We start from the raw sequence: 144179 nt of genomic DNA, 5'->3' as shown, positions 1-144179 counted from the left end.
AATTAAATTAACGTTCTTCAATGAACTGCCGAGAACTATCAATATTGAGCTAGGAGATACGACAAATAAATGACATAGAAGAAGTGCATACCTTTCACCACAAACGTTCACTCACATCACCTCGAAAGTGCAAATTAAATGCGTGTGTCCTTACCTCTGGTAACGAAGGTGAATCTTGTGATGTTTCTCCTGTTCTCTGTACAAAGCAATGATTCATAGTGGTATAGCTATGGCGTCAATGCAGGGTGGTCGTGAAGGGACGGAGGAGGGCGAGCGTCAGAATACTGCCTCTCCTCACATCTAGGTTCTCACGTTGTTTTTATTTTCTTAAATGTTGGATTGTTCGTATAGCGCAGCGGACATTGCCGTAACTGTGAGCCAGGTCGGCCTTCGAACAGGACGTTGTTAACAGGTATCCTCTGCACCTGCGCAATCATATAAAAAGAATTAAAAAAATGTTCTTTCAGTCAAGATTTCTGCCTGAAGTCCGGCGCTCCTCCCCCAAATCCAGTGCGCTGCCAACCCAGCGATTCGCCTACGGGTCCGATCACCGTCAACTAGTGTTCGAAAGAGCTATACAGAATTTGTTATATGTGCATATAGAGGCTGTCCCCCCTTGGAAAAAATGGGACGAAGGGAGGGGATAGAATGTAGTGGGTGTTAAAATGTGCTTCAGTCAAAACAAAAATAGCTGCCAACAAAAGTACTGATTCCATATTTCTTCATGCCAGCGTAATTCACTAGCTCTTCCTCTACATGAAATAAAATTCAAAATGAAAGTATTGGGGGGGGGGGGGGCAGAAACAGCTTCTCGGACCTCCCCCCTTTCCCTATTGATCCTTTCGTCTGTTAGTTACTGAGTGCCAGAGTACTAGTCTGGCCATCTCTCTGTTTGCTTGACCTCTTACGTTTCTTTTAGTGTCCGTTGTCTTTCCTTCGTTCTTGTGGTCTTCCCTTTCTTTCCGTTTTGTGTTACGTCTCGTTTGTTTTATTCCCACACTTGTGGCATTGATTTATTAGGCACAAGGGACCGATGATTCTTAGTTTGGTCCCTTTCCCCCCGTTTTATACCAACCAGCCAACTACTCTGGCTTTTTATGACTTCATCTAAACACCATGAATTTTAAAAACAAGTTAGACTTTCCGGAAAATGTTTTGAACAATGATGTCGTTAAAATATTGGTGTCATCTGCAGCCATGACAAATTTTCACTATAAATTATTCGCAGCAATAGGCAGCACATTAGCGTAATTCAGGTAAGATGGACCCATGACAGAAGGTATGTTTTCCCCTAACACTATTGCATTGATATTACTGTACCAGTGGCAGGTATCTCATTAGACGGCTTCCAGGGCCCAAAAACTTGACTTTCATTGTTGCATTACCATCCTAAATTCAGTCAATAATTAAATTTCTGTCATATATTTTTTACAGCTATAACCTTAAGTCAGAGATTTAAAACAGATAAATATAATAGCCACAAAAGGTACATTTCATAAGACAGCGTAGCTCAGGATGCATGAATTACGCGGACTCTATTCATGTAGTGTTTCATAACGAGAATACTTAGCGACTTCCAGCGAACATCAAACGTAATTTCAAACCATTTCTAAATTCTTTTTTCGCTTATACGCTTAACGTCAAATACCGCACCAACTCATTTGTAAAGCAATTAGGGATCTGGAGCAGTTGTAAACCTGTGAGTTCAGTTCTTCAAGGTATCAGATTTAATGGTTAGTTTCTAATTACTGTTTTTGCTTCTGCTGACTGAAGTTCCATCCGATGGTTTACTTTTGCATAGTTTCCCAATATTTTAAACATATGCTTGGGCTCCAATAAGTAGGTGATGCAGTTGTCATAGGCATAGTGTGAGATTTTAGCACTCTCTGCTACTGTAGTTCCTTTAAATTAATCACATGCAGCTGAGGTTACCAACAGGACCTAACTAAAATGCAGGGATGTAACAGCTGCGTCTTTTTAGCATTTTCATTATCCATAGTTTTCATTGTATACTGTATATGCTTTGTTGTTCGATTCTTAAGTGATTGAAATATGATTGTATGACGCCTTTCCTTTCGTCATATTAAGTTTTCTATTAATAACTGAGATAATACGAAATTGGTATAAGTGCACTAGAATATATTATTTTTGTTCACACTACTTTGCTTTAAATGTGAATAGTTTTCATTATAGCTAATCATTCTGTCCGCGATGTAACCAGAATTACTCACAGCATTCAGTATTGGTTGCCTGTTGATACCCACTTCAAACACCTTGTATTTAGTAGACCAGTAATCAGATATTTGTATAATTGCACTAGGAAGCACCTCCTGTTACTTGTAATGCAATTAAATGTGATGGTACATTAACTTAAGGATGCTTAGTTATTTGACATGAGTATTGACTAATCTACTGTAATCTCGTCATAATGCTATGTACTTCCGAAATATTGTACACAGAGGTGTTTATGTTCAACATGATTTCATTGTATTAGACGTAGTTGGCTTTGAAAACTGAACTGCTTATGACATAGGATGCTTGTGCCTTTCACTTAATTTTAGGTTCGTTCGCAGTTTTGTATATTATGTTTAGACATAATATAGACTGAAGCGCCAAAGAAACTGATGGGGGCATGCGTATTGAAAAACAAATATATAAACAGGCAGATACGATGCTGCGGTTGGCAACGCCTATATAAAATAAGAAGTGTCTGGCGCAGTTGTTAGATCGGTTACTGCTGATACAATGGCAAGTTCTCAAGATTTAAGTGACTCTCAAAAGTGGTGTCACAGTCGCCGCACGAGCGATGGGCCACGGCATCTCAGAGGTAGCGATGATGTGGGGGTTTTCCCGTACGACCATTTGAGGAGTGTACCGTGAATAGCAGGAACCCAGTAAAACGTCAAATCTCAGGCATTGCTGCGGCTGGAAAAAAAGACCCTGCAAGAACGGAAGCAACGTTCATTTAAGAGAACCGTTCAACGTGACGGAAGTGCAACCTTTCAGCAAACTGCTGCAGATTTCAATGCTCGGCGATCAATAAGTGTCAACGTGTGAACCATTCAACGATTATCGATATGGGCTTTCGGAGCCGAATGCAGTCTTGTACCCTAGATGACTGCACAACGCAAAGCTTTAAGATTCCCCTAGCGCACGTTAACACAGATATTGAAACGAGGCCACATGTTTCCAGTCATCAACAGTCCAAATTGTATCGAGAGGATGGACGTGTACGGGTATGGAGGAAACCTAATGAATCGATGGACCCTGCATGTCAGCAAGGGACTGTTCAAACTGGTGGAGGCTGTGTAATGGTGTGTGACTGCGCAGTTAGTATGACACGGGATTTCTGATACGTTTCCACACGAATCTTGACAGGTGACACGACCGTAAGCTTTGTCTGATCAACTGCATTCATTTATGTCCAATATGCATGCCGATGGACCTGGACAACCCCAGCAGGACAACGCGACACTCCGGACGTCCAGAATTGGTACAGCATGGCTCCAGGGCAATTCTTGAGATACACTTCCGCTGTAACCGAACTCCCCAGACATGAAAATTACCGAGCATAATTTGGATGCCTTGCAATGTGCTGTTCAGAAGAGATCTCCACCCCTTCTTACTCTTACGGATTAATGGTGTCAGTTCCCTTCAAAACTACTTCGGACATCAGTCGATTCTACGCCGCATCGTGTTGTGACAATTCTGCTAGCTCGAACGGGCCCTACACAATATTAGGCAGGTGTAAAAGTTTCTTTGGCTCTTCAGTATAAAAAAGTACAAATCCTTACTGAAAAATTGCATACTTTTGTACTAACCTAAGACATATTAGGTAAAAATAGTTCTGTGGTAATATGAACAAGTATCAATTATTTGTATGATAGGCCAGTTACGTTGTTGATTTCTTAATCATACCATTCTACCTCATGTTAAATGTATTGCTTGTCACTAATGAAGCCAAGTTGCTTTAGTACTAAAAAGCTATGTTCACTTTTTTATACATTTTGAGTATGATATAAAGTACTCTATGAAGAAATGTGACGTGGTATTACTGTAAGCTATTCGTAAGTATTTGATTATCCACTTTCACTGGCACTTGTATTTTTTGATGTTACATTGCGATTCTTTCTGTTGCGTGAGGATAAACAATGATAGAAATGGGTCGTAATAAATATTAAAAACGGCATTATCATTTATCTTTATAGACAGTAATTTCAGACTGTAAGACACGGCACTGTGACATATTATTTATCGCATATTTGCTATTGCCAGTAAACACACAGAAGTACCTCTATCTGGGCTTCGATCTTAATGTACCCTCGTCGCTAAAGAGGTTCCCCTCATCTTGAGGTATGAGTGACTGTCCCTTTTTAACCTGTCCCTTCCTTCCTCAGCCAGGAAGAGGTGGTAAGCTGGGACAGGGTAAAAAGGAACTGTTACCTCACTTAAATTTTCCAATAACCTCCTTAATGTCTTCGTCGTATTTCTGTGTGTTTTCATACTTGATCTGAACTTTTGTCATCATGCATATGGAACAGTAACTGTACAACTATTCGTGTTTACTTTTTTATAACTTGCATTGGTGTTCATTTATATTTTTCAAAGCTGTTAATGAAATCAGTATTTGTGGTGTGCATGGGGTATGCATCTTGATTTAAAAAGAAAGATTGGTTGAAATAATTTTCTTCGCCTATTTTTACTTGTTCTGAAATAAAGAAAGAAAGAGACACTAATGAACGTACTTTCTGTATTTAGCTGAGGTATAACCTGCATGTAACTTTCAATCTGTAAAAATATTCTAGCTGACAGTGGAATTTGTTTATAACATCTAAGAAATCTCTGTAATGTGTACATGTTCTAATATTACATTTGTTGAATAATAGTTTTGTTATTGACAACTTCATTTCTTTTATTCACTGATAGAAATGTTGTCGGGCTAAAATTATTACTTCCGAAATTTGACGGTCTATGTAGGCAAAATCTAAAGCCCAAAACAGCAGTGTTGCTTGTAGTTATGTCACATGGTCTGTGGTAAGATCGTAAAGAACCATTATGTGTCTGACTGCTCTCTAGCCAAGTCTGTCATGACTCCCACATACTTTTCATGCTACTGTCCTCTTTCCTGTCGGCCTCTCTTGGCCAACTCTTGTTTATTTCGACCCCGACGGTATTAGGTTGCGAGGCCCGAGGGTGTCCTTCATTTTCATTATCTGTTATCTTTCCTGGGAGAGGGGAGTACCTTCAGATTTGGTGAACTCTGCCTTACTAGAGGAGCAAATCCGTGAGATGAAAACTGATCCTCAAAGCCAGTGGCCAGTGATTAGGCTTGTAGCCTATGTAAAAGGTTCTACACTCGCAGGCCTAAAGTGTAGATAAGTGTTTGAACGATCATACAGTCTCACAAGAAACCTGGCTTTGGAAAATCTGACACACAGTTGCAGGTGTTTGTCTGCATCAAAAGTGAAGTAGGTGAGACAGAAAAAGCTTTCTGCATAAGGAAACACCCTTTTTAAAAGACTGTAAACCATCCCGTTGTTGCTGCACTGTGTGTCATCGCAAAAAGAAGGGGAAATATTGGAAACCTGTAATCCCACGTTGCTTCCATTACTACAGAGACAATACCAGAGGGCACCATCCGTGCAGAAGTGGCCTCGATGACCAGTGAACACATGCAAGTGAGAACAGCAGGCTGCTGTTTCAGAATTCCGGTGACATGGTATAACAGGCTGGAGATCTTTGATGAACAGCGTAACATTGCGGAGGCATATGTGAAGATCAAAGCGAAAGCGCTGAAAGAATGCTGGTGTGCAGCACTGTTGAAAGTACCAGATGTATCAGTGCCCTTTGTCCCACGACAAACTCAATGCACAGCGTCCCAGACGGTGCCTCGTCCCAAGGCGTCAATCGTCCCAGACCCTAGGGACATCTACACTGATCTTAGTTTGCATTTTGGTGACGAATGCTACTGGGAGCATGATTATTATGGCACTGTAGAAGATTGATCTGTACATCTGACACGAAGAATCTGAGAAGAGGTTCAGCCAGATCTTCACCTGCAGTCCTTCACTTGGCCTACAGACAGCTGATGGCCCCTTCCCAAAAATCCTTCCATAAATAAGCGTTAAAGCTGTGGTGCGTCAGAAGCTCTACCTGCCATCCAACAGCATCAGACTACACACCGTGGAATCTGGAGTACATTTCCAGATACTTACGTGCGGCACCTGATGCTATACCGATGAGTTTCCGGTTGAATGCAGTGTTAACTAAAAATGGACTGCTGCTTTTGCCTGACCTGAAAAAAGCCAGCGTATAAGAAATACTGGGCAAGATACCAGCAGTACGCCGACACCACGAGTGTGTGAATCAGTTCCCGAAATTCAAGGAGCCATTCAGCAAGACCTGATGGAGTTGACGCTTTAATGACAATAACAGTTTAAAGGTTGGTGGTCCCTTAGTCCAGGACGACCCCCCCCCCCCTCCATCCCCCACCGTCACCACCACCACCACCACAACCACCACTCTCTTCCGTATATCACTGATGTTTACTTCGACTATTCGTAACTGTGTATATGTAAACAAGCATATAAAATTTCATATTATATGTAAGCATGTAAAACAAAAATTGTTAGTCATACTAATTTCTTATTTTACGATTGTATTTAGTTAATTACGTATATGAATATAAATACATCAACATTTTAGCCATGTAGTGCTGTCATAGACATCTCAAATAGCCTGATGCAGGTCTTAGTGTTAGGATTTGCGCATTGACGTTCAATCAGATGCAGAAAGCCTGCAGCTAGTCTATTCTAGTACATAATTTGGTTACTCTGTCAACTTTAACGTGCATTTTTATGCCTTTATTTACATAAATTTGACAGAGTAACTTTCTTTTAGACGTAGGATACTGTCATATCTCTTGAAGGTTTGTGTTTATAAATTTTACGTTCTTCCATTCCACACAAGACATGTAACACTTTGTTTTATGTCATAAACAACTGCTGAATCATTCACCCTGTGACATGTCTAATGGAGAGCTTTCAGAAGTCACTGTAATTTTCTCTTATATCGTAAACGACAGCAGCAACTCCAAAGGGGCTAGGTTTTAATTGTCAACAAACCACTTGCATTACCTAGTTTAGTTATTTTAACCTTCCACATGTTCAGCGATAAGACGATGTTGTAAACCGCCTTTACTCATTAGTCATGGTGACTTTGTGCAGGGAAATTTACTGTTTCTTTGTTGCATGAAATTACGTCATAATTTGTGTAATCGGTTACTTACTATTTTATCTGGCTAACGTTGCTACAACCTTAGGCTTTGGCGTATGGTCCTCAGTTGCATAACTATGTAGCACATGCAACACAGCTCTCTGGTAATTTTATCATTAACTAAACTGGGTAGTTCTAGTGTTTTGCTAACAATCTTTCGTAAGCCGAGTGACACCATGTTTTAGTGACAATGCGTATTTTGTAACAACAGTTCAGGTTGTTTTTTGACATCGTAATTACAGAATACAGTTGCAAAGTAATTGTGTAAAAAGTGAGGAAGAGTAATCATTCGCTTACTGTAATTTGTGTTGAATGACTAAGCATTTCGATGCAAGCACTGTCACCTGTTAACGAGTTGCTGCGAATAATGGCTTCTTCGTTCGTATCTATTTTAAAGTGATTTGATTGTATAATGGCTTTTTACACTTTCATAGGCCTATTAGTTACGTACTTGAGATTCTGCCATTGCTTGTAACGACTGTGATGGCGTAATCGACTGTCCCACTCGACGAAGACCAAAGAGCACGCAGTACGTTCTCATGTTCCTCTCACGGAGGAGCCCTGTTTAGGGCAGCTCACTGTACGCACGGTGCTGCGCCTGCTCGCCGTACTTCAGCCAGGTGGTCAGCAGACTGCTTGCCACAGTTCCTGGATTTGTGTTCAACATGACGTACGATAACCAGACGATTTATGTCATGACTTCAGTACAAAGTGAGAATTTAGTAAGACTCGGTCGTCAGTGTAAGTTGCTTATATTATTCATTAAGGTGCTGTTGCTTTAGCCTAACTTTGTTTTACTTAACAGCAGGAAATTTAAAGATACTGCACAATAAATGTGATTCCACAGCTGAGGTAGTTTTCGTTAATCAACAAGTAAACTGTTGGATTGAACATGATCAACATAACCCAAGATTTATGATTAAATCTTGATGTATGATTGAATGCACAGCAAAAGCGTAGTAAGCGATAAACTTCCTTCCCTGCATAATTTTGTGGAGGATGTCAGTGATAAAATGTTTCTTAAGTTACAAAGTTTGAAAGTCGCTAAGGGTTGTCTCAAATACTGAATGAATAAAGTTACGGATATTTGCGTCCTGTCAGTTACGCTGTCTCCTGATACACACAAACTGTAATACCTGTTTGTTGTTGCTGTGTTAAACTTTTAACGTAAGATTATACTTGCTTAAGAGCATTTTGTGACGAATTTTCAATTTTTTTAGTTAAATCGGTAACTGATTTTCCTTACCACTTGAAGCCATTAACCATTTAACACTCAACCATTTTACTGGGACTGTGGTAATTACGCTGAAAGGAAACAATCTGTAATTGGATTTAAATAGCCATCTCGTTTTGCATTCTCCTCAACACAATTTCAGGTGCGTAGTCCCTGCACTTAGCTAAAGAGCGATCTCGTAGGCGTAGAGTACGTCCCAGTACTGGCCCTTGCACCGCAACCAGTACGACTCGCACCAACCAGTGTGTTCCAAATGGCTGCGAATAAAACTGCGATTTTTCCGGGGTCCATATCATGGGTTCCAGTGGTGGTAGAAACATCAGGTAAAATGTATGGGATAGCCCTTGAGCTGGGGACTATTGAATACCCAGTAGAACGAACGATCGTCTTACTGTCACTATCCTACAGTACAGGGTCAAAAGTTGAGCATTTCACGCTTCCTCTAGCTTAGCGAAATGGAGTAAATACGTTGGTTCTTTTTGCATTAGATCCGGTCTACGGCGCGTCTTCAGAGGCATCATTCAGTTCACGGACAGTTTCTCATAAAATAAGAAAAAAAATTCTTTTTCACCATTTTTTTCCTCAGTCAGCACCGGATATTTAAATACCTAACCGCAGAAGATGGCCCAAATTTACCAGTATATTGTGTAGGTACTTAGGTAGAAGTGACATCTTCTCGGTTTCAGAAATCTTTATAAGCGCTTTACTTTGATTCTTTAGGGCAAGCAAAGCAAAAAAAAGCTTAAGCTTGCTTAAAAGTGGTAAGGTCTGGTTACCCAGCATAAAATCCTTAATATTTACAAAACATTTATTTTAACCCAGAGACGTATTACAGAGAGATTTGGCACTTCAGTAATGTTAAACTTCAAAAATAAATTAAACAATTTTTTTAAAATTAAACGCACTGCTAGTAAAAAAAGCTCTAGACAGGAATCATACCTCAAATTCATGCTGCATACATCAAACTTCAAATGCAGTGCAAGTAAATTAGTCACTAAAAGTTCAGGATGGCCTGGCGCAATGCGAGGATTTAATTTTAGGTAAAATTTTGTTACAGCAACTGTTAGGTTGCATACATATTTTATTGCAACAAATATTTATCAGTAATCCTTAAAAGGAAGCCAAATAATCGAACCAGAATAAGCATCTATGGAATTGATTGCAAGATGCTTTTGCCGATAACGCATCAATCGCCGTGTCTCTGCTACAGAGAACAGCAGCTTGACAATGACAAAGAATTACGCTAACGGTTCTTTGTACAACGCACCAAAATTCCAATCATACACATACAGCGGATTCATCATCCGCCCCTGGTAGCTGAGTGGTCAGCGCGATGGAATGTCATACCTAGCGGTGCGGGTTCGATTCCTCCGTCATGGACTGGGTGTTACGTCGACCGTATCATTATTATTTCATCCCCATCGACACGCTGCCTTGGGCATGGATGTGTGTGTTGTCCTTAGGTTAGTTAGGTTTAAGTAGTTCTAAGTTCTAGGAGACTTATGACCACAGCAGTTGAGTCCCATAGTGCTGAGAGCCATTTGAACCATCTTTGAACCCATCGACACGCAAGTCGCCGAAGTGGCGTCGACTCTAAAGACTAGCACTAGGCGAGACCCTACCATTTCCTACGGATACAGCGAGCAGACGTTTCCAAGGATTGAAACCCGTTGCCAAACTTTTCTTGAAATAACCCGGATTTTCCCACACTGAGCGATCACTGGTCATGTGTACATCGCCGTGTCGATCCACTCGTGATCCGACTAGAGAACACAATGCTGGAGGGTCGTATACTCCAGTGAAGTCGCGGCAGGCGGTTAAGTTTCTCCCGACCACCTCCCTTCCCTCACGCGATGAGCAAGAAATGGTGCATCCAGTCCGAAACATTTTATCTTCCAGATTAGAGGATAGATTCGAGCTAATACTGGCTTGCTTTGTCCGTTGCCGGGAAAATCCCCAAAAACATGAAATTCTTGTCTTGTTTTGGTACACAAAAACCAAGATGGCTAGGACCAGCAAATCGATGTAATTTATATGGTACATTCCAAAGATCCTGTTTTCGAACAACCGTGAAAATTGTCTTTACATCTTCATCCAATTCCCAGGTACACAGGTTCAAAATTACACTGCTCGTACCCGTTAGTGGCGTTCAACAAGTAATTCAACCTATTTTTTCCTGAAAGCAGGTGGATTTCATTAATGCTTTTGATATAGTATATTATTTCGCACTCCCTTGCCTACAAAACCCTGTTTTTCAGAGTAATCTCCGTTCATTGTGACGCCGTTAAGCCGCTTTACTGGGAGGCCTGTATGTCTGCATGGTATCATTCTATTGGTCGGCACCTGTGCGAACGTCTTGCTGCATCAGTAACAACTCAATCATCCGCGTACTGCTTGCCACGGAGTGCATCCTTCATTGCGCCAGAAATGGAAGTGGGGAAGGTGCGAGACCGGGGCTGTGGGGTGAGTGAGGAAGAACAGCCGTGGATTGGAAGAGGGCTGTGCCCAGTAAATGGCTGCAATTTTTACGATTTTCCCAAGCTTTGGCCCTAGAAATGCCTAGAAAAGTTCCTGGGTATCATTATCCGTTCCTGAGATACAGAGGTATAAATTACCCAACATCGGCACGTAAAATGTGGTGTGAGGAGAAAACTTAGTTCATTAAGTGACTTAGCACGAAGAAATATGTTGTAAATTCTCTGTTATCATCGGATGGGTTCTTGGAATCATGCTTTGTAGTAATGAAGCTCATGAAATGTTTTTGTACGCCTAAATTGGGGTCTGAGGTGTGAAATTCGTTCGTGTTTGTTTTACGTAAGTAAACTATCGGAATTTCACTGACCCATAAAGTTCTTTCCATGAGTGACATGCCCGCTGTCGCAGGTAAAGTAACGAACCAGCGGGTAAATGTGTGTCTCAGAGTGCAAAATAAGCCATTACACTCCTGTTTCATAAACTGACTCTTAAAAAATTTTTGGCATGTGAATGTCCTCTTACTCAGCATAACAGTGGGAATACACTGACAGAATAATCACATTTGCCAGTCACTGACTGGCCTGTCACAACTGTTTCCTTTTGTATCTCGTGTCCCACGTCTGAGATATGGGTTGCTTGTTAAAATGGTCTTCCACATCTGAATGATCAGTACCTAACTTGGCATGTCACTTTCTGATTCAGTTACTTTACTGAAAGAATAGGCGTACTGTTTGACGAGCAACTATCAATGATGAATTGAACACAATTATACGCTACCTGTGGAACACCGGTGCCCATGGATTCAAGCTTGACGTGGGATAAAGGTACACAGGATGTCCATCTGTCTCGCTGAGTGCACTGTAAAGATATAAAAGTTGCTGGTATTAATTTGAAACAGCTTATCAACAGAAAATTCTATTTGGCAGTTGACACACTACAATTACATTCGAAGACTAGCACAGCATCAAGTATGTGTACTAGGTGGACATGAAGAGATTTAATTATATCAAACTTGAGCATACCATTAGATACAATACCTCACGAAAATTGGCGCCTCTGGATTCAGGACATGTTTTTTTGTCTCTCTTGTACTGAAATTGAAATATTTGTGCTACATTAGAAAGTCAACTGAACATTTTTTAACATACAATCAAGCAACTACTTACATCTGTAATTGGGAGACAGAAAGCAAAGTCAACAAATATAATAGCAACTCACACCATTGTCTCACATGCCATGGGATTTCAATAGTTGAACAGATACAGGTAGTTGTAAAAGTAGATACATGATCGATGCATGGATATAGACAAATACAACTTCAGATTGTATACAGACATTCTCAGCACCATTCATTATGCTGATAAGATAGCTGTAATCGTTTGTGAGCATGCAGCTGTGTCATCAGTTCCTGGACTTCAATAAGCAATACTTCCACAGAGAAACATGAATTCAATTATTACCTTTGATATGAGACCTTGAGGAACAGCTGCAATGAAATGCCTTTTCGCCATACCCATATTTTGTGCTATCCATCACGTGCAAAATCATTTACTCGAGATAACCAGCATCTAACAATTCATTTTATCCAATATCAGCTGATGATTTGTCTACACAAGCAATTCCAGGATTTGGAAAAATATCTGTGCTGAGGGACACAAACAAACCATTACATACGTGGGATCATCCCTTGTTAACACCCTAAATTGTGCAGACCACATAGATTATGCTGAAGCATATGGCATTAATGTATGCCTTTGTGTGGATGGGCCCGCAGCTCGTGGTCGTGCGGTAGCGTTCTCGCTTCCCACGCCTGGGTTCCCGGGTTCGATTCCTGGCGGGGTCAGGGATTTTCTCTGCCTCGTGATCGCTGGGTGTTGTGTGATGTCCTTAGGTTAGTTAGGTTTAAGTAGTTCTAAGTTCTAGGGGACTGATGACCATAGATGTGAAGTCCCATAGTGCTCAGAGCCATTTGAACCATTGTGTGGATGGAGTCCTATACCAACAGAAACGATCATCATATAAGCAAATGTCACAATAGTAGTGAAACTAAATTTAGAGTGGGTAGACAGTATCACTCTAGGCGCAGTACGTGGCACACTAAAACGAAATTACACAAATCCAGGCCAGGTGAAGTTTCCTTCGACAATGAGTGCTTATGTTTTATCTCTCTGTTATTCAGTTGAAGACTGTTACAAATAAGCAGCAGGTTCTGAGAAAGTCCACTCGTAATATTTTTATTAGTGTGGCAGCATCTATGGTAGGATCACTGTCACGTTGTGGTTGCTGCATAAGCAATACTGTAGTAGTGTGTGTAGCCCAAAATACTTTATTGTATTTTGTGTTCCAGTGCATCAGAGCCTGCTGTCCTCCTCTGCCAACACTTTCTTGGTAAATGTTCCGTATTCTGTTCTTCCCAGACTACTTTCACATGGCTCACCAGATTTTGGGAATGGTTGAAGAGGCAGCATAATCAGATTTTATGAAGAAATAGAAGACGATCTAGATGTAAATGAGAAGTACCACACAGATGTTTGAACAGTAAGCATCACTGGAGAGGAAACCCAAAATATGTTGGAAAATATAAAAATAAAATACATTCTTCAGTTGTAAATAGTTAACTTCGCGTATTTGTTTGCAAGTCCATCTTTACTAGCTATCAAATTATGCAGTGAAAGAAAAGATTGGTCTGAGGATGATGACCTTGGTGTTCAAACAGTGAAAGGTAGTTTGATTCATAATAGGTATCTTCAACTGAAACCTGAATTAAGTTTCAATATGGGAAACATCTTATAAAGCAGTTCATCAGGCTCAAGTCCACACACTTTCGATGTAAACTATGGACATTACATCTTCCTCCTATATACTGGGAAGGAGCAGAATGATGAGGATCTACCACTAAGTTCCAAAGTTCCAAATACTGGTTCAAATGGCTCTGAGCTCTATGGGACTTGACTTCTGACCGTAGTGGTCGCGCGGTTCCAGACTGTAGCACCTAGAACCGCTCACCCACTCCGGCCGGCTGTTCCAAAGTACTTTTGGATATGTTGTCCATTGTCACTAAGCCAAACAGTTACGAAGTATTTTTTGACTATTACTGTATTAGTCATGACAGTAGGGACTAGGCTTCTGTGCATCTGCAACCATAAGAAAAAAGCAGAACAACGATGTCACCCTTATCACCAGATAAGGTAATGAAAAAGAAAGGTGGGGAGGTGAGGTTTTGAGTGCGGATTTCAAGGAAAAGGAAATCTTTGACCGTGGGGGTACAGGGTCAAACTCAGACGCTAGTGCAACATACTTATTACCATTCCATTTTGTGACAACGACTAACGTAGGAATTCACCCCAGAAACAAAAGCTAAGTATTCCAAAACAACATGCACTGAACATACAAGAATATCATGGATGTGCCAATCTTCATAGATGGCTAAATGAGAAATATACAATTGCAGTACATGGTTAATAGCGATAGTGGTTCCTTTTTGTTTTTACAACAGTTGTAGATATTATGGTTACAACTGCACAACTGGCTTCTAAGAGGTGCAAAGAAGGAACTGTTCCCAGTGCACTAATGGAACACCAATGAATCCTGTGTCATGTCCCAGCACGATACGACCAGAAACTGTGTGTCCGAGAAATGACAAAAGCGAAGATTGTCAGTCTGAGAATTGTAAAGGAAAGCCAAGTACATATTGTGGTGAGTGGAATGTTACGCTCCCCACCAAATGCATTCCAAACATGGTATTTGGCCTTGATTAAATTTTCGTTTTGGAAAGTTGATAAATGTTTTATAAACTTGACTTACTGTAAAATAAACTGATAACATTTCACTATTATTATCAATTTCATTACACTGCTTCGTAGGAAAATGGGTGGTATAAAGTGAAAGCTGCCAAGCGCTCAGCATTCTCAAATGAGAATGGCCCAAAAATATTTTCTTTTATGCCCTAAGTAAATTAAATTTCCTCACATTTCCACAAATTGGCTCACCAGGATACTGCTTCCCAAAATTAAGAATACATTTCAATTAATAATAAATTGAATGCTAATGCGTTAATACAATTTATTGTTGTTTGATTGTCCCTTAGGAAGTTTCTATTGTTTTTGTGGATGATAACAATTCTCTTACGAACCACATCAATTTCGAAACCCATGTTCCTATACATCACTATTCCCTTCGTGATAACTGGATATCCAGGATGCAAGTATTAGCCTAAAGTGATATTCAGATCATCCCACTGAAGTTTTCTTTGCCAGACAGTGCGTTCATCCTGCCATTGCCTTCTGAATCTTGTGAAATGTGTTTTCTGGCATCATCTTTTCGATTGAGCCAAAGTGAAGATCATCCTTCACAATGTCTTTCCTGAAAACTAGCACTAGCTACTATAACATCAGCTCTCCATCAAAACCTTCATTTCTAGCCTTGCACTTTCTGTACCAGTGTTACTGTACTGAAACATGTGCAGCCTTTTGCCTCAGAAAACAAGCAGTATTCATAAAATACCAACCAGCACAATGAATGATGTACTGCTGGAAATCGTCCAAATAAGTGACAGTTCTTCATCAGTATCTTTCTGAAGATGGAAACTACTTATTGACCACAGCATTCCATTGCCCATATTTCTGCAAAGATTTTCAGTACAATTTGTAGTGGAAAACTATATGGTTTGGGTGACTCAGTCTGTTGTTCCCATACTATTTCACGCCTTCTGTCATTATCTTTAAGCATGTGAAAAAATTCATATCCCTCACATATGACTATCTCTCAAACGAAATAGCAATACTAACCAACGCAAATCACTGCTCTCTCTGCAGAAACTTCCACACAATAAAGACACAAGCAAATGTTGGCTACTGTGTAGCACTAAAATTGCAAAACCATGCCAGAAACAGCACAAATTAAGCACAGTATTGCTACATGAATACTCTGGATGAAGTACTGGGATTCAAACCTACACCTGTCCTTCAATGCTACCGAACAGAACTTGCAGCAGAAATAAAACTGTGCCAACGGTGTGAACTTACAATCACAGGCCATGTCAGGCTACCCCAATAGCTTCCCTCTGCTTTTTGAAACCTAAGGGAAGATGAGGGGTGAGAGAACTGACCTGCACCACACCACCCAGGTGCCACCCTAGCTGATACCTAGTACATCAACAAATGCCAACGAAAAGTGAAAAAAACCATTTTAATTTCATTTAAACATGGACGTACCATACATCATAAGTATCAGGTCAACTGGGTGCCCAACTGACTGCACATTTTTGAAACTAACCAATTGAGAAACATCATGAAGGATTATTACACCTAAACAACAAATATATACTCACATTAACTGAGCATGTAAAACAAAAGATATGTAGCTTAGTGCAGCCAACTTCAGTAGTTTTCAGTGCGCTTCACACATGGCAAATGCACCAATTACCTATCGTCTTCCGAAAGAGAATTCCATCTACCGGAATATCCAACATCAAACCTACCACAAGATTATAAAAATGTAAACCCTTAAGCACATCTCACTGGTACTACACAAAGCTACAATTTTCTCAACATACCCCAACAGACTAATCACAAAGATAATTCTGTTAGATTTGATGTACCTATCTACTTTCATCAGTGGTATGAAAAAATGGATATCAGGACCTAGAGCTAAAATCTGTCTTTGACAAGAGAAGCTTGTGTTGAATGTTTCCTGACTTTTTATCAAAACACCCTAACCAGCATTTGATGACAGTTCTCTTAATGTAATATTGTTCTTACATAGATAAAGTAGACCACTAGGAGATGCCAACTTCACTGTTTTCTACTTGCACTGGATTCTGGGAACAATGCCTTCCTCACAGTACAGCCCTTTTGGGAAGTACCAGAACACCTGCAGGTCATAACTCGCAAATTAACAGTGGGACAATGAAGCACTTGCTTTGGAACTGAAGATTTCTGAGAGTATACTCCGCAGCTGAAAGCTCAGTTTCACAAGTGACTGAACAATACACAAACACTAAAAAATTACCTCCATTAGTAGAAACAAGTTTTCTTATCTAAGTATACATAGCACTCACTGTAGTCATAGCAATAAACTTACCCACAATAACAAACCTTTTCTTATTTCTCAATTTCAGTGTTTCATTAACAGTTATCCCATAATGAAAATAACTTGATATTGCCACAATATAATTGGCACTCCAATCAGGCAAACGTGAAACAAAGCATCAGAAATACGCTTAATAAACCAGTCTATTACACAAACCATTCCTGACTTCCACCAAGCCCTCAGCAGTACATTCTGGACGTATGGCTTCCAGCCTGCTCTGCAGGATGGATTGTGGTGTCTGCACACTGCAAAAAAAAAGTGAACTGTCAAAGAAGGTTTTTTCAGTGCATCAACGGAAAGAAGTTTTGTAGTAAAAACGGACAACTCAGTTTAAGGATATCCCAGTTTAAGAAGTGGTACAATGCAGCTGCAGTTATCAAGGTTTAATGAGCAATTAAAAGCAAAGTACGTGAGTCAAACCGAAGTGTCACGAATATGCATGAAAGTTGTGCTGGCAAGTGAGAAATATCTCGTTACTTATTAAATCTCTCATTACATATTTAAGCTTCATTCAATTTCCTTCAGCACTACATCAGCTATGGGAAGGTAGCTCTAATGAAGTGTAAAGATACAAGGAAAATTTTTTAAAGTTCGCGTGGACGCTGCAGATTTGGGGCATGGCACAGCAGGAGTAAGCACTGCTACTAAAGCTCTATAGAGAAAACGTGCCTCAAATTGATACTGCCTTTCTCATGTGATTTGTTTTGCATAGTCTTGATAACATACAATAAGCATTTCCAAACATGTTACTTAAAAAATCCGAGCACTCAGTATCTCGTTCAGCCTGAAATACGCATTCACGACCATCGAATCCTTATCTAAAAATACCCCCCTGCGGGTCCAGGGTAAGAATAGGCCCGAGGTATTCCTGCCTGTCGTACGAGGCGACTAAAAGGAGTTTCAACCGTTTTGGCCTTCCATGTGATGGTCCCCCTTGGGGTTTGACCTCCATTTTTCAAAATTCTACAGAAGTACGAGCCTTTTGGGGAAGGACACCTTACGTGGTGCACCACTGGTCCTAAGTGCACTAAGACCTTGGCACTCAGCATTGCACTGGCGTTGTAACCATACCCACTATTCCTCAAATTGGGCCTAAACGCCTGATGGGTTGTACAAGTTACGCCCATAGTGCATCTCCATCTGCACCAGCGATCATGATGGACTTTCCATGGCACCAGAAATCCAGCACGGTAGCCAGCCCGTTGTGGTGGGGTCGTCATGTACCCTCTAGGTTGTAGCCCCCTGACAACACAGGGATCGTACTGCCGATACCTGAGCTGCACCCTCCCCACGTCGGCCAAGGAGTAAATGCCAGTCTCCTTGGGGCATCAGGTCTCCCGGCAATGGTCATCCTGCCAGGTGGCCCTTGCTGCGGCTTGGTGGCGCACGTGGGTAGAGCCCCTGGTCGGAGTGGGTGGTATCGGGGCGGACGTTTCGCAGATGAAACGTCAACACGTATCAGGTCGCTCTGCGGCCGAGTCTTTCAAAAGAAAAGGTACTGTTTCTAGTTCTGGTACTCCTGCCCTTTCTCCCTTGGCCACTCCATGGGAAGAGGGACAGGCCCGCCGGCTTGGGGCGAAGTACTTCCCCCGCTATTTGGTCTGTTCTCGAACCGATGGGGGGACATTCGCCACCTCCAAGCCCATGTTCTTTGTTCAGCACATTGAGGACATCTTCGGGGAAATCGAGGCTCTCAGCAAGATGCGTTCAGGGTCCGTCCTTATCAAGACCACCTCCGCCACACAGTCGGCGGCGCTCCAGGCGTGCGACCACCTAGGGGACATCCCAGTCTCCATTGTCCCGCATCTGGCACTGAATAGGACCCAGGGGGTTATTTTTCATCGTGACCTCCTGCTACAATCTGATGAGGAGCTCAGGGCCAACCTGGAGCGCCGAGGCGTGCATTTCGTCCGGCGAGTCCAGCGTGGCCCCAAAGACCATCGCATCGACACCGGGGCCTTTATCCTCGCCTTCGAGGGGGACGTTCTCCCAGAGAAGGTAAAGGTGATGTGCTACCGGTGTGACGTGCGACTTTACGTCCCGCCTCCTATGCGCTGTTTTAGGTGTTTGCGCTTTGGGCGCATGTCGTCACGGTGTGAGGCTGAGCCCCTTTGTGGCGATTGTGGACGTCCTCTTCGTGAGGAACATACATGCACCCCACCACCTCGGTGCATTGTCCTGGCGTCCACTCGCCTAGATCCTCAGACTGCCCCGCATATCAGAAGGAGAAGAAGATACAAGAAATCAAAACTTCGGATCGGCTCTCTTATTCTGAGGCCAGGAAGAAGTATGACCGCCTCCATCCCGTGCCACTGACCACCTCGTTTGCCTCAGTTGTGTCCACTGCTTCCGCGGTATCCACACCCCTATCCTGTCCCCCCTCCGCCTCCTCCGCCCATCAGGGGGCTCTGCCTCCGCCTCCCAAATCCCTCCCTTCCAAATCCTCCTCCCCCGTGGCCCCCACCCCCTCTGCCCCAGGGGCCACCCTTCCTCCTCCTCCTCCTCCCCCCACGCCACCTGAGAAGCGATCCTCTTCTCAGGCGTCCATCGGGGAAACGTTCCGGACCCCAGCTTCCGAGGTCCGGCGTTCCAAAACGGACCCCACGAGTGAGGACCTTCTTTGGGTCCCGCCCACCATCCCTGTGCCTCCTCAGCCTTCCAAGAAGGCCTCCAAGAAGAAGTCTCTATCCCCATCTCCACCCCAGCGCGTTTCGTCTGACACTCCATCCGTGAGTCGCTGCTCCCGGCCGTCCTCAGTTTCGCCGGGACGCTCTGCTACCAGGCGCTCAGCTGCCCTTTCGTCGGCAAATGATGCTGCCCCTCCTACACAACCAGGGACAGCGGCCGCAGCTGGCGACGAGTCGATGGAACCGGATCCGCCTCCCGTCGGTTGTAGCGTTGTTCCCTCGCAACCTGGCCCTCCGCAGCCGTCGAGGTGACCAGCTCTTCCCCCGTCTCGTTCCACCAACTTTTTGACTAGCGATGGCGTTGTTTCATTGGAACATAATTAGTATTAGATCTAATCTGGAGGAATTACAACTGCTCCTCTGCCTGCACTGTCCACTCGTCCTTGGTCTCCAGGAAACCAAGTTGTGCCCGACTGACCCTATTGCCTTTACCCACTATACCTCGGAGCGGTTTGACCTCACCCGTGTGGACGGTATCCCAGCTCATGCTGGGGTCATGTTGCTCGTTTGGGACGATGTCTATTACCATCCCATCCCATCCCATTGACCACCCCACTCCAAGCAATAGCTGTCCGCATTACTCTTTCTGCTTTTACTTTTTCAGTTTGTACCATCTACACTCCACCGTCATCTGCTGTTAGTCGGGCTGACATGATGCACCTGATCGTTCAGCTTCCCCCGCCGTTCTTATTGTTTGGCGACTTCAATGCCCATCATCCCCTTTGGGGCTCTCCTGCATCCTGTCAAAGAGGCTCACTCTTGGAGGATGTCTTCAACCATCTCAATCTTGTCTGCCTCAATACCGGCGCCCCGACTTTCCTCTCGGACTCTACTCATACCTACTCCCACTTGGACCTCTCGATCTGTTCTACCACTCTTGCCCGTTGGTTCGAGTGGTATGTCCTTTCTGACACCTATTCGAGCGACCACTTCCCCTGTGTCGTGCGTCTCCTGCACCACGCCCCATCCCCACGTTCTTCGAGCTGGAACATACCGAAAGCTGACTGGGGACTTTACTCCTCCCTGGCGACCTTTCCGGACCACGATTTTCTCAGTTGTGACAGTCAGGTCGAATACCTCACGGCTGTTATCATCAATGCTGCCGAACGTTCCATTCCTCGTACTACCTCTTCTTCACGTCGCGTTTCCGTCCCCTGGTGGAACGCGGCTTGTAAGGACGCTATCCGTGCTCGACGACGTGCTTTACGCACATTTCGCCGCCATCCTACGTTGGCGAATTGTATTGAATACAAACGACTCCGAGCGCAATGCCGTAGAGTCATCAAAGACAGCAAAAAAGCTTGTTGGGCCTCTTTCACCAGCTCCTTTAACAGTTTTACTCCCTCTTCCGTCGTTTGGGGTAGCCTGCGCCAGCTGTCGGGCATTAAGGCCCACTCCTCGGTACCTGGCCTGACCTCAGGTAATGAGGCCCTTGTTGATCCTGTGGCTGTCTCCAACGCCTTTGGCCGCTTTTTCGCGGAGGTTTCAAGCTCCGCCCATTACCATCCTGCCTTCCTTCCCGGGAAAGAGGCAGAAGAGGCTCGGCGACCTTCCTTCCACTCGCTGAATCTGGAAACTTATAATGCCCCCTTTACTATGCGGGAACTCGAACGTGCGCTTGCACTATCCCGGTCCTCTGCTCCGGGGCCAGATGCCATTCACGTTCAGATGCTGGCACACCTTTCTCCGGCGGGCAAAAGCTTCTCTCTTCGTACCTACAATCGCGTCTGGACCGAAGGTCAGGTCCCCATGCGTTGGCGTGACGCCGTCCTTGTTCCTATACCCAAACCCGGGAAGGATAGACACCTTACTTCTAGTTACCGCCCCATTTCTCTTACAAGCTGTGTCTGTAAGGTGATGGAGCGCATGGTTAATGCTCGGTTAGTCTGGATTCTTGAATCTCGATGGCTACTTACCAATGTCCAATGCGGCTTTCGTCGCCGCCGCTCCGCTGTTCACCACCTTGTGACCTTGTCGACATTCATCATGAACAACTTTTTGCGATGGCGCCAAACGGTGGCCGTGTTCTTCAACTTGGAGAAGGCTTATGATACCTGTTGGAGAAGAGGTATCCTCCGCACTATGCACAGGTGGGGCCTACGTGGTCGCCTGCCCCTTTTTATTGATTCCTTTTTAACAGATCGAAAGTTTAGGGTACGTGTGGGTTCCGTATTGTCCGACGTCTTCCTCCAGGAGAACGGAGTGCCTCAGGGCTCCGTCTTGAGCGTAGCCCTTTTTGCCATCGCAATCAATCCAATTATGGATTGCATTCCGCCTCATGTCTCCGGCTCTCTCTTTGTCGATGACTTCGCGATCTACTGCAGTGCCCAGAGAACATGCCTCCTAGAGCGCTGCCTTCAGCGTTGTGTAGACAGCCTCTACTCATGGAGCGTGGCAAATGGCTTCCGGTTCTCTGAAGAGAAGACAGTTTGTATCAACTTTTGGCGATATAAAGCGTTCCTTCCGCCATCCTTACATCTCGGTCCCATTGTTCTCCCATTCGTGGACACAACTAAGTTTCTAGGGCTCACGTTGGACAGGAAACTGTGTTGGTCTCCACAAGTCTCTTATTTGGCTTCCCGTTGTACACGTTCCCTTAATGTCCTCAGAGTTCTTAGCGGTTCATCTTGGGGAGCGGATCGCACTGTCCTGCTTCGCTTGTATCGGTCCATAGTCCGATCGGAGCTGGATTATGGGAGCTTCGTCTACTCGTCCGCTCGGCCATCCCTCTTACGCCGGCTCAATCCCATCCACCATCGGGGGATACGTCTTGCGACCGGAGCCTTCTACACTAGTCCTGTCGAGAGTCTTTATGCTGCAGTTGCCGAGTTACCATTGACCTACCGGCGCGACGTACTGCTGTGTCGGTATGCCTGCCGGCTGTTGTCTATGCCCGACCACGCCTCTTACAAGTCCTTCTTCGCCGATTCTCTCGACCGTCAGTACGGGTTGTATGCGTCTGCCCTGCTGCCCCCCGGAGTCCGCTTCCGTCGCCTGCTTGGACAATTGGATTTTGCCCTCCCTACCACCTTCAGAGAGGGTGAGAGCCCGACACCACCTTGGCTCCAGGCTCCGGTTCATATTTATCTCGACCTCAGCTCACTCCCGAAGGAGGGTACTCCAGCTGCAGTGTATTGCTCACGGTTTGTCGAACTTCGTGCTCGACTTGCCGGTCACACTTTTATTTACACCGATGGCTCCAAAACTGACGATGGTGTCGGCTGTGCCTTTGTCGTTGGGGCCGTCACCTTTAAATACCGGCTCCTCGACCAATGTTCCAGCTTTACGGCCGAGCTTTTTGCTCTCCATCAGGCCGTTCAGTATGCCCGCCGCCACCGCCATTCATCGTATGTACTCTGCTCTGACTCACTCAGTGCTCCTCAGAGCCTTGGAGCTCCCTATCCGGTCCATCCCTTGATTCAACGGATACAGCAGTCCCTCCATTCTTTCGCTGATAATGGTGGTTCTGTTAGCTTTCTGTGGGTTCCCGGACATGTAGGAGTGCCTGGGAATGAGGCTGCGGATGCTGCAGCCAAGGCTGCAGTCCTCCTGCCTCGGCCAGCCTCCCATTGTGTCCAGTCATCTGACGTTCGTGGGGATGTATGTAAGAGGCTTGTGTCGTTGTGGTGGGATGCTTGGTCATCCCTCCAAGGAAACAAGCTCAGGGCAGTCAAACCGCTCCCAACTGCTGGGACAACATCCTCCCGACCATCTTGGCGCGAGGAGGTCCTCCTGACCAGGTTGCGGATTGGGCATTGCCGGTTTAGCCACCGCTACCTGCTCTCCGGTGACCCAGCCCCGCAGTGCCCTTGTGGTCAGGCATTAACAGTGCACCATGTTTTATTGTCGTGTCCCCGTTTTAGTCAAATTCGTGTTATCCTGTCCCTGCCATCTACTTTACCGGATGTTTTAGCTGATGACGCTCGAGCAGCTGCTCGTGTTCCGCGTTTTATAACTTTAACTGGCTTGTCCAAAGACATTTAACCTTTTTACTTATTTTATCTGCATCTTTGTCAGGTCCTTCTGGTGTCCCCCCCCCCCCCCCATCCCCTTGAGTTTTACCGGATTCCATGTGCTCTACCAACAGTGACTGGGCGCTAATGACCTCAGCAGTTGAGCGCCCTTAAACCCAACAAAAAAAAAAGTCAACAAAGAGCGTGAACTGCCCCTGGGCAGCCACGTCCAGCGTTGCGTCTGCCATAATCGCGTAAAGTGGGGAATTTCTTCACTTGCTGCACAAATTCTCATTGGGTCATCCGAGTCATAATTTCCAGTACTTAGTCATTCGTTTTTAATAGTTCATGCCAACGACGTTTCAGCCATATATTCAGTCATGGCCCATCACTCTTCCTCCCATCGAGAAACTTCATGAGGTTCACAGAGACGGTTTTATATTCTCTCAGTGCGTTTACTGCTCGACCCGACCTGATAATCACTAGTAAAGCGGTTCAAACTTACTCCTGATAGGTCAGCAGCAGTCGCGCGTCTTGTGCAAACACAGGTGTACTATTATCACATTATCACTGAGAATGTGTCTCAATTATTGAGCACTCTTCTAGTGTGTCTTGAACTTATCGGTAAGTTTGTTCCAATTGCAGGAGCATTCTTTAGAGAAAGTGGCTCTTTCTGTGGTCTTCCATTGTTCACCAATTGTACTTATCGCAAGTGAGGGGAATCACTTCGAACAATATTGAGCATCCATATAGTTAACTACGAAAGAGTGTGCAAATCAGATCTTGAAGCAATTCTGCAACGTAAATGTAAGACCATTATCAAACATTACACACAACAAATTTGCCCAATTGATACCAAATAAGTTGCGACTGATGGCTTATTAGAAACACTCTCACGGCAAATAAAATATTTTCACTTGTAAAGACGTGTACAACCACATTTGTTCAAAGATGAGAAACACTGTTTTCGTGTTCGGTATTAAACTGTCGGTTGTTAAATCAATTTAATGTAATTCATTTGTAATGAAACTGGTATGAAATACAAAGAACTACAATCTCGTTTTCTGTGTACGAATGCTTTCCTCGAAAGCTTTAAACCAGGCAATAATGAAGTCACACTCGCAGTATATTGAAGAGTCTTAACAGAAGCGACTGTGTATTTTGTACTCGCTGATATTTCCGTGACATGTTTTATTGTAGACATTGACCTGAATTATAGCTTTGCATTTCCCCTTTCATAAGCTAACGAATGGCATTAATATACTTCCACGTTACGGTACGTAAATCATACCAGCATTTCACAAATACATTTCTCGGGTTTGCCTGTTTGCTCCTGTGGTTAAATGGTGAATTACATCTCAGTACTGCGTTGCGTCGCGTGATGAAACTTTGTTTTCCCTGTTCTGATGTAATGGCAGCCAGTGCTGGATTCCAGGCTGCGCTTAATTGAAAACTTGCATCCCTGTTCAGATTGTCCGCCGTACGGATATGTATGGCCTCCTTAAGAACACAGTCCCAGAGAGACGGCACTGGGGACAAAATTTCAGTCTCCTCGGAAAACATACGATATCCCGTGTCCATGCAACGCTGCAGATTTATCAGGTTGACCCATGCGTGTATGATGATGGTGGTCCGACATAACGCTCTTGCACGGTTCGACATGGCTACCCAATACGATTTTCCACATTGCCATGGGACTTCATACACGCTACGTTTCATAAGGTCAAGGTAGTATTTGACCGAGTACAATAATTTCCTCAATTCTGCTGGCGGCCGAAAAAACACTCGAAATCTTGCCTTTTGAGGATTCTTCCTATTCACGAAATGGCGCCAAAATAGGGCAAGAACGCTGTTGCAGTGGGTGCCTCATCTTCCTTTACAACCCTTCTTAGAGCTGGCGTAGAATGAAATGCATGGCGTATATGCGTATCGGAATAGCCATTTTATTGGAATACCGTTGCTAGGTGCTGTAGCTCACGAGGTAGACTATCGGCATCTGAGACCACATGAGCTCTGTGCACCAAAGAGCGTGAACACAATCACTTTGCGCAGGGTGGCAAGGTGATAACTTGCGGCCTGCAGATACAGTTCCTTAAGGATTGAGTTGAGATAGACGCTTTGTCCCAGTGTACCAACAGCCTTTCTCCTGTCTATGACGTCCAGGAATGGTAAAATGACATCCTTTCCCACTTCCATTGTAAACTGTATATTAGGATGGAGTGGGTTCAGATGCCGGAGAAACACAGGTGATGTATTCCGTGGGAGCACACCACAAAAGTACTGTCCACATACCGCCAGAAGCAGGAAGGTTTGAGGCTTGACGACTGCAGTGCTTTTTCCTCAGTCTTCCTTAGAATAGGTGGCCACCATGGGTGACAGTGGACTTCTCTCCATTTGTCAATTATACTGGTCATTGAATAAGAAGTTCAGGTGAGTACATGTTTAAATAATGCCACAACGTCTTTCTCAAACTGTCTGCTGATCAGCCCTAACGAGTCTTGCAGAGGTACCGTCGTGAAGAGATACGTCAGAGCTAACCAAAATATCTGACGCTTGTAGCATAAGTGTCCTCAGGCGAACTGAACCACGTCCTCCTACTACGAGCGTCTTCTCGCGCACGCTTCTCGCCTGCTCCAGGCATGATGAATTTCGACGCCGCTGCGCTATCGTCATCAGACGCGCCTTGCTGCAGTGACAGCAGCACAACCACCACCTGATGATGCCGAGAAGTTGCATCGATGAAATACTGTGCGAGTTACACAACACGACCGGCGGCAAACCTGAGAAGTGTATTCGCAACATATACGCCCGAAAAGTATGAAAACGCACATATAAGAAAGGTGAGTAGTTCCCAGTAAAATAAATACTAAGTTTTGCCGGAAACCTTCTTTCAGTACGTTGAACTGTTCGTGTAGTGACATGTCACGCTGTACTCTGCGTGGCGTGCAGAAACTTCATTGCGACGTATCAGCAACACATATAATCCGGAAAGGTAACACTTCCTTAACATGATAAAAGCTAGCTTCAGTTGATACGCTGCAATAAATGACCTAAAGTGCATAAAACGTGAAATAGACAGTAAGGTTACTGTTCACTGCAAATTCTTCAAATTACGTTCAATGACCTATGGTACTTCATTTACAAACATCTTAAAAACTATGACTAACAACGGAAAGGTAGGCACGTCACTGTTGGTGTTTGGCAATAATATATCAAATATTTCATGAAGTCACATGAGACCTTGCATTGCGGAAAGAAAAACCCCACGTAAATTCAGAAACTATATTAATTTTCGTGTGCAAATAGTAGTTTTCCGAACAAACTAATTTCAGAAAATGATGTAGCTTTGGCTCATTTATATAAATGTAATGATACATGTGCCTGTCCTCCGCTGGTAGTTACGTGGGCAGCGCGACAGACCTTCTTACCTAACGGCCTGGGTTCGATTGCCAGCTGGATCGGAGATTTTCTCCGCTCAGGGACTGGGTATTGTGATGTCCTAACCATCATTGCATCCCCATAGACACGCAAGTCGCCGAAATGACGTCAACTCGATTCAGCCGAACGGTCTACCCGACGGTAGCCCCCAGCCACACTGTATTTCCATTTCCAACCATATGCTTGAAAAAAAAGTTCCTGCTTTGGTTCTATTGTGGTGCAGGTCGAGAAATTGTTATCCAGAAACAGTAAACAACAATAACACTGTGGCTATCACGCCTTGGATAACGAATTGCGATGAGTCTGGATAATAAATCAGTGTAATAGACTTACAGATAACATCTGTAATACCTTAGTAAACTGAGGGCTGTTTTTTGCAAGAAAGAAAACATCTAATCAATAGTTGAGACGACTGATCTACATTTACATGGTTACTCTGCAATTCACACTAAAGTGTCTGGCAGAGGGCTCACTGCGTCATGTTCATACCACTTCTATACCATTCCACACTCCAATGGCGCGTGGGAAAAAGGAACACCTAAGTCTTTCCCTTAGAGCTATGATTTCTCTTATTGTATTATGATTATCATTTCTCCCTACGTAGGTCGGTGTCAACAAAATATTTTCGCATTCTGAAGGGAAAGTTGGTAATCGTAATTTCGTCAATAGATCTAGCCGCAAAGAAAACCGCCTTTGTCTCAGTGACTGCCACCCCAACTCGCGTGTCATATCAGTGAGACTTTCACACTAATTGCGCGATAACACGGAGCGAGCTGCTCTTCTTTGCATTTTTGCGATGTCCTCCGTGGTAAGAATCTCACACCGTGCAGCAATATTCCAGCAGATGACTGACAAGTGTAATGTAGGCTGTTTCTTTAGTGGGTTTGTCGCACCTTCTAAGAGTTCCGCCAACAAAGCGCAGCCTTTGTTTCGCTTTCCCCACAACATTATGAATGTGGTCTTCCGAATGTACGTTGCTCGCAATTGTCATTCTCAGGTATTTAGTAGAATTAACAGCGCGCAGATTTTTGCGGTTTATTGTATACCCAACATTTATCGGATTTCATTTAGTACTCACGTGGATGACCTCGCACTTCTGTTTCGTGGCAATTTCCACTTTCCGCACCATACAGAAATTCTCTACATTTTGTCATTGAAAATGATCGTCTGATTTTACTAGACGGTAAATTAGTGTCATCTGCAAACAATCTGACGTCAGATTATCACCTAGATCATTTACCTAAAATGAGGGACAGCAAAGGGCCTGAGACACTACCTTGCGGAACGCCAGATATTACATCTGTTCTACTCGATGATTTACCATCTATCACCACGAACAGTGACATCTCTGAGAGGAAATGACGAATCCAGTCACACAAGTGAAACGATACTCCATATGCACGCAATTTAACAGCAGCTTGTGAGGAACGGTATCAAAGGACTTCTGGAAATCTAGGAATATGGAATCGATCTGAGATCCCTTGTCGACAGCACACATTACTTCATTGGAATAAAGAGTTAGCTGTGTTGCACAACAATATTTTCTAAATCCGTGTTGGTTATGTATCAATAAGTAATTTTCTTCAAGGTGATTCCTACTGTTGGAGTAAAGTAGATGGTCCAAAATCCTACTGCAAATTCTCAGTGATACGGGTCTGTAATTCAATGGGTTACTACGATTTCCTTTCTTGAATATTGGCGTGACCTGTGCTACTCTCCAGTCTTTAGGAGAAGAGCTTTCGTCAAGTGAGCGGTTTTATATGATTGCTAAGAAAGGCGCTATTGTCTGCATACTTTGAGAGGAACCTGATTAGTATACCATTTGGACCTGAAGTCGTGCCTTTCGTGATTTCAGTTGTTTCGCAACACCTAAGATAACTACTTTTGTCACACACGCTAACAGTTGTTCTGGTTTCAAATTCTCCAATATTTACTTCGTCTTCATTCGTGAAGGAATTACGGAACGAATTAGAAACTCCGCTTTAGTGGCACCATCATCGGTAACATTTCCATCGCTATCGTGCAGTGACGGTATAGACTGTTTTTTGCCACTGGTGTACTTCACATACTACCAGAATCTCTCTGGGTTTTCTACCATATTTTGAGACAGTTTCATTTTAAAAATTATTAAAAGCATTAAATTTCGAGCTTCCGTGAAATTTGATATTGTGGATATTGCATTCTTCTGAATTTGGCATCCTTTTTTCGTTGCTTCTGCAACAGTGTTAGACGTGTTTTGTGTAATACGGTGAATCAGTCTCGTCTCTTATTAACTTATGAGGTATGAGTCTATCTATTGCTGTCGATACTGTATCTTTGAATTTTAGCCATATCTGGTCTACACTTACATAATTAGCTTAGAAGGAATGGAGACACTCTCAGGAAGGCATCAAGCAGAATTTTTATCTGCTGTTTTAAATATACATTTTGCGTTTATTTTAGTGGTTTTGGTTGATATGGTTTTGAGCCTCCCTACAATGACCTTGGGTTCATTAATCCCAGTATTCGTCATTAAACTCTCTATTAGATCAGGGTATTTGTGGCTAAGAGGTCAAGTGTGTTTTCGCAAACATTTAAAATTCGTGTGAGCTCATGAACTAATTGTTCTAACTATCAGAGAAAGCATTTAGTACAATTTCGGAAGCTGTTTTCTGTCTAGCAACAGCTTTCAACATGTAATTTCGCCAACAAACTGAGGATAGGTTGAAGTCTCCACCAATTATAACTGTGAGTGGGGTACTTATTTGTAATTAGATTAAAATTTTCCTTGATCGGTTTAGTTATATCATTTGAGTAGGGGGGTCGGTAGAAGGAGCTAATTACTATTTTGGTGCGGCTGCTGAGTATAACTCCTACCCGTCCCAATTCGAAGGAACTACCTATTTCAACTTCACTACAAGATATACTACTACCAACACACACACACACACACACACACACACACACACACACACACACACACACACACACAAACAAAACCAACCACCACTCACTTTATTTAATCTATGCTTTTTGAACACGGTTTGTGCCTCTGTAAAAATGTCTGCAGAATTTATCTCCGGCTTTAACCAGCTTTCTGTTCCTATAACGATTTCAGATTCAGTGCTTTCTATCAGCCCTTTAGCTCTGGTACTGTTCCGGCACAGCTACGACAATTTACAACTACAATATAGACTGTTGCTTGGTCGATGCTTGTCGTTTCTTTGCCCTCTACCCTTGAGACTGGAGCCCTTTTTCATCTTTCCCGCGAATAACCTAAAATACCACCCACTCAGCGCCACACAGCAGCTGCTACCCGTGTAGCCGCCTCCTGTGTATAGTGGACACCTGACCTATGTAGCGGTACCCCACCACACTATGGCGCAAGTCGAGGAATCTGCAGCCTACACGGTCGCAGAACCGTCTGAGCCTCTGGTACAGAGTCGAGTGGAGGGACTGGATCAAAGGTCAGCAATCGGTCCTGTCGACGATGCTTGAGCTATGCCTTCATCTCGCTAGCAATGCTGGCAGTCTTCACCAACTCAGATAGCCGTCTGAAACCAGAGAGAATCTCTTCTGATCCATAGGGACACACGTCATTAATTGCGACATGAGTTGTCTGCACCCTGTACCCTTCATGGCATCCGGAAGAATCCTTTCCACACCTTGGATAACTCTTACCCCCCCCCCCCCCCCCCCCGGTATGCACGCGGAGTGCACATCGGCCTTCTTCCGGTCCTTTGAGCCCCTTAGGGATATGGCATCCATCACCCGCCTATCACACCTAACATTGGAGCTCCCAATGACAAGCAATCCCATCCTCTGCGCTTGTCCGAACCTCTCAGGAAGACCGGCCACTGCCGCAACAAGCGAGGTCGCCCTTGCTGGCTCAGATGTACTATCACCAGTGGGCAGTACATCAGACGTGTTACGAACCCGTAACAGCACTGCCTTGTGGCCAGCACCAACTTTTTTGCCTTCCGCCCAGGGATTCGCGACCCTACCACTGTTGGCCAATCACCGTCAGGCAAGTGTCGACCAGCAGGGGCGTCCGAATCCGAGGGCGCAGTGGCATCAGAGATCCCAGGCGATGCTACAGGATCCAGAGGCGCCGAAGCGCTCCTGTCTGGTGTCACCGCGGCCCAGGGTAACAGCCTGGAGCCTGTCGACCATGGCCAACACAGCTTCCAGCTGTTTACCGACGGTGGCCCATTCCCCCTGAATCCGTATACAACAGGCTCAGTCCCTATCCACCGCCAACAATTTTTTTCTCTTTTATCGCACAATCCGTTCAAAACAATCAAACGACTGCATAGTTTAATTCACAAATTTCGGGCGTATTATAGCATTTGAGAGTTTTAGCATCGCGTTATAGTACCCGTATAGTGTAAATTCGCGTAGTCTTCCAATACCCAAAACCACGCAAAGAAAGTAAGAATTAAACTACAAAACAAATAAGTGAGCTAGAGTGCAACTTGCTGCTGGCTGCTGCTTATCCAACGGCGGGAGGTGGCAGGGGCATTGTTTCTCTGTCAGTCTTCCGACAGTAGTTAAGCAAAGTAGCGACTGTCAAGTCATGAGTGTATTATGTATTCCTATGAGGTAACTAGTCAAATTAATTAAAATGAATTTAAATTTTCCAGCTGAAACATGAATGAAGTGCATATCATGAACTTCATAATAACTTGCTACATAGTAGTGTTTCGGAACATAAATCTCAATATTCTTATCCTGCAACATCAGTGGACTTCGTCTTGCTGTGGAATAGGAGGATAATATGAGTGCCCTGTCATGATGCAAAATTTCGGGACAAGCTGCAATGGGTTATGGAGGGATTTTCTTGCAATACTACACCTAGATCTGAAGCATGGGTCCAAATATTAGTTTCCTCGCACCTTGGTCATGAAGAAAGCGCAAGTTAAGTACATACACCATGTTGATAACTAAGGTGGAACAATTATTTTAAGTTAAATTATTAGGTATTTAATATTCTGCGTGGTGTCTGTTTAAAGTCGTGTGTCCCTACCACTTCCGCGCAACGACGCTCTGAGCATGTTCTTTAGGGAATTGACTACTTTGAACCTGGGACCTGTTGCTGGTAAGGAGACGCCAGACTGCGTTCAACAAAAACTGGAACGAATATTCCCTGAATGGGTTTCCAAGCTCTACAATGGATCGAAGGATGACCTATGCCATATCACATCTATAATCCAGTTTAAATTAAGTTTCACAAGAGGGAAAACTATCAAAATAGTCTACAGTGACGCTCAATTATCTTTAATTACTTATCTAACTTCTCGTAAATTACAGTGGCTGATGTGGCTTCTCAATTATATAACAGAAAAATCATCGCGTTTCAGATTTTAACTTACGTAGCAAATGTGAATAACATGAGCTTCAATTGACGATCGACACTAGTATTACGTAAAAAGAGGATGTAACAGATGAGACTTCGGCAGTTCTCAGTGAAGCCTTATTCGCTCGAAAATGCGGCATTGCATGCGTTCATCACCTTGTCGGTGTTCGTCGGTGTTCGTCAGGGGGCGGCGGGCAACACAGCTCCATGCACCTCGCCGTTTCGGAAGCAACTCTCTCCTAACTTCTCCTTACTACAATCTATCAAAGTTGGTTTAAGAAAAAACTATCTGGCTGTGTTCTCATCTGACCAATCAGGGTCGCAATGTTAACCTTAAGCTCCACCTACAAAAATTCTGTCTATCCAATGAGAAACGTTACACTTTTCGTGTCGGGGCAATGTTTTTAACGTTTGCAACGTAACAGAGAAGCGAAAAAGTCTCACGCTTAAACTTGCAGCTGGTGTGGCCGTTTTAGTGTTATCGTAAGATCTACACAGTTCCTCTCGAGGGATCTATCTTTTAATATGGGCTGGGGAGTGGTCCTGGTGGTTTTCTGCCGACGTGGGTGTCCGTCCCTTATCGTAGGGCCTTCTAGCTTAACACGGTTCTGCTCTCGGCTTCTGTTCTCGTTTCTTCCCTCGGAACTACGTCTGTTTCAGGATGGGAAGGTATGACATGCATTTAGACATTCCTGTGTTAGTCTGTGGTATTCCATTTGCTCACTCGTTGATCGTGTTGCTTTGGTTAACTTAATGTCAGGATTTATTCGGAGCTATGTGACATACTGTCTGATTTGCTTATCATGTCAGGGATTTCATGGAAGGTGTTGGATTTGCCTGACACCTAAACGTAGTGATTATCAACACCTTAGTTGATAGAATCTCTACTTGCTTTGTTGTAGAGGTAGGGATTGCTTATTCACCCATCGTTGTTAATTATTTCTGGAACATTTGCTTTTTCCTTCTTGAATCCTTGGAGCAGGCCTGTTTCCCACTGATACGGATGGTCAAACGACTCTTGAGAATTCCTGTTGTGACGTATACTTTTATATATATAAATTTTCCGTGCCTACAGTGTCATGTCTTTCAGTGTACACCAATTTTTATTTTTCAAGGGTATCACTTAAGACTATTTCCGTGGGTTTGCCCCTCAAATTTCTCCCCCATATCAGAAAGTTGTCTGATGAAGTACAAACTGAAAAAATGAATTCCTATTAAAGCACAGTTTCGTATATAATTTATATTCAAAAACTTACACTTGTGTCACAGAAAAAATCCTACATCGAGCATACTTTACACACGTTTCAGGGAAGAAATGCTTCCGATAGTTACTACAGTATTTAAAGAACATCAAAATATGAACAGGCTGAAATGAACACACAGTACATGAGACTATATTAATCAATTTAACTGTAAAAAGCTATGGAGCATATTATTAGCAAAATGAGAAATATGCAAAAATGAAACACCAAAGTGAGCACTTCTCAATTTGGAGTAAATCAAAACAATTGGAATGGCTGGAAGAGAGCACAATAACATGAGCCATAAACGAATAAGAGCTAAGCAAATAAGAGAATAGGCAAAAATGAGATGCCAAAAAAATGAGAGCTGGCCGATTTTTTCTTTATTATTTTAATCACCTTATATAAAGGTGGGCTGTCAGCAGCATATCACCCTACTCTTCAGCCGCTAGTGATACAAGGAATATAACATAAAGGTGGTACAGATAATACAATAAAAATGGCGGGCAAAAACTGTAGACACGAAAAACAAACATGAAGCCGTTCACGCTGGACGAGAAAAAACACTAAAACTCGTTAACACGGCGCACAAAACAGACGACGGCGGCACAGGTGAACAGTGGTGGCGTGACGGCGAAAGAACACTAAACACAGGCACCAACACGAGAAACTGATGGCGATGATCTCCGGCGCGCGAATTTCCACTGAGCGTGTATGAGTTCGGGGACCTGCCAAGAGAGGAGGAGGAGGGGGTGGGAGAGGGAGATCAGAGGTGCCATGGGCAGGGGAGAGAGGGGGGAGGGAGGAATGAGCTGGCCGAACTCCGTCGGCACTTATATACGGTTGCGCTCGTGGCGGCACCTCGCCTGCGATCGCAATGCACTTTCAGCGCTCGTGGCGTTGTCCAGCGGCCCGTGCGCAAATAGTGAGGTTTCTGTCGCAGGTCGACCCTTAATCTATGATGTTACACTGTGTACACCCAGGCATGGTTTTATCGCTTTTGCATGGATTTTTGTTGCCCCTTTAACTAAAAGCATTTCCACTGTACCTGAATTAAGTCATTTCTTCTTTCGAAATATGTACTTCAAAGGTACGCCATAATTCCCCCCCCCCCCCCCCCCTTTTCAGAAAAAGTCTCACTGAGAAGTGTGAGAAGGTAATTAAATTAACGTTCTTCAATGAACTGCCAAGAACTATCAATATTGAGCTAGGAGATACGACAAATAAATGACATAGAAGAAGTGCATACCTTTCACCACAAACGTTCACTCACATCACCTCGAAAGTGCAAATTAAATGCGTGTGTCCTTACCTCTGGTAACTAAAGTGAAACTTGTGATTTTTCTCCTGTTCTCCGTACAAAGCAATGATTCATATAGGTGTAGCTATGGCGTCAATGCAGGGTGGTCGTGAAGGGGCGGAGGAGGGCGAGCATCAGAATACTGCCTCTCCTCACATCTAGGTTCTCACGTTGTTTTTATGTTCTTAAATGTTGGATTGTTCGTATAGCGCAGCGGACATTGCCGTAACTGTGAGCCAGGTCGGCCTTCGAACAGGACGTTGTTAACAGGTATCCTCTGCACCTGCGCAATCATATAAAAAGAATTAAAAAAATGTTCTTTCAGTCAAGATTTCTGCCTGAAGTCCGGCGCTCCTCCCCCAAATTCAGTGCGCTGCCAACCCAGCGATTCGCCTACGGGTCCGATCACCGTCAACTAGTGTTCGAAAGAGCTATACAGAATTTGTTATATGTGCATATAGAGGCTGTCCCCCCTTAGAAAAAATGGGACGAAGGGAGGGGATAGAATGTAGTGGGTGTTAAAATGTGCTTCAGTCAAAACAAAAATAGCTGCCAACAAAAGTACTGATTCCATATTTCTTCATGCCAGCGTAATTCACTAGCGCTTCCTCTACATCAAATAAAATTCAAAATGAAAGTATTGGGGGGGGGGGGGGGGGCAGAAACAGCTTCTCGGACCTCCCCCCTGTCCCTATTGATCCGCCGTTGCCCAGGAACTTGATACTACAATCCTTTCATCTGTTACTGAGTGCCAGAGTACTCGTCTGGCCATCTCTCTGTTTGCTTGACCTCTTACGTTCCTTTTAGTGTCCGTTGTCTTTCCTTCGTTCTTGTGGTCTTCCCTTTCTTTCCGTTTTGTGTTACGTCTCGTCTGTTTTATTCCCACACTTGTGGCATTGATTTATTAGGCACAAGGGACCGATCATTCTTAAATTGGTCCCTTTCCCCTCTTTTATACCAACCAGCCAACTACTCTGGCTTTTTATGACTTCATCTAAACACCATGAATTTTAAAAACAAGTTAGACTTTCCGGAAAATGTTTTGAACAATGATGTCGTTAAAATATTGGTGTCATCTGCAGCCATGACAAATTTTCACTACAAATTATTCGCAGCAATAGGCAGCACATTAGCGTAATTCAGGTAAGACGGACCCATGACAGAAGGTATGTTTTCCCCTAACACTATTGCATTGATATTACTGTACCAGTGGCAGGTATCTTATTAGACGGCTTCCAGGGCCAAAAACTTGAATTTCATTGTTGCATTACCATCCTAAATTCAGTCAATAATTAAATTCCTGTCATATATTTTTTACAGCTATAACCTTAAGTCAAAGATTTAACACAGATAAATATAATAGCCACAAAAGGTACATTTCATAAGACAGCGTAGCTCAGGATGCATGAATTACGCGGACTCTATTCATGCAGCGTTTCATAACGAGAATACTTAGCGACTTCCAGCGAACTTTAAACGTAATTTCAAACCGTTTCAAAATGTTTTTTCGCTTATACGCTTAACGTCAAATACCGCACTAACTCATTTGTAAAGCAATTAGAGATCTGGAGCAGTTGTAAACCAGTGAGTTCAGTTCTTCAGGGGATCAGATTTAATGATTAGTTTCTAATTACTGTTTTTGCTTCTGCTGACTGAAGTTCCATCCGATGGTTTACTTTTGCATAGTTTCCCAATATTTTAAACATATGCTTGGGCTCCAATAAGTAGGTGATGCAGTTGTCATAGGCATAGTGTGAGATTTTAGCACTCTCTGCTACTGTAGTTCCTTTAAATTAATCACATGCAGCTGAGGTTACCAACAGGACCTAACTAAAATGCAGGGATGTAACAGCTGCGTCTTTTTAGCATTTTCATTGTATACTGTATATGCTTTGTTGTTCGATTCTTAAGTGATTGAAATATGATTGTATGACGCCTTTCCTTTCGTCATATTAAGTTTTCTATTAATAACTGAGATAATACGAAATTGGTATAAGTGCACTAGAATATATTATTTTTGTTCACACTACTTTGCTTTAAATGTGAACAGTTTTCATTATAGCTAATCATTCTGTCCGCGATGTAACCAGAATTACTCACAGCATTCAGTATTGGTTGCCTGTTGATACCCACTTCAAACACCTTGTATTTAGTAGACCAGTAATCAGATATTTGTATAATTGCACTAGGAAGCACCTCCTGTTACTTTTAATGCAATTAAATGTGATGGTACATTAACTTACGGATGCTTAGTTATTTGACATGAGTATTGACTAATCTACTGTAATCTCGTCATAATGCTATGTACTTCCGAAATATTGTACACAGAGGTGTTTATGTTCAACATGATTTCATTGTATTAGACGTAGTTGGCTTTGAAAACTGAATTGCTTATGACATTGGATGCTTGTGCCTTTCACTTGATTTTAGGTTCGTTCGCAGTTTTGTATATTATGTTTAGACAGTGCTTATATACTGAAGCGCCAAAGAAACTGATGGGGCATGCGTATTGAAAAACAAATATATAAACAGGCAGATACGATGCTGCGGTTGGCAACGCCTATATAAAATAAGAAGTGTCTGGCGCAGTTGTTAGATCGGTTACTGCTGCTACAATGGCAAGTTCTCAAGATTTAAGTGACTCTCAAAAGTGGTGTCACAGTCGCCGCACGAGCGATGGGCCACGGCATCTCAGAGGTAGCGATGAAGTGGGGGTTTTCCCGTACGACCATTTGAAGAGTGTACAGTGTATAGCAGGAACCTAGTAAAACGTCAAATCTCAGGCATTGCTGCGGCTGGAAAAAAAGACCCTACAAGAACGGAAGCAACGTTCATTTAAGAGAACCGTTCAACGTGACGGAAGTGCAACCTTTCAGCAAACTGCTGCAGATTTCAATGCTCGGCGATCAATAAGTGTCAACGTGTGAACCATTCAACGATTATCGATATGGGCTTTCGGAGCCGAAGGCAGTCTTGTACCCTAGATGACTGCACAACGCAAAGCTTTAAGATTCCCCTAGCGCACGTTAACACCGATATTGAAACGAGGCCACATGTTTCCAGTCATCAACAGTCCAAATTGTATCGAGAGGATGGACGTGTACGGGTATGGAGGAAACCTAATGAATCGATGGACCCTGCATGTCAGCAGGGGACTGTTCAAACTGGTGGAGGCTGTGTAATGGTGTGTGACTGCGCAGTTAGTATGACATGGGATTTCTGATACGTTTCCACACGAATCTTGACAGGTGATACGAACGTAAGCTTTGTCTGATCAACTGCATTCATTCATGTCCAATATGCATGCCGATGGACCTGGACAACCCCAGCAGGACAACGCGACACTCCGGACGTCCAGAATTGGTACAGCATGGCTCCAGGGCAATTCTTGAGATACACTTCCGCTGTAACCGAACTCCCCAGACATGAAAATTACCGAGCATAATTTGGATGCCTTGCAATGTGCTGTTCAGAAGAGATCTCCACCCCTTCTTACTCTTACGGATTAATGGTGTCAGTTCCCTTCAAAACTACTTCGGACATCAGTCGATTCTACGCCGCATCGTGTTGTGACAATTCTGCTAGCTCGAATGGGCCCTACACAATATTAGGCAGGTGTAAAAGTTTCTTTGGCTCTTCAGTATAAAAAAGTACAAATCCTTACTGAAAAATTGCATACTTTTGTACTAACCTAAGACATATTAGGTAAAAATAGTTCTGTGGTAATATGAAAAAGTATCAATTATTTGTATGATGATAGGCCAGTTACGTTGTTGATTTTTTAATCATATCATTCTACCTGATGTTAAATGTATTGCTTGTCACTAATGAAGCCAAGTTGCTTTAGTACTAAAAAGCTATGTTCACTTTTTTATACATTTTGAGTATGATATAAATTACTCTATGAAGAAATGTGACGTGGTATTACTGTAAGCTATTCGTAAGTATTTGATTATCCACTTTCACTGGCACTTGTATTTTTTGATGTTACATTGCGATTCTTTCTGTTGCGTGAGGATGAACAATGATAGAAATGGGTCGTAATAAATATTAAAAACGGCATTATCATTTATCTTTATAGACAGTAATTTCAAACTGTAAGACACGGCACTGTGACATATTATTTATTGCATATTTGCTATTGCCAGTAAACACACAGAAGTACCTCTATCTGGGCTTCGATCTTCATGTACCCTCGTCACTAAAGATGTTCCCCTCATCTTGAGGTATGAGTCACTGTTCCTTCTTTTTAACCTGTCCCAGCTTACCACCCTTTCCTGGTTGAGGAAGGAACTGTTACGTCATTTCAATTTTCCAATGACCTCTTTAATGCCTTTGTATTTCTGTGTGTTTTCATACTTGCTCTGAACTTTTGTCATCATGCATATGGAACAGTAACTGTACAACTATTCGTGTTTACTTTTTTTATAACTTGCATTGGTGTTCATTTATATTTTTCAAAGCTGTTAATGAAATCAGTATTTGTGGTGTGCATGGCGTATGTATCTTGATTTAAAAAGGAGGATTGGTTAAGATAATTTTCTTCGCCTATTTTTACTTGTTCTGAAATAAAGAAAGAAAGAGACACTAATGAACGTACTTTCTGTATTTAGCTGAGGTATAACCTGCATGTAACTTTCAATCTGTAAAAATATTCTAGCTGACAGTGGAATTTGTTTATAACATCTAAGAAATCTCTGTAATGTGTACATGTTCTAATATTACATTTGTTGAATAATAGTTTTGTTATTGACAACTTCATTTCTTTTATTCACTGATAGAAATGTTGTCGGGCTAAAATTATTACTTCCGAAATTTGACAGTCTATGTAGGCAAAATCTAAAGCCCAAAACAGCAGTGTTGCTTGTAGTTATGTCACATGGTCTGTGGTAAGATCGTAAAGAACCATTATGTGTCTGACTGCTCTCTAGCCAAGTCTGTCATGACTCCCACATACTTTTCATGCTACTGTCCTCTTTCCTGTCGGCCTCTCTTGGCCAACTCTTGTTTATTTCGACCCCGACGGTATTAGGTTGCGAGGCCCGAGGGTGTCCTTCATTTTCATTATCTGTTATCTTTCCTGGGAGAGGGGAGTACCTTCAGATTTGGTGAACTCTGCCTTACTAGAGGAGCAAATCCGTGAGATGAAAACTGATCCTCAAAGCCAGTGGCCAGTGATTAGGCTTGTAGCCTATGTAAAAGGTTCTACACTCGCAGGCCTAAAGTGTAGATAAGTGTTTGAACGATCATACAGTCTCACAAGAAACCTGGCTTTGGAAAATCTGACACACAGTTGCAGGTGTTTGTCTGCATCAAAAGTGAAGTAGGTGAGACAGAAAAAGCTTTCTGCATAAGGAAACACCCTTTTTAAAAGACTGTAAACCATCCAGTTGTTGCTGCACTGTGTGTCATCGCAAAAAGAAGGGGAAATATTGGAAACCTGTAATCCCACGTTGCTTCCATTACTACAGAGACAATACCAGAGGGCACCATCCGTGCAGAAGTGACCTCGATGACCAGTGAACGCATGCAAGTGAGAACAGCAGGCTGCTGTTTCAGAATTCCGGTGACATGGTATAACAGGCTGGAGATCTTTGATGAACAGCGTAATATTGCGGACGCATATGTGAAGATCAAAGCAAAAGCGCTGAAAGAATGCTGGTGTGCAGCACTGTTGAAAGTATCAGATGTATCAGTGCCCTTTGTCCCACGACAGACTCAATACACAGCGTCCCAGACGGTGCCTCGTCCCAAGGCGTCAATCGTCCCAGACCTTAGGGACATCTACACTGATCTTAGTTTGCATTTTGGTGACGAATGCTACTGGGAGCATGATTATTATGTCACTGTAGAAGATTGATCTGTACTTCTGACACGAAGAATCTGAGAAGAGGTTCAGCCAGATCTTCACCTGCAGTCCTTCACTTGGCCTACAGGCAGCTGATGGCCCCTTCCCAAAATTCCTTCCATCAATAAGCGTTAGAAGTGTGGTGCATCAGAAGCTCTACCTGCCAAGCAACAGCATCAGACTATACATCATGGAATCTGGAGTACATTTCCAGATACTTACGTGCGGCACCTCACGCTATACCGACTAGTTTCCGGCTGAATGCAGTGTTAACTAAAAATGGACTGCTGCTTTTGCCTGACCTGAAAGAAGCCAGCGTGTAAGAAATACTGGGCAAGATACCAGCAGTAGGCCGACGCCACGAGTGTGTGAATCAGTTCCCGAAATTCAAGGAGCCATTCAGCAAGACCTGATGGAGTTGACGCTTTAATGACGGTAACAGTTTAAAAGAGTAACAGTTTAAAGGCTGGTGGTCCCTTAGTCCAGGAGGACCCTACCCCCCCCCCCCTCCCAACCTCCCATCCCCCACCTTCACCACCACAACCACCACTCTCTTCCGTATATCACTGATGATTACTTCGACTATTCGTAACTGTGTATATGTAAACAAGCATATAAAATGTCATGTTATTATATGTAAGCATGTAAAACTAAAATTGGAAATTAAGAAATTAGTTTAACAATTTTTTAGTTAATTACGTATATGAATATAAATACATCAACATTTTAGCCATGTAGTGCTGTCATAAACATCTCAAATAGCCTGGTGCAGGTCTTAGTGTTAGGAATTGCGCATTGACGTTCAATCAGATGCAGAAAGCCTGCAGCTAGTCTATTCTAGTACATAATTTGGTTACTCTGTCAACTTTAACGTGCATTTTTATGCCTTTATTTACATAAATTTGACAGAGTAACTTTCTTTTAGACGTAGGATACTGTCATATCTCTTGAAGGTTTGTGTTTATAAATTTTACGTTCTTCCATTCCACACAAGACATGTAACACTTTGTTTTATGTCATAAACAACTGCTGAATAATTCACCCTGTGACATGTCTAATGGAGAGCTTTCAGAAGTCACTGTGATTTTCTCTTATATCGTAAACGACAGCAGCAACTCCAAAGGGGCTAGGTTTTAATTGTCAACAAACCACTTGCATTACCTAGTTTAGTTATTTTAACCTTCCACATGTTCAGCGATAAGACGATGTTGTAAACCGCCTTTACTCATTAGTCATGGTGACTTTGTGCAGGGAAATTTACTGTTTCTTTGTTGCATGAAATTACGTCATAATTTGTGTAATCGGTTACGTACTATTTTATCTGGCTAACGTTGCTACAACCTTAGGCTTTGGCGTGTGGTCTTCAGTTGCATAACTATGTTTTTTTGACATCGTAATTACAGAATACAGTTGCAAAGTAATTGTGTAAAAAGTGAGGAAGAGTAATCATTCGCTTACTGTAATTTGTGTTGAATGACTAAGCATTTCGATGCAAGCACTGTCACCTGTTAACGAGTTGCTGCGAATAATGGCTTCTTCGTTCGTATCTATTTTAAAGTGATTTGATTGTATAATGGCTTTTTACACTTTCATAGGCCTATTAGTTACGTACTTGAGATTCTGCCATTGCTTGTAACGACTGTGATGGCGTAATCGACTGTCCCACTCGACGAAGACCAAAGAGCACGCAGTACGTTCTCATGTTCCTCTCACGGAGGAGCCCTGTTTAGGGCAGCTCACTGTACGCACGGTGCTGCGCCTGCTCGCCGTACTTCAGCCAGGTGGTCAGCAGACTGCTTGCCACAGTTCCTGGATTTGTGTTCAACATGACGTACGATAACCAGACGATTTATGTCATGACTTCAGTACAAAGTGAGAATTTAGTAAGACTCGGTCGTCAGTGTAAGTTGCTTATATTATTCATTAAGGTGCTGTTGCTTTAGCCTAACTTTGTTTTACTTAACAGCAGGAAATTTAAAGATACTACACAATAAATGTGATTCCACAGCTGAGGTAGTTTTCGTTAATCAACAAGTAAACTGTTGGATTGAACATGATCAACATAACCCAAGATGATTAATTAAATCTTGATGTACGATTGAATGCACAGCAAAAGCGTAGTAAGCGATAAACTTCCTTCCCTGCATAATTTTGTGGAGGATGTCAGTGATAAACGGTTTCTTAAGTTACGAAGTTTGAAAGTCGCTAAGGGCTGCGTCTCAAATACTGAGTGAATAAAGTTACGGATATTTGCGTCCTGTCAGTTATGCTGTCTCCTGATACATACAAACTGTCATAACTGTTTGTTGTTGCTGTGTTAAACTTTTAACGTAAGATTATACTTACTAAGGAGCATTTTGTGACGAATTTTCAATTTTTTTAGTTAAATCGGTAACTGATTTTCCTTACCACTTGAAGCCATTAACCATTTAACACTCAACCATTTTACTGGGACTGTGGTAATAACGCTGAAAGGAAACAATCTGTAATTGGATTTAAATAGCCATCTCGTTTTGCATTCTCCTCAACACAATTTCAGGTGCGTAGTCCCTGCACTTAGCTAAAGAGCGATCTCGTAGGCGTAGAGTACGTCCCAGTACTGGCCCTTGCACCGCAACCAGTACGACTCGCACCAACCAGTGTGTTCCAAATGGCTGCGGATAAAACTGCGATTTTTCCGGGGCCCATACCTTGGGTTCTAGTGGTGGTAGAAACATAAGGTAAAATGTTTCGTATAGCCGTTGAGCTGGGGACTATTGAATACCAAGTAGAACGAACGATCGTCTTACTGTCGCTATCCTACAGTACAGGGTCAAAAGTTGAGCATTTCACGCTTCCTCCAGCTTAGCGAAATGGAGTAAATACGTTGGTTCTTTTTGCATTAGATCCGGTCTACGGCGCGTCTTCAGAGGCATCATTCAGTTCACGGACAGTTTCTCATAAAATAAGAAAAAAAATTCTTTTTCACCATTTTTTTCCTCAGTCAGCACCGGATATTTAAATACCTAACCGCAGAAGATGGCCCAAATTTACCAGTATATTGTGTAGGTACTTAGGTAGAAGTGACATCTTCTCGGTTTCAGAGATCTTTATAAGCGCTTTACTTTGATTCTTTAGGGCAAGCAAAGCAGAAAAAGCTTAAGCTTGCTTAAAAGTGGTAAGGTCTGGTTACCCAGCATAAAATCCTTAATATTTACAAAACATTTATTTTAACCCAGAGACGTATTACAGAGAGATTTGGCACTTCAGTAATGTTAAACTTCAAAAATAAATTAAACAAATTTTTTGAAATTAAACGCACTGCTAGTAAAAAAAGCTCTAGACAGGAATCATACCTCAAATTCATGCTGCATACATCAAACTTCAAATGCAGTGCAAGTAAATTAGTCACTAAAAGTTCAGGATGGCCTGGCGCAATGCGAGGATTTAATTTTAGGTAAAATTTTGTTACAGCAACTGTTAGGTTGCATACATATTTTATTGCAACAAATATTTATCAGTAATCCTTAAAAGGAAGCCAAATAATCGAACCAGAATAAGCATCTATGGAATTGATTGCAAGATGCTTTTGCCGATAACGCATCAATCGCCGTGTCTCTGCTACAGAGAACAGCAGCTTGACAATGACAAAGAATTACGCTAACGGTTCTTTGTACAACGCACCAAAATTCCAATCATACACATACAGCGGATTCAGCATCCGCCCCTGGTAGCTGAGTGGTCAGCGCGATGGAATGTCATACCTAGCGGTGCGGGTTCGATTCCTCCGTCATGGACTGGGTGTTACGTCGACCGTATCATTATTATTTCATCCCCATCGACACGCTGCCTTGGGCATGGATGTGTGTGTTGTCCTTAGGTTAGTTAGGTTTAAGTAGTTCTAAGTTCTAGGAGACTTATGACCACAGCAGTTGAGTCCCATAGTGCTGAGAGCCATTTGAACCATCTTTGAACCCATCGACACGCAAGTCGCCGAAGTGGCGTCGACTCTAAAGACTAGCACTAGGCGAGACCCTACCATTTCCTACGGATACAGCGAGCAGACGTTTCCAAGGATTGAAACCCGTTGCCAAACTTTTCTTGAAATAACCCGGATTTTCCCACACTGAGCGATCACTGGTCATGTGTACATCGCCGTGTCGATCCACTCGTGATCCGACTAGAGAACACAATGCTGGAGGGTCGTATACTCCAGTGAAGTCGCGGCAGGCGGTTAAGTTTCTCCCGACCACCTCCCTTCCCTCACGCGATGAGCAAGAAATGGTGCATCCAGTCCGAAACATTTTATCTTCCAGATTAGAGGATAGATTCGAGCTAATACTGGCTTGCTTTGTCCGTTGCCGGGAAAATCCCCAAAAACATGAAATTCTTGTCTTGTTTTGGTACACAAAAACCAAGATGGCTAGGACCAGCAAATCGATGTAATTTATATCGTACATTCCAAAGATCCTGTTTTCGAACAACCGTGAAAATTGTCTTTACATCTTCATCCAATTCCCAGGTACACAGGTTCAAAATTACACTGCTCGTACCCGTTAGTGGCGTTCAACAAGTAATTCAACCTATTTTTTCCTGAAAGCAGGTGGATTTCATTAATGCTTTTGATATAGTATATTATTTCGCACTCCCTTGCCTACAAAACCCTGTTTTTCAGAGTAACCTCCGTTCAATGTGACGCCGTTAAGCCGCTTTACTGGGAGGCCTGTATGTCTGCATGGTACCATTCTATTGGTAGGCATCTGAGCGAACGTCTTGCTGCATCAGTAACAACTCAATCATCCGCGTACTGCTTGCCACGGAGTGCATTCTTCATTGCGCCAGAAATTGAAGTGTGGGAAGGTGTGAGACCCGGGTGGTGAGGTGAGTGGGGAAGAACAGCCGTGGATTGGAAGAGGGCTGTGCCCAGTAAATTGCTGCAATTTTTACGATTTTCCTAAGCTTTGGCCCTAGAAAAGCCTAGAAAAGTTCCAGGATATCATTATCCGTTCCAGAGATACAGAGGTATAAATTACCCAACTTCGGCACGTAAAATGTGGTGTGAGGCGAAAACTTAGTTCATAAAGTGACTTAGCACGAAGAAATGTGTTGTAAATTATCTGTTATCATCGGATGGGTTCTTGGAATCATGCTTTGTAGTAATGAAGCACATGAAATGTTTTTGTACGCCTAAATTGGGGTCTGAGGTGTGAAATTCGTTCGTGTTGTTTCAGTTTTACATAAGCAAACTATCGGAATTTCACTGACCCATAAAGTTCTTTCCATGAGTGACATGCCCGCTGTGACAGATAAATTAACGAACCAGCGGGTAAATGTTTGTCTCAGAGTGCAAAATAAGCCATTACACTCCTGTTTCAAAAACTGACTCTTAAAAATTTTTGGCATGTGAATGTCTTCTTACTCAGCATAAAACAGTGGGAATAGAGTGACAGAATAATGACATCTGCCAGTCACTGACTGGCCTGTCACAACTGTTTCCTTTTGTATCTCGTGTCCCACGTCTGAGATATGGGTTGCTTGTTAAAATGGTCTTCCACATCTGAATGATCAGTACCTAACTTGACATGCCACTTTCTGGTTCAGTTATTTTACTGAAAGAATAGGCGTGCTGTTTGACGAGCAACTATCAATGATGCATTGAACACAATTATACGCTACCTGTGGAACACCGGTGCCCATGGATTCAAGCTTGACGTGGGATAAAGGTCCACAGGATGTCCATCTGTCTCGCTGAGTGCACTGTAAAGATATAGAAGTTGCTGATATAAATTTGAAACAGCTTATCAACAGAAAATTCTATTTGGCAGTTGACACACTAAAATTACATTTGAAGACTAGCACAGCATCAAGTATGTGTACTAGGTGGACAAGAAGAGATTTAATTATGTCAAACTTGAGCATACCATACCTCACGAAAATTGGCGCCTCTGGAGTCAGGACATGTTTTTTTTGTCTCTTGCACTGAAATTGAAATATTTGTGCTACATTAGAAAGTGAAATGAACATATTTTAACATACAATCAACTACTTACGTCTGTAATTTTCAGACAGATAGCAAAGTCAACAAATATAATAGCAATTCACACCATTGTCTCACATGCCATGGGATTTCAATAGTTGAACAGATACAGGTAGTTGTATTTGTCTATATCCATGCATCGATCATGTATCTACTTTTACAACTTCAGATTGTATACACACATTCTCAGCACCATTCATTATGCTGATAAGATAGCTGTAATCGTTTGTGAGCATGCAGCTGTGTCATTAATTCCTGGACTTCAATAAGCAATACTTCCACAGAGAAGCATGAATTCAATTATTACCTTTGACATGAGACTTTGAAGAACAGCTGCAATGAAATGCCTTTTCGCCATACCCATATTTTGCGGTATCCATCACGTGCAAATTCATTTACTCGAGATAACCAGCATCTAACAATTCATTTTATCCAATATCAGCTGATAATTTGTCTACACAAGCAATTCCAGGATTTGGAAAAATATCTACGCTGAGGGACACAAACAAACCATTACATACGTGGGATCATTCCTTGTTAACACCTTCAATTGTGCAGACAGATTATGCTGAAGCATATTCCATTAATGTATGCCTTTGTGTGGATGGGCCCGCAGCTCGTGGTCGTGCGGTAGCGTTCTCGCTTCCCACGCCTGGGTTCCCGGGTTCGATTCCAGGCGGGTTCAGGGATTTTCTCTGCCTCGTGATGGCTGGGTGTTGTGTGGTGGCCTTAGGTTAGTTAGGTTTAAGTAGTTCTAAGTTCTAGGGGACTGACGACCATAGATGTTAAGTCCCATAGTGATCAGAGCCATTTGAACCATTGTGTGGATGGAGTCCTATACCAACAGAAACGATCATAATATTAGCAATTCTCACAATAGGAATGAAACTAAATTAAGAGTGGGCAGACAGCATCACTCTAGGCTCAGTACGTGGCACACTGTGGATTTGTGTAATTTCATATTAGACAGTGTTTCATATTAGACAGTGTCCATTCTTAGACATGTTCAAAAGAACACACACCACATACTCAAAACTGAATGTGGTGGATCTATTGCCCATTGAGGCGAATCAGTGTCCGATCTCCTTCGGGAATCAGAAAGTAGTGAGCACGGAGGAAATGAACAGGGACTTTAGGCAGGTGGCACAAGGTAGGAATAGGCGTGTCGAGATAGCTGAGATAAACATTGGGTGGCGCTGTGTTTCCGAACTTCGAATCCCAGGCCAGCACTCATGTTCACTTACCGCCATTCATACCGCGCAGAGTCTTGATGCAGCACATGTCAATATTCCTTTCCCTCCCTTTCTCTCCTCCCCTTCAATATACATAATAAACATAAAAGACACTGAATGACTCCATAACATGAAGTTTGCCGATATAAGCACGAGCAATAAGAGCCCAGACACAAAACTGGCCATTTGTTCAGGGCAAACAGTTTACCTTAATAGTGTAATTCAAAACAAATGAAGACCAGTTGAGGACTGTTTTGTACTCAGAAAAACCACTATTGTACTATTTGGGTCCCATTTTCTCCAAAAGCAGCTTATGCATATGTCATTTGAAAGCCTACCGGTAAGTAGGTTGTACAAGTGAAAGCAGCTTATGCCAACATTAATACTGCAAATAACACTTAACTCATGAAGTGTGCCCATTGTACATTTCATAAAATTAGATATTTTGGAATGGTGTGAAAGCAGCGATGCTGCAAATCTGATGTGAGTGCTTTGATTTTCTTCTTTGCCTGGTAAAGAGGTGGTGAAACATTTGTTGAATATACTGTGCTTTACTTCTATTCCCGTAATGTGGGTACATGGTAAAGGAGGAATACCAGAAATCTTTTTCATAGTTTTACACAAGAGTAGGTTTTCATCCAAACATGACCTAATGGCCTTTGTTTTGAAGTTTGAATGTACTAATTGCTGCTTTCAAGTTTCACAATAGTGAACACAGATTAAAGGTGAGAATGAACTTAGGAACTGTATGCATTCTTTACCGTTTTCTCACTACACCAGGATTTTAGTAAGCCAACCTGGCAACAGAAATGCTTGTTTAAATTGCATACATTTACTCCACACTGTACTATGGCAATCTTCTGAGACGGTGCACCTAGGGTTGAAAAAAGAATTTGGAAGTACGCTGTGAAATACAGAAAGTGTGGAAAAAATAATGAACGAGTGTATTTCATGCAGTATTAGATTTTCTCCCTTACAGTTTTATGAGGAACACTACAAACAATACATTTTATCACTACTAATTTGTTTAGTTACAAAGTAAATCAGCATTGATTATGTGAATGTTTCGCATTCTTCAGATTTCCACATCAGTATTAACCTCGGTACAAAACCAGGGTCTTCAACAAACGTGACAGCAACACAGGCTGCGTATGCACAATGGTCCGTCTGCCAGATATTTACGTATTTTTTGGGAAGAGAGGAAAGGAAAGACAACAGGAAAGGCTTTCAGGAGAGGAATGAACAATGTTTAACCCATCAGTGGCCATTGCCATCAATTACAGCGTACGCTGCTTCCAACAAAGAGTGCCGTCATTGTGGTATTAGTGTGGCAGCATCTATGGGAGGATCACTGTCACTTTGTGGTTGCTGCATAAGCAATACTGTAGTAGTGTGTGTAGGCCAAAATACTTTATTGTATTTTGTGTTCCAGTGCATCAAAGCCTGCTGTCCTCCTCTGCCAACACTTTCTTGGTAAATGTTCCGTATTTTGTTCTTCCCAGACTTCTTTCACATGGCTCACCAGATTTTGGGAATGGTTGAAGAGGCAGCATAATCTGATCATGTGAAGAAATAGAAGCAGATCTGGATGTAAATGAGCAGTACCATACAGCTGTTTGAACAACAGTAAGCATGACTGGATAGGAAACTCAAGATATGTTGGGAAATGTAAAAATAAATTACATTCTTCAGTTGTACGTGATGAAATTCGGGTATTTGTTGTGTTGTCTATCTTTACTAGCTATCAAATTATGCAGTGAAAGAAACAATTGGTCTGAGGATGATGACCTTGGTGTTCAACCAGTTAAAGATTCTTTGAGTCGTAATAGGTATCTTCAACTGAAACCAGATTTACATTTCGATATAGGAAACACCTTACAAAGCAGTTTATCAGACTCAAGTCAACACACTTTGGATGTAAACTATGAACCTTACATCTTCCTCCTATATATTGGGAAGGAGCAGAATGATGAGGATCTACCACTAAGTGCCAAAGTTCCAAATAATGGTTCAAATGGCTCTGAGCACTATGGGACTTAACTTCTGACCGTAGTGGTCGCGCGGATCCAGACTGTAGCGTCTAGAACCGCTCAGTCACTACGGCCGGCTGTTCCAAAGTCCTTTTGGATATGTTGTCCATTGTCACTAAGTTAGGAAGTATTTTTTGACAATTACTGTATTAGTCATGACCTCATCCAACAGTAGGGACTAGGCTTCTGTGCATCTGCAACCATAAGAAAAAAGCAGAACAACGATGTCACCCTTATCACCAGATAAGGTAATGAAAAAGAAAGGTGGGGAGGTGAGGTTTTGAGTGCGGATTTCAAGGAAAAGGAAATCTTTGACCGTGGGGGTACAGGGTCAAAATCAGACGCTAGTGCAACATACTTATTACCATTCCATTTTGTGACAACGACTAACGTAGGAATTCACCCCAGAAACAAAAGCTAAGTATTCCAAAACAACATGCACTGAACATACAAGAATATCATGGATGTGCCAATCTTCATAGATGTCTAAATGAGAAATATACAATTGCAGCACATGGTTAATAGCGATAGTGGTTCCTTTTTGTTTTTACAACAGTTGTAGATATGATGGTTACAACTGCACAACTGGCTTCTAAGAGGTGCAAAGAAGGAACTGTTCCCAGTGCACTAATGGAACACCAATGAATCCTGTGTCATGTCCCAGCACGATACGACCAGAAACTGTGTGTCCGAGAAATGACAAAAGCGAAGATTGTCAGTCTGAGAATTGTAAAGGAAAGCCAAGTACATATTGTGGTGAGTGGAATGTTACGCTCCCCACCAAATGCTTTCCAAACATGGTATTCGGCCTTGATTAAATTTTCGTTTTGGAAAGTTGATAGGTTAAATGTTTTATAAACTTGACTTATTGCAAAATAAACAAACTGATAACATTTCACTATTATTATCAATTTCATTACACTGCTTCGTAGGAAAATGGGTGGTATAAGGTGAAAGCTGCGAAGCGCTCAGCATTCTCAAATGAGAATGGCCCAAATTTTTTTTCTTTTATGCCCTAAGTAAATTAAATTTCCTCAAATTTCCATAAATTGGCTCACCAGGATACTGCTTCCCAAAACTAAGAATACATTTCAATTAATAATAAATTGAATGCTAATGGGTTAATACAATTTATTGTTGTTTGATTGTCCCTTAGGAAGTTTCTATTGTTTTTGTGGATGATAACAATTCTCTTACGAACCACATCAATTTCGAAACCCATGTTCCTATACATCACTATTCCCTTCGTGATAACTGGATATCCAGGATGCAAGTATTAGCCTAAAGTGATATTCAGATCATCCCACTGAAGTTTCCTTTGCCAGACAGTGCGTTCATCCTGCCATTGCCTTCTGAATTTTGTGAAATGTGTTTTCTGGCATCATCTTTTTGATTGAGCCAAAGTGAAGATCATCCTTCACAATGTCTTTCCTGAAAACTAGCACTAGCTACTATAACATCAGCTCTCCATCAAAACCTTCATTTCTAGCCTTGCACTTTCTGTACCAGTGTTACTGTACTGAAACATGTGCAGCCTTTTGCCTCAGAAAACAAGCAGTATTCATAAAATTCCAACCAGCACAATGAACGATGTACTGCTGGAAATCGTCCAAATAAGTTACAGTTCTTAATCAGTATCTTTCTGAAGATGGAAACTACTTATTGACCACAGCATTCCATTGCCCATATTTCTGCAAAGATTCTCAGTACAATTTGTAGTGGAAAACTATATGGTTTGGGGTGACTCAGTCTGTTGTTCCCATACTATTTCACGCCTTCTGTCATTATCTTTAAGCATGTGAAAAAATTCATATCCCTCACATATGACTATCTCTCAAACGAAATAGCAATACTAACCAACGCAAATCACTGCTCTCTCTGCAGAAACTTCCACACAATAAAGACACAAGCAAATGTTGGCTACTGTGTAGCACTAAAATTGCAAAACCATGCCAGAAACAGCACAAATTAAGCACAGTATTGCTACATGAATACTCTGGATGAAGTACTGGGATTCAAACCTACACCTGTCCTTCAATGCTACCGAACAGAACTTGCAGCAGAAATAAAACTGTGCCAACGGTGTGAACTTATAATCACAGGCCATGTCAGGCTACCCCAATAGCTTCCCTCTGCTTTTTGAAACCTAAGGGAAGATGAGGGGTGAGAGAACTGACCTGCACCACACCACCCAGGTGCCACCCTAGCTGATACCTAGTACATCAACAAATGCCAACGAAAGTGAAAAAAACATTTTAATTTCATTTAAACATGGATGTACTATACATCATAAATATCAGGTCATCTGGGTGCCCAACTGACTGCACATTTTTGAAACTAACCAATTGGGAAACATCATAAAGGATTATTACACCTAAACAACAAATGTATACTCACATTAACTGAGCATGTAAAACAAAATATAGGTAGCTTCGTGCAGCCAACTTCAATAGTTTTCAGTGCCCTTCACACATGGCAAATGCACCAATTACAAATCCTCTTCCGAAAGACAGTTCCATCTGCTGGAATATCCACTATCAAACCTACCACAAGAGTATAGAAATGTAAACCCTTAAGCACATCTCACTGGTACTACACAAAGCTACAATTTTCTCAATATAACCCAACAGACTAATCACAAACATAATTCTGTTAGATTCGTTGTACCAATCTTCATTTTCTTCATACCACTGATGAAAGTAAATTATCATGACCTAGAGCTAAAATGTATGTCTTTGATGAGAGAAGCTAGTATTGAATGTATACTGCCTTTTTATCAAAACGCCCTAACCAGCATTTGATGACAGTTCTCTTAATGTAATATTGTTGTTACATAGATAAAGTAGACCACTAGGAGATGCCAACTTCACTGTTTTCTACTTGCACTGGATTCTGGGAACAATGCCTTCCTCACAGTACAGCCCTTTTGGGAAGTACCAGAACACCTGCAGGTCATAACTCGCAAATTAACAGTGGGACAATGAAGCACTTGCTTTGGAACTGAAGATTTCTGAGAGTATACTCCGCAGCTGAGAGCTCAGTTTCACAAGTGACTGAACAATACACAAACACTAAAAAATTACCTCCATTAGTAGAAACAAGTTTTCTTATCTAAGTATACATAGCACTCACTGTAGTCATAGCAATAAACTTACCCACAATAACAAACCTTTTCTTATTTCTCAATTTCAGTGTTTCATTAACAGTTATCCCATAATGAAAATAACTTGATCTTGCCACATAATATAATTAGCACTGCAATCAGGCAAACATGAAACAAAGCAGAAATACGCTTAATAAACCAGTCTATTACACAAACCATACCTGACTTCCACCAAGCCCTCAGCAGTACATTCTGGACGTATGGCTTCCAGCCTGCTCTGCAGGATGGAAGGTGGTGTCTGCACACTGCAAAAAAAATGTGAACTGTCAAAGCAGGTTTCTTCAGTGCATCAACGGAAAGAGAAATTTTATAGTAAAAACCGACAACTCAGTTTAAGGATATCCCAGTTTAAGAAGTGGTACAATGCAGCTGCAGTTATTAACATTTAATGAGCAATTTAAAAAAAATTACATTAGTTACATTGAAGTGTCACGGATATACATGCAATTTCTGCTGGCAAGTCAGAAATATGTGATTACATATTAAATGTCTCATTACATATTAAAGCTTTATTCAATTTTCTACAGCACTACATTAGCTATGGGAAGGCAGCTGTAATGAAGTGTAAAAATACAAGGAAAATTTTCTAAAGCTTGGGTGGATCCTGCCGATTTGAGGCATGGCACAGCAGGCGTAAGCACTGCTAGTAAAGCTCCAGAGAGAAAACATGCCTCAAATGCATACTGCATATCTCAAATTCATACTGCCTTTCTTAAGTGATATGTTTCGCATAGTTTTGATAACATAAAATAAGTATTTCCAAACATGTCACGTAAACAATCCGAGCACTCAGTATCTCGTTCAGCCTGAAATACGCATTATCTAAAAACAATTCATTTATAAAGCTCTGGCGCATATATAGCTGGGAGCCTAAGGGCTTGGAACATCTTGTATATAGGGTGGACCCGCAATCCACACACTAAATTTTTGACGTTGTTCCGGGAATTCGGAGTAATTGGGTATAACAGACCCATTGCCTCTGTCTGTTACAGAGTAATGGATTTTTGTTAATTTCATACCCTCACTTATACGACCAAATAATGCAGATGTCAATGTTACGTATTGTGTGTCTTGTTTGGAAACGGTTGTTTCACAAAATCTTATGTTTTATAACTCTGTGGAGCACAACATATTATGGCTCACCATGACAAAGCTGCTAAATTAGTTATCACCAAACTTGTATCCATAGTACACATATTTCAAAACTTTAAAATCTGAAGGATGAAAACATACCAGTTGCAGAAGCATAACAGTTTCGCAGCGATGTGGCGGTTGTACATCGAAACTTGCTCTGTTTACGCACGGTACTTGTTGATAACTGTAACGCCTGTTTATTCTTGGCCATCAAGATAACTCAGCAGTCGGTGCTGTTTGTTTTTCCTTCTTTTTGCAGTGTTTGGAAAGCTTTACGTAGGCCTGGCATTATAGAGTATTTTTGTTTTGTAAGATGAATGGCAACTTGTAAGTAGCCATAAAAAGAGTTGGTTTCGTCCCTGATACATACATGCCTACATTTAAATCATTTCCTTAAAAGAAAAACATATGACCACACTGGTTTTTTTTTCTTTACCTAAGGATTAGGAGGGCACACGTCCCCTGTTGTTGCTCCCTGGTATATTCCGATATAACATTACATCATTTCATACAAACAGTCCGCACTACCTCTGAATAATTCCACATTCGATGTGCAATTAACAGAACAATAAGCTTAGCTGGATCACGTGTGTTCTCTATAAGAATTAAAAGCCTTGCGTAGTAGGTTTTATTCCTTGATGTTAGAATGGGAATATCACCACAGGAGGAGGGTTCAAAATGGTTAAATGGCTCTGAGCACTATGGGACTTAACATCTATGGTCATCGGTCCCCTAGAACTTAGAACTACTTATACCTAACTAACCTAAGGACATCACACAACACCCAGTCGTCACGAGGCAGAGAAAATCCCTGACCCCGCCGGGAATCGAACCCGGGAACAGGAAGAGGGTATGTGTAAACATAACACATAGTGAAACACATTCTGATAACACAGTGCTTTTAAGAAACGAAAACGTCTGCAATTAATGACATTTGAAATACGCTGCTGTACACACACCAAACTAAAGTCGAATTTTATACATAATTCATAAGCGTGCTGCATTGCATAGTATTTCGAAAGGAGCACCTAGCGACTTCGAACAAGCTTGGAAATTATGTGTAAAGTTTCCGAAATTTTCTGTCGCTGAGACTCCCTCAAAATGAGAAAAAAATTCGTAATAAAAATTGTTTGCTCACGCGGTAAAACTTAAGCATCAGGGTAACACCGAATTAACAATAAGGATTCTACATATTCAACCATAAAGGTACTATGAGCTTAATGTCAGTCAAATAATTCGCTCTCGCTCAAGTAGCGGACGTCAGAAATACACATCTCAATGTTACACATTTGGGGACAATAGCGCCTTGATCTGGAAAGCGGAACTTCTCACTCTACTTACAGATTGTAAAATGATTTGACCGGGACTTTGTTTTGAAGGAATTCAGATAGGATTTTTTTGTTACACAATGTTCAACGTACGGACGTGGCACAACAAAAGCGTTCAGATAGCTGATGAGCTGTCGACGCTCACCTCCCTTCACCAGGCCTTCTGGAAATATGTTGTACGGGAGGAGGCTAGCACTACTGTCCATGGTAATCTGCATGCTTTTTGCACAACTGATAATGCTTTCAACCTGCTCTCACGTCTGCAAGGCATGCACATTCGAATCAAGAGTAAAAGAAAAGTAAGACTGTATGAGCCAGCTACCGACATCCACTACTACTGCAGTTCATCATGTTCCTTGGCGTCAATAAAATATACTAATCAAACGGGTCTTCAATATGATTCTGCAAATCTTACAAGACCGTCTCTGAAAAAGTGATCGCGTAAGAACACTTGGAACATGAAGATATCGGGGCGTAGCTGCCATTCATGTTGAAATGCAACAGTGAGTCTTCGGGCTTCGTTGGCATCTGCATTTATGTTCAAGCGTGCACCTTTCGCCGTGATTAGATTTTTGTCCAACCCTTGTATCTTATTGCGCTATTTCTGTATAGGCGAATGATACATAAACATCGCTGCACTTGGACTAAAGTCAGCGCTGGAGACACACATGACCATCTGTTACCAGTTTTACAAGAACAAACCGGTTGCATTGAAGCGCTGTACATATGTAAGAGGGTGGGAGGTACATCGTCCAATGAAGTTACAAATACAAACACGTATTACCCACGTAATCTTGAAGAAAGTAGATTGAGAAAACTGCAACAAACTGACCATATAAATAGTGCTTTCACCAGGTAAACAAGCCTAATTTCTGTGTTTGGAGTTTCCGATGCTTTTTCTAAATACTTCATGCTGACCATTGGTAAGGTTCCTCCTGAAATGGTACGTTTAATACTTTCCGCATTCATTGCAATGTATTGAGCATGTTGAAATGAAGTGGACCCTAATGATAAATTTTTGGACAACATGGTTGTGGTGATGAAGCAGCGATTAGTATGATTAATCAATTATTGAGAAACCTTAATCGCATTTATTATTATTATTATTATTATTATTATTATTATTATTATTATACCGCTAGCCGGTTTCAACCCGACGTAGGGGTTATCTTCTGGGCGTTTACACTGCGAAATTATATATATCCGTCAGAAAGACTCCATTATAAAACATCTAAAATTACGTAAATTTAAAATGTTACCCATTGGTCGACTGCTGGTGGTGTCACTCCTGCTACATGACGGGAGGAAACTATGCGAGACTAACCATTCGTATAGGCTTAAATAGCGTGCTGAGATGACGTGAATAGAACGGCAACACCCCCAGCGGCGTTCTGTGGATGAACAGCCATGACGTACCGCTACCACGGCAACAGACGCCGTGGCCAGGGCAAAGATAACACCATACGAACACACCAGCTGCTACCATGACGACGGCGTCCTCGCTACACAGTCTAGATGGCGTCTGATTAACGCTTTGTATTCCACTGCACCGGCGTCCTCACCACAAGGAATTGAGGGCTCTGTAGTCCTTCCATATTAGCCGTTTTTAGTAAATTGTCTCCAATGTTTTCTACGTAATTGGACGAATAGATATATTACAATACAAGAAGACACCAGTTTTTGTGTGTCACAAATTGTTTTACTTTATATTATGGCACATAATGTAATATACGTCTACGAATTTTACGAGTTGACTACGGAACATTGGTTATTCTTTTATAATCGACACTATAATTGTAACTCCTTTTAAATTGAATGGTTCCGTTTTCTGTTATTTACTGTAACTTAAATTTGTTAAACCAAGGTGACTAGTAATTACATTAAATGCCGTTGATCGCCGCTGGGGGTGTAGCCGTTCTATTCACGTGATCTCAGCACGCTATTGAAGCCCATACGAAGTGTTAGTCTCGCATAGTTTCTTGCCGTTATGTAGACAGAAGTGACACCACCAGCAGTCGACCAATGGGTAACATTTTAAATTTATTTTAGCTGTTGTATAATGGAGTCTTTCTGACGGATATCTATAATTTCACAGTGTAAACGCCCAGAAGAAAACCCCTACTCGGGTTGAAACCAGTAGGCGGTATAATAAATGCGATTAAGACGGTTTTTCGATAATTGTCTAATGATAAATGTTCACGTTTATTATGAGGGGCTCCTATCTGGTGCGATACAGACTGTGTGAAATTTCAATCCGTTCTTGTGTAGCTGAGATTCTCCTATTTCTCCTTTTGTTGAGGGAGGTTCTTTGAACAAGAACAGAGTAAAGGGGAGAGGTACAGGAACTACTTGGTCCAAGGTGTACAGTCTTGGAATTTGGTTTAGTTTATTATAATTATCGCTGTTTTCATTTCCTACATTTCATAAATCAACGATTCTTGACGGTTTTATTTAAAAAAAATTTTTTTAAATGTTACGATATAACCCATAAACGAGCCATAGACTCAAAGTATCTGCCATCCTCATTGTTCTTACTACTTTCTAACAAACTTACAGGTCATGCTTTCATTTTATTTCTGTTCTGTGAGATGTTTAACTCGCCCAGTGGTTTATATACTACTCTTTCAAGGGTATTGAAGAGGCATTCTTTCGTAACATAACAGCAGGTATTTAGCATGTCATAATGTTCACAAGCGATAAAATTTGAATACAGTCTGCTTCGACCCCCTGCGGATCCGGGGGTTCAGACAGGCAGGAAAACCTCAGACCTATTCTAAGAGGCGACTAAAAGAAGTCCATCCCCCTCAAGGGAGTAGTTTGCGCCTGCGTCCGGAGACGGACGGTTCCACGAGTTACCTTTGTGGTCATTTCGGTTTTTCACTTACTCTGCTTTGTTCCTTCCTTTGTTTGGTTCCTTCCTTTGTTTGGTTCCTTTCTTTGCCCTTCTCCCTCTCACTGTCTTTCTTGCTTTTCCCTTCTTCTCCTTGCCTTCTTCTCCTTGCCTTCTTCTCCTTGCCTTCTTCTCCTTGCCTTCTTCTCCTTGCCTTCTTCTCCTTGCCTTCTTCTCCTTGCCTTCTTCTCCTTGCCTTCTTCTCCTTGCCTTCTTCTCCTTGCCTTCTTCTCCTTGCCTTCTTCTCCTTGCCTTCTTCTCCTTGCCTTCTTCTCCTTGCCTTCTTCTCCTTGCCTTCTTCTCCTTGCCTTCTTCTCCTTGCCTTCTTCTCCTTGCCTTCTTCTCCTTGCCTTCTTCTCCTTGCCTTCTTCTCCTTGCCTTCTTCTCCTTGCCTTCTTCTCCTTGCCTTCTTCTCCTTGCCTTCTTCTCCTTGCCTTCTTCTCCTTGCCTTCTTCTCCTTGCCTTCTTCTCCTTGCCTTCTTCTCCTTGCCTTCTTCTCCTTGCCTTCTTCTCCTTGCCTTCTTCTCCTTGCCTTCTTCTCCTTGCCTTCTTCTCCTTGCCTTCTTCTCCTTGCCTTCTTCTCCTTGCCTTCTTCTCCTTGCCTTCTTCTCCTTGCCTTCTTCTCCTTGCCTTCTTCTCCTTGCCTTCTTCTCCTTGCCTTCTTCTCCTTGCCTTCTTCTCCTTGCCTTCTTCTCCTTGCCTTCTTCTCCTTGCCTTCTTCTCCTTGCCTTCTTCTCCTTGCCTTCTTCTCCTTGCCTTCTTCTCCTTGCCTTGGCGTTTGAGACAGTCTGTCCTTTCTCTCCCTCTTTCCCTTTATTTTTTCCTCTTCTTCTTTCCTCCCTGTGCGTGCCTGAAGGTCGACCCACGCGTTCGCACGCGTAGTCGGCGACGGGGTAACGCGTAATTCCCCGCCCTGGGTAGACAAGTAAGGCACGCACGTACCCCCTGGTAAAGGCCAGGCCCAGGGAGGGGTGATTGCCTGAGCTGATACCTTCTGGCCATGCCGATTGGTCCCTCCGTCTGTTTCGCTGGAGGTGTGACCTGAGGTGTAAACATTCACCTAAGGCGGGAGCACCCTCTGAGAACGTCCCCATAAGGAAGGAGCGCGCCATCGGAGACGCTGGCAATCATGGGGATTCCTCCGCAACAGATTTCTCTTCTTATTCTCTCTCGACTTCTGCCCATAAACGGAAACTTGACCAGCCACTAGTGACAAAAGTACTACCGCCTGCCCCAAAGTTCCTCGTAGTTTCTCGATCTGAGGACGGAAAGGATTTTTCATCTGTCAACCCTTTCGCTATCCAAAAGGACGTAGATGCCATAGCCGGATCTGTCAAGTCATGCGTAACGGTACCTTGTTATTTGAAACTGAGAGCGCCTTTCAGGCACAAAAACTACTTCGGGCCACACTACTGTACACGTTCCCTGTGCGGGTGGAGGCTCACCGCACTATGAATTCGTCGCGTGGTGTGGTATATACTCGAACACTCGACGGATTGACTGACGAGGAGATTCAGTCTTTCCTCGCTGAGCAGGGCGTGACGGTTGTCCATAGGGTCATGAAAAAGGTCAACAATGACCTTGTACCGACCCGGACACTTTTCTTGATCTTTGATGCGCGACAGCAGCTGAACACTATCAAAGCGGGCTACGAGGTTATTTCTGTTCGCCCCTATGTCCCGACACCTACGTGCTGCTACCAGTGTCAGCGTTTTAATCACACTCGCCAGTCTTGTTCTAATACGGCTAAATGTGTCACTTGGAGGTGGACAGTCACCCTCATGGGCGTCCCTGCCCCGTCTTCTCGTTGTGTGAACTGTCAGGGTGACCACGCAGCGTCCTCCCGCGACTGTCCCATCTACAAGGATGAACACTGTATACAGGAAATTCGGGTCAGAGAGTGTCCACCTCGGCTGCTCGCAAGCTATTTGCTAGTAGGAAGCCCACGCTCGGACAACCATGGAGGTGGCGACGCAGACATGCGATCTGACCTTCAGCAGTACGGTCGTCCATTCGGCCAGTGCTAAGATCGACCGGTCAACGTCTCCTCTTCCTCCCGTCACCCCTTAGACACCAGCACCTTCATCAGCTTCTGCCAAGACTAAGACCCAGAAGTCAGATGAACGGGCCTTCAAGAAGGAACCATCCCGTGCAGACTTCCTATGTACCTTGAACTCCCAGCCATCGACCAGTACTTCAACTAAACGACCTTCCAAGAAGGCTCACAGGAAGCAACGTTCTCCTCCTCCGCCACGGCGCGTTTCTTCTCCTGAACCACTCGGCGGTTGCCTCCCCAGGCCGTCATCCGTTTTGCCTGGCCGCACCGCTGGTAGCCGAACATCTGGCCGTTCACCGGCGGTGGAATCTCCCCCTCCCGGCCATCTTACCAAGATGGCCGACGAACCTACTGAACCAATGGACGATGACTCTCCTCCTATTGATAGCGGCGGCAGTGCTCGCTTGAAGCCAGGCCCTCAACGGCCTTCGAGGTGACCCCTTTTGGCTTCTCCTTTTCCTTTTTCTTCTCACGATGGCACTTCTTCATTGGAATATTCGCGGCATCCTCTCCAATCGAGAGGACTTACAGTTGCTGCTACGCTTGCACTGTCAGTTCGTCGTAGCTTCCCAGGAAACGAAGCTACGTCCATGCAATCAAATTGACTTGGCACACTATGCCGCTGTGCGTTTTGACCTACCCCCTGTGGCAGGTGTTCCGGCTCATGGAGGGGTTATGTTCCTGGTCCGGGATGATACTTACTACGATCCCATCACATTGCACACCGGCCTGCAGGCAGCTGCCGTCCGAATTACTCTCCCCACTTTTACATTTTCCATTTGTACCGTTTACACTCTATCGTCGTCTGCCGTTACCAGGGCAGACATGATGCAGCTTATTGCTCAGCTACCTGCCCCATTTTTGTTAACTGGAGACTTCAATGCCCACCATCCCCTTTGACGCTCTCCAGCATCCTACCCGAGGGGCTCCCTGTTGGCAGACCTTTTCAACCACCTCAATCTTGTCTGCCTCAATACTGGCGCCCCTATTTTTCTTTCGGCCACAACTCACTCCTATTCCAATTTAGACCTTTCTATATGTACTACCCAACTTACACGCCAGTTTGAATGGTACGCACTTTCTGATACGTATTTGAGCGACCACTTCCCTTGTGTTATCCATCTCCTGCATCATACCCCCTCTCCGTGCTCAACTAGTTGGAACATCTCCAAAGCAGACTGGGGGCTCTTCTCTTCCAGGGCAAACTTTCAGGATCAAACCTCCGCAAGCTGCGATAGTCAGGTCGCACATCTCACGGAAGTCATTCTCACTGCTGCTGAATATTCCATCCCTCACACTCCTTCTCCACGTCGTGTACCGGTTCCCTGGTGGGCCGTAGCGTGTAGAGACGCTTTACGGGCTCGTCGACGTGCGTTACGCACCTTTAAACGCCGCCATACAGTGGCGAATTGTATCAATTATAAACGATTACGTGCGCAGTGTCGTCGTGTTATTAAAGAAAGTAAGAAAGCCAGCTGGGCTGCTTTCACAAGCACCTTAAACATTCTTACACCTTCTTCTGTTGTCTGGGGTAGCCTGTGCCGGCTCTCTGGCACTAAGGTCCACTCACCAGTTTCTGGCTTGACGGTCGCGAATGACGTCCTTGTGGCCCCTGAGGATGTCTCCAATGCCTTCGGCCGCTTTTTCGCAGAGGTTTCGAGCTCCGCTCATTACCACCCTGCCTTCCTCCCCCGAAAGCAGGCAGAGGAGGCTAGGCCACCTAACTTCGGCTCCTCGAATCGTGAAAGTTATAATGCTCCATTCACCATGCAGGAACTCGAAAATGCACTTGCCCGGTCACGGGCCTGATTCTATTCATATTCGTATTCAGATGCTGAAGAACGTTTCTCCTGCGGGTAAAGGTTTTCTTCTTTGTACTTACAATCGCATCTGGATTGAGGGTCATGTTCCCACATGCTGGCGCGAGTCTATTGTCCCGATTCTTAAACCAGGGAAGGACAAGCACTTGCCTTCCAGTTATCGACCCATCTCCCTTACCAGCTGTGTCTGTAAGGTGATGGAGCGAATGGTTAACTGTCGTTTGGTTTGGCTGCTTGAATCTCGATGCCTACTTACCAGTGTACAATGTGGATTTCGTAGGCGCTGCTCTGCTGCTCACCATCTGGTTACCTTGTCGACCTTCATTATGAATAACTTCTTGCGGAAGCTCCCGACCGCGGCTGTGTTCTTTGATTTGGAGAAGGATTACGACACCTGTGGGAGGGCGGGCATTCTCCGCACCATGCGTACATGGGGCCTTCGTGGTCGCCTCCCTCTTTTTATTCGTGCCTTTTTAATGGATCTACAGTTCAGAGTACGTGTGGGTTCTGTCCTGTCCGACGCCCTTCGCCAGGAGAATGGGGTGCCACAGGGCTCAGTTTTGAGCGTCGCTCTCTTCGCCATAGCGATCAATACAATAATGGATTGCCTCCCAGCTGATGTATCAGGCTCCCTTTTCGTGGACGATTTTACCATCTACTGCAGCGCGCAGCGTACATGTTTCCTGGAGCGATGTCTTCAGCGTTGTCTTGACCGTCTGTACTCCTAGAGTGTCGCCAGTGGCTTCCGTTTTTCTTCCGAGAAGATGGTCTGTATTAACTTCTGGCGCTACAAAGTGTTTCTCCCACCGTCCTTACGACTCGGTCACGTTGCTCTCCCATTCGTGGAGACAGCAAAATTTTTAGGTCTTACATGTGGAGACCAGCTAAGTTTCCTGTCAAATTTGTCATATTTTGCTGCCCGTTGTACCCGTTCTCTAAATGTCCTCTTTGTTCTCAGCGGTATGTCTTGGGGAGCGGATCGAACCATCCTACTTCGCCTATATCGATCGATCGTCCGCTCAAAGCTGGATTATAAGAGCTTCGTATACTCCTCTGCACGGCCGTCCATCTTACGCCGCTTCAACTCCATCCAACATCTTGCGATCGGAGTGTTCTATACTAGTCCCGTCGAGAGTCCTCATGCTGAAGCCGGTGAATTGCCACTAACCTACCAGCGCGATATCCTGCTTTGTCGTTATGCCTGTCGGCTATTATCAATGCCCGACCACGCGTCTCATCTTTCCTTTTTTTTTTGACGACTCTCTCGACCGTCAATACGGGTTGTATGTCTCTGCCCTGCCACCCCCTGGAGTTCGCTTTCGTCGCCTACTTCTGCACCTTGATTTTCACTCCCTGGAACCTTTCGAGTGGGCGAGAGCCAAACGCCACCTTGGCTCCAGGCTCAGGTTCGCGTTGACTTTGACCTCAGCTCACTCCCAAAGGAGGTTACCCCCGCTCCGGTATACCGCTCCAGTTTTGTCGAACTTCGTTCGAAGTTCATTAATATGATCTTCATTTATACAGATGGCTCTAAGACCAATGACGGTGTCGGGTGTTTTTTTTATTGTAAGGGCACACAGTTTCAAATACCGTTCCATGGCCATTGTTCGGTCTTCACAGCTGAGCTCTTTGCCCTCTACCAGGCTGTTCTTTACATCAGCCGCCACCGACATTCTGCTTATGTCATCTGCTCCGATTCCCTGAGCGCCATCCAGAGCCTCAGTGATCCGTATCTGGTTCACCCTTTCGTGCACCGGATCCAACGCTCTCTTCAGCAGCTGGCGGACGACGGTTCTCCAGTTACCTTTATGTGGGTTCCTGGGCAAGTGGGTATCCCTGGGAAGCTGCAGATGCCACGGCCAAGGCTGTGGTCCTCCAGCCGCGGACAGCTTCTTGTTGTGTCCCTTCGTCAGATTGTAGCAGGGTCATTTGTCAGCGCATTTTATCGCTGTGGCATGCCGATTGGGCTGCACTTCCATACAACAAGCTTCGGACCTTGAAACCTCTTCCCGTGGCTTAGACGTCCTCCTCACGTCCTCCTCACGCCCTTCTCGGCGGAAGGAGGTTGGTTTGGCCCGGTTACGAATTGGACACTGCCGGTTCAGCCATCGCCATCTGCTGACGGCGCCGTTCTGCCCCTGTGGGCAATTGCTGACGGTCCGCCACATTTTAACGTCCTGTCCGAATTTTAATACACTGCGAATTGATCTTGGTCTGCCATGTATTCTGGATGCCATTTTAGCGGATGACCCAGGAGCAGCTGCTCGCGTTCTTCGTTTTATCCACTTGACAAACCTGTCTAAGGACATTTGATTATGCTGTTTTTTTTTTTTTTAATCCTATGCCTGTCAGTCTGTCTTTTATCGTGTTTTCCCTTTTAGTTCCTGTTTTAACCTTGTGCCTTGCAGTGCATTCCTAACTTAGTCTGGGCGCTAATGACCATTGTAGTTGTGCGCCCTAAAACTACAAAAAAAGAAGTATGTCTAAGGGGAAAGTCCGCGTTGTCGACGTGCGACTCCAGCTCTGGAGATGACTTGGCGAGTAGTAAATCTCTGTGTGACAGGCATTAATGGACTTTAAGGATGGCTAAATTGATCGTGTACACAGTACATACCCTAATTATCAACTGATACAGAGATACGTACTGTTCTGGTGACTGAGTTAGCTGACATCATGACTGTGTCAACCGTTAGACATCTAAAGGACCAGATCGCCAACTGGAGCTGGAACGTCCTCGACTTCTACCTTCTCAGCACAGAGGGGCGAGGGCGAATAATATCTGTGGCCCAAGACCTCCGACCTGGCGAGGAGGATGCCGGACGCACCGCCTGCGATATGTGGGCTGCCAGGGCGAGGCGTGGGCGCAGGCGGCATCGGGAGGGCCGTGACGTATCGGGAGCTGCATTATTCAAGAAGCGGCGCTGCGCTGAGAAGCCCGCGCGTCAGATGAGGCCCCCAGCCTGGCCGCTATATTATATCGACTCGGAGATTCCCAGCCAGGTGGCCCGGCCATGACAGGCAGGATGCGAGGTCCTGGCTGCGGCGTGCGAACGACAGGTTTCCTCGAAAGTGAGGTCTCTTCCTCTTCATTCACATTTTGGAGCGACCCTTTAACAAACGTAGAATTAAACAGAGAAGTGTTACACCACTAAAGTATTGTTCTAAATTACAGTTAACTTTATTTGTACAATCTGGTGAGCTCGTTTCATTTAAGTTTTCTATTTATTATGCGGAGCTAATGACCGAATAGCATACCACCTATTTGACGTCTAATTGGACTAATATTATATAATTGTTTGGAACTATAGATTTGTAAAATGTTTGTGACGTAAAACTGTCGCCATTGATTATTAAGATAATTGTATTATTTCAACACCCACTAATGCTTCAGAATAAATTTATCTCTAATCATTTTTCACATACACTCTACTTCTTACTGCAGTAATTATTTTGACTCTGAGACATCCCCAAAAGAGTAGCATTGTTTAATACCGGGACAGGACAGTTTAACTTTTCATTTTCCTTCCCGAAAAACATTGTGTGTGGAATTACAGAAATAACTCATGTTAGCCTAGTCAGGATTGGCGACCGTATTCTTTAATTTGGAGAACAATCTTGTTAATGGTTGTTAAAGTGTGCTTGCTTCTTTTCATCATTACAGGAAGTAAACTGGTTTCTCTACGTTTGCAGCCAACAATACTGAATTTATTTTTAAAAGAAACGAGAACAATTATTAATTTTGCTGTTTTTTCGTAAATATTGCTAGAGTCTAATAGTAAAATTAAAAATGAACTATAAAAGAGCGATCACTATTAAATACGCACGGCTTCTGTTCAAGAAGTTACTTAATCACTTTATCTTCGTGCAATACTTAACGAAACTGTACTTACAGATAGTATAAATGTTCGTGATCACTGACCTAGGAAAATTACTTGCAACGTCGTTTCCTTCTTCCCATGTCATAGAAGTTACTACAGATAATGTTACCATATTGTCCAGATCTAATTGACACCCAGTTTTCCTAGCATATCTGAACGTCGCTTCACATCTCTAAGAAGGAAAAAAAAGCGTTCTTGAGTTTCTAGCTGAGGCACAGGTGGACAAGCAGGGGGCAGTCAACAGATGATTGTATCTTCGTCTCGCATTAGGCATGTTGCTCCTGCTCCGTGTTACGTTCTTTGGCTGCAATACTTGCTGCACGTTTCTTTCTTCTTCAGTCAATTAGAACTTAGATTTAGCCCCGAAAAAAACCTTCTATCCGAGGCAGTTACTTCGCTGAGACGACTTACTATAACTATCAAAGAAACGTTTCCATCCACTACTGCGCAATACTTTGCTGCACGAAATACTACTTTTGAGCATACTAACCGCCGACTGCAGTGTACCAGTAGAACCGAGATTGACTGCCACTAACTGTTCGTCTCTTTACACATTCCACGCCAAAGCAAAAGAAAGTGGCCAAGTTTAAATAAATATTATCTCCCCTGCTTTTGTGGTTGAAGACCACATTAATAAGTTTATTAGAAAATCATTCTCTTAGGAAGAGACCAGTTATTTACAAACGTTAACAATGAAAATAGATGTAGAATACATTTTCAATGGACTAAAACGTTTAGGAGGCTAAGCATTGCGTAATTATCGGTAGTTGATGATTTATGACGAAACAAATGTATACCAAATAAAATTGATATTTAATGGAAAAAAATGAGATAACTAGCAAAATTTAGTTAACTGATTCTACCGTTCCTTTTTGGTAGCCCAACATAACTAAATAAATCAGTCCCATAGAACATACACAATATAGCACTTTTCATTTATTAAGTGTTTCGGCTTACAAGGCTTCGTTAGACCAAAACTTTCGCTTGGCTCTTCCGAGGAAAGCTATAATGTAACAGCAGGACAAAGGAAAAAAATCTCATTGGAAACCATCCTTGAGGATCGTTGCACGAAACGCTAGCTTCTCCAATCGCACAATAAAAAGAATATAGAGGAATACATAGCTAAAAGTACTTCTCGGCGCTTCACTACTTCCCAAATACGTGGAAGAAGAAAATATTACTTCTAGTCCCCTGACAAACGATTCGGCAGTATTACCTAAAATAACTTCCGCATTTCTCTTCATTTTATGTTGTCAGTGTCGTTGTAAGCGACGTTGCACTTTCCTGTTTCATGAGACATCCTTCGGGAAGTGTGAAGTCTGACTTCCGTGCTTTCGTTGATCCCTTGTTTCCACTGAACTGTAGACGTGGTGTGAAACCTTCGCAACAACTGGGAGGGGCGACATGTAGCAGGTTGAGTACGCTGCAGACGTTTCGCTGGGTATTTTATCCCTTACATATCAGCCGTACTTAAAAGGGCCCCAATCTCTCCCCATGTGATGTCAATGTTCTTGGAGACCTAGAGAAAGACATTTGTAGCCATTTATTGCCTTCGGACGAAGACGACAGACCCTTGGTGTAATCATAGTGCCGTGAGCACGCGAAACATTTTTCCATGAAGGCACTGACCGTCTTTTCTCACAGTGGGATAAATGTAGTATACTCGTCTTACCAACACAGAAGGGAAAGTAAGTAAAGTTTATTTCGGAACTAATCGCTGTAAGTACAAGATGCACACAGGGTGACAAAATCGAGAGGCAAGGGCTCTTAAAAGGAATAGTTTGAGAACTACACTGTATTTTTGAAATAGTTGAGTTGTGAGGGAGAAGAAAATTCATAAATAAGCAGCAGCTGCACGTCATCTCCTTAGATTCCACTGTGCTAACAATTCCTCGCCGAGAATCTTGGTCAGTTTTATGTGGCCTGAACGACACAGTTGAAAAAACCTACTTCTGGAGGTAAACTGATTCAGGTATGACGATGTCTGTTGCGAAACATTCCCCGCTTCGTTCCGCTTTCCAGGAAGTACATCTTGCGGCGCCGTACACTGAATGTGATTCTGCACGTTACTGTTTACCACTATTTGCAGTTCATGACTAGTTCCTGTTAAACATAATTTTGGAAACTCAGACTATAACAAAGTAGTTTCTATAACTGATACCCGCCCACAGTGTCTATATTGTTGATGCTAGTGTACATTTTGCAACAATCTGAACATACGTCTAGACATTTGTTAGTGGACATTGTGGGTTGTCTACCCTTAGGCTTTGATGACCTGAAATCCGCCGCGAACATCTTCAATCAGGTGCTTCAATGTCTGTGAAGGAATAGGAGCCGTTCCTTCCTCAAGAGCCGAAACAAGAGAAGGTGGGATGTTGGATACTGGGGTCTGGGGCGATGTCGACGTAGTAACTCATCCCAAACGTGGTCTATTGGATTTTGGACAGGCCAGTCGATTTCAGGAATGTTACTATCCATAAACCATTGCCTCACACACAATGTGATCAAAAGTATCTAGACACCCGCAAAAACACGTTTTTAATGTTAAGTGCATTGTGCTGCTACGTACTGGTAGGTACTCCTTATCAGCGACCTCAATATTCATTAGACATCGTGAGAGAGGCGAACGGGGCACTCCGCGGAACTCGGGACTTTGAACGTGGTCAGGTAATTTGGTGTCACTTGTCGTACGTCTGTACGCGAGATTTCCACACTCCTAAACATCCCTAGGTCCACTGTTTCCGATGGGATAGTGAAGTGGAAGCGTGAAGGGACATGTACAGCACGAAAGCGTACAGGGTGACCTCGTCTGTTGACCGACAGAGACGGCCGATAGTGAAGAGGGTCGTAATGTGTAATAGGCAGACGTTTACCCAGACCATCACACAGGAATTCCAAACTGTCATAGTACTTGCAGTGGATCCTGATGCTGTCAGGTGGAAGGTGAGAACTTGAATTTCATGGCCGAGCGGCTGCTAATATGCCACACATCGCACTGGTAAATCCCAAACAACGCCTAGCTTGGTGTAACGAGCGTAAACATTGGGCGATTGAACACTGGAAAATGATGTCTGCAATGACGAATCACGGTACACAATGTGGCGATGCGATGGCAGGGTGTGGATATGGCGAATGCCCGGTGAACGTCACCGGCCAGCTTGTGTAGTGCCATCAGTAAAATTCGGTGGCGGTGGAGCTATGGTGTGGTCGTGTTTCCCCATGGAAGGGGCTTGCACCCTTTGTTGTTTTGCGTGACACTATCACAGCACAGGCCTACATTGATGTTTTAACCACCTTCTTGGTTCCCACTATTGAAGCGTAATTCAGGGATGGTGACTGCATCTTTCAACACGATCGAGCACGGCCTGTGGCGGAGTGGTTACACGACAATAACATCCCTGTAATGGACTGGCCTGCACAGGGACATGACCTGAATCATATAGTCAACTTTGTGATGTTTCGAAAGGCCTGTTTCGTGCCGGACCTCACCGACCGACATAGATACCCCTCCTCAGTGCAGCACTCTTGGATAAAGGCAGCCCATCCTTCACAAAACTTCCAGTACCTGACTGAACCTATGCCAGCGAAAGTGAAAGCTGTCATCGAGGCTAAGGGTGGGCCAACACCATGTCCAGTTCCTAAATTACCAATAAAGGGGGTTACGAACGTGTAAGTCATTTTCGACCAGGTGTCCGGATACTTTTGATCACATAGTGTATTATGCTTGATGACATGGCGCATTGTCATGCTGATACAATCAATCTTTTCAGAAATGTACTTCTACTGTACGCAGAGACGATTCATATTCTTGCGCACTTCGAGTATTCTTAATCGCAGCAAGAGGCACACCATAACCCTTAAAAAGACCCATATAACGTAACATAAGTTCCTTTGTAGTGTACAATCGACAATACACATGATGGTAGGTAACGTCTTCAAAGCATTCGCGAAATCCAAACCGTTGTGTCGACTTGTCACAGGGTTCAGCGGGGTTCATCACTCCAAATTACTGGTTTCGTCATGGAATGTCCAGATGCATCTCTCCACCTCAGCAGTCGCCTAACAATGACGACAGACATGTGACTTGCGATGAACTGCTCGATCATTGTAGTACGTTATTTGTAACTGTGTACACACAGTCTTCGTGCTAGCTGGACTGCTGACAGCACTTTCGAACTGAAGTGACTCGTTCCACTGGCGTCATAATTTCTTTACGAACACCCTTCACAATGCTTGTGGGTTCATCAGCACACGAGGTCCACCTGGCCATGGCTTGTGACTGAAGTGAAGTGGAAACGCGAAGGAACCACAGTAGCCATCACCAACAATCAACTTCAGCTGCTTTAGAACAGTTGAGATGTCGTTGATGGATCTGTTGCTCAGGTGACATCCAGTGGCTTGTCCGTATTCGAAGTCGATCAGTTCTGCTGTCACTGTTTCTGTACTGACAAGACTTTACTTCCCGCCTCGATTTTTACTGGCAGGTCCGCCTCTCCCAACATCTACTGGTCGATTCAGCATTATATAGAGGTGTCCGGATAGTTTTCATAAGATAAAGTAAGCATTCCCAAACACGTTATGTAAACAATCCGGGCACTCGGTATCTCGTTCTGCCTGAAATACGCATTCACGACCATCGGATCCGTATCTCCAAATACTTCAGTTAGGAACCTCTAGAGCATATATAGCTGGGAGCCTAAGGGCTTTGAACATCTTGTATATAGGGTTGACCCGCAATCCACACACTAAATTTTGGACGTTGTTCCGTGAATTTGGAGTAATTGGGTATCAGACCCATGGCCTCTGGTAGTTCGTTACAGAGTAATGGATTTTCGTTAATTTCATACCCTCACTTATGCGAACAAATAATGCAGATGTCAATGTTACGTATTGTGTATCTTGTTTGGGAACAGTTGTTTCACAAAGCCTTGTGTTCCATAAATCTGTGGAGCACAACGTATTATGCCTCACCATGACACAGCTGCTAAAATAGTTACTATTATCCAACTTATATCCATAGTACACATTTCAAAAGTTTAAAATCTGAACGACGAAAACAATCCAGTTGCAGAGGAATAACAATTTTGCAGCCATGTGGCGGTTGTACATCGAAACTTGCTCCGTTTACGCTACAGTACTCGTTGATAACAGCAACGCCCGTTTATTCTTAGCACCTACGACTACGGTGTGCGACCTTGATAGCTGTTTTGTTTTTCCTTCTTTTTGCAGTGTTTGGAAAGCTTTACATAGACCTGGCAATATAGAGTATTTTTGTTTTGTAAGATGAATGGCAACTTGTAAGTAGCCATAAAAAGAGTTGGTTTCGTCCCTGATAAATACATGCCTACATTTAAATCATTTCCTTAAATGAAAAACATGACCACACTGTTTTTTTCCTTTACCTAAGGATTAGGAGGGGGCACACGTCCCCTGTTACTGCTCCCGGCTATGGGCGCCCCTGGAGGTAGCAGCTCTTCAGGGCTGCTTACAGTCCTGCGGGGACCGTATTCTGCACGCTCGGCCGCGGCGTGAAACCCCTCATCTTTTGTCTTGACACATCGCGATGTCTTAAGGAAGAGCAATGAAGTAAAGAATGAAGGAATACTAATGGCCTCATCACGATTCTCGAGGATCTCGCTTCTATTTGTACCTCCACAATACTCAGATATAACATTACATCATTTCATAGAAACAGTCCGCACTACCTCTGAATAATTCCACATTCGATGTGCAATTAACAGAACAATAAGCTTAGCTGGATCACGTGTCTTCCCTATAACAATTACAAGCCTTGTGTAGTAGGTTTTCTTCCTTGATATTAGAATGGGAATCTCACCATAGGAAGAGGGTATGTGTAAACATAACACATAGTGAAACACATTCTGATAACACAGTGCTTTTAAGAAACGAAAACATCTACAACTAATAACATTAGAAATACGCTCCTGTATAAACCAAACTAAAGTCGAATTTTTTAAATAATTCATAAGCGTGGTGTCTTGCCTAGTATTTCAAAAGGAGCTCTTAGCGACTTCGAACAAGCTTTGAAACTATGTGAAGTTTCCGAAGCTTCCGGTCGCTGAGACTGCCACAAAATAAAGAAAGAGAATAAAGTTTCGTAATAAAAATTTTGTTTGCTCACGCAGTAAAACTTAAGCATCAGGCGTAACACTGAATTAATAACAAGAATTCTGCGTCTTTAAGCTCGTAGAACCTTCATGGTTGATGTCAGTCAAATAATTGAGACGCACGCGCACGCGCACGCGCACGCAAACTCACTCTCTCGTCCATACTCAGAAGTTTAAAGCTATTTAAAGTATCTAACGTGCATGTACAGAACAACTGGTGGATGTGGGGAGCAGAGTAAGAAATAAGCTGTTAATGTCTGTTTGGCGCAACAAAGGCGGAGAGAAGTGTTAGTGCTTCAGTAGTATCACTTGTTTGAGGCCACGCAGGTCAAAGCCGTCGTCGGGACAGCAGAAATTAAAGTTCCTGTCAGTCCCTGGTTTGTTTACCATTTTCAGACAGCACCGAATATGGCGCGCAGTATATTTCAACGAGCGCTTTAACATGCCATTGTCCCGTACACGAATGAGATTTTACGGTAGCCAATCATTTCGCTTTTCGTCTAAATCTACAAGGATACCCTACAAATCACACTACAGTGCATGACATGTGGTTCATGGAACCACCTTCACAATAATTCTCGGAACAGTGTACAGAAAACACTTCTTTCTTCCTGGGCAAGCTCAGATTTCCCTTATTTTATTATGTTCAGGCTGACCTACATAGGGAGAAATCAAGTCCTAATGTTTTTGTATGAGGAGGAGAGAGTTGGAGAAGGAAATTTTTTGAAAGGGTCCTGTCGCAATGAGAAGCAGGGTTTCATGTGGAAGTCATTAAAACAAAGCCGTATCCTTTCACTGACTCATACTTAAGAATAATACAAAAAGTGCTGTGCGCGTCTTCAAACATTCTCGATGTATTCCGTTAATCCTACGTGATAACGATCACACACCGTGCAACAGTACTCCAAATGAGAACAGACAATCGTAGTGTAGGCACTAGCTTTAGTAGATTTGAGTTTTATTTTCCATAGGTTCTTTCCGATTTAAGTTGATCATAATTGTAATTCCTAGGTATTTAGGTGAATTTCTGGCCTGTATACATGTTCGATTTATAATGTAGCCGAATTTTAATGGATTTCTTTCAGCACTCAGGTGAAGACCCCACACTTCCCATTATTTAGAGTTAATAGCCAATTTCCGCACTATGAAGATACCTCTTCCAAATTTTACTGCAATTTGTTTGGAGCTTCTGTTGACCTTGCAGATCACGCTGTCGTTCAAAGACTGAACAGCCACCTTAGGCTGCTTACTAGACTCTTTCCTGCCTCCAGGTCCTCTGCTGTTCCTTCACTATAACACTACCTTGGGGAATGCTATATATTACTATGGATTGTGATTTCCTTTCAGAGGTCGCAGTCCAGTTACATACCTGAGACATTGCATAAGCACAGAACTACGGTGTCAAAAGCCTTCTGTAAACCTGTAATTAAGTAAATAATTGCAAATTCCTTGTCGATAGCTCTCAACTCTTCATATGAGTAAAAAGCTGTTTCTCGTCTAGTAAATGGTTGCTTATGATTCTATACCAATTAGGCTCTTCACAGAGACTGCTGCTGCAATACCTCCGTCCTTAAATCACTTAACAACCTGGACTGAAAGGCCTGATTTTATTAAGTTGCTTCACTACGCTCAGGATATCTACTAAGTTACTCATGGTGGCAGCTGTTCTCGACTCCAGTTCTGCAATATTTACTTCGTCGTCTTTGGTTTAGAAATGTCGGGAGGCTGTGTTTAGCAGATCTGCTTTAGCAGCACTGTCATACATAGTGTTTCAATTCTTAGTGTGCAGAAAAGGCCTTGATTCTCTCTCATGCTAACATAATGTACATATGACTAGAATATCTTTGGATTTTCTGGCAGGTCTCGAGACAGTTTCCACAATGAAACTACTGTAAGCATCTCGGACCGAAGTCCATACTACACTTCGAGCTTCTGTATAAGATTGCCAATCCTCTGGATTTAGCGTTCTTTCAAATTTGCATTCTTTTTCGTTGTTGCAACAACAGTGTTCTGACCTTTTTTGTGTACCATGGAGGATCAGCTTTGTTAGTTTGAAAGAACTAGAGAGTGAATTCGAACCACATCTGGTCTGCAATTGAAGTAGTACCTACAGAGACATAGGGTCCTTCATTAATTTATTTGCTGTAAATCTGTCAGTTGCTAAGGAAGACGTGAAGTGAATTTTTATCAGATTTTTTAACACATATATTTTTCGTTTATTTTTTGTGGATTTGAGAGTTGCGGTATTCACTCTCGATACAATAACCCTGTGCTCACTAATCCCTGTATACGTTTTGATGCTCGTTATTATCTTAGGATTAGTTGTTGCAAAGAGATCAAGCGGGTTTCACAAACTTTTACTAATGGCTGCAAACGATTTTTAGAGAACGCGTTTAGCGCAATTTCGGATGTTTCGGTGACTCCAATTACAATCACGTATCCGGCACATGAAATTATAAGGTCTAAAGTAAACTGAAGAAGTGTGCTTCGAACCTTTCAGCATCTGGATGCTTTTAGCGACGTCCCAACCCAGATCAGAAAATTATTTTATTCCGATGGCCAAGAATGACCGCTACCCATACCAATTCACAGGAACTATGTACTTCAGTTTTGGAAGAAGGTAGAGGTACTTCTAAAAGCAACAAACGCCACCGCCATCTGTATTTAGCATATCATTTCTGAACACAGTTAGGTGTTCCATAAAAATTCCGGCTGGCCTTACCCCTGCTTTAGCCAGCTTTCTGTGCCTATAACTATTTGAGCATTGGTGTTTTCTGTTAGCCTTTGGAGCTCTGGTACACCTACAATTTACAATTGTTACACCAATTTTTCCTGTATCTATGTTCTTCTTTTGTTCGGCCTGCACCCTTTGTGACTAAAGCCCTTTTTGCCTTTTCCCGAGATCCTGTAACCTAAAAAAACCGCCCAGTCCACTCCACACAGCCCCTGCTACCGTGTAGTCGCCACCTGTATGTAGTGGACTCCTGGCTTATTCGATGAAACCCAAAACCCAACCACCGTACGGTGCAAGGCGAGGAATATGCAGCCTAGACTGTCGCAGAACCGACTGAGCTTCTGATTCAGACCCTCCATTCGGCACTGCAGCGTAATCGACAGGACCGACTGCGGATCTCTGGTACAATGGTGAGCTCTGCTTCTGCCTCACAAGTAAGACTAGTAGTTCTTACCACATCTGATAACTGCTCGAAACCAGAGAGAACCTCTTCTAGTCCAGTGACCCACATTAATGCTACTGACTTGAGCCACCACTTGCAGCTGGCTGCACCCTGTGCTCTTCATGGCCTTAGGAAGGCCCGTTCCACATCTGAAATGATTCAAACCGGTATGCACATGAGTGCAAGTTGGCTTTCTTCCCATTCTTGGCAGCTATGTTCCTTGGGAGCTCCAATGTTAGGCACATTATGGGGCCCCTAAGTGTCAGTCATTCCACCTGGTGTGTCTGCCCAGATCTTGGGGGCTGAAGGGTTTCCTCTGAAACAAGACAAGCAATTTCATCTGTCTGAGGACGCTGACAGGCATGTTTCAGGTGCCGTCTGTGGGTCACAGACGAACCAGCGAGGCCTGGGGTGCGGCCCCTGGGAGTCTTCCGCTGCCTGCCAAGACCTGATGTTACCACCCACTCGACCACGTTTGAGGAGTCAATTTTAGTGCGAGTGGTAAGTCTGGAGCTGAGAGCGAAGTGTCACGGACTCAGCTCGCATCTGTACTCAGTCCCTGTGCATACTGAAGATAGTGGAAAACTACACCACACTATACACGCAAAGGACTATCAACACGCACTGTGGAACTCCAAAAACCGATGAAAACGCAAGAAATGATTTCTCCTGATTGGAAACTTGAAATATGTCACAAAATCGGCTACATCCTTTTCCATTTTAGGTAAACGTGCCACTTACTGCTGATGAGATCTCCCACCTTGAAAATAAAATGTATTGTCTTTCTTACACCAACTTCTAAAGAAGAGCTTCGCTTGCTTGTTTCATTAGTTCCCAGAGAACATAAGATTACTCGAGAAATTCGCGAAATACGATTCTTATGAACATTATTTCTACGAAGATACTTGTTGCAACCGCAGTAACAAGCAAAGTCTAAATATAGTCTTTCTCAGGCAGTACGACGGAAATAGTCTGTAAATACTAGGTGAGTTAAGGTGTAAGCTAAATGCTGGGCGTGGCAGAGAGGGGTCATAAAGGAACACAGACCAAACTGTCCGGCAGCTACGCGTGATAAGAAAAGAAACAGACTCCTTAACGAGACAAAAGCAGCTCTGTGTAGGGACTCGTGACAAGTAGGCAATTAAAAATTACAACGGAGAACTTCTGTTTAGAGAGAGAAGTCTGGGATCGGAGAGAGAGAGAGAGAGAGAGAGAGAGAGAGAGAGAGAGAGAGAGAGAGAGAGAGAGCCCTTGGTGGGGGCCGCACTACGTCATGAGGAGCCAATGAAGGGCCCAGGACGCAGTGCGTGACCGTATTGCGAGAGGCACCTGTGTCCCTCCACCCAGCCTCTGGTAACGTTTAAGTATTGTTGTTGTTGTTGTTCTTCAAACAAGGGTAAGTTGTTTTCGACGCTACGTCATGCCAAGTGCTGGCGGGGTCAGAGGGGCAGAGCTAACAAAACTTGGAAGATAGCCGCTCCGGCGTCTCCCGATGTTAGGTTCCGGGTAGCGACAGTAGTCAGCGTGACAGCAGCAGCCGACTTGGGCTGAGGAACGGGCTGTAGGCAGGCAGCCGGAGATAGTCGCTGGAGAGCGTTAGGGCGTAGCGGCGGGACTCTGACGTATGGCGCTAGCAAGTACTGCAGAGCTTCTAGTAGGCAGTCGGAACGGTGGAGTCAGTCACCGTCTCTGTATTAGACTTGGCCTTCCTGTGAATGCAGTCACCACTCAGTTAGGGTGAGCTGTAATTCTTCGGAATAAACTGCAACTTGTTAAAGTTAACAAGACTTTAATTTCACCCGCTCCTAGCCTTGTACCTTCACACCGGGGATTTCCACATCTTAGCCAGATCAAAAAGTCTCCCTCTCACTAAGGTGAACCCGCTAAATCCCTTTCACGAACCGTGTCGCTCAATCCCTTGCAATACCCACGGACGCGACACACTGTCGATTGTTCACTTTAGTGGTCTGAAGAGTAAAAATACTCATGTGTTCCTTATTTCAAAATAGGTACTGTCAGGCACATAACGATACATTCACAGAACACGAAGAACAATCAGAACCGCTCGAAAATATTCCAGTTCGTTACAGAAACGTCTAGATATTCTGGATAATTGTAGATAGGTCCAAAAATTTTGAAACAGTAATCTTTTGGAGCACTGCAACGTATCCGAATGTTTAAATAATGCTACATTATATTCTAGGACACTAATTTACAGAGTACATTAGATCATTTGGAATATTCGTTAATATTCTGAATAAACCTAGAACGCTCTGGACTTACACGAATTATCTTAAATTTTTTTCCTTCCCGAAATATGTACTGCCACAGAAGAGATGCAAGATGTCACAGTAATCACCACATGATAACCACAACTCGAAATATTCCTACTCCTTCAATCACTATGGCTACGACAGTAAAATTAATTTAGTATACAATGGGGCAACCTAGGGTAGCGCCAGACACAAATACAGCAGCTACCACCACACAACCCCCCACCCTCCCCCCCCCCCCCCCTCAAGGGGCGCACCACTCTTTTGCAGGTTCGTGCTTGGCTACCACGAGGCCTCAGCCTTTGCAGCATTTTTTTCCATTCCGTGCTGCATATAAATCCTTGCTATTCTTTTTTTCCCCCTCCCTTGGGGAACATGTCTGGGATGTTACTCGGAATGTTCTGCATTCTGTCGCTGACGAAAAGGGAGCGAAAAACAAATGTGAGATTTCTTACCTTTCTTCGTTTCCCTTCTCTCATTCCTCCGTTTCGGCGTTTCAAGTTCCTCTTTTTCTTCCTCGCTGTGCACTCCCGAAGGCCGGCCTATGCGTCTCACGCGTAACAGGTGACTGGGTAACGAGAAATTCCCAGCCCCAGGTCGAAAGGTAGGGTTCTCACGTACCCCGTGGTACAGGCCAGGCCAGGCCCAGGGACGGGTGATTGCCTGAGCTGCAACTGCAAATTGCCGGTTGGTCCCTCTGTCAGATGTTCGGGCGGTGACCTGAGGTGTGAACAATCATCTAAGGCGGATGCGCCCCCTTTTGAAGGGGCCCACAGTTGGAAGGAGTGTGCCATCGGAGATGCTGGCAACCATGGTGGATTTTCTCGCGATTATGCAATGATCTTCCCAGTCAACGTCTACGAAACGTAAACGTAATTAGGGTAATGATTCCCAGACCCTTCCCGCTGCATCAATATTTCTCATGGGCTCGCATACTGAAGATGGTCAGTTCTTCGCCACGGTAAACCCGTTTATTATTCAGAAAGGTGTTCATGCAATTGCCGGCCCTGTGAAATCGAGCTCTCGTTTATGAAATGGTACTTTGTTTTAATTTGCAACAGGCTCCTCGACGGTCTAACCGAGGACGAAATACAATCGTACCTCTCTGATCAGGGTCTCATGGCCGTTCATCATGTAATGACCACCTGCACTAATTTTGTTCACCTTTAATCTTTGGCGAGAGCACCACTCCATCAAAGCAGGCTATGAAATAATCACAGTCCGGCCATACATTCCGAACCCGATGCGATGCTACCAGTGTCATCGTTTCAACCACACCAGAACATCTTGACAGGCAGCTAAATGTGAGATCTGTCGTAGGGATGTGCATGAGGGCGATTGTCCACTCCTTCTTCCCGCTGTATCAATTGCAATGGCGGCCAAAAAGTGCCTTACCCAGTCGCTCGCGATTTACTGGCTAGTCGCAAAGCCTGCTTTCTCCTGTCTGGTACCTATAGTTCTGTTCTTGTTACCCCCTTGCTCCATGAAGGACATGGCCACGCAGGTATGTGACCTCCAGTTCCGCTCTGAGGTTGTGAAATAGCCCAGTGTTATGGTAGCATCGCCATCCTCCCCTCCAGCTGTGGAACAGGCCGTCAAACTCTAGCCTCAAGGGGTGAAGCCACCAGGTACACAACCAGTAGGCAGGAAAGGTCAGTAGTACCACTCTCGGGAAGATTCGATGCGTCCCTCCAGCCAAACAACACCCGAGTCTTCCTCTAACTGGAAAGGCTCGAAGTAGTCCACCAAGCGGGCAAATGTTGTTCTCCTTCACCAGCCGCTGAGGTGACACCCCTGCATCTCCTGATAACGAATCCCCTCCAATGGAACGTACGCGGCCTCCGGTCCCACGAAGATCAACAGCTGCGTTTAGCTTCGCAACGTCCCCTTGCCTCTGCTCTCAGGAAAAGAATTTGCGCCCTCATGACCGCTTTGAGCTTCCACATTTCTTACCGATTCGTTTTGACTTTCCCCCTGAGGTCGGCATTGCATCTTATGGGTGCATCATGCTGGTCATACAAGATGACCTTCACAGTTAATCCATCTCCCTGACTATGCATCTTCAAGCTGCTAAATTCGCCTTTTCCTTCCCCACCTGACTTTACCTCTCTGTACCTTTTTTGTTCCTCTGTGATTTGCTGTCCCCAGGGCAAACTTCTTTAGTCTTATTGGGCAGCTACCTCCCCGCTAGTCTGTGACTTTAATGCTCATCATCCTCTTCGGGGTTCTTCCAGAATCTGTCTGAGAGGCTGACCTTCTTAACCAACTTATCCTCTTCTGCCTTAACACTAGAGCACCCACTTTCCTTTCCGGCTCGTCGCACATCTCATTTCGACCTACCCTTTTGCACTGCCCAGGTGGCCCATCGTCTTGAGTGTTCCGTTCTTTGACACCTACTCGCGTGACCATTTCCTGCGTGCTTTCCATTAGCTGACTGCTACCTCATCCATGTGCGCGCCCAAATGGCGGCTTACTAAGGCTGACTGGCAGCTTCACTCCTCCCTGGCGATCTTCGAAGAACAGGATTTCCCCAGTTGTGATGATGAGGTGGAATCTCACTTAAACTATCCTTACTGCTGCAGAACGTTCCATTCCTCGCACTTCTTCACGACGTCGTGTCCCACTCCTTTGATGGACTGAGGCATGCCGTGACGCAATTCACGCACGAAAACGTGCTCTCAGAGTTTTTAAGCGCCATTCTACGATGGCAAACTGCATTCATTATAAACATATGCGCGCAATGCGTTGTTACCTTCTTCGGTATAGCAAGAGATAGCTGGATTTCATTCACTGGTTATTGTAACAGTTCCACCCCTTTCTCTGTTGTGTGGACCAACCTCAGTCCGGAAATTGGGGATTGCTACTGTCAGACAGCTCTCTGGGACCAAGATCCAGACGGCGACCCAAGGTGTTGGAGATAGCAATAGGGTCCACAAGGACTTCATCTTCCGGAAGTTTTGAGCTCTTGTCACTATCATCGTGCCTTCCTCCATCGGAAACGAGCAGAGGCGGCTTGGGCGATGCGCCTCTCTTCCCAAAACCGTGAGTGCTACAATGCTGCCTTCAGTGCGGGAGCTTAGATCATGCTGTTAGTTCATCCCAATCGTCTGCCCCCAGGCCCAGACGCCGTCAACGTTCAGATGTTGCACCACCTTTCTCTTAGGGGCAAGCACTTTCTGCTTAACACATGCAACCGCATCTGGGATGAGGGCACATTTCACAGACGCTGGCGTGAAGCCACCGTCATTCCAGTACCTAAGCCTGGTAAAGACAAAAACCTTCCTTCCAGCTATCGCCAAATTCCTCTTATCAGCTGCGTTTGCAAAGTGATGGAACGTGCGATTCATTCCTAGCTAGTATGGTGGCTCGAGTCTCACAGTTTAGTAATACACAGTGCGGATTTCGAGAGCGGTGTTCTGCAGTTGGCCATTTCGTTACTTTGTCCACCCTGTCATGAATGGTTTTCTGTGAAACAAGATTGGTTTGGAGAAGGCCTAAGACACCTGCTGGAGACCTGAAATCCTCCATACTCTTCACATATGGACTTCTGTGGCTGCCTGCACTGTATCCTTCAGGCATTTTTAAAAGATAGTTAAAAGATAGTTTTTAAGGTGCGTGTGGGTTCTACTTTGTCGGACACCTTCATCCAGGAAAACAGTGTACCTCAAGTTTCCGCCCTGAGCGTCGTCCTCTGCTATCGCTATTAACTGTATAATGGCCTGTCTCCAGCCGGACATCCCTGGCTCCATTTTTTATTGACGATTTTGCCATCTATTGCAGTTCTCCACGGACGTGTCTCACTGAGCGTCGTCTACAGCGAAGTCTTGATCGTCTTTATTCCTGGAGCATCAATAATGGCTTTCGTTTTTCCACTGACAGAACCGCCTGTATGAATTTTTGGTGGCCACCATCTCTACATCTTCGGCCAGTTGCCCTTCCGTTCCCTGAAACTACGAAATTCCTGGGTCTCATGAATGAGATTTTCACTCTGCAGCGGAGTGTGCGCTGATATGAAACTTCCTGGCAGATTAAAACTGTGTGCCCGACCGAGACTCGAACTCAGGACCTCTGCCTTTCGCGGGCAAGTGCTCAGATGGTAGAGCACTTGCCCGCGAAAGGCAAAGGTCCCGAGTTCGAGTCTCGGTCGGGCATACAGTTTTAATCTGCCAGGAAGTTTCATATCCTGGGTCTCATGCTCGATGAGAAACTACCTTGGACCTCCCATGTGTCTTACGACAATGAGAAACCGCGATCTGACAGGTATGTGTCCTCAATGGTACTTCCTGGGGTGCTCATCGGTCCATCTCCTCCATTTGTACCAGTTCCTTGTCCTTTCGAAACGGACTTTGTTTATGCATCTTCATGTCCATCCCTCTTACGCGTCTCAATACTATCCACCATCGTGGTATCCGTTTGTCAATGGACGCCTTTCACACTATCCTGGTTGAGTGTCTGTATGATGAAGCTGCTGGACTACCACTGTCCTGCAGCTGTGACTTTCTCCTCAGTAGGTATGCATGCCGTTTGTCTGCCATGCGTGGACACCCATCGTATGCTTCCTTCGTCTATGATTCCTCTGATCGCCAGTATGGGCGCATCCCTCCTCTGTTACCTCCTGGAGTCCGCTTTCTCAACTTGCTACGGCGGCTTAACTTCACGAAGCCAAGGTGGTGAAGGGTTCGCACCCACTGGGGAAGTTGCAGGTCGTGTGAAGCAGCCCATGTTAACTTTGGTGTTCACTCGCTTCCTAAGGACACTACCCCAGCCTCGGTCTATCGCCTTAAGTTTCACGACTTAGCATGGCATTTCAGTATAGTAACTTTGTATACACTAATAACTCTTGGACTGCCAGTAGGGTGGGGTGTGCCTTCGTCATTGGCACCTATGTCTGTCGATACTGGCTTCCACCACACTCCTCAGTATTTCCAGCCGAGCTCTTCGCTTTGTATCAGGCTATGGAGAACATGCGGCGACAGCATTTTCCATTGTGTCGTCTGCTCAGACTCGCCCTGCGCTCTTCAAAGTCTATGTGCGCTGTACACCGCCCATCACTGTTTCCCTGGACCTGTTACACTGTCACTTGCTCATCCATACCTCAGGCCATGAGTTCCTATACTCCCTCCGATGATCTCTGTGTTGCTCTCCGTCAGGAGGTGGTGTCCCTTTGGCATCGCCATTGAGCCTCGCCCAGTGGCTTGGATGACCTCCTCCCGAAATCCCACCGGGAAGAGGTCATTTTAAGTAGGCTGAATATTGGGCACTGCCTTTTTAGCCATCGTCATTTGATAAGTGGCGCCACCCCCACCTTTTTGTACACACTGCGCCCAAGTTTTCACTGTCCGCCACTTCCTGACGGACCGCCCGCTTATTAACCGTCTACGTTCCCGCTTGGGTTTGCCGTGTGAGTTATCATCCGGTTTATCAAATGACGCGCGGGCTGTCGACCGCCTTTTACGTTTTATCCGCCAGAGTAATATGGCGAAGGCCATTTAATTTTTAGTTTTGGGCCTACATTTCTGTATGGTGTCTTCTTAGCCCTTTCTCCACTTGCCTGTTTTCAGCTGTCTTCTATTACTTTGTGTTCTATAAAGACAGTCAAGAACGACTATGCGTCAGTCCCAAGTAGTTTTGACTTCGGCGCCTATGGCCCCAGTTTTTTGCAGCCTAAAGCAAAAGAGAACCAAATAGTTCAGGCCACAATGCACTCAAAATGTCGGACGAGGAACCGTCGCTGAGCAATAACGAATATGAAAATCGGCCAGCTCGGTGGTGCTGACAGCTGCTTTAGTACTGGGGTAAAAGACGACGCGGCTTATAAAGAGGATTCAGATATGGAGATGGACATATGACAGTGCAAACAGAGGTCACCAAAACTGTGAAATAAAAGCTGCTGCATATAATCAGACTAGTGTTTTCTCGGTACGAGAGAGAGCGTGGAGGAGGCCACTATTTGGACGGCATAAGTAAAGCTGGTTCTGTCACAGGCGCAATGGAAGAATATACAGAATTACTTCTTTTATTTCCATAACATATAGGTAGCGTCTTGGCTAGTGGTTGGCCTCGTCTGTCAGTGCTCGCTGAGGAATCGCGTCGTAAGCAGCCTTCACTCCGCTCACGGCAGCTGACACCGCACACTTTATTCCAGCCGGCTGCTGCACTGGCGGTTCCCCGCTTGTGGTGGCCCCCTGGCCCTGCCGCGGCGTCGCGGTACAGCCAGAGAGTAACGCCGACTTTCTAAGTACACTGTTTCCTCGCGCTCAACCCTTACGTCGAACTTCGTACATCGCTGACGATTTCCGTGTAGCCTTGGAGTGTCAGGAACGCTGTTGTCCTCATCCTACTGGAACAGAAAGACCTCCAGATCTTCGGAACAGCGACATGATCAGACTGTGGAGTTGAACTCCGTGAGTGGTGATTATGACGTAACGGCCAGATCTCCTAGTAGCGGCCGTTGTTGCCCGTAATGTGCAGCAAATCTAAAACAGACTTGGCAGACGTTACTCCGATTCACAATGGAGTCCCTGATTACAGCGATCAGGCGGACCCATGGCGTACATGACGTTCACACACAGCTTGGAGGCAAGCAGTAGCTAATACTTACCCGGCGTCACTCGACATGACCGCATAGGACTTGCTATTACGAAGGTATCAGCGGTTCTATGTTATGCTATGCTAGAACTGGTTCGTAAGAGCGTGAATGTGCATCTTTTTTCTTTAAATTCTTACTGTAAGAGGGTTAAGCAGGCTGCTAGCTTGATGTACAGAATACCTAATAATAAATAAATACTTACACAGCTGGGATATTGCCAGTACATTAAGAATATGCAGCTTTTCTTTTATATAGGCCTTAGCGTGATTACTTTTCCGTCGATAAATTGCGATATCGATAATCTTTAAATACATCGAAGGCCGATTACAATTAATAATGAAGATGTATGCGTGCGCGCGAACACACACACACACACACACACACACACACACACACACACACACACACACACACACACACACACAAACTAGCCGCTCCACCAGCAGCATCAGTCGCGTCTAAATCACGCGCCGCCTCCAACCTGATATCCATGACGCGGAACTATGGCCTGCAGACTTCACCGACACTCGATATGTATCTTCTTGCTCGTCCTCCAATGACAGCAAGTCTAGCGAAGTTACGACCTAATGAAAATATGCAATACTGTGATGCTCTAAGGTGGGCCAAAGTTCTTGAAGTCGGGCAGTCTTTTGAAGGGCGTCAAAAGATCCACTCAAAGAAATATGTTGGTTGTATTCGGCAGTGACCCACATTTCTGCTGTCAAGTGTACATAACGTAGCAGTGTTGCAGGTCCTCTAAACACCAAAACCCTGTGGGGTACAGTCCTTTGGTCTCTCATAGTCTCTTGCGGTACCCATAGTGTGTAGTCAAAGGTCGTCATACAAAACATAATAGAAAACATGTTCTTAGCGATGAGACACCCCGTAACACTCATAAACTAACCTTAATTGCTAGAAGTGACATTCCAAAAGTTCTGAGAAAACTGATTATTTTACATATGTCGTACAGTAATCCTTAGTCAAAATTAAATATATGAGACAGTATATGGAGCTACAAAGCTGTACGGCAATTGGAAAAAAGTTTTTCGCTCTCGAAAAGGTTTTCCATACACGTGCTGAACGTCGCTCAACGGCGAGTGTCTCTGCAAACTGGATATTGGACGAACCAGTAAAAAAACCGCGATTAACGGCAACAAGCACTCTACGGAAATCTCAACATTAACAGCGAATCACCAGTAATATAATTGTTCTTATAACACATCAACAGCTACGTGTATACAAATTTGAACTTTAAATGACATTACCAATGTCGTCGTTCTGGAACTGGATTCTAACCCAGCACCTATAGCCATTGCTAACTAAGCTAAGCTTTGTTTGTGCCTTATTGAGACCCGATCACTAGGCATAAAGAGACGTGAAGTATAGACGTTTGCACCAGTATCAGTTATCAATTCAGATCCTGAAAATAAATGACGGAAGTGTTTGTACTGAACTAGGAATCCTGTCATAAGTTACCTTCCTGGAAAGTACCCCCAACAACGTTTAATATGGTGTCATTCACAAGGAACAAGGTATGCTCGTGTTTAAAATTGAAACGCCATCATGTTAAGCTTGACAGGGATGCGAACCCAGCACCTAATCTGATTTTACGTACTTCGTTAACAATCTGAAGTTAAATATCAAATTACAATGAAATGAACACCCTTAGCTGCATACAGGCGTTGACATACGTCAACGGGGACAGATGAAAATGTCTGCCCTGAACGGGGCTCGAACCCGGGATCTCCTGCTTACATGGCAGACGCTCTATCCATCAGAGCCACCGAGGACACGGATTATAGCGCGACTGCAGGGATTTGTCTCGGGTACGCCTCCCGCGAAACCCACATTCTCAACGTATTGCCCCGCACTACATTCGTAGTGCCCCCGCCCATTATACTCATTACTCGCGGCGCGTTGCCGATTCCCGTATATATAAATATCAATTGTTTTCACCAATAGCGAGATTTTGGAACCTTAAATGGCGATAGAATTGTTTTTGCCTGACTGGGATTCGAACCCAGCATCTAGCGCCGTCGTTTTCTAGCCAGGAACAGACGATAAATAACCATTGTTGGTTCACCAGTAGCGAGATGTGCGCATGTTTAGCTAGACATCAGGCGACGAAAAGTTCTGTGCTGAATGGAATTCAAACCCCGCACACGTGGTCATGGAGACACTTTAACTATCAAATTCTTTTCCAATAATAGCTAGGAGTGGCATGTTTGTACTTTCAATGATGTGATGGAAAATACTCTGCTGGCTAGAAGTTGAATCAACAACATATCGTCGTTGGTGATCACAACGTCAAACCCAAATCCGTTTTCGCCAGTAAGATGGAGAGAAATGTTTGAACTTGAAAAGATGTAAGAAAACGTTTGATCTTGTAATGTTGTGATAAAAAGCTCATCATGTGGCAGTGAGTTGAAACGAACACGTTACAGCTGACAACGCACGAAGAGACGGTGAAAATGCAACTATTTTCGAGGAGGCCTACAAGAGTTTGCAATCTTGGGGAACACAGTGAATCCCAGTCTGTCTGAAATGGAGAGGTTGAAAATTGTGTGCTACAGTAAGAGCCTTCTGAACTTACGTAGCCTTTGGTTCATTAAATTAAATAAGTTTCCTAGTTTACGACGGCTTGTTGGTGACAGTCTCTGAGCTTTGACAGACTGAGAAACCCCGGAAGGCAAACGAATGCCGCTCTGCCCCAGTCGGCAGCGAAGGGATGTTATCTTTACTGCGGGTATTGAACTACAGAGCTTACTGGCGTTCTGCACTCGGTGTTACTAGGGGTGCAAGAGAGTTACTTGTGTGTGTGTGTGTGTTAAAAATCTACGCCTGACGTGAGATGTGAGCCTACACGTTTTACTCATCAATACTAGATTAATCCACCAAACCACAGAATCCACTGCGAAGCACATAATTATTAATTGAAGAGTATTCATTTAGATGAGATGCAGATGTCAAGGGACGGGTAACAGGAAGGAGGGAGGGATCTGGGAATCGATATAAGTGCTGAAGTGCAAAATATAAACGTGAAATGCTTGCAAAGTATTGCTTACGTAGGTGTGTGCCACAGTTCGTTTTATCTTGGGACCGAGAGATAAGGAAGGACTATTTGCAGAAAGGAGAATGGGTTATAGGGAAGGGGAGATCAAAGAATACGGTTTCTTAGGTGTTGAGGGGAAAGATAGAGAGCAAAGACAGCAGCAATTAAAAGAGAGAATGTAGCGTCAATGGAAACAGCTAGATTTGTTTATAAAGTTTTGGGGAATGGAATAGAAGGGAACTTGCGGCGATTGTGTCGGAGAGAGAGTGAGTGTGAGAGAGAATAGAGGAGATATTAACAACGAGTAAACATAATATGAAATCGTTTGCGTATTGTGTGGAGGACGCAGGGTGTATTCATGGGTAGAGGGGAAGAGAGGTATTTGAAATAACAAAAACTACTGCGACAGTCCGTCTACGCTGATTAGTTTGTAAGTATCTAGATAGTGTATAAATGAAATCAAAACAGAATATTTAACAAACTGTATATTCAAAAGAAAACAGAAAAGATACAATGTGGATTAGTTTTCCTTTGAGTTGCCATGTGGTCTTCCATTAGCTCCCAATGAGGAAAACTGACGAAAAAGAACACATAACAAAACATTTTAAGGACTAATACTTTATCCAGAATCCTTCATTATTTTGTACTTCTATCATGCGTCTTGGCATAGAATGTATAAGCCATCGGACGTAACAGCCTGAAGAAGCAACTTCTTCCAAGGTTTCCAGGACGCAGTCCCAAAGAGCGTCCACAGTAGTTGGTTGGTTTCGTGGCAATTTTTCCATGGGGTTCATATCAGCCGCCCGTGGCTGCCAGTCCATGACGTTGACGTCAATCGTGGAGAGCCGCTGCTGAACAAATGCAGACTTCTGAATGGGAGAATGGTCCTCTTACAATGTGACGTCCCCTTCTGCGTACAGCATTCGCACTGACGGAAGCATCACATTTTCCAATATGTGGGCATACTGCACGCTGTCTAGAGTTCCTTCTATCCTGTGAAGAATTCCCGCCCCTCTCGCAGAAATCCAACCCCAGCAGGTAACAAATAGCCAGCCACTTCTTCTCGTCGTGTTCACATATTCGCGTCGATGGTGAGTCCCTTGCGGCCTGTAAACGATTCGTGGACCATCGTTACTGGTGGAAAACACCTTCTCATCAGTGAAAACGACGTTGTCCAACGAGGCTCTCAGATGGAACTCCGCAAATGCTAGCCGGTATAAAACGTTGTCTTCGCTGAGCTCTTGTTTCACTGCGGATCGTCGTGCATGAAGTCCAGCGTCCCTCAGCCTTCGGCGAATCGTGTCACTGGAGCCGGGGAAGTTCGTCTCCCGCGCAACTGCTTCGCGTTGAGAAAGGGATTTTCTTTGCTCCTAGACAGCAGGTCCCCGTCTTCCTGCTGTCAGCTCACTCTCTTCCTGCCTGAGCCAGGAGCCCTGATGGTGGTGCCTCTTTCAAGGCAGTTCCTCCACCATCTCGTTGCAGTGGTATGTGGTACGCCATACAGTCTATCAGCTTCTCTGATGGAACATCATCCTTCAATGAGAGCGACTACTATATCTCGAATAGACCTCTCCCAGTAAACCATTACCGCAGACAGCCTGTAGTGTATTTTTTTCCTTTATTGTATTTCAATTCCCTAAGAAGAGGGCGGGCTGGCAGCAGATTATTACGCTGCTCTGCAGCCTCCTGATGTGTATTCCTGCTTGCCGCTCTTATACTTGTGCCAGGAGAAGAGGTAAACATATTTACGTCAAACGGAGCGGCAGAGGCAGAGGCATGCGGCGCAGCAGTGCTCGCTCGTCCCGGGCTGTTGGCCCACCAACGCCACCGCCAGATCGCTCACTTCCGTCTCGCCTCGGCCAGACTGGCTGGCCCGTAGCTCGCGAGCCGCGGCTAGTACAGACCCGGGCCGCAGGGCCACGATCACGCCTTGAAGGATCAAAAGTTACACCTAACCTACCCAAGTCTGTAGTACAAACTAACGCAGCTACAGCTATTATGCTATAACATGTGCAGGCACACCTACAATTGACGATTCATTCAAATATTTGACGAACTATACGTTCAAAAATAAATTCATTTGAAACATAGCTACCACAAAATATTTCACCTAGCTAGCAATAGCATGACGCAGGAAACTGTTCTTTCTTGTAAGCGCTCTGCATTAGATGTAGCCTTAAGAAAACGTGTATTCAACCACGACAACTAAACGGAATGTAAAAAGTAAAGAGGTTTGGCGGCAGCTTCTCCAAATAATAGTATATAGGTAGTATATAATTCAAGTTTCGTGCTCTTGTAACATGTACTCAATGTGTCTGAAACAATACGTGCTGCACGACGGAAATTACATTCTGCTGAGGCACTTCATTTACATCTCAGTGATACACGACTACTAGAGAACATTGCTCTATACGGCAGTAATGGTTCAATTGGCTCTGATCACTACGCGACTTAACTTCTGAGGTCATCAGTCGCCTAGAACTTAGAACTACTTAAACCTAACCAACCTAAGAACATCACACACATCCATGCCCGAGGCAGGATTCGAACCTGCGACCGTAGCGGTCGCTCGGTTCCAGACTGTAGTGCCTAGAACCGCTAGACCACCGCGGCCGTCGTACGGCAGTAATCCACTTGTAAATTAACACCATGATATCGCAAATATTAGGCAACACGTTACTAGGGATGAGAAATGCCTTAAGGTTTGCAACTAAACATGCTACTCCTAGCTAATACTGAATAAAAATTTGATTATTAACGTGTCTTCATAACCATGTGTGTGGCGTTCGACTCTATCAGCATAGACATTTGCGTCGCCTTACTTCTAGTTAAACGTGCGCACATTTCGCTAATGGTGGACCAACATTGTACATTTCTCGTCTGTCCCTGGTTAGACAATGTCGGCGGTAGGCGCCGGGTTCGAATCCCGGTCAAGCAATACAACTTCAGTCGTCATTTAAGGTTCCAACCGCACTACTGTTGACAAACTGTGATTTCTACATTCTGATTTTACGTATTTATTCAACAATCCGATTAGGTGATGGGTTCGCATTCTTGTCAACCAGCATCACATGATGGTATTTCAATTTTAAACATCCTCCCTGCGGGTCTGGGGGTTAGAATAGGCCCGACGTATTCCGGCCTGTCGTAAGAGGCGACTAAAAGGAGTCCATCCCCCTCAAGGGGGTAGTTAGCGCCTGCGTCCGGAGACGGACGGTTCAACGACCTATACTCGTGGTCTTTTTGGTTTTTCACTTCTCGTTTCTTTCTTCCTTCCTTTGGTTGGTTCCTTTCTTTGTTCTTCTCCATCTCACTGTCTTCCTTACTCTTTAATTGCCTTCTTCTTCTCCTTGCCTTCTTCTTCTCCTTGCCTTCTTCTTCTCCTTGCCTTCTTCTTCTCCTTGCCTTCTTCTTCTCCTTGCCTTCTTCTTCTCCTTGCCTTCTTCTTCTCCTTGCCTTCTTCTTCTCCTTGCCTTCTTCTTCTCCTTGCCTTCTTCTTCTCCTTGCCTTCTTCTTCTCCTTGCCTTCTTCTTCTCCTTGCCTTCTTCTTCTCCTTGCCTTCTTCTTCTCCTTGCCTTCTTCTTCTCCTTGCCTTCTTCTTCTCCTTGCCTTCTCCTCCTCCTTGCCTTCTTCTTCTCCTTGCCTTCTCCTCCTCCTTGCCTTCTCCTCCTCCTTGCCTTCTCCTCCTCCTGCCGCCTTCTCCTCCTCCTGCCGCCTTCTCCTCCTCCTGCCGCCTTCTCCTCCTCCTGCCGCCTTCTCCTCCTCCTGCCGCCTTCTCCTCCTCCTGCCGCCTTCTCCTCCTCCTGCCGCCTTCTCCTCCTCCTGCCGCCTTCTCCTCCTCCTGCCGCCCTCTCCTCCTCCTGCCGCCCTCTCCTCCTCCTGCCGCCCTCTCCTCCTCCTGCCGCCCTCTCCTCCTCCTGCCGCCTTCTCCTCCTCCTGCCGCCTTCTCCTCCTCCTGCCGCCTTCTCCTCCTCCTGCCGCCTTCTCCTCCTCCTGCCGCCTTCTCCTCCTCCTGCCGCCTTCTCCTCCTCCTGCCGCCTTCTCCTCCTCCTGCCGCCTTCTCCTCCTCCTGCCGCCTTCTCCTCCTCCTGCCGCCTTCTCCTCCTCCTGCCGCCTTCTCCTCCTCCTGCCGCCTTCTCCTCCTCCTGCCGCCTTCTCCTCCTCCTGCCGCCTTCTCCTCCTCCTGCCGCCTTCTCCTCCTCCTGCCGCCTTCTCCTCCTCCTGCCGCCTTCTCCTCCTCCTGCCGCCTTCTCCTCCTCCTGCCGCCTTCTCCTCCTCCTGCCGCCTTCTCCTCCTCCTGCCGCCTTCTCCTCCTCCTGCCGCCTTCTCCTCCTCCTGCCGCCATCTCCTCCTCCTGCCGCCATCTCCTCCTCCTGCCGCCATCTCCTCCTCCTGCCGCCATCTCCTCCTCCTGCCGCCATCTCCTCCTCCTGCCGCCATCTCCTCCTCCTGCCGCCATCTCCTCCTCCTGCCGCCATCTCCTCCTCCTGCCGCCATCTCCTCCTCCTGCCGCCATCTCCTCCTCCTGCCGCCATCTCCTCCTCCTGCCGCCATCTCCTCCTCCTGCCGCCATCTCCTCCTCCTGCCGCCATCTCCTCCTCCTGCCGCCATCTCCTCCTCCTGCCGCCATCTCCTCCTCCTGCCGCCATCTCCTCCTCCTGCCGCCATCTCCTCCTCCTGCCGCCATCTCCTCCTCCTGCCGCCATCTCCTCCTCCTGCCGCCATCTCCTCCTCCTGCCGCCATCTCCTCCTCCTGCCGCCATCTCCTCCTCCTGCCGCCATCTCCTCCTCCTGCCGCCATCTCCTCCTCCTGCCGCCATCTCCTCCTCCTGCCGCCATCTCCTCCTCCTGCCGCCATCTCCTCCTCCTGCCGCCATCTCCTCCTCCTGCCGCCATCTCCTCCTCCTGCCGCCATCTCCTCCTCCTGCCGCCATCTCCTCCTCCTGCCGCCATCTCCTCCTCCTGCCGCCATCTCCTCCTCCTGCCGCCATCTCCTCCTCCTGCCGCCATCTCCTCCTCCTGCCGCCATCTCCTCCTCCTGCCGCCATCTCCTCCTCCTGCCGCCATCTCCTCCTCCTGCCGCCATCTCCTCCTCCTGCCGCCATCTCCTCCTCCTGCCGCCATCTCCTCCTCCTGCCGCCATCTCCTCCTCCTGCCGCCATCTCCTCCTCCTGCCGCCATCTCCTCCTCCTGCCGCCATCTCCTCCTCCTGCCGCCATCTCCTCCTCCTGCCGCCATCTCCTCCTCCTGCCGCCATCTCCTCCTCCTGCCGCCATCTCCTCCTCCTGCCGCCATCTCCTCCTCCTGCCGCCATCTCCTCCTCCTGCCGCCATCTCCTCCTCCTGCCGCCATCTCCTCCTCCTGCCGCCATCTCCTCCTCCTGCCGCCATCTCCTCCTCCTGCCGCCATCTCCTCCTCCTGCCGCCATCTCCTCCTCCTGCCGCCATCTCCTCCTCCTGCCGCCATCTCCTCCTCCTGCCGCCATCTCCTCCTCCTGCCGCCATCTCCTCCTCCTGCCGCCATCTCCTCCTCCTGCCGCCATCTCCTCCTCCTGCCGCCATCTCCTCCTCCTGCCGCCATCTCCTCCTCCTGCCGCCATCTCCTCCTCCTGCCGCCATCTCCTCCTCCTGCCGCCATCTCCTCCTCCTGCCGCCATCTCCTCCTCCTGCCGCCATCTCCTCCTCCTGCCGCCATCTCCTCCTCCTGCCGCCATCTCCTCCTCCTGCCGCCATCTCCTCCTCCTGCCGCCATCTCCTCCTCCTGCCGCCATCTCCTCCTCCTGCCGCCATCTCCTCCTCCTGCCGCCATCTCCTCCTCCTGCCGCCATCTCCTCCTCCTGCCGCCATCTCCTCCTCCTGCCGCCATCTCCTCCTCCTGCCGCCATCTCCTCCTCCTGCCGCCATCTCCTCCTCCTGCCGCCATCTCCTCCTCCTGCCGCCATCTCCTCCTCCTGCCGCCATCTCCTCCTCCTGCCGCCATCTCCTCCTCCTGCCGCCATCTCCTCCTCCTGCCGCCATCTCCTCCTCCTGCCGCCATCTCCTCCTCCTGCCGCCATCTCCTCCTCCTGCCGCCATCTCCTCCTCCTGCCGCCATCTCCTCCTCCTGCCGCCATCTCCTCCTCCTGCCGCCATCTCCTCCTCCTGCCGCCATCTCCTCCTCCTGCCGCCATCTCCTCCTCCTGCCGCCATCTCCTCCTCCTGCCGCCATCTCCTCCTCCTGCCGCCATCTCCTCCTCCTGCCGCCATCTCCTCCTCCTGCCGCCATCTCCTCCTCCTGCCGCCATCTCCTCCTCCTGCCGCCATCTCCTCCTCCTGCCGCCATCTCCTCCTCCTGCCGCCATCTCCTCCTCCTGCCGCCATCTCCTCCTCCTGCCGCCATCTCCTCCTCCTGCCGCCATCTCCTCCTCCTGCCGCCATCTCCTCCTCCTGCCGCCATCTCCTCCTCCTGCCGCCATCTCCTCCTCCTGCCGCCATCTCCTCCTCCTGCCGCCATCTCCTCCTCCTGCCGCCATCTCCTCCTCCTGCCGCCATCTCCTCCTCCTGCCGCCATCTCCTCCTCCTGCCGCCATCTCCTCCTCCTGCCGCCATCTCCTCCTCCTGCCGCCATCTCCTCCTCCTGCCGCCATCTCCTCCTCCTGCCGCCATCTCCTCCTCCTGCCGCCATCTCCTCCTCCTGCCGCCATCTCCTCCTCCTGCCGCCATCTCCTCCTCCTGCCGCCATCTCCTCCTCCTGCCGCCATCTCCTCCTCCTGCCGCCATCTCCTCCTCCTGCCGCCATCTCCTCCTCCTGCCGCCATCTCCTCCTCCTGCCGCCATCTCCTCCTCCTGCCGCCATCTCCTCCTCCTGCCGCCATCTCCTCCTCCTGCCGCCATCTCCTCCTCCTGCCGCCATCTCCTCCTCCTGCCGCCATCTCCTCCTCCTGCCGCCATCTCCTCCTCCTGCCGCCATCTCCTCCTCCTGCCGCCATCTCCTCCTCCTGCCGCCATCTCCTCCTCCTGCCGCCATCTCCTCCTCCTGCCGCCATCTCCTCCTCCTGCCGCCATCTCCTCCTCCTGCCGCCATCTCCTCCTCCTGCCGCCATCTCCTCCTCCTGCCGCCATCTCCTCCTCCTGCCGCCATCTCCTCCTCCTGCCGCCATCTCCTCCTCCTGCCGCCATCTCCTCCTCCTGCCGCCATCTCCTCCTCCTGCCGCCATCTCCTCCTCCTGCCGCCATCTCCTCCTCCTGCCGCCATCTCCTCCTCCTGCCGCCATCTCCTCCTCCTGCCGCCATCTCCTCCTCCTGCCGCCATCTCCTCCTCCTGCCGCCATCTCCTCCTCCTGCCGCCATCTCCTCCTCCTGCCGCCATCTCCTCCTCCTGCCGCCATCTCCTCCTCCTGCCGCCATCTCCTCCTCCTGCCGCCATCTCCTCCTCCTGCCGCCATCTCCTCCTCCTGCCGCCATCTCCTCCTCCTGCCGCCATCTCCTCCTCCTGCCGCCATCTCCTCCTCCTGCCGCCATCTCCTCCTCCTGCCGCCATCTCCTCCTCCTGCCGCCATCTCCTCCTCCTGCCGCCATCTCCTCCTCCTGCCGCCATCTCCTCCTCCTGCCGCCATCTCCTCCTCCTGCCGCCATCTCCTCCTCCTGCCGCCATCTCCTCCTCCTGCCGCCATCTCCTCCTCCTGCCGCCATCTCCTCCTCCTGCCGCCATCTCCTCCTCCTGCCGCCATCTCCTCCTCCTGCCGCCATCTCCTCCTCCTGCCGCCATCTCCTCCTCCTGCCGCCATCTCCTCCTCCTGCCGCCATCTCCTCCTCCTGCCGCCATCTCCTCCTCCTGCCGCCATCTCCTCCTCCTGCCGCCATCTCCTCCTCCTGCCGCCATCTCCTCCTCCTGCCGCCATCTCCTCCTCCTGCCGCCATCTCCTCCTCCTGCCGCCATCTCCTCCTCCTGCCGCCATCTCCTCCTCCTGCCGCCATCTCCTCCTCCTGCCGCCATCTCCTCCTCCTGCCGCCATCTCCTCCTCCTGCCGCCATCTCCTCCTCCTGCCGCCATCTCCTCCTCCTGCCGCCATCTCCTCCTCCTGCCGCCATCTCCTCCTCCTGCCGCCATCTCCTCCTCCTGCCGCCATCTCCTCCTCCTGCCGCCATCTCCTCCTCCTGCCGCCATCTCCTCCTCCTGCCGCCATCTCCTCCTCCTGCCGCCATCTCCTCCTCCTGCCGCCATCTCCTCCTCCTGCCGCCATCTCCTCCTCCTGCCGCCATCTCCTCCTCCTGCCGCCATCTCCTCCTCCTGCCGCCATCTCCTCCTCCTGCCGCCATCTCCTCCTCCTGCCGCCATCTCCTCCTCCTGCCGCCATCTCCTCCTCCTGCCGCCATCTCCTCCTCCTGCCGCCATCTCCTCCTCCTGCCGCCATCTCCTCCTCCTGCCGCCATCTCCTCCTCCTGCCGCCATCTCCTCCTCCTGCCGCCATCTCCTCCTCCTGCCGCCATCTCCTCCTCCTGCCGCCATCTCCTCCTCCTGCCGCCATCTCCTCCTCCTGCCGCCATCTCCTCCTCCTGCCGCCATCTCCTCCTCCTGCCGCCATCTCCTCCTCCTGCCGCCATCTCCTCCTCCTGCCGCCATCTCCTCCTCCTGCCGCCATCTCCTCCTCCTGCCGCCATCTCCTCCTCCTGCCGCCATCTCCTCCTCCTGCCGCCATCTCCTCCTCCTGCCGCCATCTCCTCCTCCTGCCGCCATCTCCTCCTCCTGCCGCCATCTCCTCCTCCTGCCGCCATCTCCTCCTCCTGCCGCCATCTCCTCCTCCTGCCGCCATCTCCTCCTCCTGCCGCCATCTCCTCCTCCTGCCGCCATCTCCTCCTCCTGCCGCCATCTCCTCCTCCTGCCGCCATCTCCTCCTCCTGCCGCCATCTCCTCCTCCTGCCGCCATCTCCTCCTCCTGCCGCCATCTCCTCCTCCTGCCGCCATCTCCTCCTCCTGCCGCCATCTCCTCCTCCTGCCGCCATCTCCTCCTCCTGCCGCCATCTCCTCCTCCTGCCGCCATCTCCTCCTCCTGCCGCCATCTCCTCCTCCTGCCGCCATCTCCTCCTCCTGCCGCCATCTCCTCCTCCTGCCGCCATCTCCTCCTCCTGCCGCCATCTCCTCCTCCTGCCGCCATCTCCTCCTCCTGCCGCCATCTCCTCCTCCTGCCGCCATCTCCTCCTCCTGCCGCCATCTCCTCCTCCTGCCGCCATCTCCTCCTCCTGCCGCCATCTCCTCCTCCTGCCGCCATCTCCTCCTCCTGCCGCCATCTCCTCCTCCTGCCGCCATCTCCTCCTCCTGCCGCCATCTCCTCCTCCTGCCGCCATCTCCTCCTCCTGCCGCCATCTCCTCCTCCTGCCGCCATCTCCTCCTCCTGCCGCCATCTCCTCCTCCTGCCGCCATCTCCTCCTCCTGCCGCCATCTCCTCCTCCTGCCGCCATCTCCTCCTCCTGCCGCCATCTCCTCCTCCTGCCGCCATCTCCTCCTCCTGCCGCCATCTCCTCCTCCTGCCGCCATCTCCTCCTCCTGCCGCCATCTCCTCCTCCTGCCGCCATCTCCTCCTCCTGCCGCCATCTCCTCCTCCTGCCGCCATCTCCTCCTCCTGCCGCCATCTCCTCCTCCTGCCGCCATCTCCTCCTCCTGCCGCCATCTCCTCCTCCTGCCGCCATCTCCTCCTCCTGCCGCCATCTCCTCCTCCTGCCGCCATCTCCTCCTCCTGCCGCCATCTCCTCCTCCTGCCGCCATCTCCTCCTCCTGCCGCCATCTCCTCCTCCTGCCGCCATCTCCTCCTCCTGCCGCCATCTCCTCCTCCTGCCGCCATCTCCTCCTCCTGCCGCCATCTCCTCCTCCTGCCGCCATCTCCTCCTCCTGCCGCCATCTCCTCCTCCTGCCGCCATCTCCTCCTCCTGCCGCCATCTCCTCCTCCTGCCGCCATCTCCTCCTCCTGCCGCCATCTCCTCCTCCTGCCGCCATCTCCTCCTCCTGCCGCCATCTCCTCCTCCTGCCGCCATCTCCTCCTCCTGCCGCCATCTCCTCCTCCTGCCGCCATCTCCTCCTCCTGCCGCCATCTCCTCCTCCTGCCGCCATCTCCTCCTCCTGCCGCCATCTCCTCCTCCTGCCGCCATCTCCTCCTCCTGCCGCCATCTCCTCCTCCTGCCGCCATCTCCTCCTCCTGCCGCCATCTCCTCCTCCTGCCGCCATCTCCTCCTCCTGCCGCCATCTCCTCCTCCTGCCGCCATCTCCTCCTCCTGCCGCCATCTCCTCCTCCTGCCGCCATCTCCTCCTCCTGCCGCCATCTCCTCCTCCTGCCGCCATCTCCTCCTCCTGCCGCCATCTCCTCCTCCTGCCGCCATCTCCTCCTCCTGCCGCCATCTCCTCCTCCTGCCGCCATCTCCTCCTCCTGCCGCCATCTCCTCCTCTTCCTCCTGCCGCCATCTCCTCCTCTTCCTCCTGCCGCCATCTCCTCCTCTTCCTCCTGCCGCCATCTCCTCCTCTTCCTCCTGCCGCCATCTCCTCCTCTTCCTCCTGCCGCCATCTCCTCCTCTTCCTCCTGCCGCCATCTCCTCCTCTTCCTCCTGCCGCCATCTCCTCCTCTTCCTCCTGCCGCCATCTCCTCCTCTTCCTCCTGCCGCCATCTCCTCCTCTTCCTCCTGCCGCCATCTCCTCCTCTTCCTCCTGCCGCCATCTCCTCCTCTTCCTCCTGCCGCCATCTCCTCCTCTTCCTCCTGCCGCCATCTCCTCCTCTTCCTCCTGCCGCCATCTCCTCCTCTTCCTCCTGCCGCCATCTCCTCCTCTTCCTCCTGCCGCCATCTCCTCCTCTTCCTCCTGCCGCCATCTCCTCCTCTTCCTCCTGCCGCCATCTCCTCCTCTTCCTCCTGCCGCCATCTCCTCCTCTTCCTCCTGCCGCCATCTCCTCCTCTTCCTCCTGCCGCCATCTCCTCCTCTTCCTCCTGCCGCCATCTCCTCCTCTTCCTCCTGCCGCCATCTCCTCCTCTTCCTCCTGCCGCCATCTCCTCCTCTTCCTCCTGCCGCCATCTCCTCCTCCTCCTCCTCCTGCCGCCATCTCCTCCTCCTCCTCCTCCTGCCGCCATCTCCTCCTCCTCCTCCTCCTGCCGCCATCTCCTCCTCCTCCTCCTCCTCTTCCTCCTGCCGCCATCTCCTCCTCCTCCTCCTGCCGCCATCTCCTCCTCCTCCTCCTGCCGCCATCTCCTCCTCCTCCTCCTGCCGCCATCTCCTCCTCCTCCTCCTGCCGCCATCTCCTCCTCCTCCTCCTGCCGCCATCTCCTCCTCCTCCTCCTCCTCCTCCTCCTCCTCCTCCTCCTCCTCCTCCTCTTCCTCCTCCTCCTCCTCCTCCTCCTCCTCCTCCTCCTCCTCTTCCTCCTCCTCCTCCTCCTCCTCCTCCTCCTCCTCCTCCTCTTCCTCCTCTTCCTCCTCCTCCTCTTCCTCCTCCTCCTCCTCCTCCTCCTCTTCCTCCTCCTCCTCCTCTTCCTCCTCCTCTTCCTCCTCCTCTTCCTCCTCCTCCTCCTCTTCCTCCTCCTCTTCCTCCTCCTCTTCCTCCTCCTCCTCCTCCTCCTCCTCCTCCTCCTCCTCCTCCTCCTTGCCCCCCCCAGGGGGTCCACATCTCTTTTGTGGATACGTGCATGGCGAGCACGGGGCCCCGAGCCATTGCAGCCTTCTTTCTCTCCCGGGCTGCATTTCCTTTCCCTTCCCCTCCTTTCCCCTCCATGCTCCTTTCCCCTCGCCCTCTCCTCTCCCTCTATTGGTGTCCTTGTTTATGTTGGCCCCGCTATCCTCTTGGTCCTGTTGGTTTTACACTCCGCCTTTGTTGCGTAATCGTCTCCTCCTTTTGGCATTCCTTGGTCCCCCTGTGGGGTTTGACCTCCATTACAAAATTTCTCCTCCGTAGTGTGAGCCATTTGGGGAAGAGCACCTTACCTAGTGTCTCCGACGTGCGCCCTCCTAGTACATTCCACCTTTTCTTTCACGTCGTTGTTTGATGCTAGGGTGCATAGCCAGCACGGTAGCCAGCCCGTGTGGTGGGGTCGCTATGTACCCTTTTGGTTGAGCCCCCTGAACACACAGGGATTACACTTCTGATACCTGAGCTGTGACATCCTCATGCATGCCTTGGAGTGGTTGCTCGTCATCCTGGAGCATCGGAACTCCCGGCAATGGCCGCCGTGCCAGACGGCCCTTGCTGTGGCTGGGTGGCGCCCGTGAGGAGAGCCCCTGATCGGAGTGGGTGGTATCAGGGCGGACGCTATGCAGATGAAACGCATACGGGTACAAAACTCTGGCCGTTCTTCTGCGGCCGTCTCTCTGCGTGGTACTGATTCCTCAAGTGCTGCTTCTCTTGCCCCTTCGGCCTTCCCTTCCATGGCTACCCCCTGGGAAGAGGGTCAGGCCCGTCGTCTAGGGGCAAAACCTTTCCCCCGTTATCTAGTTTGCACCAGGACTGATGGGGATACTTTCACCAGTGTCAAGCCTTTATTCTTTGTGAAACACATTGAAGACAAGTTCGGCGAAGTGGACTCCCTGAGCAAGATGCGGTCGGGTATGTTGCTGATAAAACCCGCTTCAGCTGCCCAATCTGCGGCCCTTTGTGCCTGTACCCATCTTGGCACAATTCCTGTGTCCATTACCCCTCACCAGTCTCTAAATATGGTACAAGGTGTGATTTTTCACAGGGACCTCATCCTTCAAACTGATGAGGAACTTCGGGATAATCTCGGACGGCGGGGTGTTCACTTTGTTCGGCGTGTTCAGAAGGGTCCTAAAGATAATCGTATTGATACTGGTGCCTTTATCCTGGCCTTTGAAGGGGATACCCTTCCTGAGAAAGTTAAGATTATGGTGTATCGTTGTGATGTGAAGCCGTACATCCCACCTCCTATGAGGTGTTTTAAGTGCTTGCGTTTTGGCCACATGTCTTCTCGCTGTTCTCAGGACCCTCTCTGTGGTGACTGTGGACGTCCACTCCATGAGGGGAGTCCCTGTGTTCCCCCTCCAGTATGTGTAAATTGTCATGGTAGTCATTCTCCACGTTCACCAGATTGCCCAGTATATAAGAAAGAAAAAAAGATACAGGAGTATAAGTCCCTCGATCGTTTAAGCTACACAGAGGCCCGTAAGAAAAATGCACGACTGCACCCTGTGTCCATGACATCTAGTTACGCCTTGGTTACATCTTCACCCCTTCCTCCCCCTTCCTTATCCCCATCCCGGACCCCTCTCCTCCCCCCCTCCCCTGCGGCTCCCACACCTTCTCCTCTGGGCGCTGCTCCCCCTCCCCAGCCGGAGAAGTGTCCCACTCCTTCGGCGTCTGCCGGTCAAGGGCGCCTCTCCAGAGATGCCCCTTCCCGGCACCTTCCAGGTCAAAGGTCTGCTGCCGCGCGGCGACCGCGTGAGCCGCGGGCTGTGGGCCCGCAGGTCACCCGGTCTCTTTCTGTTCCTGATATTGCTGCAGCTGGCTCCTTTATGCCACACAGCCCCCCTCGTTCTCAGCCTGAAAAGAAGAAGAAACATAAGTCGCGGGACAAGTGCCTCTGGTGTCACCGGAGGTCCCTTCCCCGGCTTCACAACCGGATTCTGACCTGTCGTTCATGGATGTCGCCCCCTCCTTGTCGGTGACGGGTGGGGACCCGGCGGTATGACTGGTTTTAGCGTGTTCCGCCCTCATTTAACCCATCATTCTGTGGTTCTCCAATGGAATTGTAATGGCTACTGTCGTCACCTTCCGGAATTGAAATCCCTTCTTTCGTTCTACTCTGCAGCTTGTGTGGTTCTCCAGGAATCTCATTTTACTGATGCTCACTCACCGACCCTCCGTGGGTTCCGTGTTTTCTGTCGAAATCGGGTCGGACCCTTGCGGGCTTCTGGTGGCGTTTGTACGTTGGTCCGTACAGACATTGCTAGCACGTGGATTCCTCTCCAAACTACATTGGAAGCGGTTGCTGTTACGGTCCACTTAGACCCTGCAGTCACAGTTTGCAATCTTTATCTCCCTCCTGACAGGACACTTACACCTGCTGCCTTAACCACCCTTCTTCAGCAACTTCCTCCTCCTTGGGGATTTTAATGCTCATCATCCTTTGTGGGGCAGTGCTCTTCCATCTCGACGAGGTCTTCTTATAGACCAATTTATTGCAGACCACGACCTGTGCCTTCTTAATGATGGCTCCCCTACTCATTTTAGTGCTGGTCATGGTACCTTTTCTGCCATTGATCTTTCTCTTTCTTCTCCCTCTCTCCTCCCTTCATTACACTGGTCGCCACACGACGACCTTTGTGATAGTGACCATTTCCCGTTGATTATCACGCTCCCTTCCCGCTCCCCGATGGACAGGTTACCTCGTTGGTCTTTCCACCGCGCCGATTGGCCTCTATACACTGCACAGGTCGAGTTTTCTCCCTCTTTGTCGGGTTGTATTGATGACGTCCTACGTGACGTGTCTGACGCGATTGTTCGCGCTGCTAACCTTGCTGTCCCGCGCTCATCTGGACCATTTCGTCGCCGGCAAGTCCCGTGGTGGAGTACGGCCATTGCCATTGCCATCCGTGATCGCCGTCGAGCTTTGCAACACTTCAAGAGGCACCCATCCGTAGCCAGCCTTACTACCTTTAAACGCCTTCGCGCTAAAGCCCGTTATTTAATCAAACAGAGCAAGCGGATATGTTGGGAACGATTCGTTTCTTCCCTTGGTTCCACTGTCCCTCTGTCACGGGTATGGGCTACACTTCGCTCTCTCCAAGGTTGCCATCGGCAGTCCACCCTCCCAGGCCTTCACCTCCCAGATGGCATTTGTACGGACCCATTAGTTCTCGCAGAACATCTTGCAACCCATTTTGCAGTGGCATCAGCGTCAGCCTCCTATCCAGCTGCTTTCCTTCATCAAAAACAGCAGGCTGAAGCTCTCACCTTATGTTTCACCACTTGTAAGCCAGAATCTTACAACGAACCTTTTACTGAATGGGAATTTCTTTCTGCTCTATCTTCTTCTCATGATACGGCCCCTGGCCCAGATTCCATTCATAACCAACTGCTTCAACATCTCAGTGCTCCACAACGGCAACATCTCCTTCAGGTGTTTAACCGTATCTGGCTCCAGGGTGACTTCCCTTCTCAGTGGAGGGATAGCATTGTGGTTCCTGTCCTTAAGCCTGGTAAGAACCCTCTATCTGTTGACAGCTATCGGCCAATTAGTTTGACCAATGTTGTTTGTAAGTTACTTGAACGGATGGTAGCCCGTCGGCTCACTTGGGTCCTCGAATCTCGGGATCTATTGTCCCCTTACCAGTGTGGCTTTCGAGAGGGACGATCTCCAATCGATCATTTACTTCGCTTGGAATCCGCAGTTCGGCAGGCTTTCTCCCAGCGCCGCCATTTGGTTGCAGTGTTTTTTGACCTTCGCAAGGCCTATGACACGGCCTGGCGCCATCACATCTTACTAACCCTTCATCAGTGGGGTCTTCGGGGCCCACTCCCGATTTTTATCCGCCAGTTCCTGCTCCATCGGTCATTCAGAGTTCGAGTTGGTACTGCTTTTAGTTCTCCACGGACCCAGGAGACGGGCATCCCACAGGGTTCTGTCTTGAGTGTCCTTCTTTTCCTCATTGCTATCGATGGACTTGTCGCCTCTGTCGGTCCCTCGGTCGCTCCTGCCCTGTATGTGGATGATTTCTGCATTTGGGTTAGTTCCTCCTCGATGGCATCTGCAGAACGGCAGCTCCAGGTGGCTATACGGCGTGCCTCTGCATGGACCCACTCACACGGGTTTCAATTCTCTCCTTTAAAATCGCGGGTGGTCCACTTCTGTCGCCGTACTACGGTCCACCCTGATCCAGAGCTCTATCTCGACGCACAACGATTGCCTGTGGTCCCACAGTTTCGTTTCCTGGGTCTTCTTTTCGACAACAAGCTCACTTGGCTGCCCCATATCAGACTCCTGAAGGTAGGATGTTTCCGTAAACTCAATGTCCTTCGCTTCCTTGCCCACTCCTCGTGGGGTGCGGACCGTTCCCTCCTCCTCCGTCTTTATCGTGCTCTCGTTCTGTCTCGTTTGGACTATGGTTGTCAAGTTTATGGTTCAGCTGCTCCTTCCACACTGCACGTGCTGGATCCAGTCCACCATCGTGGTATCCGTTTGGCCACCGGTGCCTTCCCTACTAGCCCTGTTGATAGTCTCCTGGTTGAAGCTGGGATCCCCCCCCTTTCTGTTCGGCGGTCCCATCTTCTGGTGTCTTATGCCCTCACTATCCGTTCTTCTCCCACTCACCCTTCCTATTCTATCCTGTTCCCAGACCATGGACGTCGCCCACCCGACTCCCGCCCTCGGGCGGGTTTACCGGTTGGACTGCGCCTTGCATCTCTTTACCGTCATTTTCAGCTTCCTTCTTTGTCCTGTCTTCCTCGCTCCCTCCCCTCCACCCCTCCTTGGTTAGTTCCTCGGCCTCGAATTCGGATGGATCTCCGCCGCGGACCGAAAGATTCCATCCCCCCCGGTGGTGTTCCGTTCCTTTTTCCGCCAAATTTTATGGGAGTTTCGGGATGCTGTTGTTTTTTACACTGATGGCTCTAAATCTGCTGATCATGTTGGGTATGCCTTCACGTCCTTTGTTGGAACGGAAAATCATCTACTGCCACCCTCATGTGGGGTGTTTACTGCGGAATTGATGGCAATTTCCCGGGCCCTTACCTTTATTAAACGATCCCAACACAATCGCGTTCTGTTATGTACGGACTCGATGAGCGGCCTTCTTGCTATTGACCGGTGTTTTTCGCGCCATCCATTGGTCTCTGCCATCCATGACCATCTCGCTGATATTCACCGTGCTGCTTGTTCAATTGACTTCCTTTGGGTCCCTGGCCATGTGGGTATCCCGGGTAATGAGCTCGCTGATCGTTTGGCTGGGGGAGCAGTTACTTACCCCCCGTTTTCCGTAACCCCTCCTGCAGCGGATTTACGGATTCACATCAAATCCCACTTCGCACAGTCATGGGCCAGTTCTTGGGAGGCTACTCCACTGTCTAATAAACTTCGTGCAATTAAGGTGACACCAGGCCCATGGCGTTCTTCCTTTCGCCTCTCCCGAAAGGACTCGACTACACTGTGTCGTCTCCGCATTGGCCATACCAGGCTGACCCATGGTTTTCTTTTGCGTGATGAGCCACCCCCGCTTTGTGGTTGTGGAGCCTTCCAGTCAGTGGCCCACATTTTGGTTGAATGCCCCCTTCTTTTAGCTCTGCGTGTTAAGTACAGACTCCCTCACACTTTACCTTTGATGTTGGCTGACGATTCGCGGATGGTCTCTCTGGTTCTTGGTTTCCTCCGGGAGAGTGGTTTTTATTCTCAGTTTTAAAGTTTTTAATCTCTCTCTGGTGTTGGGGCAGGGCGGTGAGTGCCTACAGTGGGAGAAACCCAAACAGTGTTCAGAGATTCCAGATTCACCTCCCTGACTGGAATCCTCTTTTCTTCCCCTTTTACTATGTTTTTACCACTTCTTTTTAAGGCTTGGCTAGTCTTTCTATTCCCATACGTACTTTCTGCATTATAGCAGTTGTACCTTTTAAGTCACAGGTGGTCTTGCCTATGCTGCTTCAGCATAGTGTTGGGTTCGTTTCTCTTGCCAACTTCCCTCATTTGTTTTTACCAATGACAACGTGACTGCCCTTTTACGTTTTTCCCTTTTTCCCCTTTTTCCGTTTTATTGTTCTGACTTTTCTGAGATGTCTCGTTAGCAGAATGGAGTATATTTGAAACAAGGGACTGATGACCTCGCTGTTTGGTCCATTACACCTCAAACAACCAACCAACCAATGCTCCTTGCCGGCTTCTTCTCCTCCTTGCCGGCTTCTTCTCCTCCTTGCCGGCTTCTTCTCCTCCTTGCCGGCTTCTTCTCCTCCTTGCCGGCTTCTTCTCCTCCTTGCCGGCTTCTTCTCCTCCTTGCCGGCTTCTTCTCCTCCTTGCCGGCTTCTTCTCCTCCTTGCCGGCTTCTTCTCCTCCTTGCCGGCTTCTTCTCCTCCTTGCCGGCTTCTTCTCCTCCTTGCCGGCTTCTTCTCCTCCTTGCCGGCTTCTTCTCCTCCTTGCCGGCTTCTTCTCCTCCTTGCCGGCTTCTTCTCCTCCTTGCCGGCTTCTTCTCCTCCTTGCCGGCTTCTTCTCCTCCTTGCCGGCTTCTTCTCCTCCTTGCCGGCTTCTTCTCCTCCTTGCCGGCTTCTTCTCCTCCTTGCCGGCTTCTTCTCCTCCTTGCCGGCTTCTTCTCCTCCTTGCCGGCTTCTTCTCCTCCTTGCCGGCTTCTTCTCCTCCTTGCCGGCTTCTTCTCCTCCTTGCCGGCTTCTTCTCCTCCTTGCCGGCTTCTTCTCCTCCTTGCCGGCTTCTTCTCCTCCTTGCCGGCTTCTTCTCCTCCTTGCCGGCTTCTTCTCCTCCTTGCCGGCTTCTTCTCCTCCTTGCCGGCTTCTTCTCCTCCTTGCCGGCTTCTTCTCCTACTTGCCTTCTCTGGTCTCCGCCTCGGCGTTTCAGACAGTCTGTCCTCTCTCTCTTCCTTTTCCTCTTCTTCCTTCCTCCCTGAGCGCGCCTGAAGGCGGACCCACGCGTCCGCGCGCGTAGCCGGTGACGGGGTAACGCGTAATTCCCCGCCCTGGGTAGACAAGTAAGGCACGCGCGTACCCCCTGGTAAAGGCCAGGCCCAGGGAGGGGTGATTGCTTGAGCTGATACCTTCTGACCATGCCGATTGGTCCCTCTGTCTGTTCCTCGGGCGGTGTGACCAGACGTGTAAACATCCACCTAAGGCTGGAGTGCCCTCTGAGAGGGTCCCCATAAGGAAGGAGCCCGCCATCGGAGACGCTGGCAGTCATGGGGGATTTCTCTGCAATGGATTTCTCTTCTTCTCTCTCGACTTCTGCCCACAAACGGAAACAAGACCAGCCACCAGTGACAAAAGTACTACCGCCTGCCCCACAGTTCCTCGTCGTTTCTCGATCTGAGGACGGAAAGGATTTTTCCTCTGTCAACCCTTTCGTTATTCAGAAGGGCGTATATGCTATAGCCGGTACTGAAGTCTTGTACAAGGTTGCGTAATGGTACCTTGTTACTAGAAACAGAGCGCCTTTCAGGCACAGAAACTGCTTCCAGCCCCACTCCTGTACACGTTCCCTGTCCGGGTGGAGGCTCACTGAACTTTGAATTCGTCTCGTGGTGTGGTCTATACTAGATCCCTCGACGAATTGACTGACGAGGAGATTCAGTCTTTCCTCGCTGAGCAGGCCGTGACGGCTGTCCGTAGGGTCATGAAAAAGGTCAACAATGACCTTGTACCGACACGGACACTTTTCTTGACCTTTTATAGTGTTCAGCTGCCATCGCGCATCAAAGCGGGCTACCAGGTTATTTCTGTTCGCCCCTATGTCCCGACACCTACGCGCTGCTACCAGTGTCAGCGTTTTAATCACACTCGCCAGTCTTGTTCCAATGCGGCTAAATGTCACTTGTGGCAGGGATGCCCATGAGGGTGACTGTCCACCTCCGTCTCCTCGTTGTGTGAACTGTCAGGGTGACCATGCAGCGTCCTCCCGCGACTGTCCCATCTATAAGGATGAACGCTGTATCCAAGAAATTCGGGTCAAAGAGAAAGTGTCCACCTCGGCTGCTCGCAAGCTATTGGCTAGTAGGAAGCCCACGCTGCTCCAGCGGGGAAATACAGTACTGTCCTCGCCTCTCCTCGGACTACCAGGGAGGTGGCAACCCAGACATGCGATCTGACCTTCAGCACCACGGTCATCCGTTCGGCCAGTGCTAAGATCGCGCGGTCGACGTCTCCTCTTCCTCCCATCACCCCACAGACAAAAGCCCCTTCATCAGCTTCTGCTAAGACGAAGACCCAGAAGTCAGATGCACGGGCCTTCAAGAAGGAACCATCCCATGCAGACTTCCTACGTACCTCGGCCTCCCAGCCATCGACCAGTACTTCCACCAAACGACGTTCCAAGAAGGCTCATAGGAAGCACAGTTCTACTTCTCCGCCACGGCGCATTTCTTCTCCTGCGCCACCCAGCGGTTGCCGCCCCAGGCCATCATCCGTTTCGCCTGGCCGCACCGCTGGTAGCCGAACATCTGGCCGTTCACCGGCGGAGGAAGCTCCCCCTCCCGGCCATCTTACCAAGATGGCCGATGAACCTATACAACCAATGGACGATGACTGTCCGCCTACTGATAGCGGGGGCAGTGCTCCCTCGAAGCCAGGCCCTCAGCGGCCTTCTAGGTGACCCCTTCTTTCATCTTCCTTTCCTTCTTACGATGGCACTTATTCACTGGAATATTCGCAGCATTCGCTCCAACCGAGAGGACTTGAAGTTGCTGCTACGCTTGCACCGTCCGCTCGTCGTAGCCCTCCAGGAAATGAAGCTACGCCCATGCGATCAAATTGCCTTGGCACACTAAACCTCTGTGCGTTTTGACCTACCCTCTGTGGCAGGTGTTCCGTCTCATGGAGGGGTTATGTTGCTGGTCCGGGATGATATTTACTACGATCCCATCACGTTCCACACCGGCCTGCAGGCAGTTGCCATCCGAATTACTCTCCCCACTTTTACATTTTCCATTTGTACCGTTTACACTCCATCGTCGTCTGCCGTTACCAGGGCAGACATGATGCAAATTATTGCTCAGCTACCTACACCATTTTTGTTAACTGGAGACTTCAATGCCCACCATCCCCTTTGGGGCTCTCCGGCATCCTGCCCGAGGGGCTCCCTGTTAGCAGACCTTCTCAACCACCTCAATCTTGTCTGCCTCAATACTGGCGCCCCTACTTTTCTTTCGGACACATCTCACACCTATTCCCATTTAGACCTCTCTATATGTACTACCCAACTTGCACGCCGGTTTGAGTGATACATATTCGAGCGACCACTTCCCGTGTGTTATCCATCTCCTGTAACATACCGCCTCTCCGTGCTCATCTAGTTGGACCATATCCAAAGCCGACTGGGGGCTCTTCTCTTCCGGGGCGACCTTTCAGGATCAAACCTTCACAAGCTGCGATAGTCAGGTCGCACACCTCACGGAAGTCATTCTCACTGCTGCTGAATATTCCATCCCTCACATTACTTCTTCTCCACGTCGCGTATCGGTCCCCTGTGGACCGCAGCATGTAGAGACGCTTTACGTGCTCGTCGACGTGCTTTACGCACCTTTAAACGCCACCCTACAGTGGCGAATTGTATTAATTATAAACGATTACGTGCACAGTGTCGTCGTATTATTAAAGAAAGCAAGAAAGCCAGCTGGGCTGCTTTCACAAGCACCTTCACCAGTTTTACTCCTTCTTCTGTTGTCTGGGGTAGCCTGTGCCGGCTATCTGGCACTAAGGTCCACTCACCAGTTTCTGGCTTGACGGTCGCGAATGACGTCCTTGTGGCCCCTGAGGATGTCTCCAATGTCTCCAATGCCTTCGGCCGCTTTTTCGCAGAGGTTTCGAGCTCCGCTCATTACCACCCTGCCTTCCTCCCTCGCAAACAGGCAGAGGAGGCTAGGCCACCTAACTTCTGCTCCTCGAATTGTGAAAGTTATAATGCCCCATTCACCATGCGGGAACTCGAAAACGCACTTGGCCGGTCACGGTCGTCTGCTCCAGGGACAGATTCTATTCATATTCAGATGCTGAAGAACCTTTCTCCTGCGGGTAAAGGTTTTCTTCTTCGTACATACAATCGCATCTGGATTGAGGGACATGTTCCCGCATGCTGGCGCGAGTCTATTGTTGTCCCGATTCCTAAGCCGGGGAAGGACAAGCACTTGCCTTCCAGTTATCGACCTATCTCGCTTACCAGCTGTGTCTGTAAAGTGATGGAGCGAATGGTTAACTCTCGATTGGTTTGGCTGCTCGAGTCTCGACGCCTACTTACCAATGTACAATGTGGATTTCGAAGGCGCCGCTCTGCTGTTGACCATCTGGTTACCTTGTCGACCTTCATTATGAATAACTTCTTGCGGAAGCGCCCGACCGCGGCTGTGTTCTTTGATTTGGAGAAGGCTTACGACACCTGTTGGAGGGCGGGCATTCTCCGCACCATGCATACATGGGGCCTTCGCGGTCGCCTCCCTCTTTTTATTCGTTCCTTTTTAATGGATCGACAGTTCAGGGTACGTGTGGGTTCTGTCCTGTCCGACACCTTTCGCCAGGAGAATGGGGTGCCACAGAGCTCAGTTTTAAGCGTCGCTCTCTTCGCCAAAGCGATCAATCCAATAATGGATTGCCTCCCAGCTGATGTATCAGGCTCCCTTTTCGTGGACGATTTTACCATCTATTGCAGCGCCCAGTGTACACGTGTCCTGGAGCGCTGTCTTCAGCGTTCTCTTGACCGTCTTTACTCCTGGAGTGTCGCCAATGGCTTCCGTTTTTCTGCCGAGAAGACGGTCTGTATTAACTTCTGGCGCTACAAAGAGTTTCTCCCACCGTCCTTACGACTCGGTCCCGTTGCTCTCCCACTCGTGGAGACAACCAAATTTTTAGGCCTTACATTTGACAGGAAACTTAGCTGGTCTCCACATGTGTCATATTTGGCCGCCCGTTGTACCCGTTCTTTAAATGTCCTCCGTGTTCTCAGTGGTCTGTCGTGGGGTGCGGATCGAACCGTCCTACTTCGTCTATATCGGTCGATCGTCCGCTCCAAGCTGGATTATGGGAGCTTCGTATACTCCTCTGCACGGCCATCCATCTTACGCCACCTCAACTCCATACAACATCGGGGTTTACGACTTGCGATCGGAGCATTTTATACCAGTCCCATGCTGACGCTGGTGAATTGCCACTCACCTACTGGCGCGATATCCTGCTTTGTCGGTATGCCTGTCGGCTACTGTCAATGCCCGACCACCCGTCTTATCGTTCCTTTTTTGACGACTCTCTCGACCGTCAATACGGGTTGTATGTCTCTGCCCTGCTACCCCCTGGAGTTCGCTTTCGTCGCCTCCTTCAACACCTTAATTTTTCACTCCCTGCAAAATTTCAGGCTCAGGTCCGCGTTCACCTTGACCTCAGCTCGCTCCCAAAAGAGGTTACCCCCGGTTCGGTCTACCACTCCCGTTTTGTCGAACTTCGTTCGAAGTTCATTAATATGACCTTCATTTATACAGATGGCTCAAAGACCAATGACGGGGTCGGGTGTTCTTTTATTGTCGGGGCACAAAGTTTCAAATACCGGCTCCATGGCCATTGTTCAGTCTTCACAGCTGAGCTCTTTGCCCTCTACCAGGCTGTTCTTTACATCTGCCGCCACCGACATTCTGCTTATGTCATCTGCTCCGATTCCCTGAGCGCCATCCAGAGCCTCAGTGATCCGTATCCGGTTCACCCTTTCGTGCACCGGATCCAACGCTCTCTTCAGCAGCTGGTGGACGTCGGTTCTCTGGTTAGCTTTATGTGGGTTCCTGGCCATGTCGGTATCCCTGGGAACGAAGCTGCAGATGCCGCGGCCAAGGCTGTGGTCCTCCAGCAGCGGACAGCTTCTTGTTGTGTCCCTTCGTCAGATTGTAGCAGGGTCATTTGTCGGCGCATTTTATCGCTGTGGCATGTCGATTGGGCTGCACTTACGGACAACAAGCTTCGGGCCTTTAAACCTCTTCCCGCGGCTTGGACGTCCTCCTCCCGCCCTTCTCGACGGGAGGAGGTCGTTTTGGCCCGGTTACGAATTGGACACTGCCGGTTCAGCCATCGCCATCTGCTGACGGCTGCGCCGGCGCCGTTCTGCCCATGTGGGCAATTGCTGACGGTCCGCCACATTTTAACGTCCTGTCCGGATTTTAACACACTGCGTCTTGATCTTGGCCTGCCATGTACTCTAGATGCCATTTTAGCGGATGACCCACGAGCAGCTGCTCGCGTTCTTCGTTTTATCAACTTGACAAACCTCTCTAAGGACATTTGATTATGCTTTTTTTTTAATCCTATGCCTGTCAGTCTGTCTTTTATCATGTTTTCCCTTTTAGTTGCTGTTTTAAACTTGTGCCTCGCGGTGTATTCCTAACGTAGTCTGGGCGCTAATGACCATTGAAGTTATGCGCCCTAAAACCACAAAAAAAGAAAAAAATTTTAAACATGTTTGTCCTTTGTTCCTTGACAATGCAACAATATACAACGTCTTTCGAGGTTAATTACCAAGAAGGTAATTGTCATGTTAGGGTTCCTGCTTTCGTACAAACATTATCGTCATTTATGTTCAAGTTGAGAATTGATAACTGATACTGGTGCAAACATCAATATTTGACGTCTCTTTCTGCCTAGTGATCGAGTCTCGATAAGGCACAAAGCTTTGCTTGGTTAACATCGGCTTTACGTTGTGGGTTTGCATCTGGATCCAGAACGAAGACGTTGGTCATGTCATTTAAAGTAACTGTTGAGTAATGTGAACAATAAGCAATTAAGGAGCGTCGGAGAGCTCTACAGCAGCATGAGTGGCACCCTTCCCTGCAGGTCCTTATAGCCTTTAAACGGCTACGTGGCCGTGTTCGCTACCTTATCAAACAAAGGAAGTAGTAGTGTTGGGAAGGTGACGTGTAACACTCAATGGTGGAGACTGATCTTTGCCCAGACTAGGGGCCTGGTACCCGAAAAGAGGTTTTATCCCTCCCAACAGCTGTCCCCACTGTTAACATAAATGGCGAGTTATGTGCCGACGAAAACGCGATTGCCGAGCACTTTGCTCGATCTCGGAGTTGGAGAATCTCTCATCTGACTACAAGCGACATCTTATCGTCATCTTCAACCGGCTGTGGTGCGATGACGTCTTTCCATCGCAATTGCGGGAGAGCACTATCATTCCGGTGCTCAAACCCGGTAAAAATCCGCTTGATGTGCTTAGCTATAGGCCCATCAGCCTCACCAACGTTCTTTGTAAGCTGCTGGAACGTATAGTGTGTCAGCATTGGGTTGCGTCCTAGAGTCACGTGGCTTGCTGACTCCATGTCAGGCAGGCTTCCACCAATGTCGCTCTACCACTGATAATCTTGTTTCCGTCTGGAAAAGGCTGATCGAATGGCAGACTCGATGAACACACCAGATGTGTCGTATGCTTTACGTAAGTCAAAAAAAGACGGCAGACTTGGCGACATCATATCACCAGCTTGCAAGTTTTTGGTGGCAAGGCGCATACCATCTCCTATGTGCATGTAAATGAAGGAATATTTGTCCTTATTATCACAAAGAAATACAGAAGTTGTTTAAAACGCTACTTAAAGTGGGACTCTGAGATACTGTAAGTTGACAAAAGTTTTTTTTTCGTTGTACTACCTGAGAGTAAGTTATTACCTATGTAATTTGCTTCTGTAGGTGTCTTTGAACCTGTTACGATCACTAAGTGGGACACAACGTTGAACCAATTATGTTATCTTCTAACATATCCAATTCCTTTCAAATACCTTCCGGGATTTCAGCCAGGTAACACTTTCAGCGACCGCCGATATTTCGGCGGGAGAACACCCCGCCATTTTCAAGGCAAACTGCAACGGACAGGCGACGTACATGCAAATTTAATACCTCGGTTCTCGGACCCAAGCAGGAAAGATAACACACACACACACTGAACACTAGTGCCACCAAAGATGGCCAAAGTCAGAGCTATCGATAGTGAGACTATGAATTCGCAGGTGAGGTAGCATTGAGTCTGTCCCTCTGTTTCTTCACAAGGGAAAGAGTTGTATACGCCAGGAGAAACTCAGGTCTCACATATCCAATTCCTATTTGACTTTCTTACACAGTCTGTTACGGGTAGATACAGTCTGGCAAAACTTTGGTATACCAATCGTAACTTTGAGAGAAGCGTCACGAATGGCAAATTTTGAGTAAAACATACACATTTCTCTGGTTACCATGTTAAAGTTTGCTTCTTTTGGCCAAAACAGCGAAGTTTACACAGTCTCACCTCACTACCATAGTGTACACACACAACTGCGAGATAATCGTGAAGCAGTGGTTTATTAAGTGAGCAACTTAGGAAAAGTAAGATCAGTAGCTTATGAAAAGACACATCCTCGGTCAAAAAAGGAAGTGTCATGTCTCCATATTTCACGTTCCACCACCTATCAATGGCACTTAAAAATTACATTCTTTCGCCGAAAAAATCTGTAGTTAGTGGAATAACAGGTACATAACGAAGTTTAGCATAATAATCGTATGGAAAAATACTCTCATCTTCATGTGCCCTCATTTGCCATTTCGATGTCCGAAACCTTTTATGAAATATAGGGAAAGTTGTGCACATTTCACTTTGGCCTTATCGCTGGCGAAACTTGACCGCAGATGAATGTGCTACGTCGAATCAGTTTTCTCAGGTCTGAAGGAAAAGTTAAATGTTACCTAAATTTCATATGCAGCAGCATAGTATGTAATGTGCACCAAACACAAAATCATAGCGATGTCTATTTTTCATTGCAAACTTTTCTGAATTTCGCGCAGCATCTCACATTCACGTAAATATCACAATAACTATGACCATTCACGAAATAATGGAAAGATCATCATCAACCTGACACATAAAGCTGTAAGTAAAGCAAAAATTAACTTTTTTACCGAATAGTTTGAGTAAAATTGTTTTAGAAAGACTGCAAGGTGTACGCTTCGATTCCGTCATCGCCAGTCAGTTGAAAGGTGGCAAACACTTGTCTACCTCCCCTTCTCAACAAAACGAATGAACTTGCCCCAGCGGTTTGGATGAAAACTGGTCACTGTGTATCTACCACCGTACCCTACGCGGAGTCTACGCTTTCACGACTAAAACGCACATCCTGTTTTCAGGAAATTTTGTATTGAGATACTTCGAACAGTAAGGAAGAACACGGGCCACTTTAGAATGCATTAAAAGCGGTGGCTCGTTTTATTTTTTAGATTACTATCCCTTGCTAAAGGGGCTGTAATTTTGTTTCACCTTGCTGGTTTAGAAAAAATATCAGAGGCCACTACTTCGACCACATCAAGTGGATTTAGTGCTCATGTTCTCACACTGAGCCCTGAACACTTCCAGTTTATCAATGGGGATAATTGAAAATAATTATTATTACATATTGAATCTTTATCCTATCATTAAGGGCGCGAGACCTACACGACCTTACAGTAGAATAATATAGAACTATATCGGTTGTTATGACACTAGGGGTGATTTTACTTAATGAAAGGGATAATGTAAAGATTAAAGGACTCTTTTTTATTTAACAGTTAAATACTGAACAACTATACAGTCAAAAGGGGGTGTGGGCAGAAAGAATTGAGTTCAGCAGCATACCCGAACGCTCGTTCGTAATAAGCCACGATAGCAGGAGAAAAGGAATCTTAGGAACGATCGCCGTATTATCAAATGAAGTTCAATTTACTAAAGGAAGGGGTTGCAGGCATGCAACGACCACCACCATGAATCAGCCCAGGACTAAGAAAGATACTACTGTGGGTGAATCGCTAGGTAGCCTCCCGTACAAAAAGAATAAAACCAGCAAGATGCGGAACTATTCATACGGGCTAGACTCGTTAGAGTAGATAACTTTGGCTCGCGGTCCGACTAAACATGAAGGGGCGCCAGACACTCACCACGTGGCGTAGGACAAAGGGCACACGTTTTCAAGCTAGGAAGACGTGAGTCGAATTTTGCACGGGAGAACTGAAAGAGCCACTGCCAGAGGAAGCGGAAAAGCGAGCATGAAAGTATACACACTAAGACTCTAGGCATGTAGCTGCGTATCGCTTCTGGCGGACTGGCAACAGTAAGAATGAGAATGTAAAGGTGGCCAAAAAGTGGGAGCAACTGCCAGGAGTAACTATGACTCCTTTATGCCCGCATGATGCACAATATAAGGTAGTCCCACTGTGCCCCCATGCTTTGAGCTGGGATCGGTGGGTGATGCCTCCGGCCTCTCTGTGGTAAAGTCAGAGTCCCTTCCCGAGGCGAGATTCGGGTGCTGAGTCAGCCGCCGCAGGGTTTGCTAAGGCAAGCCAATTGGTGACTGGCTTTGCAGCTAATAGGGCAGGGCCACGGGGCCGTCACATGAGGTGTCGGGACAGGCCTAGTCTGCACTAGTATCAGAGACGAGACCTCGTACCAAGCAGTCGTTTGAGGTGTCGAGGCTGTCAACCAAAGACTCGTCTCGGATATTAAGGCGGTAAACATCGGACGACTGCTGAGGTAGTCGTCTCAGGTGTCAGGCCACTGTTGTACTGTGGGATTCACTAGTACCCAAGTGCCCTTATTGGGGCAGTGTCCTTTTCAGGACCATTGTGTGTCCTTTTGAGGACAGTGTCCTTTTCAGGGCTGCGATGGAGCCCCTGGCAGAGTGCATGGCAGTTGCCCCTAAAGCTGTCATGGGCCTACCTTATCCGATGTCACATGCATAATGGGCAGACTGTGGTAGCATAATGATGTGTGATAGAGGCTTATGCTCAAGTGGCCTCGATGGGGACTTGTGTTAGTGAGACTCCTCCCACAACATTTGACAAGGACTATGAGTGGGGGGTGGGGGGGGGGGGATATTGCCATTCTGTCAGTACCCTTCGAGAGTGGTGTTGGACTCGTAGTGGCAGTGTTTTCGCTTGGGGGGGGGGGGGGGGGGGGCAGTGGTGTCTCATGAAGAGGGGTGGTGTGAGAACCTCACATTAGACCGAGAGGTGGGGACTAGGGTTTGCAGCCCAAACGCCCCCTCTCCATGAAATGATAGGAAGCAATGGAACAAACAAATTTGCCTTGGATGGAGGTCCTGAATGGACAGGGGCCTCACTGAAGTACCGATACAAGTGGTGACTCGAACCCTGGCAGAAATCTAAATTCGCCAGGTAATATTAGCAGAATCTCATGCTTAAACTGCGGAATTGATAACTCAGGTAGAGCGGTGCGTCAAGAGCAGCAACATATCCGGAGATACACCTAGCTCCCTCGAGCCCCTGATGATCAAGGTGGTTACAAATGTCCTCACTGTCCCCGCAGTTTTACAACTATTAATGGCCGGCGGCTACATGAAAGAAAGGGACATCCTGCTGAATATAATACCACTGAACTTCAGCGCAATGTGCAATATCGAAAAGGACTATGGTCTGATGCCGAAGTTGAGGAAATGACGAAGTGAGAACTGTAGTGGAGTGGCAGATTTGGTACGCAGGCACAGCTGAACAAAGAGTTAGGAAATAGACTTGGCAGATCAGCAGAAGCCATCAAGAAACGTCGTGTAACGCCAGAATATAAACATGTGTTAGCGGCATTAAACGAAGAGATATCACCAGAAGCAGAGCAATGTCATCCGTCTGTTAGTAGCTCTGATCTACTGCCTCAACCACCTGTGTCAGAGCCCTCTCCAGTTGGCAACAATAACACAGTGGGATGGATCTCAAACCGAGCCATAGCACATCATCTACAGTCGATTTTACCTAAGTGCTTGGATAATTTACAACATTTGGTTAACATGATTTTGGATGGGAATGTCGTCAGGGATGGGATTAATGACGCCTTCCAGAACTTAACGTATACTTTAGCAACTCCACGAACAACTCGGCAAAGAAGAGAGTTGTGACGGCACCCAGGGAAGGCTCCAGTATAAACTCTAATCGCAGAGTTCTTCAGGGCGTTAAACAGAGTGACCCCTTAAGCCCCATTGCCTTTAACATTGTAATGGACAACCTTATGTGTAACATCAAGGAGAACTATGGAGCAACGCTGGGTGGCGTGAAGATTGCTGTCATGGGGTTCGCAGACGATATTGTACTCCTCTCTGACACCGTAGAAGGCATGAGAAACCATCTGGATTGTCAATATTCCTGCAGGCGACCGCGATGGAAATCAATCCCGACAAATGTAGAGCCCTTCAATTTGTCAGAGTGACCAGGACTAGGAGTTGCTATGTTGAGACCAAGAGCCTGTTCCAAATCCAAGGGAAATCCATCCCATTTTTAAATGTGTTGGAACAATTGAATTATCTTGGGCATTCTTTCGATGTGCAGGGGATCCAAACACATTCTCCTGTCAGGCTGCAGCTGATGTTGAAAAGGCTTCAGAAAATAGCTCTTAAGCCCAGCCAGGAGCTATTTGTGGATCAACCTAGGTATTAAATATGTGTGTAATACAGTCTACAGTCAATGGAGATTACAACGAAGAGGTTGAATTATGTGGACCTGTGTATCAGACAATTCGTCAAGGTTATATTACACCTGCCTAAGACGACCCCCTCCCCTTTCATCCATGCAAAGCTGCGTAATGGTGGACTTGGAATTCCTGCCCTAAGGGTGCTGGTAAGTTCCATCTTTCTCTGTTGACTCCAAAATGAGTGCCATGCAGGACAAGCAGCTGGGCGCGGTTGTTGGAACTGAGCTGATCAACAAACTTGTTGCCAGGCTCAAGAAGATTTTATGTATGGGCAGAGAGGAAGTAGGGCCCACCAAGGAAGCCATTTCCAACTTCTGGTGAAGGAAACTTCACTCAACAGCTTTAGGGAGGGGTCTGGAGTACTGCCAGAATTCAAGGCATTCCACTAGCTGGATTAATGGCTCTCCTCCCTTTTTAGAGTGGAAGGGATAACATTAGCGCAATCCATCTGCGGATTGGACCGCTGCCTACAAGGGGTGCTTCTTATGTCACTGGCCCAAATTCCAACTGCAGGGATGGGGGCCCCTATAGAAATGGTCGTGCGACGTTGCAGCATGTCCTCTAGAGGTGCCCACTGACGCATTTTGCGCGTCTGGAATGTCACTACAGCGCCAATAAGTCCATCAAAAAGGCACTGGTTAATAAGGGTTATGGGGTTATGGATGGGCCTACCTTGACCCTGACCAATTCAGAGAGATACGTCCCAGACATTATCGTCATCCACAACACCGATGCGGCACAAGGAGGCTGCAGCTGCTTCCTGATAGAAACTACAGTCGCTTACGAATATCAGGGTAGCCCTGATAGAGCCCATGAGCTGAAGCTGGTCAAATACAACTGAGTTCGTATTTCCTCTTAACAGCCAGCTACAGATACTCTGTCATTCACCAGAGGTTCTTCCTCATGTGGTAGGTCCACGTGAAACCTGGAGTGGGGACAACCAGAGAATTTGTGAGAAATTTCATTTCTGAGAATTTCTTCAGCGGGAAAGAATGTGCAACACCATCCTAGCAGGTACAAGGATTCACCGCCAATTTATGAGAATCATTTCAAGGAAGACAAAATTCACCCACACGTAAGGATCAATCCACCTGGTCGACAGCACATCCGAGGAGTAGCTGGCAGTCTCTAAGTTATAACATGTATCAGTGTGAGCTGGTTTAGGCCCGACCGGTGGCATCATAACCTGGTGAGAATATCTGTGAAGCTGTTCATTTACCTAGCCAAATGCCTTGTCACCAGACAAAAAAAAATAGCAAACACGAGGAGAGACTGGCGGGAGTCACTGTGACTCTAGGCATATAGATGCATATCGCTTATGGCAGACTGGCAACAGTAAGAATGAGAAGGTAAAGGTGGCCAATAAGGGGGAGCAACTGGCAGGAGTAACTACTACTCCCAAATGCCCACCTCATGCGTAATATATGGACCCTCTCAATCAACCCCTTAACATCCTTGTGATGTCAGGTGGATGATGGTTCAATGGGCCTCTCAGTGGGAAATCCTAGCTCTGGCAAGTAGCGGGGGTCATGAGGGTGCTGAGAAGGTTTATGCCTAGGTGTAACACTTTTCAAGTTTCCTGACTGACAGAGCAGGGTGTCTTTTAGGGCTTGGGGGTTGCCTCCCCCCTCTTCCTTTGCTTCTTGTTGTAGCACCAGCTGGAACAAACGTGGTACCAGGCCTCCCATTGGAGCGCCTGTGCCAGCTGATGAGCCATCCAGTCAGCCAACCGGTGCAGGTCGAGTGCTGCTCCCTGCCATTTGCCCTGATTGTTTGCAGTCCTTTTCCACCAACACCGGCCTTGGTTTCCACCATCATCGTGCCCATCCAACTGCTGCCAATGCAGAGATCCAGACAGAGAGGAAGAAGGCTAGGTGGTCCCAAGAAGAGCTGTTGCGTCTGGCCCATGCAGAAGCGACCCTGTCAATCTGTGGTTGCAGGTTCTTCAGTAAGGAACTCGCCAAGGACTTTCCTGAGTGTACGTTGGAGTCCATCAAGTGCCAGCATAGGGCGCAGGCCTATAAGGAAATGGTGCCAAACTTTGTCGCCGAGCTGTCTTGCAGTGATCGTCGTCCTCATGATCCTGCTGCTGAGCCTGCACACAGATTTTCCTTGCCCCGATCTCCACCATGATGTTGACCTTGCCATCTGGTCCTTTATAGCGGAACTTCCCCCATCAGGCAGCAGATTTCGCTCGCTTGATGTTCTTCTGGCTCTATGTCCTACCATTGGCCGTGATACCATCTGGTCTATGCTGCTGCCTGTTTTGGACGAATTAGGGAGCAAGGAACCAGCTGTCTATAGAGCTGCGAGTGTATGGACCCAACAGCCCCCAGAGCGAAAGCGAGCATGAAGAAGATGGGAGTACGCAATGGTACAGCGTGCTTTTAAGAAGAATATGGAATGCTGCATCAACGAGATCCTCGATGGCACACTTCTGCATCAGCCGCTGTCCATCCCAGGGCTGATTGAGTTCTGGGCAGACCTCTTCACTCCACCTCGGGCCAGGTCTCAGCTTCCAAGTGGTGAGGATCTTTCTGAGAAGCTGTTGCCAAACTTGAAGAAGGTGCCCTTCCACGATCTATGGGCTCCCATCACTGCAGAAGAAGCTGCTGCTGCCGTTCCCCTTCACATCTCTGCTGCATGTCCAGATGGCCTTACGCCAGCCCAACTCCATCACCTTCCTTAGGAGGTGCTCCTCAAAATCCTGAATGTACTCTTTCTTTCCCACTCCCTTACATCCCGTCTCCTTCTGGTCAGGACCACCTTGCTGCCCAAGAAGACCGCCACAGCACTCCCCTGCTGACTTCCGCCCAATCGTGGTGTGCTCCGTGCTAACCAGAGCCTTCCACAAGGTTCTGGTTGGCTGCCTTATGCGCTACTGTGCTTTGGATGGTCGTCAGGAGGCTTTCATCCCTCAGGATGGGATGCCTCATAACATTTTTCTTCTAGATCTGGTGATGACTCAGGCATGAGGAGCTGGCAGCTCGCTGTACTTAGTGTCCTAGGACGTGTCAAAGACCTTCTGTTCGCTGGCCCATGGTGCCCTTGGCCCTAAGCTGAGGGCCCAAGGTCTGCCGGTAGAGTTCGTTGACTGCATCAGGGGGCTATAAGGCGGGATCAACACTTATCTGTGTAGGTGGGAAGTCGTCCGATCTAGTGTGGCCTTCGAGGGGTGACCCTTTGTCCATTATCCTTTTTCAACATTTCTATTGACATGCTCGTATCCCGTCTTCCGGAGCATGTTGGTGCCTGCATTCTTCAATGGTGAATAAATGCTGTCGCATTCCCTGACGACCTCCTGCTGTACACCAAGGCTCAAGATGGATTGCAGGAGCTAATCACCATCGCTACATCGGCCCTGGGCGATCTTGGGCTCGAGGTCAACCCACGGAAGTGCTTTTCTCTCCCCTTGTCTCATCAGGTCAGGAGAAAACGACCAATGTCGACGAGACTGTAATCTTCCATGTTGGTGGTAACAACATTCCAGCAGTGGCGATGGGAGCTGCATTCAAGTATTTGGGGCTGCAATTCACCACGAGTAGACAGAGGCTGTTTCATCCATGGCGGGAGGTCGAGAAGAAGCTCGACATCATCAAGTGCGCTCCAGTGAAGCCTCAGCAGCTACTATACTCCCTCTGCTCTGTAATCCTCCCGGGCATCTACTATGGCCTATCCATGGGCAGGACACGTCTGGGGGCACTCTCGTCCCTTGATGTCTGTGTACCTGCAGCTATTCGGTCTTGGCTGCATTTGCCAGCGGATACACCTGTTGGTCACTTCCACGCCCCCATATCTCATGGTTGGTTGGGGGTCCCAGCAACTCACTGGCTTGGTCCCCTCCTTCCTCGAAGGACGCAGCTTGCGAAGATGCCAGGGCTGGCTGTGCTTGTGGCTGTGGACGACTCCTCTCAGGACTTACTTTGATAATAAGTCCTTCAACTGGACAACGCCCTACAATGGCATGGGGATATCATAAAGTCCAGTTACCAACTGGGCCGGTGTTGCCGAGCGCCTGCATTCATCAGTCGATTGCTCTGCACTATGTAAGTCTGCCAAAACACCAGGGCAGCATGGCCGGGTGTCAAATACATGTCATTTCGTCTGCATGCCAGGATTAATGCCTTGCCTTCCCAGGCATGGCTCCTACGTGGGAGGGATGGTGACACCAGGTGCTGCGGTGGCTGCAATGCGATGGAGATGGCTAACCACGTTATCCAGCAGAGTTGAGCGATGGGGCTCAGATTGCCTGACACGACGTGGAGCCGTCTTATCCGACGTGAGGCCTACGCCGAAGGGGCTACAACATTCTGCTAGAGCCTCACCTTCGCACATCTGAAGGTCTGAAGAAGGCGGATACCGTGACAGTCGGTGACGAAGCAGCATTTATCATCGATGCTCAGGTGGTCGCTGACTCCCTCGACCTCGATGGGTGTCATTGTGAGAAGGTAGCGGTCTATGACAGGCAGGCTGTCCACAAGAAGGTACGCGAGCTCTTCCCCGCAGTCAGACACATCACCACCACTATGTCGGTGACCATCAACTAACTCCGCTAGAGCACTGCAGGTAGTAGGCCTGACGAATGGACACCTTTCAACATTGGGCACACGAGTGCTTGGCGTTTCGACACAATGACTGTCCCCTCGCCACTACACGATGCCCGCACCGGCGTTGGATAGAATGTACTCAACACTTTGGCTGCTGCCTGGCTATCTCAGGCATAATCCCCTACTTTATTCATATGTTTATTCTAAAGTGTGTGTTTTTCCTATTCTTTGACATCTTGTAAACACGCACTGTGGGTATTCACTTAATATACTATTCACAATAGGTGAATAAAGACGACAAATATAGCCAAATGCCTCGCCACTCGACCAAAATTTCAGCAAACGCAAGGAGAGACAGGCTGGAGTCATTGTGACAGTAGGCATATAGTTGAGTATCGCTTCTGGCGGACTGGCCACAGTAAGAATGAAAATGTGAACTTGGCTAAAGGTGGGGAGCAACTGGCAGGAGTAACTATGACTCCAAATGCTCACATGATACGTCATATACGGATCCTCTCAATCCACTCCTCAGCATCCTAGTGATATCGAGTGGATGATGGTTCCCTTAACCTCTCAGTAGGATATCCTACCTCTGGCCTTCACGTGGCGGGTGTCGTGAGAGGTTCTGAGGAAGGTTATTCCTTGGTGTAGCTCTTCTGAAGTTCCCCGACGGACAGACAAGGGTTAATGTTTTGGGGCTTGGGTGTTGCCGCCCCCGTGCCGCTGTTTCACCTATCCCCAACACTAGAAAGCAGATAGCGGTCCTCCCACAGGAGGTACCACACCAGTTGCTGGGACACAATCTGACGCCACCAGCCCAGGTCAAGCTGCTGCATCTGCTATCCGGTGTCCAGAATGTCACCGGAGTTTTACAACCAAGACTGGCATTGGTGTACATCGTCACAGAGCCCATCCTGGCGCAGCCAACACAAAGGTAAACATGGAAAGGACGAAGGCCAGGTGGTCAAGTGAAGAGCTGTTAGTGCTGCCTCAGAGTAGGCCAAGCCTAACACTCAAGGGCTCCCAGGTCCTGAAGTGAGCAGTGGGGAAAAACCTTCACCAGCTCTTGATCGAGCCCATTACCAGCGTAGAATGGCAGCCTGTAGGAACCAGGTCGTCGCGTTTGTTGCTGCCGTCTCTTTTGTTGGGGTGGGTCCACCTCCATTGGTTGCAGCTGCAGCGACTGGATTCCTTCGGAGCTCCCACCTCGTCATCTTTCCCTGAGGATGCAGTCGACCAGGCCATCTGGTCGACTCTGGCATCCCTCCCATCGTCTGGCTCGACGTACTGCACTGTTGATGACATTGTGGCGTTGGGGCCAACTACATTGGTCCCTCTTATTATGGGCATGCTGGCACCTGCCCTTGATGCCATTGCCAGCATGTAGGTGCCACACAATCCTGTCGCCTTCCAGCAGATGTCGCAGCCACCAGAGACAGCGCGGGCCCAGCGCAGGTGGGAGTATACTGTCTGTCAGCGGGCTTTCTCGAAGAATGCTGCTCACTGCATCTATTGCCTTCAGGATGGAACGGTCCTTCACCCACCACCTGCTGTTCCTGGGTTGGTGGAGTTTGGAAGGACCTTTTCACCCGACGACCATCTGGCTGGGTGGACCGTCTGAAGGGTTAGCTGTCGCCTTCCTGCATCGAGGTTCCCTTCGAACAGCTGTGGGCTCCTATTACGATGGAGGAAGTTGCTTCAGCGCTGCCCCCTCGTCGCTCCGCTGCAGGCACTGATATAGGGAAGACGGCAAAGCTGGGCCGAGGTCAGTCTGAGGTCGTCCTAAAAATTCCCAACCTTTTCCTTTTGACTCATCGCCTCCCATCCTGACTCTTTTAAGCCCACACATCCTTGTTCCCAAGAAGGCCGCCCCAGCAGCCCCCCACTGACTTCCGTCCAATCACAGTCTGCTCAGTCCTCGCTAGGGTCCTCCATACGATACTGGCAGGCCGTCTGATGTGGGCCTGTGTGCTATATTGGCGTCAACAGGCATTCCTTCCTCAGGACGTGATGCTGCACAATACGTTGCTGTTGGACTTGGCGATGACTGAGGCCACGGGGAACTGTCGTTCCCTCTATGTCACGTCCCTGGATGTGTCCAATGCATTCAGCTCTCTAAATCATGGTGCCATGAGGGTGCATGGTCTGTCTGAAGAGTTCATTGGATACATCCTGGGATGCTAGGAGGATGGGGCGACAGTGATTTGTGGTCCTGGGAAGTCGCTGGGTCCAGTGTGGCCTTCGAGGGGTGTTAGGCAGGGTGATTCTCTCCTATCCTATTCAACCTTTCCTTAGACCACATGCTTGCTTGCCTCCCAGACCATATTGTTGCCAACGTGCTGGCACGACCCCTCAATGCTGCTGCTTTCCCTGACGACCTCCTGCTGTTTGCTGAGACTCCAGGATCTTATTGACGCAGCATCAGCCCTTGGGGTCCTTGGTCTCCAAGTCAATCCTGAAAGTGCTTCACTCTCGCTGCAGCGTCTGGCCGTGAGAAGAAGATGAAGGTTGATGACACCACTATCTTCAGGGCTGGGTATACCATCCTTCAAGCCCTGGCAATTGAGAGCACTTTCCAGTATCTTGGCATGGAGTTCTCCACCATGGATGCTGGCCGCAGTGGTCTAGCGGTTCTGGGCGCTCAGTCCGGAGCCACGTGACTGCTACGGTCGCAGGTTCGAATCCTGCCTCAGGCATAGATGTTTGTGATGTCCTTGGGTTGGTTAGGTTTAAGTAGTTCTAAGTTCTGGGGGACTGATGACCACAGATGTTGAGTCCCATAGTGCTCAGAGCCATTTGAAGCCATCCACCATGGATGCAGCCACTTTCATCCCAGGCAAGAGGTCGAGACACCGCTGAGCGTCCTGTCCAAGGCACCACTGAAGCCACAACAGCGACTTCATGCCCTCAGAACTGTGGTCGTGCCAGGAATCCACCATGGCTTGGCTCTTTCGAGGACTCGCCTTGGAGCCCTGTCAGCAATGAACACTGCCAACTGTGCAGCGATAAGATCTTGGCTGTGCCTGCCAGTGGACGTTCCTGTTGGTTACTTCCATGCCCCTGTGGCATCTGGGTGGGCTGGGAGTGCCATCAGTCCGCTGTCTTGGGCCTGTTTGGAGGCGGAACCGGCTCGCCAAGATGCAGGCACTGGGTGTCTTATCTGACGGGCCGGCAGAAGACGTTCTGGGGCGCGAAACTGGGAGGCTTGAGCAGCAACTTCGGGGCAATGACACCATTATACGGATGACCAATCAGATGGGCCGGATTGAATGGCTGCATTTGTCGGTGGATGGCGCTGCCCTTAAGAAATATCCCCTAACACCACAGCAACATAGCTGGGTGGACAACCCACGACTAGCTATCACAGGTCATGACTTTATCTCCTGCATCTGTACTGCGATTGATGCCCTCCCAACCCAGGCATGGGTGCAGCGAGGTCGCGATGGTGACACTAATGGCCGGGCTGGTTGCATCGCTAAGGAAACTGAGAATCATGGGTGCTCACAGCAAGAGCTTACAGCCTTGTTCCGTCAACTCGTCCCAATCGTCTCGCACCGCCAGGATAGACCACACAGCTTCTCGGAACAACAGCGAACTCTCCACCGCCATGCCACGCCGTGGTCTCAATTTCGCACATTCTCTAATTCCCGATTTTAAAAACCGACCGACCGACTCGTCACCACTAGGCAACCAACCGGCCATCCCCCCTAGGATCTTAACCTTGTGTAAGGGAATAACAGGAAGGAACGACTCGAAGATCGATAAGACCATACAAGACACTAGAGGGGAATCTCAAGAGAATCGTACGCAGCTTAACGATAAATATGAAAGAATCAATTAACGATGGAATGGAAGGACTCAGAACAATCTTTACAGCGCGATATATGTTGAGAGCCGACACATGGCTCACTGGACATCGATGATTTTCACCAGCAGAAGGTCGCAGTCTACAACAAGGAAGCTGTCCACCAGGCAAGTAGAAGCCAGACCCCAGCAGTTCAGAACATTACCACCACTTCAGCCACCATCTCATTGAAGGGTGTGTCACCCAGCTCCGCACACGAACTGCGCAAGCTGGGTTTTAAGAATCACCATTTCGCGACGATGGCTACGTATATGCTCATTGGAACTGTGATGGCGATAAGGCGGTTTGACACAATGACTGCCAAAAGGTGCACGATGCCGGACTGGTGTTGGGTGATGGCCCAATTATGTGTGTCTACGCTGCTGCCAGGCGTCTATCACAGGCATAACACCATCTTTATTCACGTGTTTTCCGGTCCATCTAACGTTTGCACTGTATTTGTCATTTGTACACCCACTCTATGGGTGTATATCTTTATGTATGTTCACGAACGTGAATAAAGACGGCTTATGTAGCCAAATGCCTCGTCACCCGACCAAAAGTTTTTTCAAATGCAAGGAGAGTATGGCGGGAGTCATTGTGACACTAGGCATATAAATGTGTATCGCTCCTGGCGGACTGGCCATAGTAAGAATGAAAATTTGAAGTTGGCCGAAAGGGGGAGCAACTGCCAGGAGTAACTATGACTCTCTTAACGTAGCCAAATGGCAGCGGTCCGGCTGCATCCAGACTGGGCTTTCCGAAGTGTGGTTCTGCTGTAGTCATGCTGCTGTTGTCATGCTGCTGTTGTGAGGCGCCTTCCTTGGGTTGTAGTTACAGGGAGACTGATGTGCAACACATGGGCCTAGCCCTCTTAGCATCTCCTCTCATGCGGTCTTCTCCCCTTCACGTGGGCTCGCTGATTTCGCAGAGTGGAAGACCGCACCAGGGGCTTAGAGGGGTTACCAGCTGTCGCTCACAATATTCCATCTACAGTTGGGGGCAGCACACAAGAGAATATGAGTGGTGGCCCTTCCGCTGACGGCGCCACCCCAGTTTCCCCAGCACCTGCCCGGCCAACCAGCCGTGTCGGAGATCTGGTAGCAGCTGCAGCGACCTTCACCTGCAGTGAGTTCCACCACACATTCACAACGAAGACCGGCCTTGGGGTCCATCGCCGTCGCCAACACCCATCGGCCACCTATGCGGGGATAGTCACGCAGAGACACTGTGCGAGGTGGATGGAGGAAGAGGTCTTGTCGCTCGCCAAAGCGGAGGCTGGTTTCTCGAGAGGGACGCACGATTCTTCTTTGTCAATCAAGAACTGACACGGATATTCCCCGACGAAACGCTGGAGGTGATCAAGCGCCAACGGCGGAAGGCTGCCGACAAGCAGTATGTCCGCCAGTTCATGGAGGCGCTTGCGATAGGTCGGGGGGGAAGACCTGGCGTCTCGCCGGGGAGCCGAGAGGTCGCCACGCGATGCAGTCGACGTAGCTGCGCCAGCCGATGACGCCGATGAGGACTTCGCGGCCGACACCACTGGGCCAGCGATGGAGGGGCCGACTGACGCCGCCATCTGGGAGCACCTAGCGGGGCTATCTGCCTCCGCTCAGCGCTTTTCGGCCCTGGACTGTCATCAGTCTGGGGCGGGGACGCCACCTGGCGTCATCTTGGGCATGCTGCTGGATGCCCTTGAGTCGGTCGAGTCCAAAGGGGAGAGAAAGAGGACGCAGAGGCCGCGCCAACCACCAAAGCGGCTGCCTGCAGAGCCGCTGCAGCAGAGGCGCAAACGGCGCCTTTGGGAGTGCACGAAGACGCAGGATGCCTTCTGAAGGTCACACGCTGCGTGTGTGGCCTCTTGGATGGCACCCTGCTGCAGCCACCACCCGACATCCCTGGCCTGCTGGACTTCTGGTCGGACCTCTTTACGAAGAAGCCCATTTCCACTGGGCTTCATTCGTGACCACCTCCTGGCACACTTGGAGCCCGTCGTTCTTGAGTGCCTGTGGGGGCCGGTCACTGCCATGGAGGTCGCTGCCGCGTTCCCGCCCAGGGGCTAAGCAGTGGGTCCAGTCAGCCTGACTCCTGCTGAGCTGCGTCGCCTGCTGCACAAGGTGCCCATCAAGCTTATGAACCTCTTCCGTCTGGCCAAAGCCCTTTCCAAGCATCTGCTTCGCTCACGTACATCCCTTCTCCCCACCAACATCCCCTGCTGACTTTCGCCTCGTTACTGTTTGCTCGGTGCTGGCGCGGACCTTTCACAAGGTTCTCGCATCGCGCCTGATGCGTGCATGTGCTGTGGACGAACTTCAGCAGGCATTCATTCCTCAGGATGGGATGTTGGAGAATACCTTAATCTTGGACACTGCTATCACCGACGCAGTGCGCTTCTGCTGCTCTGTTTTTGTGGCATCGATCGACGTTTCTAAGGTGTTCGATTAGGTGGACCATACCTCCCTTCGCCCCCCTGCTGAGGGCATATGGCCTGCCGGCCTGCTTTATTGAATACGTCGAGCAGTGCTGTGAGGGCAGTGCGATGGTGATGGCGGGCACCCCAGCGTGGGCTTGTCTGTGCAGCCATCACAGGGCATCCGTCAGGGCGATCCCCTCCCCCCCCCCCCCACTCCTGTTCAACTTTATGGTGGACTATGTTTTAGGTCAATTCCCCTCCCATATCGGAGCTCGTATTCGAGGCAGCAGAGTCAATGCTGCGGCCTTTGCAAATGACATCCTGTTGTTCGCGTCGACTCCAAGGGGCCTGCAGTCACTCATCGATGCAGGTGCCGCAGCCTTCGCACACTTGGGGCTGCACATCAACGCCTGGAAGCGTTTCACCCACGCCTTGGTCGCTTCAGGCCGCGACAAGAATGTGAAGGTGGATGGCGACGTCACCTTAAAGGCAGGCAACACCACCGTGCCTGCCCTGCTCGTGGGTGAGACCTTCCTGTACCTGGGGCTGCAGTTCTCCATTTCAGGTCGCTACATCCTTAACCCCCGATGCCAACTGGGGAACAGCTGGATGTCATCTCCTGAGGTCTTCTTAAGCCATAACAACGCCTCTACACTCTCATCAACGTACTTTTCCCTGGTCTGTACCATGGTCTGGCCCTCAGTCATACCCGAGTGGGTGCCGTGAAGTCGACGGACATCTCCATCAGGGCTGCCATCAGGAGATGGTTCCACCTCTCGGCAGGCACTCCCCTGGGCTACTCCCATACTCCTGTTGCCCAGGGGGGTCTCGGAATTCCATTGTGCCGCTGGATGGGACCAACCCTGCAGCGCTCCCGTCTCCTGGCGCTGAAGAAGATAGGGCCAGCCTTCGATGGTACAGACCTGGACGAGGTGCAGCGCGAGATCGATGTGCTGGAGTGGCACCTGATGTGGGAGGGCCGGCTCCTCAAATCGTCGACGCAGGTTGGACAGATGTGGGCCGCCCACTTGCACATAGCCATCGACAGTGCAGCGCTGGCTTCATCCACCACAGTCAGAGGGCAGCATCAGTGGGTCGCCGACACCAGTCGACTACTATCTGGGCGTGACTACATCAACGCCCTCTGGGCCCACATCAACGAATTCCCAACGAGGGCGCGGCGCAGTCTGGGGCGTCAGGCGGACACCAGGTGTCGAGCAGGCTGCCAGACCATCGAGACCGCCAACCATGTCCTACAGGCTTGTTACAGAATGCACGGATCCCGAGTCAAGAGCCAGGACGCTATCGTGTAGTATGTCGCTCATTGGCTCGTGCAGAGGGGCTTCAACGTGTCTGTGGAGCCCCACCTTCGAACGCCAGACGCAAGCCTGACATGGTGGCGGTAAAAGATGGCATCGCCCGCGCGATTGACGCCCAGATAGTCGGCAACCATCTCCGGCTCGACTGGTGCCACACTCGGACAGCATGTCATAGTAGGTCGCCTTCTATCTAACACGCAGTCTCCAACTTGCAGCCAGACGTCCAGGAGGTTACAGTGTCCACCGCCACGTTGAACTGGAGGGGTGTGTGGTCTCCTGTGTCAGCGAGGGACCTCGTCAGCCTGGGGATCTGATCCCAAGAGCTGACAGTTCTAAGTGGCACAGTCATGCAGAGCTGCTGCATCAGCTACCGGATTTTCGAGTACATGATGGCGAATAGGCTGATGACACACGCTCGTGCCGGATAGTGTGCTGGTTATCTCTTTATTCCCTGACTCCAGAGGACTATCACAGGAGGAATAACGTCTTTGTTCCGCGTGTTTTCTTCCTTTCCTATAGTGTATATATATAATCATCTGGTGTATCGCCCAATGTAAGTTCCCACTTCTGTGGTGGGCATGGCGAGGTATCGAACACCAGTGTCTACCATATTTTTCCTTTCCGTATGTATATAGTATGTTTTATTCTTTGGAATAAAGACGGCTTTATAGACAAATGTCTCATCACCTGACCAATGGTTTCAGCAAACGCAAGGAGGAACTGGGTGGAGTAACTATGACTCTAGGCATATGGTTGCGTATCGCTTCTGGCGGACTGGCCACAGTAAGAATGAAAATGTGAACTTGGCGAAAAAAGGGAGCAACTGGAAGGAGTAACTATTGATTTCTTAAGGTGGCCAAATGCCACTGTGACACTAAGCATACAGCTGCCTATCGCTTCTGGCGGACTGGCCACAGTAAGAGTGAAAATGTAAAGGTGCCCAAAAAGGGAGAGCAACTGGCAGGAGTAACTATTACTCCCAAATGCCCACCTCATGTGTAATATATGGACCCTCTCGACAAACCCCTTAGCATCCTTGCGATGTCAGGTGGATGATGGTTCAATGGGCCTCTCAGTGGGAAATCCTAGATCTGGCAAGTAGCGGGGGTCATGAGGGTGCTGAGAAGGTTTATGCCTAGGCGTAACACTTTTTAAGTTTCCTGACTGACAGAGCAGGGTGTCTTTTAGGGCTTAGGGGTTGCCTCCCCCACTCTGCCTTTGTTCCAGCTGGTGCTACAACAAGAAGCAAACATGGTACCAGACCTCCCACTGGAGTGCCTGTGCCAGCTGATGAGCTATCCAGTCAGCCAACTGGTGCGGGTCGAGCGCTGCTCCCTGCTGTCTGCCCTGAGTGTATGTGGTCCTTTTCCACCAAGACCGTGCCTGGTTTCCACTGGCATCGTGCCCATCTCACTGCTGCCAATGCAGAGATCCAGGCAGAGAGGAAGAATGCTAGGTGGTTCAAAAGGAGCTGTTGCATCTGGCACATGCCAAAGCAACCCTGTCCATCAGTGGTTGCAGGTTCTTCAGTAAGGAACTCGCCAAGGACTTTCGTGAGCGTACGCTGGAGTCCAACTGCCAGCGTAGGGCGCAGGCCTATAAGGACAAAGTGGCGAACTTCGTCACTGAGCTCTCCAGCAGTGATCATGGTCCTCATGGTCCTGCTGTTGAGCCTTAAAACAGATCTTCCTTGCCACAGTCTCCACTATGGGGGGTTGATGTTGACCTGGCCTACTGGTCCTTCATAGCGGAATTTTCCTCATCAGGCCGCCGATTCCCCTCGCTTGACGCTCTTCTGGCTCTAGGTCCTACCACTGGCCAAGATACCATCCGGGCGATGCTCCTGCCTGTTTTGGATGAAGTAGGTAGCAGGGACCCAGCTGTCCATCAAGCTGCGAGTGTAAGGACCCAACAGCCCCCAGAGCGGAAGCGAGCACGAAGAAGATGGGAGTACGCAGTCGTCCAGCGTGCTTTTAAAAAGAATGCGGCATGCTGGATCAACTGGCTTCTTGATGGCACACTTCTGCATCAGCCGCCATCCATCCGAGGGCTGGTTGAGTTCTGGACACATCTCACTCCACCTCGTGCCACATCTCAGCCTGCACGTGATGAGGGTCTCTCCGAGAAGCTGTTGCCAATCTTGAAGAGGGTGCCCTTCCACGATCTATGGGTTCCCATCACTGCAGAAGAAGCTGCTGCTGTCCTCCCTCTTCACAGCTCTTCTGCAGGTCCAGATGGCCTTACTGGTCTTACTGTGTCACCTTCCTTGGGAGGTGCTCCTCAAAATCCTGAATATCCTTCTCCTTTTCCGCTCCCTTCCATCCCTTGTCCTTCAGGCCAGGACAACCTTGCTGCCCAAGAAGACCGCCGCAGCATCCCCTGCTGACTTCCGTCCAGTCACGGTGTGCTCAGTGCAGACCAGGGCATTCCACAAGGTTCTGGTTGGCTGCCTTATGCGCTACTGTGCCTTGGATGGTCGTCAGCAGGCTTTCATCCCTCAGGATGGGATGCTTCATAACACCTTTCGTCTAGATCTGGCGATGGGCATGGGGAGCTGGCAGCTCGCTGTACTTGGTGTCCCTGGATGTGTCAAAGGCCTTCCATTCGCTTGCCAATGATGCCCTTGGCTCTGTGCTGAGGGCGCAAGGTCTGCCGGTCGAGTTTGATGACTACATCCAGGGGTGCTATAAGGCAGGATCAACACTTATCTGTGCAGGTGGGAAGTCGTCCGATCTAGTGCGGCCTTAGAGTGGTGTTCAGCAAGGTGACCCTTTGGCCCCCACTATTTTAATCATGTCTATTGACAGGATAGGAGCATGTCTCCTGAGTATGTTGGTGCCCCTGGTCTAGGACGGCGAATAAATGTTGCCGCATTCACCGACGACCTCCTGCTTTTCGCCGAGACTCAAGATGGATTGCATGAGCTAATCACCATCGCTACATCGGCCCTGGGCGATCTCGGGCTCGAGGTCAACCCATGGAAGTGCTTTTCTCTCGCCCTCGTCTCATCAGGCCGGGAGAAGAAGACCAAGGTCGACGAGACTGTCATCTTTCGTGCTGGTGGTAACAACATTCCAGCAGTGGCGATGGGAGCTGCATTCAAGTATTTGGGGCTGCAATTCATCACGAGCAGACAGAGACTGTTTCATCCATGGCGGGAGGTCGAGAGGAAGCTCGACATCATCAAGTGCGCTCCAGTGAAGCCTCAGCAGCGACTGTACTCCCTCTGCTCTGTAATCCTCCCGGGCATCTACTATGGCCTATCCATGGGCAGGACACGTCTGGGGGCACTCGCGTCCCTTGATGTCTGTGTGCGTGCAGCTATTCGGTCTTGGCTGCATTTGCCAGCGGATACACCTGTTGGTTACTTCCACGCCCCCATCTCTCATCGTTGCTTGGGGGTCCCAGCAGCTCACTGGCTTGGTCCCCTCCTTCCTCGAAGGAGGCAGCTTGCGAAGATGCAAGGGCTGGGTGTGGCTGTGGCTGTGGACGACTCCTCTCGGGACTTACTTTGATGAGAAGTCCTTCAACTGGACAACGCCCTACAATGGCATGGGGATATCATAAAGTCCAGTTACCAACTGAGCCAGTGTTTTGCCGAGCGCCTGCATTCATCAGTCGATTGCTCTGCATGACGTAAGTCTGCCCAAACACCAGGGCAGCACTGTTGTGTGTCCAACACATGGCAGTTCGTCACAGGCCGCGACTTCATCTCCTGCCTGCGTGCTAGGATTAATGCCTTGCCTACCCAGGCATGGCTCCTACGTGGTAGGGACGGTGACACCAGGTGCTGCAGTGGCTGCAACGTAACGGTGTTGGCTAACCACGTTATCCAGCAATTTTGGACTAGCGATGGGGCTCGCATAGCCCTACATGACGCGGTGGCGTCTTACATGGCGCGGGACCCGTGCCAAAGGGGCTACAGTAAAATGTTAGTGCCTCATCTTCGCTCATCTGAAGGTCTGAAGAAGCCGGATATCGTGGCAGTCCGTGACAAAGCAGAATTTATCATCGATGCTCAGGTGGTCGGCGAAAACCTCGAACTTGATCAGTGTCATCGAGAGAAGGTAGCGGCCTATGACAAGCAGGCTGTCAAAGGCAGGGTGTGCGAGCACTTCCCGGTGGTCCAGGACAACATCACCACCACGTCGGCGACCATCAACTGGCGTTCCCCCTGCGGGTCCGGGGATTAGAATAGGCCCGAGGTATTCCTGCCTGTCGTAAGAGGCGACTAAAAGGAGTCCATCCCCCTTACGGGGGTAGTTAGCGCCTGCGTCCGGAGACGGACGGTTTCACGACCTATAATCGTGGTCTTTTTGGTTTTTCACTTCTCGTTTCTTCCTTCCTTTTGTTGGTTCCTTTCTTTGCTCTTCTCCACTTCACTGTCTTCCTTACTCTTTCCCTTGACTTCTCCTTGCCTTCTCATTGCCTTCTTCTCCTTGCCTTCTCATTGCCTTCTTCTCCTTGCTTTCTCATTGCCTTCTTCTCCTTGCCTTCTCTGGTCTCCGCCTCGGCGTTTGAGACAGTCTGTCCTCTTTCTCCCTCTCTCTCTTCTTTTTCCTCTTCTTCCTTCCTCCCTGTGCGTGCCTGAAGGCCGACCCACGCGTTCGCACGCGTAGCCGGTGACGGGGTAACGCGTAAGTCCCCGCCCTGGGTAGACATGTAAGGCACGCGCGTACCCCCTGGTAAAGGCCAGGCCCGGGGAGGGGTGATTGCCTGAGCTGATACCTTCTGACCATGCCGATTGGTCCCTCCGTCTGTTTCTCGGGAGGTGTGACCTGAGGTGTAAACATTCACCTAAGGCGGGAGTGCCCTCTGAGAGGGTCCCCACAAGGAAGGAGCGCGCCATCGGAGACGCTGGCAATCATGGGGGATTCCTCCGCAATGGATTCTACTCCATCGCTTTCGACTTCGACCCACAAACGGAAACGTGACCAGCCAACAGTGACAAAAGTACTACCGCCTGCCCCACAGTTCCTCGTAGTTTCTCGATCTGAGGACGGAAAGGATTTTTCCTCTGTCAACCCTTTCGTTATTCAGAAGGGCGTAGATGCCATAGCCGGATCTGTCAAATCTTGTACCAGGTTGCGTAACGGTACATTATTACTAGAAACTGAGAGTGCCTTTCAGGCACAAAAACTGCTTCGGGCCACACTCTTGTACACGTTCCCTGTCCGGGTGGAGGCCCACCGCACTTTGAATTCGTCTCGTGGTGTAGTCTATAGTAGCTCCCTCGACGGATTGACTGACGAGGAGCTTCAATCTTTCCTCGCTGAGCAGGGCGTGACGGCTGTCCATCGGGTCATAAAAAAGGTCAACATTGACCTTGTACCGACCCGGACACTTTTCTTAACCTTCGATAGTGTTAAGCTGCCATCGCGCATCAAGGCGGGCTACGAGGTTATTTCTGTTCGCCCCTATGTACCGACACCTACGCGCTGCTACCAGTGTCAGCGTTTCAATCACACTCGACAGCCTTGCGCCAATGCGGCTAAATGTGTCACTTGTGGCAGGGATGCCCATGAGGGTGACTGTCCACCTCCGTCTCCTTGTTGTGTGAACTGTCAGGGTGACCATGCCGCATCCTCCCGCGACTGTCCTGTCTATAAGGAAGAACGCTGTATCCAGGAAATTCGAGTCAAAGAGAAAGTGTCCACCTCGGCTGCTCGCAAGCTATTGGCTAGTAGGAAGCCCACGCTGCTCCCAGCGGGGAAATACAGCACTGTCCTCGCCTCTCCTCGGACTACCCGGGAGGTAGCAACCCAGACATGCGATCTGACCTTCAGCACCACGGTCCTCCGTTCGGCCAGTGCTAAGATCGCGCGGTCGACGTCTCCTCTTCCTCCCATCACCCCACAGACACCAGCCACTTCCTCAGCTTCTGCTAAGTCGAAGACCCCGAAGTCAGATGCACGGGCCTTCAAGAAGGAACCATCCCGTGCAGACTTCCTCCGTCCCTCGACCTCCCAGCCTTCGACCGGTACTTCCACCAAACGTCCTTCTAAAAAGGCGCATTGGAAGCACAGTTCTCCTTCTCCGCCGCGGCGCATTTCTTCTCCTGCGCCACCCAGCGGTTGCCGCCCCAGGCCGTCATCCGTTTCGCCTGGCCGCACCGCTGGTAGCCGAACATCTGGCCGTTCACCGGCGGAGGACGCTCCCCCTCCCGACCATCCTCCCGAGATGGCCGATGACCCTATAGACCCCATGGACGATGACTGTCCGCCTCCTGATAGCGGCGGCAGTGCTCGCTCGAAGCCAGGCCCTAAGCGGCCTTCGAGGTGACCCCTTCTTTCATCTTCCTTTTCTTACGATGGCACTTATTAACTGGAATATTCGCAGCATTCGCTCCAACCGAGAGGACTTGAAGTTGCTGCTCCGCTTGCATCGTCCGCTTGTCGTAGCCCTCCAGGAAACGAAGCTACGCCCATGCGATCAAATTGCCTTGGCACACTACACCTCTGTGCGTTTTGACCTACCCCCTGTGGTAGGTATCCCAGCTCATGGAGGGGTTATGTTGCTGGTCCGGGATGATATTTACTACGATGCCATCACGTTGCACACCGACCTGCAGGCAGTTGCCATCCGCATTACTCTCCCCACTTTTACATTTTCCATTTGTACCGTTTACACTCCATCGTCATCTGCCGTTACCAGGGCAGACATGACGCAACTTATTGCTCAGCTACCTGCACCATTTTTGTTAACTGGAGACTTCAATGCCCACCATCCTCTTTGGGGCTCTCCAGCATCCTGCCCGAGGGGCTCCTTGTTAGCAGACCTTTTCAACCAGCTCAATCTTGTCTGCCTCAATACTGGCGCCCCTACTTTTCTTTTGGACACATCTCATACCTATTCCCATTTAGACCTCTCTATATGTACTCCCCAACTTGCACGCCGGTTTGAGTGGTATGCACTTGCTGATACATATTCGAGCGACCACTTCCCGTGTGTTATCCATCTCCTGCAGCATACTCCCTCTCCGTGCTCCTCTAGTTGGACCATCTCCAAGGCAGACTGGGGGCTCTTCTCTTCCAGGGCGACCTTTCAGGATCAAACCTTCACAAGCTGCGATCGTCAGGTCGCACACCTCACGGAAGTCATTCTCGCTGCTGCTGAATATTCCATCCCTCACCCTACTTCTTCTCCACGTCGCGTACCGGTCCCCTGGTGGACCGCAGCATGTAGAGACGCTTTACGTGCTCGTCGACGTGCTTTACGCACCTTTAAACGCCACCCTACAGTGGCGAATTGTATTAATTATAAACGATTACGTGCTCAGTGTCGTCGTATTATTAAAGAAAGCAAGAAAGCCAGCTGGGCTGCTTTCACAAGCACCTTCAACAGTTTTACACCTTCTTCTGTTGTCTGGGGTAGCCTGCGCCGGCTATCTGGCACTAAGGTCCACTCGCCAGTTTCTGGCTTGAAGGTCGCGAATGAAGTCCTTGTGGCCCCTGAGGCTGTCTCCAATGCCTTCGGCCGCTTTTTCGCCGCGGTTTCGAGCTCCGCTCATTACCACCCTGCCTTCCTCCCCCGCAAACAGGCAGCGGAGGCTAGGCCACCTGACTTCCGCTCCTCGAATTGTGAAAGTTATAATGCCCCATTCACCATGCGGGAACTCGAAGCCGCACTTGGCCGATCACGGTCCTCCGCTCCAGGGCCTGATTCTATTCATATTCAGATGCTGAAGAACCTTTCTCCTGCGGGTAAAGGTTTTCTTCTTCGTACATACAATCGCATCTGGATTGAGGGACATGTTCCCGCATGCTGGCGCGAGTCTATTGTTGTCCCGATTCCTAAGCCGGGGAAGGACAAGCACTTGCCTTCCAGTTATCGACCTATCTCGCTTACCAGCTGTGTCTGTAAAGTGATGGAGCGAATGGTTAACTCTCGATTGGTTTGGCTGCTCGAGTCTCGACGCCTACTTACCAATGTACAATGTGGATTTCGAAGGCGCCGCTCTGCTGTTGACCATCTGGTTACCTTGTCGACCTTCATTATGAATAACTTCTTGCGGAAGCGCCCGACCGCGGCTGTGTTCTTTGATTTGGAGAAGGCTTACGACACCTGTTGGAGGGCGGGCATTCTCCACACCATGCATACATGGGGCTTTCGCGGTCGCCTCCCTCTTTTTATTCGTTCCTTTTTAATGGATCGACAGTTTTGGGTACGTGTGGGTTCTGTCCTGTCCGACACCTTTCGCCAGGAGAATGGGGTGCCACAGGGCTGAGTTTTGAGCGTCGCTCTCTTCGCCATCGCGATCAATCCAATAATGGATTGCCTCCCAGCTGATGTATCAGGCTCCCTTTTCGTGGACGATTTTACCATCTATTGCAGCGCGCAGCGTACTTGTTTCCTGGAGCGCTGTCTTCAGCGTTCTCTTGACCGTCTTTACTCCTGGAGTGTCGCCAATGGCTTCCGTTTTTCTGCCGAGAAGACGGTCTGTATTAACTTCTGGCGCTACAAAGAGTTTCTCCCACCGTCCTTACGACTCGGTCCCGTTGCTCTCCCAATCGTGGAGACAATCAAATTTTTAGGCCTTACCTTTGACAGGAAACTTAGCTGGTCTCCACATGTGTCATATTTGGCCGCCCGTTGTACCCGTTCTTTAAATGTCCTCCGTGTTCTCAGTGGTATGTCGTGGGGAGCGGATCGAACCGTCCTACCTCGTCTATATCGGTCGATCGTCCGCTCCAAGCTGGATTATGGGAGCTTCGTATACTCCTCTGCACGGCCATCCATCTTACGCCACCTCAACTCCATACAACATCGGGGTTTACGACTTGCGATCGGAGCATTTTATACCAGTCCCGTAGAGAGTCTTCATGCTGACGCTGGCGAATTGCCACTCACCTACCGGCGCGATATACTGCTTTGTCGGTATGCCTGTCGGCTACTGTCAATGCCCGACCATCCGTCTTATCGTTCCTTTTTTGACGACTCTCTTGACCTTCAATACGGGTTGTATGTCTCTGCCTTGCTACCCCCTGGAGTTCGCTTTCGTCGCCTCCTTCAACACCTTCATTTTTCACTCCCTGCAACCTTTCGAGTGGGCGAGAGCCGCACGCCACCTTGGCTCCAGGCTCAGGTCCGCGTTCACCTCGACCTCAGCTCGCTCCCAAAAGAGGTCACCCCCGTTTCGGTCTACCACTCCCGTTTTTTGGAACTTCGTTCGAAGTTCAACAACATGACTTTCATTTATACAGATGGCTCTAAGACCAATGACGGGGTCGGGTGTTCCTTTATTGTCGGGGCACAAAGTTTCCAATACCGGCTCCATGGCCATTGTTCGGTCTTCACAGCTGAGCTCTTTGCCCTCTACCAGGCTGTTCTTTACATCTGCCGCCACCGACATTCTGCTTATGTCATCTGCTCAGATTCCCTGAGCGCCATCCAGAGCCTCAGTGATCCGTACCCGGTTCACCCTTTCGTACACCGGATCCAACGCTCTCTTCAGCAGCTGGTGGACGTCGGTACGCCGGTTAGCTTTATGTGGGTTCCTGGCCATGTCGGTATCCCTGGGAATGAAGCTGCAGATGCCGCGGCCAAGGCTGCGGTCCTCCAGCCTCGGACAGCTTCTTGTTGTGTCCCTTCGTCCGATTTTAGCAGGGTCATTTGTCGGCGCGTTGTGTCGCTGTGGCATGCCGATTGGGCTGCACTTGCCGACAACAAGCTTCGGGCCTTAAAACCTCTTCCCGTGGCTTGGACGTCCTCCTCACGCCCTTCTCGGCGGGAGGAGGTCGTTTTAGCAAGGTTAAGAATTGGACACTGCCGGTTCAGCCATCGCCATCTGCTGACGGCTGCGCCGGTGCCGTTCTGCCCATGTGGGCACTTGCTGACGGTTAGACACATTTTCATGTCCTGTCCAGATCTTAACACACTGCGCCTCGATCTTAACCTGCCTAATACTTTAGATGCCATTTTAGCGGATGACCCACGAGCAGCTGCTCGTGTTCTTTGTTTTATCAATTTGACAAACCTCGCTAAGGACATTTGATGTTTTTTTAATCCTATGCCTGTCAGTCTGTCTTTTATTGTGTTTTCCCTTTTAGTTGTTGTTGTCAACTTGTGCCTCGCGGTGCATTCTTAGAGTAGTCAGGGCGCTAATGACCATTGAAGTTGTGCGCCCGAAAACCACAAAAAAAAAAAAAAATCAACTGGCGTGATCTGGTCTCCTGCTTCCGCTAGAGCACTGCAGGAGGTGGCCGTGACAAAGGGCCACCTTTCAACCCTAGCCACAACAGTTCTTCTGGGCAGTATTATGGCGGCGCGGCGATTCAACACAATGACTGCCCTTCGCCGCCGCACGATGCCTCGCACCGGCGTTGGATCGTGTGTGCTCAACCCTTCGGCTGCTGCCAGGGTATCTTAAGGATAAACACAAACATAGGCATAATTCCCTTTTTTATTCATAAGTGAATTTATTTCTATTGTACATCCTGTAATCCCGCTTTGTGGGTAATCACTTAATGTATTATTCACAATATGTGAATAAAGACAGCTAATACAGTCAAATGCCTCGTCACTCGACGAAAAATTTCACTAAATACGAGGCGAAACTGGAGGGAGTGGCTAAAACTACAGGCATATGGTTGCGTATCGCTCCTGGTGGGCTGCGAAAAGTAAGAATGAGAATGAGAATGTAAAGGTGACCACAAATGGGGAGTAATTAGCAGGAGTAAATATGACTCTCTTCAGGTTTCCAAAGACCTCGTCACGAGACAAGAATAACAGCAACCTTGAGGAGAGGCTGGTGGGAGTAACGGTGACACTAGGCATATAGTTGCGTATCGATTCTGGCGGTCTGGCAACAGTAAGAATTAGAATGTAAAGGTGGCTAGCGCTATTCGTCCACGAGACTCAGAGGGCCATAGACACGGGTTCACAGGTAGATGCCATGTTTCTTGAATTCCGCAAGGCGGTCGATACAGTTCCTCACAGTCGTTTAATGAACAAAGTAAGAGCATATGGACTATCAGACCAATTGTGTGATTGGATTGAAGAGTTACTAGATTGTTATTGTTTATATTGCCCTCCTAGATAATTTTCTTCTGCTGATCGTCCTGTGCTATTTCTCCTTGTTCATTTTCTATATTTGGCAAGGTTTTCTTACGATATATACCAACCGTTTCCCTTATCTTCTTGTGTAAGCAAGTCGTCTTGTACAGGGTGACACAGAATAACGGAAATGTTGGAAATGAGTAGTGGCAGCCATGGGCAGGTGGCGGCGCTGCGGGTTCGTGACAGTTAGCGAGTAAGCAGTCCGCCATTTCAGTAGCCATCGATCAGTGGAACAGACGACAGCATACATTAGCCATGAAAATGTTTTATAAAAGCAATAATAGTTTGGTAGCGGCGCAGAGGGAGTTTCGACGTTTTTATATTTTAGGACGTCATGATGCCGTTCCGTCGAAACACGCGATAAAATGTTGCATTAATAAGGTTGAAGAGACTGGATCTGCCCCCAAGAACAAACCAACAGGACGACCAGGAAGTGTGCGTTCTCTGGCGAACATTGATGTACGCGAGTCTGTCTTACGGAGCCCACGGCGTGCAATTCGTAAGCAAGCAGCAGTGGTTGAAATATCCCAGGAGAATGTTCGCAGAATTCTTCATCTTGATTTAAAATTGCATCGGTACAAACTACAGATGGTGCAACAATTGAAGGACAACGATTACCGGTTTCGATTAGTATTCTGTAAACAAATGATAACAAAAATGACGACGAATTTCTGGACAAGGTGTGGATGTCAGATGAGGCACATTTTCATCTCACAGGTTATGTGAATAAACAGAACTACCGTTACTGAGCAAACACAGATCCTAATATCGTTCATGAGCGCCCTTTACACTCTAGTAAAGTGACAGTATAGTCTGGTGTTTCATCACATGGGATTATCGGACCGTATTTTTTCACAAATGAACAGGGAAACACAATAACTGTATATGTCGATTGCTACGTGCAGATGTTATAAACTTTCGTTACACCTGCATTGAACAACTTTCCAAACGTTCAAGAAGCCTGGTTTCAACAGGACGGAGCGACATCACACAACTGCAGGGCAATCAATGGAATATGTGCGAGAATTGTTTGGCAACTGTAGACCTATATCTCTAACGTCGATCAGTTGTAGAATTTTGGAACACGTATTATGTTAGAGTATAACGACTTTTCTGGAAACTAATCGAGGAACTTCGACTGGAAATTTGAATGATAGTCAAACATTAAGACGATCGCACGTCGAGGAGAGCTTGCAAAAGAATATTCCTGACAGATACCGCAGAGGACTGCGTGCACCCAGAATCAATGTAAAACGGAAGCAAAGCTCAGAGATGGGCAGATTAAAAGTCAGCAAGTAGCAGTAGAGAGCAGAGATTCAGCGAGTGAACGTCAGCAGCCGGAGTGCAGCGGCGCTCCTCGACAAGACGTGATGGAGCGACAGACGCTTCAGCTACGAGAGGACGGTGGCGAAGTCTGATGGACACACGGCCACTGGAAGCTAAGTGGCAATTTTCACTGTTCACTGGAATAGCATTGGCCAGGGATGGCCCGTCTCTGTCTCAAAGAATTAAGTTAGAAAGGTTTGAGTGAACAGCAGGAATTAGTTACGGATTGATGCTGGTCTCTTGTGTCACTTAACTGATAGTGAATTATTCAAAGTGTTGATGATTTATGATTTAGGCCCAGTGGCCAGTAGCAGAACAAGTGGCAGTGAAAGCGCTCGTTTCTGATAAAGGTCGTTCCTAGTGGTTATTGTAAGCATCTGACATTCTGGTATGGGGTTTTGGTCTGACACCTCAGTAAACAAACGTGTTGGTCAAAACAATAATCGAATTGACTAAAAGTAATGACTCTCCTAATCAAGGAGAGTTCGTCCATCTCTTCTCCGCTATTGTTGTTGTTGTGGTTTTCAGTCCTGGGACTGGTTTGATGCAGCTCTCCATGCTACTCTATCCTGTGCAAGCTTCTTCATCTCCCAGTACCTACTGCAGCCTACATCCTTCTGAATCTGCTTAGTGTATTCATCTCTTGGTCTCCCTCTACCATTTTTACCCTGCACGCTGCCCTCCAGTAGTAAATTCGTGATCCCTTGATGCCTCAGAACATGTCCTAGGAACCGATCCCTTCTTCTGGTCATGTTGTGCCACAAACTCCTCTTTCCCCAATTCTATTCAATACATCCTCATTAGTTATGTGATCTACCCATCTAATCTTCAGCATTCTCCTACAGCACCGCATTTCGAAAGCTTCTATTCTCTTCTTGTCCAAACTATTTATCGTCCATATTTCACTTCCATACATGGCCACACTCCATACAAATACTTTCAGAAACGACTTCCTGACACTTAAATCTGTACTCGATGTTAACAAATTTCTCTTCTCCAGAAACGCTTTCCTTGCCATTGCCAGTCTACATTTTATATCTTCTCTACTTCGACCATCATCAGTTATTTTGCTCCCCAAATAGCAAAACTCATTTACTACTTTAAGTGTCTCATTTCCTAATCTAATTCCCTCAGCATCACCCGACTTAATTCGACTACATTCCATTATCCTCGTTTTGCTTTTGTTGATGTTCATCTTATATCTCTCTTTCAAGACACTATCCATTCCGTTCAACTGCTCTTCTAAGTCCTTTGCTGTCTCTGACAGAATTACAATGCCATCGGCGAACCTCAAAGTTTTTATTTCTTCTCCATGGATTTTAATGCCTACTCCGAATTTTGTTTCCTTCACTGCTTGCTCAATATACAGATTGAATAACATCGGGGAGAGGCTACAACCCTGTCTCACTCCCTTCCCAACCACTGCTTCCCTTTCATGTCCCTCGACTCTTATAACTGCCATTTGGTTTCTGTACAAATTGTAAATAGCCTTTCGCTCCCTGTGTTTTACCCCTGCCGCCTTCAGAATTTGAAAGAGAGTATTCCAGTCAACATTGTCAAATGCTTTCTCTAAGTCTACAAATGCTAGAACCGTAGGTTTACCTTTCCTTAATCTTTCTTCTAAGATAAGTCGTAGGGTCAGTATTATCTCACATGTTCCAACATTTCTACGGAATCCAAACTGATCTTCCCTGAAGTCGGCTTCTACCGGTTTTTCCATTCGTCTGTAAAGAATTCGCGTTAGTATTTTGCAGCTGTGACTTATTAAACTGATAGTTCGGTAATTTTTACATCTATCAACACCTGCATTCTTTAGAATTGGAATTATTATATTCTTCTTGAAGTCTGGGGGAATTTCGCCTGTCTCATACATCTTGCTCACGAGATCGTAGTGTTTTGTCAGGACTGGCTCTCCCAAGGCTGTCAGTAG

At 47.5% G+C, this 144179-nt stretch overlaps 2 protein-coding genes across 2 annotated transcripts; both read right to left on the bottom strand.

Annotated features, from left to right (window-relative positions):
• Nucleotides 1-58731: 58731 nt before the first annotated feature.
• On the bottom strand, nucleotides 58732-65419 carry LOC124805401 (vicilin-like seed storage protein At2g18540). Its single transcript, XM_047265963.1, has 2 exons — nucleotides 65346-65419; nucleotides 58732-59344 (listed from the first exon to the last, which is right to left on the bottom strand). Exons 1-2 carry the CDS (start codon nucleotides 65417-65419, stop codon nucleotides 58732-58734), a joined length of 687 nt encoding a protein of 228 aa, XP_047121919.1.
• A 34-nt stretch (nucleotides 65420-65453) lies between these two features.
• Nucleotides 65454-123639, bottom strand: LOC124805400 (uncharacterized PE-PGRS family protein PE_PGRS54-like). Its single transcript, XM_047265962.1, has 4 exons — nucleotides 123350-123639; nucleotides 105452-106016; nucleotides 90968-99260; nucleotides 65454-65653 (listed from the first exon to the last, which is right to left on the bottom strand). Exons 1-4 carry the CDS (start codon nucleotides 123637-123639, stop codon nucleotides 65454-65456), a joined length of 9348 nt encoding a protein of 3115 aa, XP_047121918.1.
• Between the last annotated feature and the right edge of the window lie 20540 nt (nucleotides 123640-144179).

This window comes from Schistocerca piceifrons, chromosome 7, assembly GCF_021461385.2.
Source record: "Schistocerca piceifrons isolate TAMUIC-IGC-003096 chromosome 7, iqSchPice1.1, whole genome shotgun sequence".
Lineage (NCBI taxonomy): Eukaryota > Metazoa > Arthropoda > Insecta > Orthoptera > Acrididae > Schistocerca > Schistocerca piceifrons.
The sequence above is the reverse complement of the archived record's forward strand: the minus strand, read 5'-3'. Positions and strand labels throughout refer to the sequence as shown.

Excerpts from the sequence above, each read along its gene's own strand:
- LOC124805401 (XM_047265963.1), bottom strand. The coding sequence starts at position 65,419 with ATGCCGCCTGCGCCCACGCCTCGCCCTGGCAGCCCACATATCGCAGGC. Across the intron at positions 59,345-65,345 it reads TCCGGCATCCTCCTCGCCAG|AAGGCAAGGAGAAGAAGGCA; the intron begins GTCGGAGGTCTT and ends GGCAAGGAGAAG.
- LOC124805400 (XM_047265962.1), bottom strand. The coding sequence starts at position 123,639 with ATGCCCATAATAAGAGGGACCAATGTAGTTGGCCCCAACGCCACAATG. Across the intron at positions 106,017-123,349 it reads ATGGGCTCGATCAAGAGCTG|GAGAAGAAGCCGGCAAGGAG; the intron begins GTGAAGGTTTTT and ends GCCGGCAAGGAG. Across the intron at positions 65,654-90,967 it reads AAGAAGAAGGCAATTAAAGA|GGTCGCTCCAAAATGTGAAT; the intron begins GTAAGGAAGACA and ends CGTTTGTTAAAG.